Genomic DNA, 144179 nt, shown 5'->3' on the forward strand with positions numbered 1-144179 from the left:
TTCCTCTTATACTTACCCGAAGTAGGGAAAGCCGATAAAGCTGCAGACACAGCAGAAGTTATCTGCGCAGCAAAATCTCCTGGTAAATAAACACCCCCAGGAGGTTGAGAGGAACCGCAGGGCAATGCATGTGAAACTATCAGAGCTTAGGACGTCTGAGGAGAAAGCTGAGGCATATCCTGAACAACATTGTCCTGAGAGACATATGGCTCGGAAGGGAGTAATTTATCTTTTAATTTCAAAGTCTTAGCTAAGCAAGTAGAGCAAAATTGCACACAGTGTACAACCTGAGCCTCCAGACAAAGAAAACATTTGTCAAAAGCAATGGATGAACTTTGGTCTGAGTCTATTTTAAATATATATATATATATATAAAATATGTGAATTATCTAACACCAGTACGGTATAAATAGTCACAAACACCTCTTAGCATTCAAATAGGAAAATACGTTTTTATTTAAGAAAACTTCCTTACACCTCTATACCTCAGGTTGAGCCGAGGAGCCTTACCACACCGAGGCCGGAGTTGCCACTATAAAACAGCAAAGGTTACCTGCTTTTATCAGATCCGCTGTCAGAGTAGGCTGACAGATTTGGAAAGCTCAGAGATCAAACCGAAGCCAGGACAGAGATATGCGACAAGATGTCTAACTTGCTCCGCTCCACATATTTAAGACACAAGAGAGGCGGGTCACGTGATCTGACTAAAAAAGAAAACTGTGTCACTGAAAAAGCACGCGTTTCTGTCCGACCTGAGAAAAAACTTAAGTACTCCACTCTACATCATGCTCCCAAATAAAGAATGATCCTTTTCACCCTATGATAAATCCAAATAAGTCCCTAATAAACCCTTCAGCCAGTCTCTCCAAAAAACTAAGGGTAAAATTATTAACCCCTTAATGATTGTCCCCCATCAAGTATCACATAAGTCAGTGCCTGCCGAACTGCCCAACTGTGAACCTAACTATAAGGTCTTGTCCCAGGAATTGATCCATTAGAGAAATTAATCTCCAAAGAGCTGTCCATTACCTAGAAAGCAAATGCACTTACTTGTGGATCCAGCTGCAGGGCAGGAAACAGCTTCTTAGGTGCGATATATATATACTCCACTCTCTATCAGGGACCTAAAGAAAAAAAAAAAGAACAGAGTAACAAACCCTGGCTTTCTATGGAGAATTAGCAATAATGTTAGAAATAAAGCAAAGACAACCTTGCCGCTTTCTAACTTTTAATAGTCACCATTACGCTTACTAAAGAGATTGACACGGACACAGCATATCCCCAACCCTTGCTTGCAGGGAAAAGTACCCATAAAAGGATATCTTCAGACACCATAATCACACATCCTTCATTGACAAAGGCAAAGAGAATGACTGGGGATTATGGGTAAGGGAAGTTACACTTAACAGCTTTGCTGGGGTGCTCTTTGCCTCCTCCTGCTGGCCAGGAGTTGAATATACCACTAGTAATTGGAAAATGGAAATCCTTGCTGTAAGATCTACAAATAGCTTATAGCAATCACGTTCTGTAAATGTTTGTGTTTAAGTCACACTCACATTGTCGTTATTGTCAGGTACAATGCTGTCATCTTCACAAACGGGATTTCAATTGGAATTGCGTCTTTATGATCTGGATTTCACAGTTTGCCATTCTGTCTTCTTTGTTGGAGACAGGATTTTTTTATATTTTTTAAATGAAAAGGCATAAAAACTGTGTTTTGAACAATCATGATTTACAATACTTAGAACCTCTTCTCATTATCTTATTGCCTTAGAAAAAGCAAAAAAGCGAAACCCTGTTCTGTACGGTTATTGAAAATGCGGTCTGTATAGTGAGTTCTGCATCTTTGGACTTTAGCAGTGTGAGACCTGCTAAAGGGACAATAAAGTCCAAATAAAACTTTCATGATTCAAAAAGGGCATGTATTTTTAAACAATTTACAATAATCTCACATATGTGAATGGTGATTTACTTTACACACTGTGCAAAGGGGTTCATTCAAAACAACTGTAATGTAAACATAAGAGGTGGGAAACAGTCATTTTAAATATGATAAATGCTGTAAAGTAAGAATGCTTTAAAAAAATAGAAATGTAAATAGTTTATTTTTTATCAATTAACCAAAGGCAAATTGAGTGAGCAGAAGAAAAATCTAAATCAAATAAATATTTGTTGTGAGGGCCCTTTACCTTCAAAACAGCACCAATTCTTCTATGTACACTTGCACAAAGTCAGGGATTTTGTAGGCATATAACCAGGTGCATGATTATAATACATTATACCAAAAAGGGGCTAATGATTATGAGTTTAATATGTAGGTTGAAACATAATCTTAACTGAAACAGAAACAGCTGTGTAGGAGGAATAAAACTGGGCGTAGAACAGCCAAACTCTGCTAACAGGGTGAGGTTGCTGAACACAGTTTAATGTCAACAGTTCTATACCATGGCAAGACTGAGCACAGCAATAAGGCACAAGATAGTTATACTGCATCATCAATGTTTCTCCCAGTTGGAAATTTCAATGCAGACAGGGATTTCCAGATGTGCTGTCCAAGTTCTTCTGAAGAAGCACAAATGGGCAATCTTGAGGACCGTAGTTGTAGTGGTCGGCCAAGGAAACTTGTCCAGCAGTACCATCAGATCAAAAGTAGTAGAAACCAGTGGGAGCTTGGTACGCCCATCTACAGTTCAGAGAACTCTGATCAGAAGTAGTATTCATGAAAGACTTGTAGCAAAAAAGCCATACATCTGCCGTGGAAAGAAACCCAAGCAACTTAACAAAGCACAAAAACACAGGAACCGGGGTGCAGAAAAATGGCAGCAGGTGCTCTGGACTGATGAGTCAACATTTAAAATATTTGGCTGTAGGAGAAGACAGTTTGTTCACAGATGGGTTGGAGAACGGTACAAGAGTGAGTGTCTGCAGGCAACAGTGAAGCATGGTGGAGGTTCTTTGCAAGTTTGGTGCTGCATTTCTGCAAATGGAGTTGGGGATTTGGTCTCCTTAGTGAGAAATACAGGCAGATACTTACCCATCATGCAATACCATCAAGGAGGTATCTGATTGACCCAAAAATGTATTCTGCCTCATGGTAATGACCCCAAACATACTCCCAATGTCATTAATAACTAGCTTCAGCATAAAGGAAAATGAGGAATCCTGGAAATGATGGGTATGGCACCCACAAAGCCCTGATCTCAACGTGATTGAGTCTGTCTGGGATCACATGAAGAGACAGAAGCAACTGAAGCTGCCTAAATCTGTGGTTAGTTCTCCAAGATGTTTGGAACAACCTACCTTTCGAGTTCTTTAAAAAACTATGTGTAAGTGTACCTATAAAAATGTATGCTGTTTCTAAGGCAAAGGGTGGTCGCATTTTGTTAACTGATAAAAAATAAATAAACCATTATCATTACTATTTTTGAAAAGCATTCTTACTTTACAGCATTATTTTTACACCTGCCTAAAACTTTTGCACAGTACTGTATATGTACTTAAGAACCAAAAACACATTTCAGGAACTTTTCAAGTAAAAACTCGTCAGTGTCTGTGGCTTTTAGTTGCCAAATCCCTTTTCAATTGTGATCACTAGAAAAAAATTCTGTTGAAACCTTGTAATCTGGAGAAGATATTATAAAGAGTGTTAACAAGCCATAAATATGCTCTGGGCTGTATACTAGACATCCATAGAATCCTTAAAAAAAAAACAGATTATTGTGGATATTGAGGGTAAAGGCTGAACCCATTTGTTACCAGATACTAGCACAGTACTAGCTATTCACTGTGCTGCAGCATACTCTTGTAGCCAATGAGACAAAGTTTATATTACTCATAGACTAAGCTTAATCACCCTCACATGAATTTAGCAGGAAATTCACAGCATATTTAATATTAAACTGAATATTTCACCTTTGGTTTACCTTACTTATTTTCACAATGGGATATAATGGATTTAAAAGACTTGATGATTCTCCAGATGAGCAATATTTGCAGGCAGGAAACATATCCACCCAGGATTGTGGTGAATGGGCATAAATCGATGCCTGTAGTTATCATTCTATTAACAGACACTGAACCCAATTTTTTTCTTTCGTGATTCAGATAGAGCATACAATTTTAAGCAACTTTCTAATTTACTCCTATTATCAAATTCTCTTCCTTCTCTTGGTATCTTTATTTGAAATGCAAGAATGTAAGTTTAGATGCCGGCCCATTTTTGGTGAACAACCTGGGTTGTTCTTGCTGATTGGTGGATAAATTCATCCACCAATGAACAAGTGCTTTCCAGGGATCTGAACCAAACAAATAGCTTAGATGCCTTCTTTTTCAAATAAAGATAGCAAGAGAACAAAGAAAAAATGATAATAGGAGTAAATTAGAAAGTTGCTTAAAATTGCCTGCTCTATCTGAATCCCGAAAGAAAACATTTGGGTTCAGTGTCCCTTTAAGCAATACTGCCCCCTTGCTGTAGAACAATCAATTGCACAAGAGGAGGACTTGTCAATCACCCTGGTCGGATCAGTCCGGGGTCATTTTAATCCACCACCTCTGAGGTGTCAGAGAGGTTAGGATGCTGTGGTCAAGACCACTGGCGTCTTAAACTGGGGTGCAAGGGTCATTTGCAGTTTCATAAATATACCCAAAATGTCATTATATCCTCAGTTTCTGGATTGTAAGATCTCTACATATCAATAATTCCATGTCATACTTTATTCAGTGATACAAATATTCATAATGACAGCTCCAGTGCATAAGAATTCAGATGCAAAGCCATTAAAATATATTTGAAATCCCTACAGTGAATGTAAATTTTGATGCTAAAGTGCCCGGTGTTTAAAAGTTCGATTAAAAACAGGGGCACTTTAATTCATAAAAATTTACATTTCACTCGTGTTGTGAAAAAATACTTTACCTTTAAACTTGACAGCCGCTCCAGCTTCCCCCGGTCATCGCAAGCCATTTCTGACGTCAGAAATGATGGATCGGTCATCCTCCAATCACGGCTTCCCCCGGGGGAATCAGTGTCTGATTCAACGCCGTGATTGGAGGAAGCCGGATTCCTCATTTTAGACCCAGAAAGAGGCTTTGCGATGGGCGGAGGAAGCTGGAGCGGCTGTCAAGATTAAAAGGTACGGGTTTTTTCACAACACGAGTGAAATGTAAATTTTGATAAATTAAAGTGCCCCTGTTTTTAATCAAATATTTAAAAACCGAGCACTTTAGCATCAAAATTTCCATTCACTTTAAGCCTCTTACACAAGCTTTTCAATGCATTGTGGCACCATAACACGACCTGTACTTTGCATGGGATTCGGGAGGTTTGCAAAATTAACAGCGCTGACCTCTTCAAAACAAACTTAAATGATATGAAAATGGGCAGAATAAAAATGAAAGTATATTGTAAAGTTTTTTTATTGCACATACTACAGTCTAAAGGTTTTTCATGACCCTTTAAAAAAATATCGTCTTTCTCAGGCAATGAAAGTCCAAATTCTACAAATCACATTTGAAAACTGATCTGCTAGAGCCCAGAAGGAAACACAATAGCCCCAACCAAATGCCATTGCCTTGACTTCTCCCTTTGGTCACTCTTCCATGTACATTTTTAATAATCACATATAGTGATAGCAGTTATTTATCATGAATTACAGCTTTATGAGCTTCAGTGATCAGTGAGAGCACAAACACAGTAGCTGTATCTAAAAATAAATGTAAAAATCATCTTGACAAAATATATTACTAAAATCCAACTTAAATAAACATTCAGCTTATATATCTATAATCTTGGATGAGTAAAAGAACAATTTAACTCATTACGTAGCAGATCAAAATAAGCTCTGCATTACACACGCCCCCACACATAGGCATGTGCACAGGGTGTGCCAGGGCACACTATAATCACCCCCACGCACACATTCTAAAGGGCCAGTAGGGAGGTGAAATATCTTCCGTAACCAAACCCACTCCCGTCACACAGCACCCCTCTCCCTTTGAAAGGTGCAGGGAATATGAAATTATGTAATATTCCCACCCCCTCAGTAAAAAGTGCATCGCTGCTGCCAAACACTGGAATTAGCACTAAGATTAGAGTGGGGAATTGGCTTGGGGGGGGGACATGAACATGAAAGGAGGTGAGAGAAGGGGCATTGAAGAAGGGAGGAGAGAGAGGGGGCATGGAAGGGGAGAGAGAGAAGAGTCATGGAAGGGATGAGAGAGAGAAGAGTCATGGAAGGGAGGAGAGAGAAGGGTTCTGGAAGGGAGGAGAGAGAGAAGGGGCATGGAAGGGGGGGAGAGAGAAGAGTCATGGAAGGGATGAGAGAGAGAAGAGTCATGGAAGGGAGGAGAGAGAGAAGAGTCATGGAAGGGAGGAGAGAGAAGGGTTCTGGAAGGGAGGAGAGAGAGAAGGGGCATGGACGGGGGGGGAGAGAGCAGTGGTATGGGCATGGAGGGGAGGGAGAAAGGGTATGGGCATGGAGGGGAGGCAGAAAGGGTATGGGCATGGAGGGGAGGGAAAAGGGTTATGGCCATGGTGGAGAGGGAGGGAGAAGGGGTATGGGCAAGGGAGGGGGTAGTAAGAAGGGTTATGTGTATGGAAGGGGGAGAGAGAAGGAGAATGGGAAGGGGAAGTAAAAAGGTTTATGTGCATGGGAGGGGAAGAGTGTGTATGTGTATATATGTGGTTATAATCAGTGTGCGTGAGTGTGTGTAATGGTATATATGTGGTTATAATCAGTGTGCGTGAATGTGTGTAAGGGTATATATGTGTTTATAATCAGTGTGCATGAGTGTGTGTAAGGGTATATATGTGTTTATAATCAGTGTGCATGAGTGTGTGTAAGGGTATATATGTGTTTATAATCAGTGTGCGTGAGTGTGTGTAAGGGTATATATGTGTTTATAATCAGTGTGCGTGAGTGTGTGTAATGGTATATATGTGTTTATAATCAGTGTTCGTGAGTGTGTGTAAGGGTTTATATGTGTTTATAATCAGTGTGCATGAGTGTGTGTAAGGGTATATATGTGTTTATAATCAGTGTGCATGAGTGTGTAAGTGTATATATGTGTTTACAATCAGTGTGCGTGAGTGTGTAAGGGTATATATGTGTTTATAATCAGTGTGAATGAGTGTGTAAGTGTATATATAAGTGTGTACATTTGTGTGTGTATGTGTGTATATGTGTTTATAATCAGTGTGCGTGAGTGTGTAAGTGTATATATGAGTGTGTACATGTGTGTGTATATGAGAATGTGTGTATATGTGTTTATAATCAGTGTGCGTGAGTGTGTAAGTGTATATATGAGTGTGTACATTTGTGTGTATGTGTGTATAAGTGTTTATAATCAGTGTGCGTGAGTGTGTAAGTGTATATATGAGTGTGTACATGTGTGTGTATATGTGTTTATAATCAGTGTGCGTGAGTGTGTAAGTGTATATATGAGTGTGTACATGTGTGTGTATATGAGAATGTGTGTATATGTGTTTATAATCAGTGTGCGTGAGTGTGTAAGTGTATATATGAGTGTGTACATGTGTGTGTATATGAGAATGTGTGTATATGTGTTTATAATCAGTGTGCGTGAGTGTGTAAGTGTATATATGAGTGTGTACATTTGTGTGTATGTGTGTATATGTGTTTATAATCAGTGTGCGTGAGTGTGTAAGTGTATATATGAGTGTGTACATGTGTGTGTATATGTGTTTATAATCAGTGTGCGTGAGTGTGTAAGTGTATATATGAGTGTGTACATGTGTGTGTATGTGTGTATATGTGTTTATAATCAGTGTGCGTGAGTGTGTATGTGTATATATGAGTGTGTACATGTGTGTGTATATGAGTATAAGTGTTTATAATCAGTGTGCGTGAGTGTGTAAGTGTATATATGAGTGTGTACATTTGTGTGTATGTGTGTATATGTGTTTATAATCAGTGTGCGTGAGTGTGTAAGTGTATATATGAGTGTGTACATGTGCGTGTATGTGTGTATATGTGTTTATAATCAGTGTGCGTGAGTGTGTATGTGTATATATGAGTGTGTACATGTGTGTGTATATGAGTATAAGTGTTTATAATCAGTGTGCGTGAGTGTGTAAGTGTATATATGAGTGTGTACATTTGTGTGTGTATGTGTGTATATGTGTTTATAATCAGTGTGCGTGAGTGTGTAAGTGTATATATGAGTGTATACACGTGTGTGTATATGAGTATGTGTGTATATGTGGGTGCTTGTGTGCACTCAGTGGCTGCACACCCTTATGCATAGGGTGACCATATTGCCGCTTTAAAAAGGGACACATATGAAAAATACATATGTCAGGGCTGTTTAAAGAAATGTTTTGTATAAGAACCCTGACATATGTATTTTTCATATGTGTCCCTTCTTAAAGCGGCAATATAGTCACCCTGTTATGCAGTATGCTGTGCATGCTAATGCCTCCACATACAGAGAGACAGCCAAATGGATTTTAACCCATTAGCTACTAAAGAAAATGACAGCAATACATTAAAGGGATACATTTCCTAAAAGTATGGAGGGGTTAAAACTAGCTTAACATACTAATAAAGCACATCTAAAAACATAATTTATGTAAGAACTTACCTGATAAATTCATTTCTTTCATATTAGCAAGAGTCCATGAGCTAGTGACGTATGGGATATACATTCCTACCAGGAGGGGCAAAGTTTCCCAAACCTTAAAATGCCTATAAATACACCCCTCACCACACCCACAATTCAGTTTAACGAATAGCCAAGAAGTGGGGTGATAAGAAAAAAGTGCGAAAGCATATAAAATAAGGAATTTGAATAATTGTGCTTTATACAAAAAAATCATAACCACCACAAAAAAGGGCGGGCCTCATGGACTCTTGCTAATATGAAAGAAATGAATTTATCAGGTAAGTTCTTACATAAATTATGTTTTCTTTCATGTAATTAGCAAGAGTCCATGAGCTAGTGACGTATGGGATAATGACTACCCAAGATGTGGATCTTTCCACACAAGAGTCACTAGAGAGGGAGGGATAAAATAAAGACAGCCAATTCCTGCTGAAAATAATCCACACCCAAAATAAAGTTTAATGAAAAACATAAGCAGAAGATTCAAACTGAAACCGCTGCCTGAAGTACTTTTCTACCAAAAACTGCTTCAGAAGAAGAAAATACAACAAAATGGTAGAATTTGGTAAAAGTATGCAAAGAGGACCAAGTTGCCGCTTTGCAAATCTGATCAACCGAAGCTTCATTCCTAAACGCCCAGGAAGTAGAAACTGACCTAGTAGAATGAGCTGTAATCCTATGAGGCGGAGTCTTACCCGACTCAACATAGGCAAGATGAAATAAAGATTTCAACCAAGATGCCAAAGAAATGGCAGAAGTTTTCTGGCCTTTCTAAAACCGGAAAAGATAACAAATAAACTAGAAGTCTTTCGGAAAGACTTAGTAGCTTCAACATAATAATATTTCAAAGCTCTAATAACATCCAAAGAATGCAACGATTTCTCCTTAGAATTCTTAGGATTAGGACATAATGAAGGAACCACAATGTCTCTACTAATGTTGTTGGAATTCACAACTTAGGTAAAAATTCAAAAGAAGTTCGCAACACCGCCTTATCCTGATGAAAAATCAGAAAAGGAGACTCACAAGAAAGAGCAGATAATTCAGAAACTCTTCTGGCAGAAGAGATGGCCAAAAGGAACAAAACTTTCCAAGAAAGTAATTTAATATCCAATGAATGCATAGGTTCAAATGGAGGAGCTTGAAGAGCCCCCAGAACCAAATTCAAACTCCAAGGAGGAGAAATTGACTTAATGACAGGCTTTATACGAACCAAAGCTTGTACAAAACAATGAATATCAGGAAGAATAGCAATCTTCCTGTGAAAAAGAACAGAAAGAGCAGAGATTTGACCTTTCAAGGAACTTGCGGACAAACCCTTATTTTAACCATCCTGAAGAAACTGTAATATTCTCGGTATTCTAAAAGAATGCCAAGAAAAATGATGAGAAAGACACCAAGAAATATAAGTCTTCCAGACTCTATAATATATCTCTCTGGATACAGATTTACGAGCCTGTAACATAGTATTAATCACAGAGTCAGAGAAACCTCTTTGACCAAGAATCAAGCGTTCAATCTCCATACCTTTAAATTTAAGGATTTCAGATCCTGATGGAAAAAAGGACCTTGAGACAAAAGGTCTGGTCTTAACGGAAGAGTCCACGGTTGGCAAGAGGCCATCCGGACAAGATCCGCATACCAAAACCTGTGAGGCCATGCCGGAGCTACCAGCAGAACAAACGAGCATTCCTTCAGAATCTTGGAGATTACTCTTGGAAGAAGAACTAGAGGCGGAAAGATATAGGCAGGATGATACTTCCAAGGAAGTGATAATGCATCCACTGCCTCCGCCTGAGGATCCCGGGATCTGGACAGATACCTGGGAAGTTTCTTGTTTAGATGAGAAGCCATCAGATCTTTTTCTGGAAGTTCCCACATTTGAATAATCTGAAGAAATACCTCTGGGTGAAGAGACCATTCGCCCGGATGCAACGTTTGGCGACTTAGATAATCCGCTTTCCAATTGTCCATACCTGGGATATGAACCGCAGAGATTAGACAGGAGCTGGATTCCGCCCAAACCAAAATTCGAGATACTTCTTTCATAGCCAGAGGACTGTGAGTCCCTCCTTGATGATTGATGTATGCCACAGTTGTGACATTGTCTATCTGAAAACAAATGAACAACTCTCTCTTCAGAAGAGGCCAAGACTGAAGAGCTCTGAAAATTGCACGGAGTTCCAAAATATTGATCGGAAATCTCACCTCCTGAGATTCCCAAACCCCTTGTGCCGTCAGATACCCCCACACAGCTCCCCAACCTGTAAGACTTGCATCTGTTGAGATTATAGTCCAGGTCGGAAGAACAAAGAAGCCCCCTGAACTAAACGATGGTGATCTGTCCACCATGTCAGAGAGTGTCGTAAAATCGGTTTAAAGATATTAATTGAGATATCTTTGAGTAATCCCTGCACCATTGGTTCAGCATACAGAGCTGAAGAGATCGCATGTGAAAACGAGCAAAGGAGATCGCATCTGATGCGGCAGTCCTAAGACCCAACATTTCCATGCATAAGGCTACCAAAGGGAATGATTGTGACTGAAGGTTTTGACAAGCTGATATCAATGTTAAACTTCTCTTGTCTGACAAGGACAGAGTCATAGATACTGAATTTATCTAGAAACCTAAAAAGGTTACCCTTGTCTGAGGAAACAATGAACTGATTGGTAAATTGATCCTCCAACCATGAACTTGAAGAAAACAACACAAGTCGATTCGTATGAGATTCTTCGAAAATGAGAAGACTGAGCAAGTACCAAGAAATCGTCCAAATAAGGAAATACCAAAACCCTATTCTCTGATTACAGAAAGAAGGGCACCGAGAACCTTTGAAAAAAATTCTTGGAACTGAGGCTAGGCCAAACGGTAAAGCCACAAAACTGGTAATGCTTGTCTAAAAAGAGAATCTCAGACACTAAAAGTGATCTGGATGAATCGGAATATGCAGATACACATCCTGTAAATCTATTGTAGACATATAATGCCCTTGCTAAACAAAAGGCAGGATAGTCCTACAGTAACCATCTTGAATGTTGGTATCCAAACATAACGATTCAATAATGATAGATCCAGAACTGGTCTGAAGGAATTGACCTTCTTTGGTACAATGAAGAGATAAAATAAAACCCCAGCCCCTGTTCCAGAACTGGAACTGGCATAAATACTCCAGCCAACTCTAGATCTGAAACACATTTCAGAAATGCCGAGCCTTTGCTGTGTTAACTGGGACACGGGAAAGAAAAGAATCTCTTAGCAGGAGGCCTTAACTTGAAGCCAATTCTGTACCTTTCTGAAACAATGTTTCTGAAACCAGATATTAAGAACGGAATTGATCCAAATTTCTTTGAAGAAAACGTAATCTGCCCCATACCAGCTGAGCTGGAATAAGGGCCGCACCTTCATAGGTACTTAGGAGCTGGCTATAGGTTTCTATAAGGCTTGGATATATTCCAAACTGGAAATAGTTTCCAAACTGATACCGCTCCTGAGGATGAAGGATCAGGCTTTTGTTCCTTGTTGTGAGGAAAGGAACGAAAATGATTATTTACCCTGGAAAGAAAGGGAAAGCAAAGTTGACTTAGAAGACATGTCAGCATTCCAAGTTTAATCCATAAAGCTTTTCTAGCTAAAATAGCTAGAGACATATACCTGACATCAACTCTAATGATATCAAAAGATGGTATCACCAATAAAATTATTAGCATGTTATAGAATAATAATAATGCTATAAAATTATGATCTGTTACTTGTTGCGCTAAAGCTTCTAACCAAAAAGTTGAAGCTGCAGCAACATCCGCTAAAAATATAGCAGGTCTAAGAAGATTACCTGAACATAAGTAAGCTTTTCTTAGAAAGGATTCAATTTTCCTATCTAAAGGATCCTTAAATGAAGTACTATCTGCCATAGGAATAGTAGTACATTAGCAGGAGTAGAGACAGCCCCATAACCTTAGGGATTTTTGTCCCAAAAAACTCTAATCTGTCAGATGGCACAGGATATAATTTGCTTAAACGTCTAGAAGGAGTAAATAAATTACCCAAATTATTCCATTCCCTGGAAATTACTTCAGAAATAGCATCAGGGAGATAAAACACTTCTGGAATAACAACAGGAGATTTAAAAACCTTATTTAAACGTTTACATTTAGTATCAAGAGGACCAGAATCCTCTATTTCTAATGCAAATAACACTTCTTTAAGTAAAGAACGAATAAATTCCATCTTGAACAAATACAAAGATTTATCAGCATCAACCTCTGAGACAGAAACCTCTGAACCAGAAGAACCATTATCAGTATCAGAATGATGATGTTCATTTAAAAATTCATCTGAAAAAAAGAGAAGTTTTAAAAGTCTTTTATGTATACTAGAAGGAGAAATAACAGACATAGCCTTCTTAATGGATTTAAAAAATAAAATCTCTTATGTTATCAGGAACACTCTGAAAATTAGATGTTGACGGAACAGCAACAGGTAATGTAACAGTACTAAAGGAAATTTTATCTGCATTAATAAGTTTGACATGACATGCAATACAAATAACAGCTGGAGAAACAGATACCAAAAGTTTATAGCAGATACACTTAGCTTGGTAGCTCCAGCACTGTGCAGTGATTTTCCTGTAGTATCTTCTGACTCAGTTGCAACGTGGAACATCTTGCAATATGTAAAAGAAAAAAACAACATATAAAGCAAAATTGATCAAATTCCTTAAATGACAGTTTCAGGAATGGGAAAAAAATGCCAGTGAACAAGCTTCTAGCAACCAGAAGCAATAAATAATGAGACTTAAATAATGTGGAGACAAAAATGACGCCCATATTTTTTAGCGCCAAAAAAGACGCCCACATTATTTGGCGCCTAAATGCTTTTGGCGCCAAAAATGACGCCACATCCGGAACGCCGACATTTTTGACGCAAAAAAACGTCAAAAAATGACGCAACTTCCGGCGACACGTATGACGCCGGAAACAGAAAAAAATTTTTGCGCCAAAAAAGTCCGCGCCAAGAATGACGCAATAAAATGAAGCATTTTCTGCCCCCGCGAGCCTAACAGCCCACAGGGAAAAAGTCAAATTTTTAAAGGTAAGAAAAAATGATTGAAACAAATGCATTTATCCCAAATATGAAACTGACTGTCTGAAAATAAGGAATGTTGAACATCCTGAGTCAAGGCAAATAAATGTTTGAATACATATATTTAGAACTTTATAAACAAAGTGCCCAACCATAGCTTAGAGTGTCACAGAAAATAAGATTTACTTACCCCAGGACACTCATCTACATGTTTGTAGAAAGCCAAACCAGTACTGAAACGAGAATCAGCAGAGGTAATGGTATATATAAGAGTATATCGTCGATCTGAAAAGGGAGGTAAGAGATGAATCTCTACGACCGATAACAGAGAACCTATGAAATAGACCCCGTAGAAGGAGATCACTGCATTCAAATAGGCAATACTCTCCTCACATCCCTCTGACATTCACTGCACGCTGAGAGGAAAACCGGGCTCCAACTTGCTGCGGAGCGCATATCAACGTAGAATCTAGCACAAACTTACTTCACCACCTCCATCGGAGGCAAAGTTTGTAAAACTGAATTGTGGGTGTGGTGAGGGGTGTATTTATAGGCATTTTAAGGTTTGGGAAACTTTGCCCCTCCTGGTAGGAATATATATATCCCATACGTCACTAGCTCATGGACTCTTGCTAATTACATGAAAGAAACTCTGGGTTAAAGGGACAGTCTACACCCGTAATAACCGTTGCTTATCCTTTCTATCTAGTGCTGATAGTTCTAACTCACCCCACTTCAGTCACAATAGTGATTCACCAACGGAGATATTGATATACTAAACTCACTTGATCTCCGTTAGAAATGGCCGCCACGCTCCTCCTACTATTACCTCATCAAGCCTCTCTGTTGAAACCGTCCAATACAAACTAGATCCCAGATGGAAAAACATGATCGCGCTTTCGTCATTCGCGCATGCGCACTCATGTCGGAACTTAAAAACCGGAACGAAAAATCAAGGACGCGTGTAGCGTTGGAACTAAAAATCAATATGGGGATTCTTAAACATGCAGGACAGACGGGCTGTTGAATACACGTCACTTCTATATATTCGCGCATGCGTATTTACACGCGTGTGACGTAGGTGACTGACCGTGCACGAGTATGCGTTCGATAGAGAAGGGGAGAAAAATTTGAAAGGAGAAGTGAATGGGCGGAGTTTTGCGGCCATTTATAACGCTTGGTAAGAAAATTTTTATTTTGTAGATGTCGGTTTGGGAATCAACATATGAAGCGTAGAGCGGGTGAACTACAACTATCAGCAGTAAATAAAAATGATAAGCGAAGGTTAAAATGGGTGTAGACTGTCCCTTTAAGGCTTAATAGCCTCCTCTTAGTAGAGCCCCTATAATTTGCTAGAATTTTACCATTTCTATATATAGTGTTAACTGCATTGATTTTATGTGAATGCTTTGCCAGTATGTATCATATATCTGTAATCTTGAATGGATAATAGAACAAATTCCCTCATAACTAAGTAGCAGATCCAAATAAGCTGTTTATTACAAACACACACACACTTATATAGAGAGATTCAAATGTGTTTTAACCCATTGGCTACCATAAAAAATGACAGCAATACATTAAAGTGGTTAAAGGGACAGTACACTGTAAAATTGTTTTTCCATAAATGTATTTTAAATGACTTGTTATACCAATTGCAGAGTATAAAATATTTGAGAAATTGCATTTTCGGGTTTATTTGTGTATCTGAAGTAGCTGGTTTTGTGCTTTGAAACCACAGCCTATTACAATGGGTTGAGCTTCAGGTAATATCAGATCTCATTACGTTATCACTTTTATGTACACAGACTTGCTTCCTTATCTTATATTTGTCTGGAACACCAAAGCTCAATACATAGAGAGAACAATGGAAAATTATCATTTTATTACTTAACTATCATGCCCCCCACTGAGGGTGTAATCTCTTCTGCTGGCTGTGTTTACTTAGGCTCGTCAATAGCGTAAACGCCAGTATCAAAACTTCCAGTATAGGTTGGGAAACCACAAGCTAAATCAGCTATTTCAAATGCTGAAATAGGAGTAAAGGAGCCACTTGCAACCAATTTAATACACTCTAGCAGGCAAAAAGGATCATTGGGAATAATTTAAAGGGGAGAAAGTTTTTGGGTGAACTGTCCCTTTAAGTTCCTAGGGTCTGGAGGGGTTAATTAATAAATGTGTCTCTTTGTAACCAGATCTAACTGCTAGAAGCCTGTGATCCTGAGTATAATTCCAGGACTGCATTGTTATGCAGCTAGCACTCGCTGAGTATTAGGGAAGACTTCCAGGATTTGGTCAGGAGCTATTTTCAGACTTCTGATTTCAGAAATGTCCCACCCATCACTCATCAACCAGGGAAAGGTCTTTCTGGGGAATTTAAAGGGTCCAAAAACCTGCCTGCCTTTACACTCAATGGTCCCACTGCTGAGGAGTTCACTGGACTGATAGGTATGTGGTATCTTAACTGACGGAAACCAGCAGTGTCTGGAATATGATGCATTTTACATTCTTTTGTTTATGTTTTTGTATAAAGGGCAGTGATAAAAATACAAATTACTATACAGCACAAAGATAGACATTAAACTTGATTTATGCTAGTGGGTTTAGATTCACTGATAGCTCTCTAATATATATATATATCTATATATATGTATATATATTTATTTTTTATTATTATTTTTTTATGTTGTTTTGCTTGCTTTTGCTTTGACATACCTTGAGTTTGTCCAATAATTGCGTTTATTCCACACTACCAAGAGAGTCCGATAACCAAATTTCGTAACCTAGGTTTCCTTCCGAAGTGATTGCTTAAAATAAAAAAAAACAAGATATTTTGCAAATCATTAATAAAGTAAGCTTTAAATGATTTTTAAATAATATATTTGTGTGTTGGTATTTAAATTTGTCAGAAAAAAAACCTATTGCTTATTTGAAATTCAGAGTACGTGATTGCATTGTCTTTTCATTCTTCACTTGTTAACTATGTAATTGTAGTGTATTTAGTGGTCCTTTAACTGCTAATATAAAATATACATATATTAAAATTAATTTACTGTCCATTTAAGTAATTCAACTGTGTATAAGCTTTGGTGAAGATGATTTTTTTCCATTAATCCACTCACATACATTTTTTATGTTAGGATCTGAGGCTATACCTACCTGAGCATAATTAAAACACTTGTTTAACCACTTGTATTTAGGCACAGTTATCCTGAAATTCCAATCTTTTAGAAATCGGATGTAGACTCATAGCAATATGAAAATGTATTTAGCACTAGGGGATGTAAGATTTTGTAATTAAACCGTGAGAAATTAAAACAAAATAATTCTTGTTAAATTTAAACTACACAACATGTATGCGAAATGTATCACGTTACAAACCAATTGTGCATCACTATTTAAAGTATGGAAATTAGATACTAAAAAGTTCTTTAAATACCAAATTTATCTGGTTATACAGGAGCGAAAAAAACGCATTCCTATTATTTATCTTAGTAATATAAGTTTTTAATATCACTTTGATCAATATTTTATAATTCTTACAATATATTATAAATACCCAAAGAAAATGCATAACAAAAACAATGAAATCTACTACATCTGTTGAAGCTGACAGAACAAATTATTTATAACTGCAATTGGTCCAACATATATGTATAAATGTATGTATATATATAATGGCATGGGAGGATATATATATGTTATGGGAGTATATATATATATTATGGGCGTGTATATATATGTTATGGGAGTGTATATATATGTTATGGGAGTGTATATATATGTTATGGGAGTATATATATATATATATATATATATATATATATATATATATATATATATATGTTATGGGAGTATATATATATATGTTATGGGCGTGTATATATATGTTATGGGAGTGTATATATATGTTATGGGAGTATATATATATATATATGTTATGGTAGTATATATATATATATATATATGTTATGGGAGTGTATATATATATATGTTATGGGAGTGTATATATATATATATATATATATATATATATATATATATATATATATATATATAATGTTATGGGAGTATATATATAATGTTATGGGAGTATATATATAATGTTATGGGAGTATATATATATATGTTATGGGAGTATATATATATGTTATGGGAGTATATATATATGTTATGGGAGTGTATATATGTTATGGGAGTGTATATATATGTTATGGGAGTATATATATATATATATGTGTTATGGGAGTGTATATATATATATATATATATATATATATATATATATATATATATATATATTTATTAGATTGTCTGGGTACAATTCTGTTTAACTCTTTGTCTGCCAAAGAAGCAGCCAAGCAGTCGTACATTTAATGCAGTTCATTTCCATGTCAGTTTATTGGTTTGGGGGATTTAGTATATGAAGCAATATTGGAGTTGAAGGAACATTAAATAGTTATAGTACATATTACTGGTAAGATAAGACAAGCAACAAACCTTTTGAAATGTGAGCACTTACCAAAAGCTGCAAAAACGTTTTTAAAATTAAATTTTTAAATTGGAAGCTTGTTAATGTCCCTATCGCTGTATGGAGGAAGCCATTTAATACTGTCCTGTACTATAATCATGTCACCCTGCAACATGCTACATTGTAATTAAAAATATTTTTTTATCTGATCTCAGTTGGTGACTGCAAAAGAAATAAGATACAGTTACTCAATACGTTTTCAAAGGATGTCCTGCTGGTGGCAAAACCCTACTAAAAGAAAGCAGATATTTAGGAGTGCAGTTCCTAATAGGGATGGGCAAATGTTTAGCTAAATTCGAAAAATGAAACGAATTTTAACACATTCGTTCATTTCGAATGTTTGTACAACTTTCTAACATTCATTTAATGTAGTAGTATTTCAAATGCTTTCTTTAAATGTAATATCCGATTCAAATTTTTCTAATAATTCGATTCGAATTCTGCAATATTCGAATTCAAAAATTTTTAATTTATATATTTGTAATAGTATTTCTAATGCTCTCTATAAATGTAATATTCGAATGATACAATATTCCAAATAGAAACATTTGAATTTATATATTTGTATCTATTATGTATCAATTTACTAAATTCCCTACCACATGAACTATTAAACTTCTGAATAGTGTTTGTTAAATCGAATGTTACATTCAAAATTTCGAATGTGGATATTCGATCTAATTATGAACATTCGAAAACTGAAAATAACATTTGATTACCGGATTTCATTCTTATCAACATTTGATTGTCCAAAACAAATGTCCACAGGATTATTTGTTTTACCAAAACGAACAGTACTTTCAGCACATTTGCCCATCCCTAGTTCCTAATTGATGATCTATATAATGCCTATATAAAATAACTTTAATGTCACTTATTTAGAAAGAATTTTTTAGACTGAATTAGGTTTAGTTCTGGTGCACAAAGCCAGCTGTAATTAAAAGGAACATTAAACTATATATATACATAATAATAGATACTTGTATAGCACTCACAACCTCAGACTTAACCAACTCGCGGCACTGATAACAGCTGTTATTATTAACTCAATGGTACTCATTTTACCGACCTCAGAAGGATTGAAAGGCTGAATGGACCTCACCTGGATCGAACCTGCAACCCTCGAGTTGCCACAGATCTCTGCAACAGTGCATTAGCACGATGAGCTATCTGTCCGGCTATATATGATGCCTACAAAATAGCATTATTTAAAAAGGTATACCTGTTTATAAGCCGGTTTTGAATCTTAGAGGAAATGTATGTTTGTGCACAGACTACTTACCAACTGGTGACGACAATTCCCACAACACTTCTGGTGGACAGTCCTCACAAGTAAAAATGCAACAAATCATTTTCAGCACAGAAACATCCTTAAAATAACAGTAATACATTTTAATATGCTCTCTTTTAGATGAAAATAAATAATAATTTTGTGTCCTCCTAGGAGGCAAATTATTTTCCCAGAAGTCCACTTATTAGGTTAGCAATTGGTCACTAAGATAATTTAAAATGGAATAAATATATAAAGAAATAATCTGGTAAACCAACAGCTGACAAAAGCTACTTAAAAAGAACTTTCTAGAATAAAAAATCTATATAAACTAATTTTTTAAATAAATGCCCTTCATTTAGTATAACTGCTATAAAATAGTTTACCAGGTAGTAAAACACCCCCAATACTGCTCCAGAGGATATCCCCAGTGACTGTAGCATATACAGGTATGACTGCACCTGACTAGCTCACCAGCTGTATTCTCATCTGCAGTGCAAAGGAGCGCAACTTTGACAATGTAATTAAACTTCCATGATTCCGATAGAGGATTCATTTTTAAACAACCTTCCAATGTACTTCTATTATCTAATTTGCTTCATTCTCTTTGTATACTTTGTTGAAAAGTATTGCATACTTATACTTCTTGTCATTGGCTCACCCAATGGGTTAGATTTATCAAGCCAGGGTGGACAGGGGCGTACATATGCACCCCTTTTCGCCTCTGCTTGCCTCTGGCGGGCATCAATCCACTGGCGGAATTCAACATTGCACCTGAGCGCTATTTTGCACTTGCGTGCAATCCTGCCCCCTGCCAGCGCACAGTCAATCACGCGCGGGCAGGAGCTGTCAATCTCCCCGGTCAGACAATACCATAGAGATTAAAATTCTCCACCTAAATGGTGGAGAAGAGGTTAGGGAAGCAGGGTTCTGATAACCACTGCTTTATAAATCGTGACTGCAGTCATAGGGAGGCGAACGGCTTGATAAATCAAGCCCAATGTGTACAGCTAATTGAATGAAGCAAATCTGATTATGAAGTATATTAGAATATTGTCTAAAATAGTATGTTCTATGTAAATTATGAAATAAAAATATTGGGTTTCCTGTCCCTTTAAACACATAAAAACAAGGTAATTTTCTCAGAACTAATAGGGGATTTAAAGGGACAGTACACTGTAAAATTGTTTTTATATTAATGTATTTCCAATGACTTGTTATACCAACTTATGAGAAATTGCATTTTTGGGTTTATTTGTGTATATGAAGTAGCTGGTTTTGTGCTTTGAAACCACAGCCTATTACAATGGGTTGAGTTTCAGGTAATATCAGATCTCATTACGTTATCACTTTTATGTACACAGACTTGCTTCCTTATCTTATATTTGTCTGGAAAACTAAATCTCAATACTTAGAGAGAACAATGGAAAATTATCATTTTATTTCTTAACTATTCTGCACCCCACCGGGAGTGTCATTTCTTCTGCTGCCTGTGTTTACTTAGGCTATTCAATAGAATATACTCCAGTATAGAAACTTTCAGTATAGGTTGGGATACCACGGGCTAAATCAGCTATTTCAAATGCGAAAATAGGGGTAAAGGAGCTACTTGTAAACAATTTAAAACACTCCAGCAGGTAAAATGAATCATTGGGAACAATTTAAAGGGGAGAACATTTTTGGGTGAACTGTCCCTTTAAAGGTTGATGTTGTCTTTATTTTTAAAGTCATCTGGCTTGCGACTTTAGAGTACATTTGCAGGGAGTCCACTTCCTGGGGTCATAAAACAAATATACACAGAGAGAAGTTCTCATTCAGGAAGGAACAAAGGCTCAGTAGCCACCCAAGAGAACCTTTCAACAAAGGAAAGTACAATAAAGGAACACGAAACCCCAAAATGTTCTTTTGTGATTCAGAGAGTTTACAGTTTTAAAAAGTTTCAAGTTTGCTTCTTTGTTGAAGAGATACCTAGGTAGTTGTCGGAAGCACTACATGGTAGGAAATAGCAAATGGATAACATTCTTGCAAAGCTGCTGCCATATAGTACTCCAGACAGGTGCACGCTCCTGAGCTTATGTCCCTGCTTTTCAGCAAAAGATACTTATGGAACAAAGACAAGTTGCTAATAGAAGTAAAATTGTAAGCTCTGTCTAAATCATGAAAAACATTTGGGGTTTCATATCTCTTTAAGAACATTTGACAATAGATGTAAGTTTGATAGTTGTTAAATTTTACACTGAATCTGAATCAATGTCTCTTTAGGCAGCCATGTCCTTAAAGGGACATTAAACACTAAATAAATGCTATGAAGACTGATGCATTCACATAAAAGATTAGTCTGAGAATAACATGTAGATTTATTTTTTAAAGTTTCATTAGTTGTTTAAATAATGACAGAATAAATATAAAGTTTTAGTGTCTATAAAACAATGGGAGCTGCCATGTTGTAACCTAGGTTACCTTATCTGCTGTGGCCAATTAGAGACAGTTATAAATAGGTCACTAGAGTGTGCAGCTAATAGCTGTGTGGAATATAACAGTGTTCTGCATTTCCATTTCTAACAGGAACTGAAAAACACACAATTTCAGAATGGAATTACAGGAAAAGGGGACAAAATAAATAATGAAAGTATATTGCAGATTTTTTTTTTAGAAATACGATTTATCATCTCAAAGTGTTTAATGTCCCTTTAAAAATCCATAGAAGTCCCATTTAAACTACCACATTTCAGAGAAAGTGAACAATCAATACATGTAAATTGGAAAGTTGTTGTTTTTTCTTCTGGAAAGGAACAGTAAATACAATAGATTTGGCATAATCAACAAATGCATGATAAAAAGACAATGCAATAGCACTTATTCTAAGCTTCAAATGCATAGTTTTCTGACAAATTTCAAATGTATGTCTATTTCCACTCTCATTGCATCATGTGACAGCCACTGACTGATCAGGAAGGGAACACAAACATTTTCTTTTATGATTCAGATAGAACATACAATTTTAAACAACTTTCCAATGTACTTCTATTATCAAATTTTCTTTGTTTTCTTGTTATCCTTTGTTGAAAAGCAGGAAGGTAAGTTTAGCAATGAACAACTGTCTGCAGCACCATATGGCAGCAGTTTTGCAACAATGTTATACATTAGCAAAAACACTAGATGGCAGCACTATTTCCTGTCATGTAGTGCTTGAGGCATGTGCACACTTCCTACATAGGTGACTCTTCAACAAAAAATAATATAAGAACAAAGCAAATTTAATAATAGAAGTAAATTGGAAACCTTTTTTTCTAATTGTATTCTCTATCTGAATCATGAAAGAAAAATTTGGGGTTCTGAACCCAATTTTTTTTTCTTTTGTGATTCAGATAGAGCATGCAATTTTAAGCAACTTTCTAATTTACTCCTATTATCAATTTTTCTTTGTTCACTTGCTATCTTTATTTGAAAAAGAAGGCATCTAAGCTATTTGTTTGGTTCAGATCCCTGCAAAGCACTTGTTCATTGGTGGATGAATTTATCCACCAATCAGCAAGAACAACCCAGATTGTTCACCAAAAATGGGCCGGTATCTAAACTTACATTCTTGCATTTCAAATAAAGATACCAAGAGAATGAAGAAAATTTGATAATAGGTGTAAATTAGAAAGTTGCTTAAAATTGCATGCTCTATCTGAATCACGAAAGAAAACATTTGGGTTCAGTGTCCCTTTAAGGGGCATAATACTCATATGCTAAATCACTTGAAAGTGATGCAGAGAAAATGGAAAATGCTGACAAGAAAATATTACCTGAAAATCTGTATGTCTTAAGACCGCTGCTCCATAACGGGTTCGCCTGCTCTAAGGCTGCGGACATCAATCCACCCAATCCTATACGATCGGGCTGATTGACACCCCTTGCTAGCGGCCCATTGGCCGTGAATCTGGAGGGGCGGCATTGCACAAGCAGTTCACAAGAACTGCTTGTGCAATGATAAATGTGCACAGCGTATGCTGTCTGCATTCAACGATGTCTGTTGGATTTGACCAGCTGAGAGGATTATGTCAGACAGAACGATGATAAATCGGCCCCCTTGTCTGAGGAATCAAGAAACTCTTACGTAAATTGACCCTCCAACCATGTAACTAGCCCCCAAATACTAAAAAGCAATGTTTCACAAACTCATGCTGCATTTATGACGTTTAAGGAGAACAACCGGTCTCATGACAAATACATATATTTATACACATTTATAACTTTAAAAAAAATAAAGTGCCTTCCATAGCTGAGAGTGTCTTAAAGAAAAAAATGGATTATACTTACCATAAGACACCCATCCACAGCCAAACCAGTATTGAAACATATCAGCAGAGGTAATGGTAGAGGAGTACAGGCAGTCCCCGGGTTACGTACAAGATAGGGACTTTAGGTTTGTTCTTAAGTTGAATTTGTATGTAAGTTGGAACAGGCACTTTTTTTAGGTGAAACTCTAGCCAAACATTTTTGTTTTGTTTTGGATAGCATAGGATAAAGTTTGTTTTGCTATCTATGCCCCTGTTCAGAAAATTTCACATCACTTTCTGTCCTTGTGACAATTGGATTTTCAGTATTTTGGATTATCCTGGAAAGAAGGATTGTCGATAAAGCTCTATTTTCTCTGTATGTAAGTACGAGTTGTACTTAAGTCGGATGTCTGTAACCCGAGGACTGCCTGTATAATGTCGATCTGTAAAGGGAGGCAGCAGATGAATCCCTGCGACCGATTACAGAGAGCCCTAGAATAAATTTCCCATAGGTGAAAACATGGCATCATTAGGCAATACTCCCTTCACATCCCTCAGACAAACACTGTACTTAGAGAGGAACTGGGCTTCAATATGCTTAGAAGCGCCTTTCACTGAAGAAATCAAGCACATCATGCTTCACCACCACCTAAGGAGGCAAAGTTTTAAAACTGAGGTATGAGTGAGGTGGGAGGTGTATTTATAGGCATTTGAGGTTTGGGAAACTTTGCCCCCTACTGGTAGGAATGTGTATCCCATCAATAACAAGCTCATGGACTCTCACCATCTATATGAAAGAAATGTAAGTCATTGTATAGAAAAAAAAAGAATGCAGTATGTAATATTATAATAATAGCTATCGTTTTATGTATTGCAGTTATGATATAGTTTACTTTAAAGTAATGGTAAACTTAATGGTAAACTTGTTTTAAAATCAGGTCCGAAATCTAAGTGATATTTTAGATGGACTTTAATTGACCACTTCTAATAAACATGCTCAGTAACTTACTTTTTAATTTAGCTGTGCCATTCTAATACCCTGTGCTCCGGCTGCCCACCCACTTCAAAACTCATATTTTTGGTGACCTAACGGTTTGAACTGTTGTCCAATCAGCGCTCTAGCCATACAGCACTTTTTTTGTAGCTAGAGCGCTGATTGGAAAACAGTTCAAACCGTTAGCTCACAAAAAATATAAGTTTTGAAGTAGGTGGCCGGAGCGCAATGTGTTAGAATGGTATGGCGAGATTAAAAAGTAAGTTACAGCACATCTTTATAAGAAGTGATCAATTAAAGTCCCTCTAAAATATTGCTTAGATTCTGGACATGATTTAAAAACATGTCAAGTTTACTTTACCATCACTTTAAAGGAAGAATTGTAATTGCAACATTGATACGCTATGAAACCTTGTTGTCTGTTTTATTTTAATGAGGATTGCAAGTCACCTGTGAAGTTTCCTAATAAAAGAACGTTTGGTCTATTTTGGAATTTCAATATTGGTTTGGTGATTGTATCCATTTTAAATGATTGTGCAAGAAGTGTAATTTAATTCATTTTTATTTTTGTTATATCTAAAGGAGACTTTGGCCTAGATTTAGAGTTGGGCGGTAGCCGTGAAAACCAGCGTTAGAGGCTCCTAACGCTGGTTTTGGGCTACCGCCGGGATTTGGAGTCAGTCAGGAAAGGGTCTAACGCTCACTTTCCAGCCGCGACTTTTCCATACCGCAGATCCCCTTACGTCATTTGCGTATCCTATCTTTTCAATGGGATCTTTCTAACTCCGGTATTTAGAGTCGTGTCTGAAGTGAGCGTTAGAAATCTAACGACAAAACTCCAGCCGCAGAAAAAAGTCAGTAGTTAAGAGCATTCTGGGCTAACGCCGGTTTATAAAGCTCTTAACTACTGTGCTCTAAAGTACACTAACACCCATAAACTACCTATGTACCCCTAAACCGAGGTCCCCCCACATCACCGCCACTCGATTAAATTTTTTTAACCCCTAATCTGCCGACCGCTACCTACGTTATACTTATGTACCCCTAACACCGCCGACCCCTATATTATATTTATTAACCCCTAATCTGCCCCCCACAACATCGCCTCCACCTGCCTACACTTATTAACCCCTAATCTGCCGAGCGGACTGCACCGCTATTATAATAAAGTTATTAACCCCTAATCCGCCTCACTCCCGCCTCAATAACCCTATAATAAATAGTATTAACCCCTAATCTGCCCTCCCTAACATCGCCGACACCTAACTTCAAGTATTAACCCCTAATCTGCCGATCGGAGCTCACCGCTACTCTAATAAATTTTTGAACCCCTAAAGCTAATTTTAACCCTAACACCCCCCTAAGTTAAATATAATTTTATTCTAACGAAATAAATTAACTCTTATTAAATAAATTATTCCTATTTAAATCTAAATACTTACCTGTAAAATAAACTCTAATATAGCTACAATATAAATTAATTATATTATAGCTATTTTAGGATTAATATTTATTTTACAGGCAAATTTGTATTTATTTTAACCAGGTACAATAGCTATTAAATAGATAAGAACTATTTAATAGCTAAAATAGTTAAAATAATTACAAAATTACCTGTAAAATAAATCCTAACCTAAGTTACAATTAAACCTAACACTACACTATCAATAAATTAATTAAATACAATATCTAAAATTATCTACAATTAAACCTAACACTACACTATCAATAAATTAATTAAATACAATATCTACAAATAAATACAATGAAATAAACTAACTAAAGTACAAAAAATAAAAAAGAACTAAGTTACAAAAAATAAAAAAATATTTACAAACATTAGAAAAATATTACAACAATTTTAAACTAATTATACCTACTCTAAGCCCCCTAATAAAATAACAAAGCCCCCCAAAATAAAAAATGCCCTACCCTATTCTAAATTAAAAAAGTTCAAAGCTCTTTTACCTTACCAGCCCTGAACAGGGCCCTTTGCGGGGCATGCCCCAAAGAATTCAGCTCTTTTGCCTGTAAAAAAAACACATACAATACCCCCCCCCACCATTACACCCCACCACCCACATACCCCTAATCTAACCCAAACCCCCCTTAAATAAACCTAACACTAAGCCCCTGAAGATCTTCCTACCTTATCTTCACCATACCAGGTTCACCGATCAGTCCTCGGAAGTCTTGATCCAAGCCTCGGAAGTGTTGATCCAAGCCCAAGCGGGGGGCTGAAGAGTGACGTCCATCCTCGGGCTGAAGTCTGGATCCAAGCGGCGGCTGAAGAAATCCATCATCGGGCTGAAGTCGGAAGTCCATCATCGGGATGAAGTCTTCTATCAAGCCGCATCTTCAATCTTCTTTCTTCTGGAGCGGAGCGGAGCCATCTTCTTCCAAGCCGACGCGGAACATCCTCTTCAACCGACGCCTACTCGCCGAATGACGGTTCCTTTAAATGACGTCATCCAAGATGGCGTCCCTCGAATTCCGATTGGCTGATAGGATTCTATCAGCCAATCAGAATTAAGGTAGGAATATTCTGATTTGCTGATGATTAGGGGTACATAGGGATAATGTAAGTAGCGGCGGTTTACGAAGCGGCAGATTAGGGGTTAAAAATAATATGCAGGGGTCAGCGATAGCGGGGGCGGCAGAATAGGGGTTAATAAGTGTAAGGTTAGGGGTGTTTAGACTCGAGGTACATGTTAGAGTGTTAGGTGCAGACGTAGGAAGTGTTTCCCCATAGCAAACAATGAGGCTGCGTTAGGAGCTGAACGCGGCTTTTTTGCAGGTGTTAGGTTTTTTTTCAGCTCAAATGGCCCCATTGTTTTCTATGAGGGAATCGTGCACGAGCACGTTTTTTAAGCTGGCCGCTTCCGTAAGCACCGCTGGTATCTGGAGTTGCAGTGGCATTAAATTATGCTCTACGCTCCCTTTTTGGAGCCTAACGCACTGAAAAGCCAGCCCTTCTGTGAACTCTAAATACAAGCGGTATTTAAAAGGTGCGGGGGAAAAAAAGCACGCGTAGCTAACGCACCCCTTTGGCCGCAGAACTCTAAATCTAGGCGTTTGTGTTTTCTTCTGTGTATTTACTCACGGGTTGTAACACTATTGTTTGTTTTATTTTGACTTAAACGCTGCCAAATAAAGATAAAAGCCTTCATTTTTTTTTTTAATCTTGAAACGTTTATATACAGCCCCAACACACACACACACACATATATACTTACAAGGATTCAGCACCAAACTTATGTTCCCTATATTCCTGAGTTTTACTTTCTATAAACTGATATATTTGTACAGTAAGTTTATATAACATAACTATTAGTTAGATTAACTCCAGCTGTAAGTCATTAGCATCACAGAATGACTCTGATGTTGGTCTTTCAGCTACATAGTTGGGAAGAACCATGCCAAACCTGGGTGGTGGCGCAAAGTGTGGTGCTTGTGGCAAGACGGTGTATCACGCGGAAGAGATCCAGTGCAATGGGAGGAGCTTCCACAAACCTTGTTTTATCTGCAGTAAGTAGATCTGTGCTGGAAGCAAATTACAAATGTTATAGGGACATTACTCAAAATGTAAATCCACATAAAATGTTTTATTAAACGTACTGCAAAAAAGAAATGCAAATCGTGCTAATAAAATTACTGTTTTAAATTATTTTAAAATACTTATATTGTATGCAGACCTTTTGCAATCCTGTGGGAAAAGGGATATTCAATACTAAATATAATTTATAAGCATAGTATTATTCCCTGCATCCCTTTAGTCATGGGTGGCACCATGTTTAAATCTGTCTTTCACAACATTCCAGTGTTCACCTGTTTGCACATGTGCAGCAACTCTGCTTCAGACACCTGCAATGTAATTTAGGTTCCAAAATGGCAGCATCCCCATTTAATAATAAAATGCTTTTAGTAACATAACTACCAAATTTGCCCTATCCTAGACAGACTGAGGGAGACTTGTGGGAGTAGTTGCAGATCTTAAGTTGGTGGAGACATGGTCAGCGGGGCGGAATCATGAATGTTCCGTGGGTGGTTTGTGGGTGGGGTTGGGTGAAGTGTGAGCTAAGTTGGGGCATGTTGTGGGCAGAATTAGGACAGTCCCTGTTTTCTCTTTAAAAACTGGGATAGTTCTAAGAAAGGGAAAGCCGATATAGCATACTTTCCAACATCTGCTGGATAATTTCTGAGATGTGAGAGGTTAACAGCTTGTTAGTAATGGCCTTTTAAAGGGACAGTATTTTATTTATAAATGTTTCAATATGCATGATGAAACAACTTTGCAATATATTTTCATCATTTATTTTGCTCCCTTTTAGCTCTGAAAATTGAGTTCTTATTCTCAAAACTTAAAATGCACCTACTGGCTTTTCAAGATTAGCCATGCTACATATCTTTCCCTAATTAGCTTTATCAAATAACAACTGCAAAATAATATGCATTATACTAACATTATGACTATAGCTAGCCTTGATATCTGCAGACTAAAGCCAAGATTGGCTCCTCTAAATAAAGGCAAACTGTGGGTGGAGTTTTTCTATTGAAAAATAATTGCAGTAAAAAGGATATTAATTTGTTTTAGCAATATTAAGACTGGCTGATATGTTACTCTATACAGAAATGTCTTTTAATCACAAGATTTTTACTGTCCTTTTTTTTATTTATTTTTTATTTTTTTTATTTAGTACATACATACTAAAGTCCAATTACATAGAAAGTAAAGTGCAGCAAACATATACAGAGGCGACATCTGCATGTCAGTCAAGTATTTTCTAAATTATAAACACCAATATACAATACCCACCTATAAACATGTTCACGTTTGAGAACATTATCCATACCCATGTGTTCAATATAATAGTTTAAGTTGTATAATAAATTGTAATCATAATGAAGACTACAAAATAAGATGAAGTTGGGACGGGCTCGGGGTCCCCACAGCCAGAATATTCAACCACAAAATAAGACCCATCAGATCAAGAAACCCTTCATTAATCCAATATCCATATTCAAAACTACAAAATGGGTCAATTTTGTGGATCAGGGTCTAAAAATATGTTTAAAATGTAGGAGCCAGTATAAAATGTTAAGGAGCCAGACAGTGGTATTTGTATAAAGATATATGGAGAATAACCCAAAAAGTTAGGAGCCAGGGGTAACATTCTAGGAGCCAGTGGCACCCTGGTACCTGGGTTTGTCAAGCCCAGATAATATAGGTATATTTCCCACTTAGTCACAGACCTTTCTTTCTTTTTGCTACATCTATTTTAACATCTGCTTGTTCAATCAGTAAGTGGGAATGAATCTGCTTTAGTAACAGCTGAAGAGAAAGAGCTGACTGAACTACCCAGAACATCAGAAGCAATTGTCTAGTGAGACAAATAACTGGTAAAACATGCAGAGGGGTCAGAGAAACAGAGGTTTTTACACACTTTACTCAACCAAAACACAATTTTACTCTATAGATCTCTCATTTTGGGGCAGTCCCAAACAAAGTGCAAAAACTCTGGGTCCTCTCTAGAACATTTGCTGCATTTATTCTCTGCCCCAAAAACCCATTTACTTCTAACTTTCCGTGATGCACGCTCTTTATAGAAATGTTATTTGTATTTCCCTAAAAACACTGAGGATAATGTTACATCCTTAAAGGGACATTAAACACTAAATAGATACTAGATAGAATGATGCATTCAAAGAAAAGATTAGTCTGAGAATAACAAGTAGATGTATTTTTTAAAGTTTCATTAGTTGTTTAAATATTTACAAAATAAATGTAAAGTTTTAGGGGCCAAATTATCAAGCTCCGAATGGAGCTTGATGCCCCTGTTTCTGTGAGAGCCTTCAGGCTCGCCGGGAAACAGCAGTTATGAAGCAGCGGTCTAAAGACCTCTGCTCCATAACTGGTCTGCCTGCTCTGAGGCTGCGGACATCAATCCACCCAATCCTATACGATCGGGCTGATTGACGTCCCCTGCTAGCGGCCGATTGGCTGCGAATCTGCAGGGGGGGCGGCATTGCACCAGCAGTTCACAAGAACTGCTGGTGCAATGATAAATGCAGACAACGTATGCTGTCGGCATTTATCGATGTGCGGCGGACATTATATGCTACATCGCATCAGGTCTGCTCGCACTTTGGTAAATTGGCCCCTTAGTGTTATAAGTGTTGTAACTTAGGTTTTCTTTATCTGATGTGGCCAATTAGGGACAGTTATAAATAGGTCACTAGAGTGTGCAGTCAATGACTGTGTAGAATACATGAGCAAAGTCTTAGAAATTAGCACATTAACCTACCTAGGTTTAGCTTTCAACTAAGAATATCAAGAGAGCAAAGCAAATTTGATGATAAAAGTAAATTGGAAAGTTGTTTAAAATTACATGCCCTATCTGAATCATTAAAGTTTAATTTGGACTGTACTGTCCCTTTAATACACATAATTAAACATTTTATATTACAATCTCAAATTGTTTACTCTCCCTTTTAAGACATGGAAGTAAAAAAAAAATGTTTATGATTCAGATAGGGGGGTACAATTTGGAAAAAAAGTTTATTTAATTTATTAAATTGACCTCATTCTTTTGGTATATTTGGGTGACATTTTCTAATTTCCACAAGGGTATAGTGAGGTAGGCTCAAAAGCGACTATGTGTGTATTGAACACTATGTTTATGCATACAGTGCAGCAATGTTATACAAGCAACCTGTAGAGGGAGCTGTAGAGTGCAGTAGCTTCAGTGAAACAGTTTGAATACAAGTCGGAGAGTGCAGCTGATTGATACATTCATTTAGTGTATGTGAGTAGTGTTGAGTGACGGTAAAGCTGCATGCTTACTGCAGCTAGAGCTCCCTCTATAGGTTATTTGTATAATTCAGATACACACAATGCTGAAGACACATGGACATTACTGAGCCTACCTCAGTATGCTCTCAAGGAAAGGAACCAAGTATAAAAAAAGAATGCCATAAGAATAAAGGTATTTTTGATAATCAAAGTAAATTTGTTTTTGTTTTTTTGTTTTAATTGTACCATCTATATACATAATTAAAGGGACAGTATACACCAATTTCCATTTAACTGCATGTAATAGACACTACTATAAATACAAATATGCACAGATACTGATCTAAAAATCCAGTATAAAACCCGTTTACAAACTTACTTAGAAGCTCCCAGTTTAGCTCTGTTAAAAGGTTACTGGAACACCCAATGCAAGTGGTTCTATAGCAAATAAAGTAGCCCCCCCCCCCCCCATCCTCTGCATATGAAAAGACTCTTCCTGGAGTAGATATACGTTGGTATTCTCCTAAAACTTTGGGGCTTGGTTAGGAGTCTGAAAATCAGCGCAATGTTATTTAAAAATAAGCAAAACTATACATTTAAAAAAAAAAAAAAGCTGTATAGGCTATATAAATGGAACATCTACAAAACATTTATGCAAAGAAAAATCTAGTGTATAATGTCCCTTTAAAGTCTTACTTTGACTTTCATGTTCTCTTAAATATTACTATTTAAAGGGAAACAATGGGCATGAACAATTTAATGTTGACCTTTCATAGTGTGAAAGAGAAGAGACTCTAAAGAGTGTCACACCATCTAATAGAGTAACATGATAGTCCTCTTGTATATAATCAATGTTACATCACTTCAGTAAAATATAATTACTTTAGCATTGTTTTAAAAACAACAAGGGGTGCCTGACTCCTGCTTTTATTGTATACATGCAGTTTCCCTCTGAAATATGTTGACCTCTTCTCTTAATAACATGGGCCAATCACTGGTTGTGGACCCTTACAGGTCAGAGAGGATCAGACTATTTCTGCTTTACAACTTCCCAGAAGGACCACCCAGCTGTGTGATCTCTCCTCACTGTAGCACCTGCTTCCTCTAATCCGTTTCATTAGATTTATCATTGTCTTTCTCATCACACCAAGTTTGTTCTCCTCATCTAAACCCATCTATAGTGTTTGTAGCTCGTTTGTAGCTCTGCCATAAGCATTATATCTTGTGTGTTGCAATAGACTGTATAGGGCTTGATTTATCAAGTCCTTCTCCTCCCTTTGACTGCAGGTTTGCACCAGAGAACCTGCAGTCAGGATTTATCAAGCAGCAGTCATCATGCTTCCCTATCCTGTTCTCCACCTCTTAGGATGAGACCGGGGAGATTGACAGCTTCTGCCTGCGCGTGATTGGCTGTGCACAGACAGGGGGCATGGGATTGCACACGAGCAGTCGTGTGCAATGTTAAATTCGGGCAGTGTCCACTGCCCGCCAGAGGAGAGGTTGGGCAGACAGAGGCGAATGTGTACGCCACTGTCCACCCATGGATAATAAATACAGCCTATAGGGTAGTTACTAGTTTAGCCTTGGCCCACATGCTTTGTGGCTGCTATATGGTGATTGACTACTAATTTAGTGTTGTCCTATATGCTTTTCCATTCATTTTGTATTGTGAAGAGTAAATTATGTTTATCCAGTATAACTTCAAAGACAACGGCCGAAACGCGTAAGTTCATGCTGTTGCTCTTACCTTGCTGATGTCTTCGTATTTACTTTTAATGGAATATGGGATACTTTTTAACTAATACGGGAGCCAATATCTGAATTTTCTTTTGCAGAGTAACTGGTAATAAGTATTGTTGATTTTAAGTTTTTTTTTAATTATATTTGTTCATGAAAATTAATTTATCTAACAGTGGGAAAACAAATACCTTTTCATACTGATACCATTTTTTGCAAGTGATTCTGCAATATTTAGAGCAGTACCAACCAAATTATAGCCCACTGGCCACATCCTGCCCTGTAAGGGTTCTTGTCCTTTCAGTGGTTCCGAGGATTGCACAACAAACATCAGTAATATGTTATCAAAAAAGCAGCATTCCACTTAAAGGGATATGAAACCCAAAAATGTTCTTTTGGGATTCAAACATAACATACAATTTAAAAAAAAGTTTCCAATTTACTTCTATTATAAATTGTTTCATTGCCATGGTATTCTATGAAGAGATACATACCTGGGTAGGTGTCAGGAGCACTTTATGGCAGGAAATAGTGCTGCCATCTAGTGCTCTTGTATATGGATACTAGTGCTACCATATAGTGCTCCAGAGCTTATGTCCCTGCTTTTCAACAAAATATACCAAGAAAACAAAGACAATTTGATGATAAAAGTAAATTAGAATGTTGTTTAACCCCTTAACGACATGCGTTGTACAGGGTACGTCGCACACAACCTGGTCTTTAAAGACCAGCGACGTACCCTGTACGACGTTGGGGTTGAAAGCGACTGGAAGCGATCCTGATCGCTTCCAGCCGCTTTCCGGTTATTGCTGTGATGCCTCGATATCGAGGCATCACTGCAATAACATTTTACCCCATCCAATGCAGAGAGAGCCACTCTGTGGCCCTCTCTGCACCGGACATCGATGGCCCGCAATCGTTGGTGGGTGGGAGCCGACGTGGGAGGCGGGTGGGCAGCCATCAGTGCATTACGTAATGCAGAGGTGGGCGGGATCATGGGCAGGATCGCTGGGGGCGCGCACGGAAGCGCACGTGCATGGGGGAGGCGGGCAGGCACGTGCACGGGGAGGGAGCGGGTGGGAACCATTACACTATGGAACAGATTTTGTTTATATTTAGAGGGAGAGGGGGGTATATAAAATTTAAAATATATAATCTAAGTGATCTGGGAGGGGGTGGGGGTTTAGTCTTGGGGGGGAGCTACACTACAGAAAAGTGGGGGGGGAAAAATATATCTTTTTTTTGTAAACTGGGTACTGGCAGACAGCTGCCAGTACCCAAGATGGCTCCCAATAATGTAGAGGGGGAGGTTTAGAGAGCTGTTTGGGGGGGATCAGGGAGGTTTGGGGCTAAGGGGGATCCTACACAGCAGCATATGTAAATATGCTATAAAAAAAGAAAAGAAAAAAAAAAAGATACCTTTTATTTTAGTACTGGCAGATTTTCTGCCAGTACTTAAGATGACGGGGACAATTGTGTGGTGGGGGAGGGAAGAGAGCTGTTTGGGAGGGATCAGGGGGTCTGATGTGTTAGGTGGGAGGCTGATCTCTACACTAAAGCTAACATTAACCCTGCAAGTTCCCTACAAGATCCCTAATTAACCCCTTCACTGCTAGACATAATACACGTGTGATGTGCAACGGCATTTAGCAGCCTTCTAATTACCAAAAAAGCATCGCCAAAACCATATATGTCTGCTATTTCTGAACAAAGGGGATCCCAGAGAAGCATTTACAACCATTTGTGCCATAATTGCACAAGCTGTTTGTAAATAATTTCAGTGAGAAACCTAAAATTGCGAAAAAAATTACGTTTTTTTAAAATTTGATCGCATTTGGCGGTGAAATGGTGGCATTAAATATACCAAAATGGGCCTAGATCAATACTTTGGGTTCTCTACTACACTACACTAAAGCTAAAATTAACTCTACAAGCTCCCTACATGCTCCCTAATTAACCCCTTCATTGCTGGGCATAAAACACGTGTGGTGCGCAGTGGCATTTAGCAGCCTTCTAATTACCAAAAAGCAACACCAAAGCCATATAAGTCTGCTATTTCTGAACAAAGGGGATCCCAGAGAAGCATTTACAACCATTTATGCCATAATTGCACAAGTTGTTTGTAAATAATTTCGTTTGTGAAAACATTTGTGAAAAATTTAACAATTTTTTTTTATTTGATCGCATTTGGCGGTGAAATGGTGGCATGAAATATACCAAAATGGGCCTAGATCAATACTTTGGAATGTCTTCTAAAAAAAATATATACATGTTAAGGGATATTCAGGTATTCCTGACAGATCAGGGTTCCAATGTAACTAGCGCTCATTTTGAAAAAAAGTGGTTTTGAAATAGCAAAGTGTTACTTGTATTTATTGCCCTATAACTTGCAAAAAAAAGCAAAGAACAGGTAAACATTGGGTATTTCTAAACTCAGGACAAAATTTAGAAACTATTTAGCATGCTTGTTTTTTGGTGGTTGTAGATGTGTAACAGATTTTGGGGGTCAAAGTTAAAAAAGTGTGTTTTTTTCCATTTTTTCCTCATATTTTATAATTTTTTTAATAATAAATTATAAGATATGATGAAAATAATGGTATCTTTAGAAAGTCCATTTAGTGGCGAGAAAAACGGTATATAATATGTGTGGGTACAGTAAATGAGTAAGAGGAAAATTACAGCTAAACACAAACACCGCAGAAATGTAAAAATAGCCCTGGTCTTTAAGGGAAAGAAATTGAAAAATGGCCTTGGTCCTTAAGGGGTTAAAATTACACGCTCTGTCTGAATCATGAAAGAAAAAATGTGGGGTTCATGTCCCTTTAACATGAATTAATTAAGGAGGTTGCGTATTTGTACCAAATTCTGTAAATTTTAATAGTGAATTTTTTACTTAAATGAAATTAATAACTAATTTCCTATGTAATTTTAACAAAAGAATGATTACAATCTTATATTACTTTAATCATCATTATCTTTAGTATAATGTATTGTGGCCCCTGGCTAATCCGACTGTTAAAAGGAAAATGTATCAAGACTGCACGTGATCAGGTTCTCTAGTAGGGTTACCTTTCTGCCGGCAATCGCCAACTTGCGATGCAGCATTGTGTGCCAAAATGTAACATTGCATTATAGCTAATGCGAGCGAGCTCAAAGCCTCAAAAGCTGTGAATACAGCTTGATATATTTTCCTTTTAGTGACCAACGCACTGTATAAAAAAGTTTGGGCTCTCCTTATTTACCACAAAAATTGCATCGGTTAAAAAATTTAGTTTCTTATAACGGAGCAGATTCTACTCCTGGCAAAAAGTATATCACAGAATTTATCTGAAAAAAGAAAACAAAAAAAAAACACAATTTTTCTTTCATGATTGGGCATACAACATTTAGCTACCAATCAGCAAGTGCTACCCAGGTTCTGAACCAAAAATGGACCGGCCCCTAAGCTTACATTCCTGATTTTTCAAATAAAGATATCAAGAGAACGAAGATAAATTGATAATTAGAATGTTGCTTAAAATCACTGCTGCTCTATCTGAATCATTAAAGAAACAAATTGGAATTTGAATGCTGAAGATATCCACGGCATTCATCTTATTTCGGGACTAGACTTATATTCAAGTAAAAGTGCAACACATGGATATCTGCGGAAACCCAAATATTTGTGTACTGCACTTTTAGGGGTATATTTATTATAGTGCGGACAGACATGATATGATGTAGCGTATCATGTCTGCCGCACATCGATAAATGCCGACAGCATACGCTGTCGGCATTTATCATTGCACCAGCAGTTCTTGTGAACTGCTGGTGCAATATCGCCCCCTGCTAGCAGGGGGTGTCAATCAACCCGATCGTATTCGTTCGGGTTGATTTTTGTCCGCCGCCTCAGAGCAAGCGGACAAGTTATAGAGCAGCAGTCTTTAGACCGTTTCTTCATAACTTCTGTTTCCAGCGAGCCTTCACGGAGCTTGATAAATTGACCCCCATGTCTAATAAATTCTGCAACAATATGAGCTGAAGACGGTTCTCTCTCTGGCTGTTATATATGGAACAGAATTTTACACAATAGGCTGGTTGCCTTTGTACTCCAGTTAAATTATCCCTCTCACTAATACACAGCTGAGCTTAAAGGGACACTCAGGTTAAATTCAATTTTCATGATTCACATACAGCATGTCATTTTAAACAACTTTCCAATTTACTTCCATTAAAAAAAAATGTGCACATTCTTTTATATTTACACTTTTTAAATCACCAGCTCCTACTGAGCATGTGCAAGAATTCACAGACTATACGTATATGCATTTGTGATTGGCTGATTGCTATCACATGGTACAGGGGGAGTGGAAATATACATAACGTTGAAATTTGTTAGAAAAAAATCTACTATTCATTTGAAATTCAGAGTAAATGCTATTGTATTGTCTTGTTATCTTGCATTTGTTGATGATCCAAATCTACTATGTTTACTGGTCCTGTCTGGGTCTCAGCTAATACATTTAGATCTGGAAGCTACTAGTGATGAAGATATTTTGACAGCAGTACTTCAAGGGCTTTAGCAACATCTGTCTTGGCTAATGACTCCACTGTTTCCAGGAATAGATCAGTTTTATCAGCTGCTGATGGCAATGTTTCCATCGCTGCAATGTTAACAGAATTATCAGTGGCTGGTGATTCAAAACACAGGCTCCATAGCTGCAGCAATCTCTTGCTTTTTGTTTCACAGAAAACCAAAGTGTTAGTATAATATTTGATCTGATTATCTTTAGCTTTTTCTGCCAAATAATGCACAATACTATTTTCTTTTTACTTGGATTTTATATGTTTAGTCACTATTATCATTAAAGAGACAGGATACTGAAAGCCTTTCTCTGTTATATTAAAATGAATTCTTCCACGTGTATTACAGACCTTAAAAGAATAGTCTACTCCAAAATTTGTATTGTTTAAAAAGATATATACTCCCTTTTTGTTACACATTCCCCAGTTTTTCACAGCCAAAATGGTTATATTAATATACTTTTTACCACTGTGATTACCTTGTATCTGAGCCTCATCTGACAGCCCCCTTATCTCTGGGCTATTTATTTATTATCTATTGACTTGCATTTAGGCCAATTAGTGCTGTGTTCTACTCAACTCGAACTCAATGTTATCTATAAGGCACACACATAGGTTACCACAGTCTCCTGTTGTGAAAAGCAAATAAAAAAGCATGTGATAAGAGGCTGTCTGACTCTGTAGTGGCTTAGAAACAGGCAGCAATATAGAGGTTTGAATGTTATAAAGTGTAATGTTGGTTGTGCAAAGCTGGAGAATGGGTAGTAAAGGCATTATCTATCTTTTTAAACAATACCAATTTGATGAATAAACCAACATTTTTTTCAGTGAAAGGAGCAGAGGAAAAAAACAACACCATGGGGGTAGATGCCTACAAAAAATGGAGCTTGAACTAAGATATCCTCCAGATAAGGAAGCACTGCAATACCATGAGATCTGATAACAGACAATAGGGCACCCAGAACCTTTGTGAAAATTCTTGGAGCTGTAGCCAGACCAAACAGTAGGGCAACAAACGGAAAATACTTGTCTAGCAAGGCAAACCTCAGAAACTGGTTATGTTCCCTGTGGATTGGAACATGAAGATAAGCATTGCTTAAATCTATTGAGGACATAAACTGATCTTACTGAACAAAAGGCAGAATAGTCTGAATACTTTCCATTTTGAAAGTTGGAATTCTGACAAACTTGTTCAAAGATTTCAGATCCAGAACAGGTCTGAAAGAACCTTCCTTCTTTGGAACAATGAAAAGATTTGAATAAAATCATATCCCCCTGTTCCTGCAAAGTAACTGGAACAATCACTCCCATAGTTTCCAGATCTAAAACAGACTGAAAAAAAGGCTTTGGCCTTTAAAGGGACAGTATACTGTAAAATATTTTTCCCTTAATGTGTTTCCAATTACTTTTTTTTTTTTACCAACTGCAGATTATAACATTTATCAGAATTTTCTTTTTAAGACTTATTTGTCTATATGAATTAGCTGATTTTGTGTTTTGAAGCCACAACCTAATAAAAATGGGTTGAGCTTGTAGGTATGAGCAGATCGTATTACTTTACCACATTTTGTACATATACCTGCTTTTTTTTATCTTATATCTGTCCGTAAACCAAAGACCAATACTTGGAGAGAACAATGGAAAATAAACATTTTATAACCTTATCTCTTCTTTTTTTTTTTTTATAAATTTCTTTATTATTTGCCGAATCATTCAATGTAACAAGAAACAGTAATTAATAATACAACAATAGAGAAAAAAAACTATACCGTACAATATAAGCAGAATCTTGTCGTATTGTCATTTACATAATTTTACAATCTTGAACAAATTAAAAGATACTCGACACCTGAGTCTACAAAAACATATAACAGTTATTTGTCGGCTTTTTTTTTTTTTGTTTGTTTTTTTTCCCTAGCTTACAAAAGAAAGAGGAAAAAAGACAAAATAAACAAACAAAAAAAAAAAAAAAAAAAAAAAAAGAAAAAAGGAAAGGAAAGGGGGGGGGGAAAGATGAATTATAATATGGTATTTTCTTGAGTGGATCTTATTACTCTCTACATTTATACTTCGGTTGGATTTCTAATCCAGGTATATGGAAACAATTCTAATATGACCATCTCAATGAAACTAAGTGAAGAAAGAAAGGGTGCTAATATCTGTTTTTGAATAGTTAGAGGATATGTCTTTATGATGGAGTACCAAGCATATAAGAATTTCTTAATTCTATTTTCAGACAAAGACTGAAGATGGTAGGATTCAAAAAGGATTTGTTCCTGTAGCATTTGGGTAATTGTAGAGAGCGAGGGCGATCTTCTGGCTTTCCAGCTTTTTAATATACAAAGTCTTACAATTAATATTATAATATTTAAGGGGTATGTCCAACAACACCCTTGACTGTTAGAAGTATTAAATAATAAGACAATATCCCGGAATGTGAGGGAGGTAGATGAGTTATGAACTTTATTAAACCAGTATGTGATTTTTTGCCATAATTGTCTTATCTTGGGGCAAGCCCAAAACATATGAAACAGATCAGCATCTTGGTAGTGACATCTTGGACACTCAGCGGATCCACCCCGATAGTATTTGGCAATTTTCGCTGGATAATGGTAAAAATCATTTATGAATTTCATATGTGATTCCTTCCAATTTGAAGGTATTAAGCACTTATCTAAGTTATTAAAACTCAGGCAAATTTTATCCTGATCTATATCTGGGATTAACGGTAACCAAAAGTTACAGATCTTACCCATTATGACTTGAGATTGTTTAGATAACATTATGTCATATATCAGAGAAATTGATGTAATACCAGCAGTAAATCTTTGTAAGAGAGTCCTGACCTCAGACCATGCAATAGACAGAGGTAACCTCCATTTTTGAGCAGAGATAAAGTGTCTGATTTGAAAAAATGCAAATAAATCGGATCTGGGCAAATTAAATGCGGCAAACAAGGTTTCCCCTTGAAGTACTAACTCGTCCGGGCCAAATAATTGGCAAACCCGGTTTAATCCTTTTTCTGCCCATAGCTTAAAAACCTTCTGGCTAATTCCTGGTAAAAAGAGAGGGTTACCCTGAATAGGAAGAAAATCTGAAAGGGAAGGATCTATCTCCATTATTTTACAAAATTTATGCCATGCAAGAACAATATTTTTAAATGTAATCATTATGGAGACATTAGAAGGAAGCTGTTTAGGTTGACAATGGATTATAGCTGCCAATGCGAAAGGATGGATCAAGAAAGATTCTTCTACATATGTGGCATAGATATTTGTCTTTGCCAGCCAATCAATTGCAATTTTCAATAATGAGGCAATATTATACAATCTAATGTCAGGAAATGATAACCCAGCAGCGCCTGATTTTTGTGAAAGTCTTGCTAAGGAAATACGAGGTTTTTTATTCCCCCATATAAATTTTGAAAAGTGGGCACACAATTTCCTTAAATCAATATTACGTAAGTATATCGGCAAATTCTGTAAAGGATACAGCAGCCGGGGGAGAATAATGGTTTTAACTAGATTGACCCGCGCCATTAAAAACAGTGGGAAAGAAATCCACAATTGTAAATCCACTTTAATTTTTTGAAATAACGAGATATAGTTATCAGTATACCAATATTTAGGATTTTTGTGTAATACAAGCCCTAAATATTTAATGGATTCTACCTCTTTAAAAGTATTAATAGATAAGCTTAAAGGAGATTTGCCGACAATCATCAATTCACTTTTCCCGGTATTAACCTTATAACCTGAGAACGAGCTAAACTCTTCCAAAAGTTGGATCAAAATTGGAATGGAATGCTGTAGATTCTTTAAAAAAAGTAAAATATCATCTGCATATAATAATATATTCAAGCAAGAAGTACCCAAGGGGATTCCAGTAAGGTACTTTCTCACTTGAATTGCAAATGGTTCTAGTGCCACATTAAACAGTAGCGGAGATAGGGGACATCCTTGTCGTGTACCCCGCTGCATGAAGATTTTGGAAGAGATAGTACCGTTTACCACTAGGTGAGATATAGGATTAGAATATATTTTATGAATGCATTTTATAAAATTCCCTTTAATGCCGAATTTTCCTAGTGATGTGAATAGATGTTCCCATACTATGGAGTCAAAAGCTTTAACTGCGTCTAGTGTTAAGACTGCCATATCATATCTTCTATTTGGCTGCTCCTGATTCCAAGCATAGTCTAGGAAAGTTGTTAGTTTACGTATATTCTTGGTTGAATTTCTGTTGGTCATGAACCCCGTTTGGTCCGGATGAATGAGTTTCTGTAAACACTGAGAAAATCTATTGGCTAAAATAGCTGTTAGAATCTTATAATCGGTATTTAAGACCGATATTGGTCTATAAGATGCCGGGTCCTCTGCATCTTTATCTTTCTTTAATATAAGGGAGATATTAGCCATTGTAAAATAAGCAGAAATCGGCATGCTTTCTGTATAATATTTATTATAAAGCAATTCTAATACTGGTACTAACTCTTCCTTTAAACACTTATAGAATTCAGATGGAAATCCATCAGGGCCAGCTGCTTTATTGCCTTTCAGTTTATCAATAGCTTTGTCAATTTCTTCTTTAGTTATAGGTTCATTTAATGCCATCAAATCCTCAGCTGAAATTTGTGGAGTCACTATTTTAGCCCAGAATCTCTCTTGCCTATCCATGTCTATCTCTACTGTGGAATATAACCTCTGGTAGTACGAAGCCAGACTTTCGCAAATTTTCTCAGTTTCAAAATATCTATTCTCATTATCTTTAATGACGGATATGAAATTTTTCTTCTTTCTACATTTAGTGAGACTAGCTAGAAATTTAGCTGACCTACCATGGAATCCCCTATAGAGACGATTTAATCTAATTTCCTCAACTAGCAGTTTTTGTTTTAAGAAAAGATCGCGTTCTTTTCTAGTAACAGCATAATTGTCCCAATTTTGGTGTGAGGGATCCCGTTGTACCCGAATATACATCTCCTGTACACTTGTTGCCAGCATGACTTCCCTGGCTTTAATCTTTTTTGACCGAACATTTAGATAAGCAACGATCTCCCCTCTCAGCACGGCTTTAGCCGCTTCCCAAAAAGTTTCAATTTTATTTCTATATTCTGCATTATTCGCCGCGTATTCTTGCCATTTTACTAGTAACCATGCACAGAATCTAGGTTCAGAGCATAGAAAACGGGGAAAAGAAAATACCATATTCTGAGAGTTACATTTATTCGAAAGAAAAACTGTTAAAGATATTATTGCATGGTCCGATATCAGGACCTCTCCAATATCGGGCTTGACTTGCCGAATGGACAGTGGCTCGGAGATCAGGAATAGGTCAATCCTGGAAAATGTTCTATGTGCTCGAGATTCACATGTGTACCTAAGACTATCAGGGTTTTGGATCCGCCATATGTCTATCAGTTTTAATTTATTACAGAATTTCTTAAAATACTTTGCACTGTATCTATTACTAACTATATTTCTTTGCGAGAACCGATCTAAAGCTGGATTTAACGTCATATTAAAGTCTCCGCAAATTACTAAGTTTTGATTTTTGTAAGGAAATACCTTATTTTGAATTTTTTCCCAAAATTTCACTGATAGTCTATTTGGCGCATATATGTTGCAGATTACAAACTTGATGTCATTAATTACTATTTGAAGTAGAATATATCTTGCTTGACTATCAATCTCAGTCTTAATTATTTTATAATCTAGCTTTTTATGTAATAGTATGACTAATCCACATTTTTTTATTGAACTTCTAGTAGATATTACTTCTCCCACCCATTTGATCTTAAATTTAGCTGCTTCTGTTTCATTTAAATGGGTTTCTTGAAGACAAACCACATCAGGCTGTTTTTTACCTAGGGTTTTAATCACTAGTTTACGTTTTACTGGGGATGATACCCCCCCCACATTCCAGGACAACATCCTAACATTCCCTGTCATTCTTGTTTAATATCAGCCATCTTCCCTTATTCCATCTCAAGCGAATACACAGGGAAAGAGGAGTGGGAGAGGAAAAAAAAAAAAAAAAAAAAAGAAAGAAAAAAGAAACAAACCTCATAAAATAACTAAACCAAACAAAATCAGACCAATTAGGAATCCTAATTCTATACATCGACCTGGATGATCAACCACTTCTAATACAATCTATATATTTCATTACTATCCCATCGATTTTAAGAATTCAGTAATCTCTGTTACTTCATTGAATACTCGTCTACTGCCTTTATCATCTATTACAACTCTGGCCGGGTACATCAGCCATGCATTTATTCCCTTGTTTATCAATTGAGTGCAGAATGGCGCCATTGCCTTCCTCCTAGCAGAAGTTTCGCTGGAGAAATCCTGAAACAACAAAATCTTGTTGTTCCCGAATATCACCGGCTCGTTTTTCTTTTTCTTAAAAAGGTTCAGTAATTCTATTTTATTTTGGAATTTCAGGAGTCTGAAAATGATCATTCTTGGTCTGACTGCCCCACTATCCATATTTCTTCTGGGGCCAGTTCTATGCGCCCTTTCAACAACCAAAGGTAGCAAATGTGCTGGCATACCCAGAGCCTGTGGCAAGGTCATTGAAGTGAATGTCATAAGATCCTCAAACTCCGGAAGCTCCAGAAGGCCAATGATTCTAATGTTATTGCGCCTGGAGCGATCTTCCAGATCCTCCAGGCGCAATTGCATATTGTTTAATTTATCTTCATGTTTTTTTAAGATTCCTTGGTGTATGTTAGTCTGATCCTCTACTACGGAGAGCCTTTCCTCAGCCTCCACTAACCTGATAGAGAACTGTTTAACTTCTGAAGTGAGTGTTACAATATCAGAAGAGATTACTTCTAACTCTTTCTTAATGGAGTCAAACTGGGGTGAGAAAATAGCTGATAGTTGACCAATTAAGGCCTGAGTATCTATAACTGAATGACTTATGTCTGATACCATATCTGGACTAATGTCGGCTGACTTGGTTTTTTTATCTTTCGATTTTGCTGGCATTTTCGGGGAATTAGAACTTGTTTGCGTGATAAATTTTTCCATTGATAATAAGAGAAAAAAAAGGAAGAATACAAAAAAGTGTGAAACACTCTCGAATTAGTGAGAAGAAGAAAAACCACTACAAACAGACAGTGGGAATCCTTAACGTGAAAAAAACAAAAAATAAGTGAATTTAGTATATAGTGAAGTGCTTGGATATATAGAACCAAAGTTGTTTTATATTACTAATAGAAGACTAGTTTATGTCCTCTTTAGAAAAGAACAAGATATTGCACATTTGTGCAAAAAAATAGGAAAAATTGTATAACAAATAATATTAAATTTGTTTTAGTGTGTACTAAGGTGTACGACGTGTTAGCGTGTGTAAGAGGAAAAACTGTTTTAATTTACTAGGAGAAAGCCAGCCTATAACATAATCGGCAGAAAGAAAGCAATCACCAAGCCAAAAAAGAAAAGACTGCAAATGAACAACTTGCAACAAATATAGTGTAGCCCAAAACTCAAATGACATGGCAGCCACAATTCACAAGAACCAATGTTTCAGTCATTACACTTTGACCCAGTTAGAACCTTTCTTATCGTTTTTAAGGGGATTCTTGTTAGAAAAATATTTAATTAGGTTTGTTTAATAGGAGTCGACTGTTGCTTAACACTTTTGCTTGGAGAGGTTTTTTACCCCTTGACTAACTAATATTCTATTTACCTCTTTATATCTTCAGTTAATATTGGGTCTATTGTTAGATGTACACTTGAATAGCTGAAAATAATAATGATAGAATCACATCAACCTCCTCCAGCTAATATATAACCCCTAGTCTGCTAAAACATAAATTTCTAAACCCAAGTGTTAGATCTCTAACTTGGCATTGCAACATTTTAGAGAAAGATACATGTAATATGACATTTTAATAAACTCTAAATCCACAGCCTCAGAGAGAAAGACACTTCTTGTCCCTGGCGATTCATCTTATTCAAACTGATTTGTCCATAAACCCCTTGGAAATAGCCTCAGCCTCTAAAGTTGTTTCCTTGGATCTTTTCTTTATCCAGCCATAGGGCTAATAGACCACAGATAACAAAATTAAGGGGGTTCACACACTCAGCGACTATTACAGCGTCTAATTCTGCCCCCAGTTCAATGAACTTCTGTTGTATAGTAACCACTGGTAAAAAAAAAGTTAGTGTAATCAATTTACAACTGAGCTTTCTTCATAGACACAAATGTTCCCCAAAACTTGATATGCTGAAAAAAGTCTTGTTGAAGATGAGATGAATTGCCCAGTACCTCCTTAAGACAAGTCTCCAAATCGCAAATGATATTACAGAACAGGGGCGACTCGGCAAATTCTGCTCAAATAACACAATGACAATGTGTAGCCAGAGAGCCGTCTCGTCAAGCCAGGAATCAGCAACTTCTCACTGTACCCTTAAATAATAGTGCTCTCTTGTAGAACCGCTGAGCCTCTTCTTTTAGCAAAAAATCTCTAATATAGCAGAGATGCTTTAATCAGCAACGGGCTTAGATAACGCCAGAAGATAACAACGTGCAAACCTCTTATGCAAATATAAAAAGCCCGTGAGGGAGTCTGACCTGATATAGATGTAAATCTTCGCTCTCCGCTACATCGCTCTTTGCTGGTTCTGGATGGTGCGGCTGTATATCCAGGTGACCACAGCGCTCCCGGTCTTTTCCAACAGCTTGTCTCCGGATTCCCCCAGGCGATGTCTAAGGATGTACCCGGGTCCGACAGGTCCACTTCACCTTCTCAGGGAGTCTTATTGTACTCGTACATCAGGCACCGGGACTGTTGGGAGACCTTATCTAGTTGCTGCAGACCACAGCCGTTCAGGACGGCACCTTTCCTGGTTTACTTCGACACCCAACCTGACATAAATGTGAATCTTCGTTCTCCGCTACAGCACTCTTTGCCGGCTCTGGATGGTGCGGCTGTAAATACAGGTGACCGCGGCGCTCCCGGGTTTTCAAACAGCTTGTCTCCGGATTCCCCCGGGCGATATCTAAGAAATATACCCCGGTACCACCAGTCCACTTCACCTTCTCAGGGAGTCTTGTTGTACTTGTGCACCATACACCGGGACTTTTGGGAGACCTTATCCAGCCGCTGCAGACCTCAGCCGTTCAGAATAGCTCCTTTCCTCACTTACTTAAACACCGGTCGGTAACTCCCTCTTAGTAATAGTAGCTTGTAGGGAAAGTTTAAGATTTGTACTGCGGTTCAGTCGTAGCCATGACGGCTAGAGTAGACTTCGAACTCTCGAGCAGGTTGAAACCCTGCAGAGTGCCACGCTCAGAAACCTCGGCGAGCTTTTCCCAGGTAAGTGGCAGAGAGCGGGGAGCTGATAGTAGGGCGTCCTCTCACAACACCTGCATGCAGGTACACTGCAAAACTCCTCCCCCAACGGAAGTCGGAACTTGTCAACCTTATCTCTTCTATACCCCACTAGGAGTGTAATTTCTTCTGCTGGCTGTGTTTACACAGTTAATCTGTAGCTTGGACCTAAGGCCATAAACTTTCAGAATAGGTGGGTATACCACAGGCTAAATCAGCTATTTAAATGACAATATAAGGGTAAAGGAAATATGTGTATACAATTTAATACACTCCAGCAGGTAGAGTGGATCACTGGGAACAAATTAAAGGTGAGCAAGTTTTTTAGTAAACTGTCCCTTTAAGGGATTCCTTGGAACATTGGACAGAAAAGCTTTATTCTGGGAGGCTTATTCTGAATCCTATTTGATAACCCTGGTAAACTATATTCAGAACCCAGGGATCTGGAACAGGCTGAAACCAAGCCTCCTGAAAAAGGCATAGCCTGCCCCCTACCAGAGCCACTGGATTGGGGGGGAGCACCTTCATGCAGACTTGGAAGAAGAAGTGTATTTTTTATCTTGCTTGGGCCTGTTCCAATCAGCCCTAGACCTCCAGACTAGCACAGAGGTGCTTTGTTTCTGAACTTTCTGTTCCTTGTTCTGAAAAAATGAAAAAAAAAAAAACAATTGAAAGCTTTAGATTTCTCCTTGGACTTCTTGTCTTGGGGAAGAAAAGCATAATTTATGTAAGAACTTACCTGATAAATTCATTTCTTTCATATTGGCAAGAGTCCATGAGCTAGTGACGTATGGGATATACAATCCTACCAGGAGGGGCAAAGTTTCCCAAACCTCAAAATGCCTATAAATACACCCCTCACCACACCCACAATTCAGTTTAACAAATAGCCAAGCAGTGGGGTGATAAAGAAAGGAGTAGAAAGCATCAACAAAAGAAATTTGGAAATAATTGTGCTTTATACAAAAAATCATAACCACCATAAAAAAGGGTGGGCCTCATGGACTCTTGCCAATATGAAAGAAATGAATTTATCAGGTAAGTTCTTACATAAATTATGCTTTCTTTCATGTAATTGGCAAGAGTCCGTGAGCTAGTGACGTATGGGATAGCAATACCCAAGATGTGGATCTCCACTGAAGAGTCACTAGAGAGGGAGGGAATAAAATAAAAACAGCCATTTTCCGCTGAAAAAATTAATCCACAACCCAAAAAAATAAGTTTATTTTCATAATTGAAAGAAAAAAAATTAAATCAAAAGCAGAAGAATCAAACTGAAACAGCTGCCTGATGAACTTTTCTACCAAAAACTGCTTCCGAAGAAGCAAATACATCAAAACGGTAGAATTTAGTAAATGTATGCAAAGAGGATCAAGTTGCCACTTTGCAAATCTGATCAACTGAAGCTTCATTCTTAAAAGCCAACGAAGAGGAGACTGTTAAGAAAAAGCAACAAGAAAGAGGCGCCAATGGTGCAGGTCAATGGAGATTTTTGGTCTAGCAAACATGTGCGAACACTAGGTACTCACAATATGAGAAGGCACTCAGTTGTGCCGGTGGACACAGGCTGGGTTTTAACAGCAATCCAGCTGGCTGAACTGGGAGGCAGCTCTCTATCAGCATCCAGTGGAAGGAAATCTAAAAAGTAAAAGCAGGAATAGAGGCGCCAATGGTGCAGGTAAATGGTGGTACAGGTATCACTAATAGCCCAGTGTACACAGGGTACTCACATTTATGGAAGGCACTCACTTGTACCTATAGAGACAGGCTGGATTTTAGCAGCAATCCAGCTAGCTGATCCAGGGTGAGCTGGCTGGTTCGTGGGTGTGTAGAATGTTGGTACTCTAAAGTAGCATAGCAGGGCGGTACCATATATAACACTGAGAGTGGATTTATATAAAATAAATGAATTTATTTAAAACATATAAAAAGGTTTACCACTCAAAGAATATAATTGGTACATCAGGAATACATGCGACGCGTTTCTCAGTAAAAAACTGTTTCCTCAGGCATGTTTTTACACAGATATTTACTCCTTATATAGGGCTATGCTACTAAACAACACCCACAGCCCACCCCCAACAATTGACATGACACAGACCAATCAGTGTCCCTCATTCAAAATGTTTCCACCCCTGGGGTGATATGAGCACCTAAATACTTGGAGAGGGATGTATTTACTTGTAAAATATATAGACGCCCTTGCTGCTTCTTAAATTTTGTATATATGTGTGTAAATATTTCGTAGTGGCATGGTATTTTAGTGGCCGATATTTGATGGTAACTAATGTTCTTCAATACTGTGTTCTAATTGGATGTCCCGGCCGTCAATCATCATGTATTAGTCGGACCTGTGCTACTTGTTTCTGATTTGTCTATTTAGCCGTCAATACTGTGTTCTAATTGGATGTCCCAGCCGTCAATCATCATGTATTAGTCGAACCTGTGCTACTCGCTTATGATTCGTCTATGTAGCCGTCAGTCAAAGATTCTGGTCACTTGTTGCTAGTAAGTGTAGTGTCCAATGGATAGGCTAATTTCAGGCGTGCCCCCATTTTGCTGTCCTTAATAGTACACTACAGTGTGCGCCCATCGAGGGAATCTTATTGGTTACTGCGTAGTGTTTGTAACCGGTGTATCCCATTGGTTCTAATGCAGGTTGTTATATTGAACAGGGATCATTATTGGTCAGCTGGTAATGTCAACAAAGAGCCCTATTGGTCAGCGGGTAATGTCAACAAAGGGCCCTATTGGTTAGTGCCCCGGAAAATATCGGTATCTACAAAATGATATTGTTAGATCTGTGAATGGATCTGAATATATATAAATGCAAATAGAGTGAATAATCTAATGATCAACGTTATTTAAGCAGTGATCGTATAAATAAATAGCGCAATAAATTTGCTGAAGTTAAGTTAATTTAATAAGTGATATGTGTGTGTAAAAAAAAGGAAGAAAAGACTAAGTGAAAATATTTTTTGGCACATTATTTGTGCATCCATAACATCGATGAATACCGATGGCTGTAATTGAGGTATAAGTGATGCGTGAACCTCATAATCATATATGTATAGTCACCATTTAATTCATAAAACGCCTACAATCAGATTAGAATCTATGTGATGTAAAGACCCTTAGTGGGTTGTGCTAGTGTAATTAAATCTTACATATGAAGATGCTAGTGTTCTATTAAAAGGTAATAATGTGTAAATGAAAGTGATCATTTTTGTATGAATATAGTGCACCAATAGGAGCCTATTGTTTGGTCAGTGAAACATAAACACTGTAAGTGTAAATTATATTAATATGATACATTTGTCAGATCACACGTATCCAGTCTATGAGTCATGAGGTATATTAATATAATACATTTATCCAATCTAAACAGGGGCTACACCCAAATATCTCAGGTGTCAAGTCTGTGGGTCTGAGGGCTCTAAGTCTACTGAGATGACCCCCTATCTCGGGCGATCTCCCCTACAGCAGGGTGGAAAAACTGGTTGTTGGTACTACACTATTTCTATCTTTATTATGATAGATGTAAAATGACCCTCTACCCTAATATTAAACAAATGCCATAGAATCTATAACTTCATTTAGCCCTGTGGGGAAGAGTGTTTGGAATTTAAAAATCCAGTATGTTTCCCTTTGTCTCAGACGCGTGAATCTATTATAATGATGACTGTTGGGGATACTCTCCAAAGGTGTAATGCTGAATTGGCATTTGCCTATCCTACTTTTAATGCAATAGTGCCTTGATACACTATGTTTGGGTGAACGTTTGATTATGTTCCGTTTGTGTTCCCCCCACCTTAGTCGTATCTTCCTAGAGGTGCGTCCAATGTACTGGACCCCACATGCACAAGTGAGTGCATAGATTACATACCCAGAGTTACATGTCAAATGTTCTCTGATCTGGTGTTCTTCCCCTGTTGCATGTGATATTATGGATTTTCTTCCGTGTGTGATGGACTTACACATATGGCACCGTGTGTGTCCACATCTATAAGTTCCAATATTGTTATTAGTATTCCCATTTATATGATCGTAGCTTCTAGGCCCTTTTCTATTGCATTTAAAGTGTTTCTTTGTCATAACTACCTTACTAGGTGCTAATTTTTGTTTCAAGGTTGGCGCCCTCCTATACACTATCTTAGGTAAGGGGGCCAGCACTTTTTTTAGTACGGGGTCTCTAAGCAAAATGTGCCAATGTTTCTTTATAATTCTATTAACTGCTTTAAAGTTGGAATTATATTGTGTGACGAATAGAGGTTGTCCCTGATGGCCTGTGTTTTCTGTCCCTTTTTTTGTCTTGCAGGATAATAGCGAATTTCTGTCTATGGATCTTGCTCTGTTGTAGCCATATTCTATTAGGCCCTTAGGATAGCCTTTTTCCCTAAATCTGTCCTTCAATATAACAGACTGTTCATCATACATATTAATAGAACTACAATTACGCCTAATGCGGCAAAATTGACTGTAAGGAATATTAGTTTTCCAGTTGTTGTAGTGGTTACTGGAATAATGAAGGAAATTATTACAGTCTACTGACTTGAAGTAAGTAGAAGTGCAAACAGTACCATTGGGCCCCCACGAAAGCAATAGATCCAAAAATTCTATTGATTGTATCTGTATATTGGATGTGAAATCTATACCCATAGTGTTGTTATTTAGGAAGTTTACAAATTCTTGCGCTTCTCCAATAGAGCCTTCAAAAATAAATAATAGATCATCTATGTAACGGCCATAGAACACCAGATTGCCCCTCCACTTTGTGTTGTAGATGTAAGTTTCTTCGAAAATCCCCATGAAGAGATTGGCAAAGCTAGGGGCAAATCTGGTGCCCATGGCCGTTCCCTTTGTCTGTAAGTAAAACTGATCCAAAAATTGAAAGTAGTTATGTTTAAGTATGAAATCTATTAAAGTAATAAGATATTCTTTTTGTTTATCAGGCATGTATATGTCTCTATTCAAAAAAATCGAGGTCGTTTTTAACCCCCATTCATGTGAGATATTGGAATATAAGGCTCCTACATCGCAGGATAGCCATATATAGTTGTTTTTATACTGTATATTTACAAGTTTTTGTAACAGATCTGTAGTGTCTTTAATGAATGAAGGGAGGTGTTGGACATATTTTTGCAAGAACGTGTCTACGTATTCGCTTAGCCTATCAGTTATGCTGTTAATGCCCGCTATAATTGGACGTCCCGGTGGTTTAAGGGCATCTTTATGCAATTTTGGGAGATGGTAGTAGTAGGGTATACTAGGGTGGTCTGGAATTAAGTATCTTTTTTCTTTCTTGCTTAGAATACCCATTTTACTACCATCCTCCAAAATTTGAACAAGTTTTTTTGAAAATATTGATGTAGGGTCCTGGGCTAATTTCCTATAGTAATTGGTATCATGAATTATACGTTCTGCTTCTCCAGTGTAATCAGAATAATTCTGGATAACCAGAGCCCCACCCTTATCGGCCTGTCGGATGACAATGTTTTTGTCACCCATCAGACGTCTAAGGGCTTTCTCCTCATTTGGCCAGATTCTCTTATTGCCACTGATATGTTTGGGAATAGTCTCCCAATCATCCAATACCAATTGCTGAAAAAGATCTATGTATGAAACATCTTCTCCACGAAGTGGAGACTGATCTAGTAGAATGAGCTGTAATTCTCTGAGGCGGGGCCTGACCCGACTTCAAATAAGCTTGATGAATCAAAAAATTTCAACCAAGAAGGCAAGGAAATAGCAGAATCCTTCTGACCTTTCCTAGGACCAGAAAATAAAACAAATAGACTGGAAGTCTTCCTGAAATCTTTAGTAGCTTCCACATAATATTTCAAAGCTGTTACCACATCCAAAGAATGTAAGGATCTTTCAAAATAATTCTTAGGATTAGGACATAAGGAAGGAACAACAATCTCTCTATTAATGTTGTTAGAATTCACAACTTTAGGTAAAAATTGAAAAGAAGTCCGCAAAACTGCCTTATCCTGATGAAAAATCAGAAAAGGAGACTCACAAGAAAGAGCAGATAGCTCAGAAACGCTTCTAGCAGAAGAGATGGCCAAAAGGAACAACACTTTCCAAGAAAGTAGTTTAATGTCCAAATAATGCATAGGTTTAAATGGAGGATCCCGTAAAGCCTTCAGAACCAAATTAAGACTCCAAGGAGGAGAAATTGATTTAATGACAGGCTTAATACGACCTAAAGCCTGTACAAAACAGTGTATATCAGGAAGTATAGCAATCTTTCTGTGAAATAAAACAGAAAGAGTGGAGATTTGTCCTTTCAAGGAACTTGCAGACAAACCCTTATCCAAACCATCCTGAAGAAACTGTAAAATTCTAGGAATTCTAAAAGAATGCCAGGAGAATTTATGAGAAGAACACCATGAAATGTAAGTCTTCCAAACTCTATAATAAATCTTTCTAGAGACAGATTTATGAGCTTGTAACATAGTATTAATCACTGAGTCAGAGATCCTGATGGAAAAACGGACCTTGAGATAGTAGGTCTGGCCGTAACGGAAGTGGCCAAGGCAGGCAACTGGACATCCAAACCAGATCTGCATACCAAAACCTGTGTGGCCATGCTGGCGCCACCAGCAACACAAATGATTGTTCCATGATGATTTTGGAAATCACTCTTGGAAGGAGAACTAGAGGCGGGAAGATGTAAGCAGGATGATAACAGCAAGGAAGTGTCAGCGCATCCACTGCTTCCGTCTGAACATCCCTGGACCTGGACAGGTATCTGGGAAGTTTCCTGTTTAGATGAGAGGCCATGGGATCTATCTCTGGAAGACCACACATCTAAACAATCTGAGAAAATACATCTGGATGGAGAGACCACTCCCCTGGATGTAAAGTCTGGCGGCTGAGATAATCCGCCTCCCAATTGTCTACATCTGGGATATGTACCGCAGAGATTAGACAGGAGCTGGATTCCGCCCAAGCAAGTATCCGAGATACTTCTTTCATAGCTTGGGGACTGTGAGTCCCACCCTGATGATTGACATATGCCACTGTTGTGATATTGTCTGAAAACAAATGAACGGTTCTCTCTTTAACAGAGGCCAAAACTGAAGAGCTCTGAGAATTGCACGGAGTTCTAAAATATTTATTGGTAATCTCGCCTCTTGAGATTTCCAAACCCCTTGTGCTGTCAGAGATCCCCAAACAGCTCCCCAACCTGAAAGACTCGCATCTGTTGTGATCACAGTCCAGGTTGGCCGAACAAAAGAAGCCCCTTGAACTAAACAATGGTGATCTATCCACCATGTCAGAGAGTGTCGTACATTGGGATTTAAGGATATTAATTGTGATATCTTTGTATAATCCCTGCACCATTGGTTCAGCATACAAAGCTGTAGAGGTCTCATGTGAAAACGAGCAAAGGGGATCGCGTCCGATGCTGCCGTCATGAGACCTAAAACTTCCATGCACATAGCCACTGAAGGGAATGACTGAAACTGAAGGTGTCGGCAGGCTGCAACCAATTTTAAACGTCTCTTGTCTGTTAGAGACAGAGTCATGGAGACTGAATCTATCTGGAAGCCTAAAAAGGTGACCCTTGTCTGAGGAATCAAGAAATGCTTTGGTAACTTGATCCTCCAACCATGTATCCGAAGAAACAACACTAGTTGATTCATGTGAGATTCTGCAGTACATAAAGACTGAGCTAGTACCAAGATATCGTCCAAATAAGGAAACACCGCAATACCCTGTTCTCTGATTACAGAGAGTAGAGCACCCAGAACCTTTGAGAAGATTCTTGGAGCTGTTGCTAAACCAAATGGAAGAGCAACAAATTGGTAATGCTTGTTTAGAAAAGAGAATCTCAGAAACTGATAATGTTCTGGATGAATCGGAATATGAGGTATGCATCCTGCAAGTCTATTGTGGACATATAATGTCCTTGCTGAAAAAAAGGCAGAATAGTCCTTATAGTCACCATCTTGAAAGTTGGTACTCTTACATAACGATTCAAAATTTTCCGATCCAGAACTGGTCTGAATAAATTTTCCTTTTTTGGGACAATGAATAGATTTGAATAAAACCCCAAACCTTGTTCCTGAAGAGGAACTGGCACGATTACCCCTGAAGACTCCAGGTCTGAAACACACTTCAGGAAGCCTGAGCTTTTACTGGATTTGCTGGGATACGTGAGAGAAAAAATCTTCTCACAGGAGGTCTTACTCTGAATCCTATTCGATACCCTTGAGAGACAATGCTCTGAATCCATTGATTTTGGACAGATTTTATCCAAATATCCTTGAAAAACCTTAATCTGCTCCCTACCAGCTGAGCTGGAATGAGGGCCGCACCTTCATGCGGAGTTAGGGGCTGACTTTGGTTTCCTAAATGGCTTGGATTAGGTGCTATATATAGGTGCTATATAAGGGATTGAATGTTAGCACTCTATAGCACAGACATCCCAACTCTCCCTGAAGTGACATTCCTATTAAATACAGTGTCAGTGTCAATGTCTGAGGAAGGATCTTCTGTATCAGATAGATCCTCATCAGAAGAGGACAAATTATTATGTTGTTGGTCATTTGAAATTTAATCAACTAAATAAGAAGTTTTAAAAGACCTTTTACGTTTACAAGAAGGTGGAAATGCAGATAAAGCCTTCAAGATAGAATCAAAAACAAATTCTTTACAATTTACAGGTATATCATGCACATTAGAAGTTGAAGGAACTGCAACTGGCAATGTACTATTATTGATGGATACACTATCTGCATGTAAAAGTTTATCATGACAACTATTACAAATGACATTCGGTGAAATAATATCAACAATTTTACAACAAATGCACTTAGCTTTGGTAGAACCGATGTCAGGCAGCAATGTTCCAGCAGAAGCTTCTGAGGCAGGATCAGATTGAGACATCTTGCAAAATGTAAGAGAAAAAACAACATATAAAGCAAAATGATCTATTTCCTTATATGACAGTTTCAGGAATGGGAAAAAATGCAAATAGCATAGGCTTCTGATAGAGAAAAAAGCAAGAGGCAAACATCAATGGGGTATTGAAATAATGAAAAAGTTTGGCGCCAAGTATGACGCACAAACGTAAAGTAAACTTTTTTGGTGCCAAAAATAACAGGAAACAAAATACTCGTGTCACTAATGACGCAACCGTGTGAAAGGTCTCGGCGTCAAGTATGACGCCGGAAATGACGAAGTTGCGTCATAGACGTATTTTTCCATGCCAAAAATATTTTTGCGCCAAGAATGACGCAATAAAGTTTAGCATTTGACGCACACGCAGGCCTAATGCCGCCCGCAATTTTCAAGAAGTAGTCAATTGAAAAAAAGACTAAACCCCAGGTAAGAAATTTTTTTCTTTAAAAGATGTTTATATTTCCCAAATATGAAACTGACAGTCTGCAGAAGGAAATACATGAACCTGACTCATGGCAAATATAATTACAATACATATATTTAGAACTTTATATAAATGCATAAAGTGTCAAACCATAGCTGAGGTGTCTTAAGTAATAAAAAAGATACTTACCAAAAGACACCCATCCACATATAGCAGATAGCCAAACCAGTACTGAAACAGTTATCAGTAGAGGTAATAGTAAATTGAGAGTATATCGTCGATCTGAAAAGGGAGGTAGGAGATGAATCTCTACGACCGATAACAGAGAACCTATGAAATAGACCCCCGTTAGGGAAATCATTGTATTCAATAAGTGATACTCCCTTCACGTCCCTCTGACATTCGCTGTACTTTGAGAGGAATCGGGCTTCAACAATGCTGAGAAGCGCATATCAACGTAGAAATCTTAGCACAAACTTACTTCACCACCTCCATAGGAGGCAAAGTTTGTAAAACTGAATTGTGGGTGTGGTGAGGGGTGTATTTATAGGCATTTTGAGGTTTGGGAAATTTTGCCCCTCCTGGTAGGATTGTATATCCCATACGTCACTAGCTCATGGACTCTTGCCAATTACATGAAAGAAATGTAACCATGGGTGTCCATTCTCAGGCCCACAGGCAACCATTCAGCCCTTAATTGGTTTTAATTTGCTTTCTTTAACCACAATGTTTTTACACTTTATTTTGTAGGAGTTGACCCCTGTGTATTTGCTTTTGTTTGCAGTGGTCTGCAGGAAAGCTCTAGACAGTACAACTGTAGCGGCTCATGAGTCTGAGATCTACTGCAAATCCTGCTATGGAAGGAAGTACGGCCCTAAAGGATACGGCTATGGGCAAGGTGCTGGGTGCCTAAGCACGGATACAGGAGAGCGGTTTGGTATTGAAGTGCCCCCGTAAGTCTTATTTACAATCCAGTTTAATAAATTATCACGCAGCATTACTAGAACATACAAGGTTATTGGTATATGAGACTGGAATAAAAATGAAAAAAATGATACAGACATTCTGATTAAGCTGAAAAAAAAACATAATTTATGCTTACCAGATAAATTCCTTTCCTTCCTGGCAGGGAGAGTCCACGACTTCATTCCTTACTGTTGGGAAATACAACCCCTGGCCACCAGGAGGAGGCAAAGACACCCCAGCCAAAGGCTTAAATTTCCCTCTCACTTCCCCTATCCCCCAGTCATTCTGCCAAGGGAACAAGGAAAAGTAGGAGAAACATCAGGATATAAAATGTGCCTAAAAAAATAATATAAAAAGGGAGCCGCCCATCAAAAAAATAAATTACGGGCAGGGTCGTGGACTCTCCCTGCCAGGAAGGAAAGGAATTTATCTTGTAAGCATAAATTATGTTTTCCTTCCATAAGGCAGGGAGAATCCACAACTTCATTCCTTACTGTTGGGAAAACTCTACCCAAGCTCCAGAGGACACTGAATGAATAATGGGAGGGAACAGAAAAAAGAGGCGAACCCTATTCTGAAGGCACCACAGCCTGCAAAACTTTTCTCCCGAAAGCTGCTTCACCTCAGTGAGCTCCGACAGAGTGTCGCACCAGTAGGTAGCTACTCCAGCAACCGCAGCTTTTAGGCAAATGGAACAAAATTGAGCAGGCGGGCAAACTACAGCCTCCTCACAATATAAGCAGGAATTATTAATCAGTTCAGAAGGAGCGGAACCTTCTAATGTAGTGAGAAACAACAATTACTGGCACTACATATAATAATAAATGGTAGGGAGAGGACAATAAGTCCTGGTGCTGCCCCAATAATATCCAATAGATTACCACACAAGAGACAGGCCTAGATTTGGAGTTTGGCGGTAGCCGTGAAAACCAGCGTTAGAGGCTCCTAACGCTGGTTTTAGGCTACCGCCGGTCTAACGCTCACTTTCCAGCCGCGACTTTTCCATACCGCAGATCCCCTTACGTCAATTGCGTATCCTATCTTTTCAATGGGATCTTTCTAACTCTGGTATTTAGAGTCGTGTCTGAAGTGAGCGTTAGAAATCTAACGACAAAACTCCAGCCGCAGAAAAAAGTCAGTAGTTAAGAGCTTTCTGGGCTAACGCCGGTTTATAAAGCTCTTAACTACTGTGCTCTAAAGTACACTAACACCCATAAACTACCTATGTACCCCTAAACCCAGGTCCCCCCACATCGCCGACACTCGATTAAATTTTTTTAACCCCTAATCTGCCGACCGCCACCTACATTATACTTATGTACCCCTAATCTGCTGCCCCTAACACCGCCGACCCCTGTATTATATTTATTAACCCCTAACCTGCCCCCCACAACGTCGCCGCCAGCTACCTACAATAATTATCCCCTAATCTGCCGACCGCAAAGAGCCGCCACCGACATTATAGCTATGTACCCCTAATCTGCTGCCCCTAACACCGCCGACCCCTATATTATATTTATTAACCCCTAATCTGACCCCCTCAACGTCGCCTCCACCTGCCTACACTTATTAACCCCTAATCTGCCGAGCGGACCGCACCGCTACTATAATAAAGTTATTAACCCCTAATCCGCTTCACTAACCCTATAATAAATAGTATTAACCCCTAATCTGCCCTCCCTAACATCGCCGACACCTAACTTCAATTATTAACCCCTAATCTGCCGACTGGAGCTCACCGCTATTCTAATAAATGTATTAACCCCTAAAGCTAAGTCTAACCCTAACACTAACACCCCCCTAAATTAAATATAATTTTAATCTAACGAAATTAATTAACTCTTATTAAATAAATTATTCCTATTTAAAGCTAAATACTTACCTGTAAAATAAATCCTAATATAGCTACAATATAAATTATAATTATATTATAGCTATTTTAGGATTTATATTTATTTTACAGGCAACTTTGTATTTATTTTAACCAGGTACAATAGCTATTAAATAGTTAAGAACTATTTAATAGCTAAAATAGTTAAAATAATTACAAATTTACCTGTAAAATAAATCCTAACCTAAGTTACAATTAAACCTAACACTACACTATCAATAAATTAATTAAATAAAATACCTATAATTATCTACAATTAAACCTAACACTACACTATCAATAAATAAATTAAATACAATTCCTACAAATAAATACAATGAAATAAACTAACTAAAGTACAAAAAATAAAAAAGAACTAAGTTACAAAAAATAAAAAAATATTTACAAACATTAGAAATATATTACAACAATTTTAAACTAATTACACCTACTCTAAGCCCCCTAATAAAATAACAAAGCCCCCCAAAATAAAAAAATGCCCTACCCTATTCTAAATTACTAAAGTTCAAAGCTCTTTTACCTTACCAGCCCTGAACAGGGCCCTTTGCGGGGCATGCCCCAAGAAGTTCAGCTCTTTTGCCTGTAAAAAAAAAACATACAATACCCCCCCCAACATTACAACCCACCACCCACATACCCCTAATCTAACCCAAACCCCCCTTAAATAAACCTAACACTAAGCCCCTGAATATCTCCCTACCTTGAGTCGTCTTCACCCAGCCGAGCCAAATTCTTCATCCAAGCGGAGCAAGAAGAGGTCCTCCATCCGGTAGAAGTCTTCATCCAAGCGGGGCAGAAGAGGTCTTCCATCCGATTGAAGTCTTCATCCAAGAGGCATCTTCTATCGTCATCCATCCGGAGCGGAGCGGCAGCATCCTGAAGACCTCCGACGTGGAACATCCATCCTGGCCGACGACTGAACGACGAATGACGGTTCCTTTAAATGACGTCATCCAAGATGGCGTCCCTCGAATTCCGATTGGCTGATAGGATTCTATCAGCCAATCGGAATTAAGGTAGGAATATTCTGATTGGCTGATGGAATCAGCCAATAAGAATCAAGTTCAATCCGATTGGCTGATCCAATCAGCCAATCAGATTGAGCTCGCATTCTATTGGCTGTTCCGATCAGCCAATCAGAATATTCCTACTTTAATTCCGATTGGCTGATTAGAAATATATTTCTAATGTTTGTAAATATTTTTTTATTTTTTGTAACTTAGTTCTTTTTTATTTTTTGTACTTTAGTTAGTTTATTTCATTGTATTTATTTGTAGGAATTGTATTTAATTTATTTATTTATAGTGTAGTGTTAGGTTTAATTGTAACTTAGGTTAGGATTTATTTTACAGGTAAATTTGTAATTATTTTAACTATTTTAGCTATTAAATAGTTCTTAACTATTTAATAGCTATTGTACCTGGTTAAAATAAATACAAAGTTGCCTGTAAAATAAATATAAATCCTAAAATAGCTATAATATAATTATAATTTATATTGTAGCTATATTAGGATTTATTTTACAGGTAAGTATTTAGCTTTAAATAGGAATAATTTATTTAATAAGAGTTAATTAATTTCGTTAGATTAAAATTATATTTAATTTAGGGGGGTGTTAGTGTTAGGGTTAGACTTAGCTTTAGGGGTTAATACATTTATTAGAATAGCGGTGAGCTCCAGTCGGCAGATTAGGGGTTAATGTTTGAAGTTAGGTGTCGGCGATGTTAGGGAGGGCAGATTAGGGGTTAATACTATTTATTATAGGGTTAGTGAGGCGGATTAGGGGTTAATAACTTTATAATAATAGCGGTGCGGTCCGCTCGGCAGATTAGGGGTTAATAAGTGTAGGCAGGTGGAGGCGACGTTGTGGGGGGCAGATTAGGGGTTAATAAATATAATATAGGGGTCGGCGGTGTTAGGGGCAGCAGATTAGGGGTACATAGGGATAATGTAAGTAGCGGCGGTTTACGGAGCGGCAGATTAGGGGTTAATAATAATATGCAGGGGTCAGCGATAGCGGGAGCGGCAGATTAGGGGTTAATAAGTGTAAGGTTAGGGGTGTTTAGACTCGGGGTACATGTTAGAGTGTTAGGTGCAGACGTAGGAAGTGTTTCCCCATAGGAAACAACGGGGCTGCGTTAGGAGCTGAACGCGGCTTTTTTGCAGGTGTTAGGTTTTTTTTCAGCTCAAACAGCCCCATTATTTCCTATGGGGGAATCGTGCACGAGCACGTTTTTGAGGCTGGCCGCGTCCGTAAGCAACTCTGGTATCGAGAGTTGAAGTTGCGTTAAATATGCTCTACGCTCCTTTTTTGGAGCCTAACGCAGCCATTCTGTGAACTCTCAATACCAGAGTTATTTTAAAGGTGCGGACAGAAAAAAGCCAGCGTTAGCTACGCGGGTCGTTACCGACAAAACTCTAAATCTAGCCGAAAGAAAATAAGGGCTGTTAGCACTCATCCTACCTAATCAAAGTAAAACATTAAGTTTAATTAAGTCAAACATTAAAATCAGAGTCACCTCTGTACTCGCATCAAACAAAACACACACACTCCTTGAACCCCAGGTGACAGGAGTGGTGACACGATACTAACAAACAGTGTAGTGTAATAACAAACACGTTTCAGCCTGGATATGGCCTTTTTCAATGTTATATGTTGGCTAGTGTTACATAAAATGAACAAGCAGAAGCTATGTACCGGACCGTTTAAATACCTCTCCTCTAATCTAATCAGCCTATACAAAATGGTATTGCCTTTCACACCTTCTTTTTCATCCAATCGTATGCTGACATTCAGTAAAGAAATAAACAGTACCGATTTGATACCGAAGGTTATGGGCGTGTATTATTAACGCCGATATTGACCAATAAAAGTTTCTGGTGCATTTCCCCATACACGCCTCTACTTGATAATACTAGGATTTGGACGTGTGGGGGCATATCATAACGTAAGCCGCTATTCTGATAGGTCAAAAATTGGTAATCACATTGTACGGCTGTCAGACAGTGTTAGGATTATTCCCACAACCAAACACTGCCTGTGATCATAAGTGGGGTATATAGTAAACGAAATCCATAATTGGAAAGACCCCTAATACCGCACTGAATCGTGCAGTCAAAACCGGAGACTTGTAAAAGGAATAAATTCACTTGCCTTTAAGGAAATGCTGTCATATAATGTCTGGTGTCCTCAAATCGTACATCACAATGCACTACATACAAACATGATTAAAATCACACTCTATTTATTCGCAAGACTTCTTACAGAGACCATATAATTCTATAAGCTTAGGGGTAAAAAAGAATAATAATTGTTCTAAAACACTAACGACCAAGTCCTGCCTCTAAAAACTGGGGAAGGTTGTCATACGGTATTGATTATCAGAACTTCCCATGCAATGTCATATACCTATGTTGAATAAGAGGTCCTAGAGTTGTGTCAGGGACTGTGATTTCTGACGTTACCTTTTATAAAGCCTAAGCTGATAAAAACATGGTCAAAGAGGATAAAACCATCTTTCTTATACAAAAATACCTTGTGCTACTCACACACGCATTAACCTCTCCTACTATCATATCGGTTTAAGGTCAATACTTAGTACAGCATAGGTTCAAGGTGCCATTAATGTATATTTACTTACACATATAATGTCTGATTTCTTAAAGACTATTAAAATAATAGAGTGGTTACTTCTTAGATAATCTATGTTAAGAGTGCTGATGTCTTTCAGTGAATAATCCATATTAACTGGAAAATTAAAGGTACACCCAGTAATTATTATGTTCATTCATCCCGTTAGGCATAACAGAATTTAAATTAAAAATCCATTTTGTTTCCATCTTAAGCAGTCTCTACATTCTAATGTAGTATCAGAGTCCTCCATAGCTTTGTATATACCCACAGAAGGACAAGCAAAAATAAACGCTTTTATTTAAAAAATGGCACCTTAATACTCCCAATGGCTTGGGCACTAACCACCTCCTAGACCCAGAGAGCTAACAGTGAAAACTCTCTCCTCAGGAGTGATGTCTGCAGCAGGATCTTAGGAAATAAAAGCGACCGCACCTGGTCACGTGGTACGTAAAACAGGACTTCCCCTGCTATGAAAAAGGGCGCCAAGCTATAATGAGTTCAAATAAAACACACAGCCTATGAGCCTAAAAAACTCTCACATTAAGCAGATATAAATCCCCAAATTGTTCAAATAATCTCCCTGAAGGAGATATTAACCCTTGATCCTATTGAGGTATAAAGGAGCCACACTGTGACCCTGTATAGCGTTTTACAATGTATATATAAAAAAAGGGTCTTACCTTCCAGGATCCATGCTGTGGAACAGGCACACAGCCTCTCAAGAGTGACAGTCTTGCAGCAGCGCTTCTGACATGGACTTGAGTGTGTAACAGCAAGCAGTGAAACTCGTCAATACTGATTGCTCAGGAGCTGTTAGTGACAGTCTGGATGGGTTCGCAGAAAAACTTTCCCTGCATCTCCAGACTCCAACTTTCATCAATACTCTCACTGAGAGGCTGACATGATTACTTAAAACTCCAGTCCTTTCTCGAAGGAAAACATACCCATACAGGACTATCCAAATCTTCTGACACTTCTCTGTCACCTCCAATAGTGACGAAAGGCAAAGAATGACTGGGGGATAGGGGAAGTGGGAGGGGATATTTAAGCCTTTGGCTGGGGTGTCTTTGCCTCCTCCTGGTGGCCAGGTGTTATATTTCCCAACAGTAAGGAATGAAGTCATGGACTCTCCCTGCCTTATAGAAGGAAAAAGTTATTTGTCGACTAGGTTTAAACTTTATCTTCATTTTAACTATTAGCAAGCACACTCCCAATCTATTCCTTACAAAATAAGAAGCAATTATTGGACCTTCAAAAATTGTGACAAGATTTTGGTGCAATTTTCACAAATTAACAAAGTTTTGCTAAGAAAATAGTTGTTTTAAATTCTTTTAAAAATGTTTTCTTTGTGTACAAATCTTTTGCAATAAATTGATTAATTTCTGCTATATATATATATAAATTTATATATAGACACACACATATATTTATGCTGGGCTTTTCTTATGGGGTACTCACTGGCACCACCTCTGCCATCTAATAACAGGTAATATTTGTAATCATCACGTACACTAAATATAAGTTTTTACAAGAGGGGGCTGGAAAATACATCAACCCTTGTAAATAACTTTGTCTATTTGCTTTTTCACAAAGCTACTGAGCAAAATATATCAATCAATAATCAATCAGTACCATCACTTTTTTATATAATAAAAGCACAGTATATATATATATATATATATATATATATATACACACATACATAGACACACACACACACATACATAGACACACACACACACACACCTGGGCTGCCTGAGAGAGCTGCATCGTTTTGCAAAGCAATGTATTACAGCAGGGGTGCCCACACTTTTTTATGTTAGGATCTACTTTTCAAATGACCAGCTCAACGAGATCTACCCACTAAAAATGGGCCGGGCTCCTAAGCTTACATTCCTGCTTTTCAAATAAAGATACCAGGAGAATAAAGAAAAGTTGATAATAGGAGTACATTATAAAGTTGTTTAAAATTGCATGTTCTATATCGGAATAATGAAATAAAATAAAATGTGTGTTTCATATCTATTTAAGGTTGCATGATTTAGCAACACATGGATGTGCAAAAGCATAAAGATACAACAGATTAATCCTGATGACAAAAGTAGCACTGACTTTAATTTGGGTTAACAGGAGCAACCCCTTGTGCCATGTTACAAAACACTGCATTCAAATTACTGCCACTGATCCCCTTTACTTTGCGCCACAAGCTTGGCCTGATATGACCCAGTGAGGATAACACAAATAAATTTCAATAGACCATTTCTTACCAGGTCAATTTGCCAGACGTCAATCAGACTTGTTCCTTTAGCATAGCACAGTAGCGTCCGCCTTTACTTTTTCTATCTATTGACGCTTACCCTCCTAACTATACTATACAGCCATATCCATTGGGGAGATCCATTGTGTTGTCGTTAAAAAATCATCAACATTGATTGGTTGAAATCGATGTCCCTCACTTTTCGTGTCCGACCATTAGACTGTTTAATGACCTGCCCCTTCACACACTACGGTAGATAAAGCGGTATCTCTAGCAACCATACTCTACTGATGCCCCAGTGTTGAGATTGTGTAACTTGACCATATCATTCTGATCACATCGGCCGCGATCTACCAGCAACGCCTTCGGGATCTACTGGTAGATCCAGATCTACCTATTGGGCACCCCTGTATTACAGGCTTTCCTGGCAACAAAGAAGTTAACAAATGGCTTTATATCAGCTGTTGTTTCCTGGCTTAATATATTTTTTATAGTTACAATTGATCAGCAGGGCCGGACTGGCCTACCAGGATACCAAGAGATTTCCCGGTGGGCTGCAAAGCTACAATTTAAAGGGGTGATTAAGGGATGCAAATGGGTTGTAGGGTTGCTATATAACATCAATCTGACATTTTTATTTAATACAAAGTAATATAATTTAATTCTGAAAAAAATTCTAGGGAAGGAGTATCCCAGTAATTACCTTTGAGAAAAATGGGGCATGTGCATTCTACTGACTCAACAGAAAATAGGGCTGGTCTTCATCTTTTTATTCCCAGTCCGGCCCTGCTGATCAGTGGCAGATCTGGGGGTTGCTAAGTGTTCTTAAAGGTGTGACCCCTTATTTGAGACCACATATAAGTTCTGTACAGTTTTTTAGCCTACATTACAGTTTTCTTGAATGGTGTTGCTGTCTGTTAGAAACAAACTTTAACAAATTACAGGTGAAAAAATCAGTTTAAACCAATATACAGTGTAATACTGAACGGTCAACTAAGTGGGAATTGCTATATATCATATCCTCTGCTATGTCAATAAATTAAAATGTAGATTGTGCGTTTTCACAGATCCCAGCCTGCTCGTGCTTCTCCCACAACTACACATTCTTCCAAGTTTGCACAGAAAATTGGAGCTACAGAGAAATGTCCCAGATGTGGAAAATCGGTGTATGCTGCCGAAAAAGTGATGGGCGGTGGATTGGTAAGCTGTGATGATAACCTTTTCTTTTTTCTAGCAGAGGATGAGGATCATAATGTACAATGTTTCGTCTATAAAACTAATACAGTGAAATGCCAGCACATAGCACTAACTTCTTTGTAAATCCTTTTTTATTGCATTATACAAGTAAAAGTGGCATAATTACCTATAAGCTAAATCACAAGAAATATCACCTGAACATCTCTATATAAAAAAGGAAGATATTTTACCTCAAAATTTCCTCAGCTCACCAGAGTAAGTGCTCTGTGATCCAGTGCTACTTTTTTACTGTCATCTGCATGGGGAAAAAACAACAGCCAACACTTTGCTTTACTATGATCTCTCGGAAATTCACTGCAATTTTGCGAGATTTCATAGTAAATAAAGTGACTGTCAACAAATTAAAAGTGACAGTAAAATCCTAATTAGACAGTCATGATTTAGAGGCCTATTTATCATATGTCTGTCGGACCTGATCCAATACGCTCTCCGTATTTAGCATTGCACCAGCAGCTCACAAGAGCTGCTGGTGCAACGCCGCCCCCTGCAGACTTGCTGCCAATCAGCCGCCAGCAGGGGGGTGTCAATCAACCCGATCGTACTCGATCGGGTTGAATTCCGGCGATATACAATCCTACCAGGAGGGGCAAAGTTTCCCAAACCTCAAAATGCCTATAAATACACCCCTCACCACACCCACAATTCAGTTTTACAAACTTTGCCTCCTATGGAGGTGGTGAAGTAAGTTTGCGCTTCTCATCTTTTTTGAAGCCCGATTCCTCTCAGAGTACAGTGAATGTCAGAGGGATGTGATGGGAGTATCCCCTATTGAATGCAATGGTTTTCCTCACGGGGATCTATTTCATAGGTTCTCTGTTATCAGTCGTAGAGATTCATCTCCTACCTCCCTTTTCAGATCGACGATATACTCTCATATTCCCCTACCTCTACTTATAACCATTTCAGTACTGGTTTGGCTATCTGCTATATGTGGATGGGTGTCTTTTGGTAAGTATGTTTTCATTACTTAAGACACACTCTGGTTTGGCACTTTATGTATTTATATAAAGATCTAAATATATGTATTGTACTTATATTTTCCATGATTCAGGTTTTCAGTATATTTCCTTTTTGCAGACTGTCAGTTTCATATCTGGAAAATGGTTTTTTATGAAAATGTATTACTTACCTGGGGTATAGTCTCTTTTTCAAAATGACTGTCTTTTAAATTCGCGGGCAGAATTAGGCTCGCGAGGGCGCAAAATGCCAAAGTTTATTGTGTCATTCTTGGTGCGAGATTTTTTGGCGCGGTTACGTTCGTTGATGCAAATTTGTCATTTCCGGCGTCTTAGTTGACGCCAAGTCCTTCACAAGGTTGCGTCATCTATGACGCAAGTGTGTCGTTTTTCGGACGTTTTTGCCGCCAAAAAATATTTTTCTGTTTGTTGTGCGTCATTCTTGGCACCAAATATTTTCATTATTTAAGACCCCATTTCTATTTGCCTCTTGCCTTTTTTCTATGTCAGAGGGCTATGCTGTTTGCATTTTTTCCCATTCCTGAAACTGCCATATAAGGAAATTGATAATTTTGCTTTATATGTTGTTTTTTTCTCTTACATTTGCAAGATTTCTCAATCTGATCCTGTCTCAGAATTCACTGTTGGATCCCTGCTGACTGATAACAGTTCTACCAATGCTAAGTGCATTTGTTGTAAACTTGTGGAGGTTATATCTCCAGCTGTGGTTTGTAATAGTTGTCATGATAAACTTTTACATGCAGAAAATGTATCCATCAGTAGTAGTTCATTACCTGTTGTTGTTCAACATCTAATGCACAAGATATACCTGTAAATTTAAAATAATTTATTTCTGATTCTATTCAGAAGGCTTTGTCTGCCATTCTGCCTTCTAATAAACCTAAAAGGTCTTTTAAAACTTCTCATAGAGTTGATCAAATTTCAAATGACCGGCAACATACTGATTTATCCTTCTCTGATGAGGATCTATCTGATTCAGAAGATCCTGCCTCAGATATTAACACTGACAAATCCTCTTATTTATTTAAAATGGAGTATATTCGTTCTTTATTAAAGGAAGTGTTGATTACATTAGATATGGAGGAAACTAGTCCTCTTGATATTAAAACTAGGAAACGTTTAAATTCTGTTTATATAAACCTCCTGTGGTTATTCCAGAGGTTTTTCCAGTTCCTGGTGCTATTTCTGATTTCTAAAGAATGGAATAGGACTGGTACTTCTTTTATTCCTTCAAGGTTTACAATTTTTTATCCTTTGCCAGCAGTTAGATTGGAGTTTTGGGAAAAGATCCCCAAAGTTGATGGGGCTATCTCTACTCTTGCTAAACGTACTACTATTCCTATGGTAGATAGTACTTCTTTTAAAGATCCTTTAGATAGGAAACTTGAATCTTATCTAAAGAAGGCTTATTTATATTCAGGTCATCTTCTTAGGCCTGCAATTTCTTTGGCTGATGTTGCAGCTGCTTCAACTTTTTGGTTGGAAACTTTAGCGCAAGTATCGGATAATGATTTGTCTAGCATTGTTAAGTTGATTCAACATGCTAATAATTTCATTTGTGATGCCATTTTTGATATCATCAAAATTGATGTTAGATATATGTCTTTAGCTAGTTTAGCTAGAAGAGCTTTGTGGCTTAAATCTTGGAATGATGATATGACTTCTAAGTCCAGATTGCTATCCCTTTCTTTCCAAGGTAATAAATTATTTGGTTCTCAGTTGGATTCAATAATTTTAACTGTCACGGGGGGGAAGGGAGTTTTTTGCCTCAGGATAAAAAACCTAAGGGTAAATCTAAAGCTTCTAACAGTTTTCGTTCTTTTCGACATAATAAGGAACATAAATCTAATCCTTCCCCAAAGGAATCTATTTCCAATTGGAAGCCTTCCTCAAATTGGAATAAATCCAAGCCATTTAAGAGATCAAAGCCAGCCCCCAAGTCTGCATGAAGGTGCGGCCCTCATTCCAGCTCAGCTGGTAGGGGCAGATTAAATTTTTTCAAGGATGTTTGGATCAATTAGGTCCAAAATCATTGGATTCAGAGTATTGTCTCTCAGGGGTACAGAATAGGATTCAGAGTAAGACCCCCTGTGAGAAGATTTTTTCTCTCACGCATTAAAGCGAACCCAGTAAAGGTTCAGGCTTTCCTGAAGTGTGTTTCAGACCTGGAGTTATCAGGGGTAATCATGCCAGTTCCATTTCAGGAACAGGGTCTGGGGTTTTATTCAAATCTATTCATTGTCCAAAGAAAGAAAATTAATTCAGACCAGTTCTGGATCTAAAGATTTTGAATCAATATGTAAGAGTACCAACTTTCAAAATGGTGACTATAAGGACTATTCTGCCTTTTATTCAGCAAGGGCATTATATGTCCACAATAGACTTACAGGATGCATAACTTCATATTCCGATTCATCCAGATAACTATCAGTTCCTGAGATTCTCTTTTCTAGACAAGCATTACAAATTTTTTGCTCTTCCTTTTGGCCTAGCAACAGCTCCAAGAATCTTTTCAAAGGTTCTCGGTGCCCTACTCTCTGTAATCAGAGAACTGGGTATTGCGGTGTTTCCTTTTTTGGACGATATCTTGGTACTCGCTCAGTCTTTACGTTTTTCAGAATCTCACACGAATCAACTAGTGTTGTTTCTTTGAAGACATGGTTGGAGGATCAATTTACCAAAAAGTTCTTGGATTTCTCAGACAAGGGTAACCTTTTTAGGTTTCCAGATAGATTCAGTGTTCATGACTCTGTCTCTAACAGAACCTTCAGTCTCAGTCATTCCCTTCATTAGCTATGTGCATGGAAGTTTTAGGTCTCATGACTGCAGCATTGGACGCGATCCCCTTTGCTCATTTTCATATGAGACCTCTCCAGCTTTGTATGCTGAACCAATGCTGCAGGGATTATACAAGGATATCACAATTAATATCCTTAAATCCCAATGTTCGACTTTCTCTGACTTGGTGGTTAGATCACCATTGTATAATTCTAGGGGCCTCTTTCGTTCGTCCAACCTGGACTGTGATCACTACACATGTGAGTCTTTCAGGTTGGGGAGCTGTTTGGGGATCTCTGACAGCATAAGGGGTTTGGAAATCTCAAGAGGCAAGACTACTAATCAATATTTTGGAACTCCGTGCAATTCTCAGGGCTCTTCAGTTTTGTCCTCTGTTGAAGAGAGAACCATTCATTTGTTTTCAGACAGACAATATCACAACTGTGGCATATGTCAATCATCAGGGTGGGACTCACAGTCCTCAAGCTATGAAAAAAGCATCCCGGATACTTGTTTGGGCGGAATCCAGCTCCTGTCTAATTTCTGCGGTTCATATCCCAGGTATAGACAATTGGGAAGCGGATTATCTCAGTCGTCAGAAGTCGTCAGAGAATGGTCTCTCCACCCAGATGTGTTTTCTCAAATTGTTCAGATGTGGGGGCTTCCAGAAATAGATCTGATGGCATCTCATCTAAACCAAAAACTTTCCAGGTACCTGTCCAGGGATCCTCAGGCGGAAACAGTGGATGCGTTGACACTTCCTTGGTGTTATCAACCTGGTTATATTTTCCCGCCTCAAGTTCTTCTTCCAAGAGTGATCTCCAAAATCATCATGGAGCAATCGTTTGTGCTGCTGGTGGCTCCAGCATGGTCTCACAGGTTTTGGTTTGCGGATCTTGTTCGGGTGTCCAGTTGCCAACCTTGACCACTTCCAATAAGGCCATACCTACTATCTCAAAGTCCGTTTTTCCATCAGGATCTCAAATCATTAAATTTGAAGGTATGGAAATTGAACGCTTAGTGCTTAGTCATAGCGGTTTCTCTGACTCAGTGATTAATACTATGTCACAGACTCGTAAATCTGTTTCTAGAAAGATTTATTATCGAGTTTGGAAGTCTTACATTTTATGGTGTTCTTCTCATAAATTTTCTTGGCATTCTTTTAGAATTCCTAGAATTTTACAGTTTCTTCAGGATGGTTTGGATAAAGGTTTGTCTGCAAGTTCCTTGAAAGGACAAATCTCTGCTCTTTCCGTTTTATTCCACAGAAAAATTGCTAAACTTCCTGATATTCACTGTTTTGTACAGGCTTTAGTTCGTATCAAGCCTGTCATTGAATCAATCTCTCCTCCTTGGAGTCTTAATTTGGTTTTGAAGACTTTACAGGCTCCTCCATTTGAGCCTATGCATTCTTTGGACATTAAACTACTTTCTTGGAAATTGTTGTTCCTTTTGGCCATCTCTTCTGCTAGAAGAGTTTCTGAATTATCTGCTCTCTCTTGTGAATCTCCTTTTCTGATTTTTCATCAGGATAAGGCAGTTTTGCAGACTTCATTTAAATTCTTACCTAAGGTTGTGAATTCTAACAACATTAATAGAGAAATTGTTGTCCCTTCTTTGTGTCCTAATCCTAAGAATTCTTTGGAGAGATCTTTACATTCTTTGGATGTGGTGAAAGCTCTGAAATATTATGTTGAAGCTACTAAAGATTTCAGGAAGACTTCTAGTCTCTTTGTTATCTTTTCTGATTCCAGGAAAGGTCAGAAGGCTTCTACCGTTTCTTTGGCATCATGGTTAAAGCTTTTGATTCAACAAGCTTATTTGAAGTCGTGTAAAGCCCCGCCTTAGAGAATTACAGCTCATTCTACTAGATCAGTTTCCACTTCTTGGGCTTTTAAGAATTAAACTTCAGTTTATCCGATTTGCAAAGCAGCAACTTGGTCTTCTTTGCATACTTTTACTAAATTCTACCATTTTGATGTATTTGCTTCTTGGGAAGCAGTTTTTGGTAGGAAAGTTCTTCAGGCAGCTGTTTTAGTTTGATTCTTCTGCTTATGATTTAAGTTTTTATTATTATTTTTTTAGAATAAACTTATATTTGGGTTGTGGATTAATTTTTTTCAGCGAAATGGCTGTTTTTTTATTTTGTCCCTCCCTCTCTAGTGACTCTTGCGTGGAGTTCCACATCTTGGGTATTACTATCCCATACGTCACTAGCTCATGGACTCTTGCCAATTACATGAAAGAAAACATAATTTATGTAAGAACTTACCTGATAAATTAATTTCTTTCATATTGGCAAGAGTCCATGAGGCCCACCCTTTTTATGGTGGTTATGATTTTTTTGTATAAAGCACAATTATTTCCAAATTCCTTTGTTGATGCTTTTTACTCCTTTCTTTTTCACCCCACTTCTTGGCTATTCGTTAAACTGAATTGTGGGTGTGGTGAGGGGTGTATTTATAGGCATTTTGAGGTTTGGGAAACTTTGCCCCTCCTGGTAGGAATATATATCCCATATGTCACTAGCTCATGGACTCTTGCCAATATGAAAGAAATGAATTTATCAGGTAAGTTCTTACATAAATTATGTTTTCTGCTGTTTCGGGGCATCAAGCTCCATTCAGAGCTTGATAGATAGGCCCCTTAGACAGAGCATACAGTTTTAAACAACTTTTCAATTTACTTCTATTATTTAATTTGCTTCCTTCTTTTGTTATCCTTTGCTGAAAGGTTTATCTAGGTACGTTCAGGAGCAGCAAAGAACCTAGGTTCTAGCTGCTTATTGGTGGCTGCATATAAATATATACATACCGATTGTCATTGGCTCACCCATGTGTTCGGTTAGAAACCAGTAGTGCATTGCTGATTCTTCAACAAATGATACCAAGAGAATGAGGCAAATTTCATAATAGAAGTAAACTGGAAAGTTGTTTAAAATTGTATGTTCTACCTAAATCATGAAAGAACAATTTTGGGTTTCATGTCCCTTTAAAGAACAAGTAGCATCTTTGTGGTACAAACTTAAATACTATAGAAAGACAACCAGGATTGAATTAGTGAGAGAAAAAAACAAAAATATTAAAACTCTACTTTTAACATAAACACTCTAGAAGCATGAAAGTAAAAAAAAACAATGATTAAAAAAAGATAAATGTGCATATATACGTGTCTGTAGTCACGGAGTGAATAAAACTGTATGAAATTCCAATTTTTTTTTTAACAGGGTCAATCCACAAAAAATAAACAGTATGGGTACGATTTACCAAACCCCGTATCGGCCCCAATGTAACTGTTTCCGCACGAGCCTTCAGGCGTATACTGCTGTCGGCATTTTGCGATGCAGGGCTAAAGCGAATCATGTCTGCCCAGGGTATGATAAATCTACCCCTATATCCACACAGAGGAAATACATATAAACAAATAAACCCATTGTGGTACATAGATTGAAATTCAAAAGGTCCCTAGGTTTTCATGAGTTCCCAAAAGTCTAGACCACTAGTTTTCAAACTTGTCCTCAGGCCTCTCTAATAGGCCACATTTTGAGGATATCTGTACTGGAGCACAGGTGAAACAATCAGATAATTAGTAACCATGGTTATTTTACCTGCTCTCAACCAAGGTAATTCTGAAAACCTGGTCTGTTGGGGAGACTTGAGAATAGGTTTGAAAACAAGTGGTCTAGGACAATTAGTTTGGCTTAACCTATTTTTTAAATATACAAAATACCACAATTATTTATATATATATATATATATATATATATATATATATATATATATATATATATATATATATATATATAAAAAAAAACAGAATTTATGTTTACCTGATAAATTACTTTCTCCAACGGTGTGTCCGGTCCACGGCGTCATCCTTACTTGTGGGATATTCTCCTCCCCAACAGGAAATGGCAAAGAGCCCAGCAAAGCTGGTCACATGATCCCTCCTAGGCTCCGCCTTCCCCAGTCATTCGACCGACGTAAAGGAGGAATATATGCATAGGAGAAATCATATGATACCGTGGTGACTGTAGTTAGAGAAATTAAATCATCAGACCTGATTAAAAAACCAGGGCGGGCCGTGGACCGGACACACCGTTGGAGAAAGTAATTTATCAGGTAAACATAAATTCTGTTTTCTCCAACATAGGTGTGTCCGGTCCACGGCGTCATCCTTACTTGTGGGAACCAATACCAAAGCTTTAGGACACGGATGATGGGAGGGAGCAAATCAGGTCACCTAGATGGAAGGCACCACGGTTTGCAAAACCTTTCTCCCAAAAATAGCCTCAGAAGAAGCAAAAGTATCAAATTTGTAAAATTTGGTAAAAGTGTGCAGTGAAGACCAAGTCGCTGCCTTACATATCTGATCAACAGAAGCCTCGTTCTTGAAGGCCCATGTGGAAGCCACAGCCCTAGTGGAATGAGCTGTGATTCTTTCAGGAGGCTGCCGTCCGGCAGTCTCATAAGCCAATCTGATGATGCTTTTAAGCCAAAAAGAGAGAGAGGTAGAAGTTGCTTTTTGACCTCTCCTTTTACCAGAATAAACAAAAAACAAGGAAGATGTTTGTCTGAAATCCTTTGTAGCCTCTAAATAGAATTTTAGAGCACGAACTACATCCAAATTGTGCAACAAACGTTCCTTCTTTGAAACTGGATTCGGACACAAAGAAGGCACAACTATCTCCTGGTTAATATTTTTGTTAGAAACAACTTTCGGAAGAAAACCAGGTTTAGTACGCAAAACCACCTTATCTGCATGGAACACCAGATAAGGAGGAGAACACTGCAGAGCAGATAACTCTGAAACTCTTCTAGCAGAAGAAATTGCAACCAAAAACAAAACTTTCCAAGATAATAACTTAATATCTACGGAATGTAAGGGTTCAAACGGAACCCCTTGAAGAACTGAAAGAACTAAATTGAGACTCCAAGGAGGAGTCAAAGGTTTGTAAACAGGCTTGATTCTAACCAGAGCCTGAACAAAAGCCTGAACATCTGGCACAGCCGCCAGCTTCTTGTGAAGTAAAACAGATAAAGCAGAAATCTGTCCCTTCAAAGAACTTGCAGATAATCCTTTCTCCAAACCCTCTTGTAGAAAGGATAGAATCTTAGGAATTTTTACCCTGTTCCATGGGAATCCTTTCGATTCGCACCAACAGATATATTTCTTCCATACTTTATGGTAAATTTTCCTAGTTACAGGCTTTCTAGCCTGAATAAGAGTATCAATGACAGAATCTGAGAACCCACGCTTTGATAAAATCAAGCGTTCAATCTCCAAGCAGTCAGTTGGAGTGATGCCAGATTCGGATGTTCGAACGGACCTTGAACAAGAAGGTCCCGTCTCAAAGGTAGCTTCCATGGTGGAGCCGATGACATATTCACCAGGTCTGCATACCAAGTTCTGCGTGGCCACGCAGGAGCTATCAAGATCACCGAAGCCCTCTCTTGATTGATCCTGGCTACCAGCCTGGGAATGAGAGGAAACGGTGGGAACACATAAGCTAGGTTGAAGGTCCAGGGCGCTACTAGTGCATCTACTAGAGTCGCCTTGGGATCCCTGGATCTGGACCCGTAGCAAGGAACCTTGAAGTTCTGACGAGACGCCATCAGATCCATGTCTGGAATGCCCCATAATTGAGTTATTTGGGCAAAGATTTCCGGATGGAGTTCCCACTCCCCCGGATGAAATGTCTGACGACTCAGAAAATCCGCTTCCCAATTTTCCACTCCTGGGATGTGGATTGCAGACAAGTGGCAGGAGTGAAGCTCCGCCCATTGAATTACTTTGGTCACTTCTTCCATCGCCAGGGAACTCCTTGTTCCCCCCTGATGGTTGATATATGCAACAGTCGTCATGTTGTCTGATTGAAACCTTACGAATTTGGCCTTTGCTAGTTGAGGCCAAGCCTTGAGAGCATTGAATATCGCTCTCAGTTCCAGAATGTTTATCGGAAGAAGAGATTCTTCCCGAGACCATAGACCCTGAGCCTTCAGGTGTTTCCAGACCGCGCCCCAGCCCACCAGGCTGGCGTCGGTCGTTACAATGACCCACTCTGGTCTTCTGAAGCTAATCCCTTGGGACAGGTTGTCCAGGGTCAGCCACCAACGGAGTGAATCTCTGGTCCTCTGATCTACTTGGATCGTCGGGGACAAATCTGTATAATCCCCATTCCACTGTCTGAGCATGCACAGTTGTAATGGTCTTAGATGAATTCGCGCAAAAGGAACTATGTCCATTGCCGCAAACATCAAACCTATTACTTCCATGCACTGCGCTATGGAAGGAAGAAGAACAGAATGAAGTACTTGACAAGAGCTTAGAAGTTTTGATTTTCTGGCTTCTGTCAGAAAAATCTTCATTTCCAAGGAGTCTATTATTGTTCCCAAGAAGGGAACTCTTGTTGACGGGAATAGAGAACTTTTTTCTACGTTCACTTTCCACCCGTGAGATCTGAGAAAGGCTAGGACAATGTCCGTATGAGCCTTTGCTTGTGGTAGAGACGATGCTTGAATCAGTATGTCGTCCAAGTAGGGTACTACTGCAATGCCCCTTGGCCTTAGCACCGCTAGAAGGGACCCTAGTACCTTTGTGAAAATTCTTGGAGCAGTGGCTAGTCCGAATGGAAGTGCCACAAACTGGTAATGCTTGTCCAGAAAGGCGAATCTTAGGAACCGATGATGTTCCTTGTGGATAGGAATATGTAGATACGCATCCTTTAAATCCACCGTGGTCATGAATTGACCTTCCTGGATGGTAGGAAGAATTGTCCGAATGGTTTCCATCTTGAACGATGGGACCTTGAGAAATTTGTTTAGGATCTTGAGATCCAAAATTGGCCTGAATGTTCCCTCTTTTTTGGGAACTATGAACAGATTGGAGTAAAACCCCATCCCTTGTTCTCCTAATGGAACAGGATGAATCACTCCCATTTTTAACAGGTCTTCTACACAATGTAAGAATGCCTGTCTTTTTATTTGGTCTGAAGACAATTGAGACCTGTGGAACCTTCCCCTTGGGGGTGGTTCCTTGAATTCCAGGAGATAACCTTGAGAAACTATTTCTAGCGCCCAAGGATCCTGAACATCTCTTGCCCAAGCCTGAGCGAAGAGAGAGAGTCTGCCCCCCACCAGATCCGGTCCCGGATCGGGGGCCAGCATCTCATGCTGTCTTGGTAGCGGTAGCGGGCTTCTTGGCCTGCTTACCTTTGTTCCAGCCTTGCATCGGTCTCCAGGCTGGCTTGGTTTGAGAAGAATTACCCTCTTGCTTAGAGGATGTAGAATTTGAGGCTGGTCCGTTTCTGCGAAAGGGACGAAAATTTGTTTTATTTTTAGCCTTAAAAGACCTATCCTGAGGAAGGGCGTGGCCCTTTCCCCCAGTGATGTCAGAAATAATCTCTTTCAAGTCAGGGCCAAACAGCGTTTTCCCCTTGAAAGGGATGTAAAGCAATCTGTTCTTGGAGGACACATCCGCTGACCAAGACTTCAGCCAAAGCGCTCTGCGCGCCACAATAGCAAAACCTGAATTTTTCGCCGCTAATCTAGCTAATTGCAAAGTGGCGTCTAAGGTAAAAGAGTTAGCCAACTTAAGTGCTTGAACTCTGTCCATAACCTCCTCATAAGAGGATGCTTGATTGAGCGACTTTTCTAGTTCCTCGAACCAGAAACACGCTGCTGTAGTGACAGGAACAATGCATGAAATTGGTTGTAGAAGGTAACCTTGCTGAACAAACATCTTTTTAAGCAAACCCTCTAATTTTTTATCCATAGGATCTTTGAAAGCACAACTATCTTCTATAGGGATAGTGGTGCGTTTGTTTAGAGTAGAAACCGCCCCCTCGACCTTGGGGACTGTCTGCCATAAGTCCTTCCTGGGGTCGACCATAGGAAATAATTTCTTAAATATAGGGGGAGGGACAAAAGGTATGCCGGGCCTTTCCCATTCTTTATTTACAATGTCCGCCACCCGCTTGGGTATAGGAAAAGCTTCGGGGGGCACCGGGACCTCTAGGAACCTGTCCATCTTACATAATTTCTCTGGAATGACCAAATTGTCACAATCATCCAGAGTAGATAACACCTCCTTAAGCAGAGCGCGGAGATGTTCCAATTTAAATTTAAATGTAATAACGTCAGGTTCAGCTTGCTGAGAAATTTTTCCTGAATCTGAAATTTCTCCCTCAGACAAAACCTCCCTAGCCCCTTCAGACTGGTGTAAGGGCATGTCAGAACCATTATCATCAGCGTCCTCATGCTCTTCAGTATCTAAAACAGAGCAGTCTCGCTTTCGCTGATAAGTGGGCATTTTGGCTAAAATGTTTTTAATAGAATTATCCATTACAGCCGTTAATTGTTGCATAGTAAGGAGGATTGGCGCACTAGATTCACTAGGGACCTCCTGAGTGGGCAAGACTGGTGTAGACATAGAAGGAGATGATGCAGTACCATGCTTACTCCCCTCACTTAAGGAATCATTTTGGGCAACATTATTATCAATGGCATCATTGTCCCTACTTTGTTTGTCACATTCATCACATATATTTAAATGGAGAGGAACCTTGGCTTCCGAACATACAGAACATCGTCTATCTGATAGTTCAGACATGTTAATAGGCATAAACTTGATAACAAAGCACAAAAAACGTTTTAAAATAAAACCGTTACTGTCTCTTTAAATTTTAAACTGAACACACTTTTTTACTGAATATACGCAAAAGTATGAAGGAAATGTTCAAAATTCACCAAAATTTCACCACAGTGTCATAAAGCCTTAAAAGTATTGCACGCCAAATTTGAAAGCTTTAACTCTTAAAATAACGGAACCGGAGCCGTTTTTACATGTAACCCCTATACAGTCCCTGGTATCTGCTTTGCTGAGACCCAACCAAGCCCAGAGGGGAATACGATACCAAATGACGCCTTCAATAAGCTTTTTCAGTGGATCTGAGCTCCTCACACATGCATCTGCATGCCTTGCTTCTCAAAAACAACTGCGCATTAGTGGCGCGAAAATGAGGCTCTGCCTATGACTAGAAAAGGCCCCCAGTGAAAAAGGTGTCCAATACAGTGCCTGCCGTTTTTTTAATAAAATTCCCAAGATTAAAATAACTCTCCAAAGTTATAAACCATTAAATATGCTTATAAAGTAATCGTTTTGGCCCAGAAAAATGTCTACCAGTCTTTTAAAGCCCTTGTGAAGCCCTTTTATTCTTATATTGAAAATTAAGAAAATGGCTTACCGGATCCCATAGGGAAAATGACAGCTTCCAGCATTACCAAGTCTTGTTAGAAATGTGTCATACCTCAAGCAGCCAAAGTCTGCTCACTGTTTCCCCCAACTGAAGTTAATTCCTCTCAACAGTCCTGTGTGGAAACAGCCATCGATTTTAGTAACGGTTGCTAAAATCATTTTCCTCTTACAAACAGAAATCTTCATCTCTTTTCTGTTTCAGAGTAAATAGTACATACCAGCACTATTTTAAAATAACAAACTCTTGATAGAAGAATAAAAACTACATTTAAACACCAAAAAACTCTGAGCCATCTCCGTGGAGATGTTGCCTGTGCAACGGCAAAGAAAATGACTGGGGAAGGCGGAGCCTAGGAGGGATCATGTGACCAGCTTTGCTGGGCTCTTTGCCATTTCCTGTTGGGGAGGAGAATATCCCACAAGTAAGGATGACGCCGTGGACCGGACACACCTATGTTGGAGAAAAAGGTCTTATGGCATAGTCTTCCTCCATTAATGCCAAAGCAGATACTTAAGAGAAATAGGAGGATATGGGGAAGCGCTCCAAAAGAGCTGACTGTCTTCTTATGTTGTTTTATATATATATATATATATATATATATATATATATATATATATATATATATATATATATATATATATATAAAGTACTGTGGATAATATCCAAAATACAAACTATGTTGCAAAATAGAATACTAATTGTAATAAAGTGTTAAATGTCACGTGAAAGTTAGCTATAGGTGATTTCAATACTGGGTATAGATTGAGGGCTATAAGCCTATATTATACAAACTGGGCAAATATAAAGAATCTAAACAACAACTAATTAAAAACAAATAACATTTATTCCATATCATAACAAGTATATAATTATATCATTGGTAATAATGAAAGATGCCAGCATCTATGAGTAAAAAGTAAAAATGTATAAAAATGAACTAAGTTCACAAAAAATCTTTTGAAGAAGACCAAAAATAAAAGATGCAGTAAAGTGAGTGAGCCACTCGTTAATATACAAAGTGCTCTGTGAACCTGTGTGGCTCTGTAAGCTCTCTAGTGAGCAAATCTACGCATTTCGGCAGTCCCCTACCTTTATCAACATCTTGATAAAGGCAGGGGACTGCCGAAACGTGTAGATTTGCTCACTCCAGAACTTTGATTTGTTCATTTCTGACATATATCATGAGAGGTTCAGTAAGAGCAAAACAGGGGCATAAAAAAAACATTTTGTATCACTAACGAGTGTTAATTGCCACAACCTGTGCAAGTGCTCCAGCTGACTCACTTTCATTCCAGCACACAGAGCTTACAGAGCCACACAGGTTCACAGAGCACTTTGTATATTAACGAGTGGCTTTATAATTCCTGTTGTGGTGCTCTTTAAAATACCTTTACTTGAGAACATCACCAAGGTTGCATGAAAAATTCTGTGAAGATTACACTCTTATCCTGAGTAAAATTGCAAACAACGGTAATAAAACCACAGGGACAACGTTTCATAGAAACAACGGCAACAAAGTTAACAGATATATCGTTTCATAGAAACATTCACAGAAGAATCTGTTAATACCAACCTCAGGACGGATTAAAGGTCAGGTGACTGGGATTCATTTGCAAAACAGACTTCACCCAGCGTTTTCACCTGTTAAAGGACTTGGAGATTGTTTTTGTACTGACGAAAAACAATCCAGAGAAAAACCCAGTGTTCACACACACACACACACACACATGGGTAAAGGTACTGTTTTTAGCCACACTTGCTGGAGTATTAATAAGCCAGACGTACAACATAATAAATATTTCAGCATAGAAACCTTCTCAGCACCAAACTGTGTTTAAGATAATACACGGATCACAGTTTTTGGTATATTGTATCAAGCAACGGCACTTTACTGCATCTTATATTTTTGGCCTTTTTCAAAAGATTTTTTGTGAACATAGTTCATTTTTATACATTTTTACTTTTTACTCATAGATGCCGGCATCTTTCATTATTACCAATGATATAATTATATACTTGTTATGATACGGAATAAATGTTATTTGTTTTTAATTAGTTGTTTTTAGATTCTTTATATTTGCCCAGTTTGTATAATATAGGCCTATAGCCCTCAATCTATACCCAGTATTGAAGTCACCTATAGCTAGCTTTCATATGAAATTTAACACTTTATTACAATTAGTATTCTATTTTGCAACATAGTTTGTATTTTGGGTATTATGCACAGTATTTTATATATATATATATATATATATATATATATATATATATATATATATATATATATATATACAGGGTCGGCTCTAAGGGGGTGCATTGGGGGCAATGCCCCCCCAAAAAGAATGCTGTGCCCCCCAGGGCAAAAGAAGTGATTTTTTTTTTAAAAAAAAAATATATATATTTTTTTTACATTTTAAAAGTGACGGAACGTCCAGGGTCCCAAATGTCGCATCAACCATTTGCAGCCACTGGACCCTGGAGATCCGCCACTGGAGGGCCCAGCTAATCTCTTTACTCTCCTCTATTTACAACCAGATAACAAATAAAGTTGCATTTCCCTGCTGGTGCTTTCACAGTTAACCTAGGGCTTGCAATGCCCCTCCTCCTGCTACCCCTTACTACAGAGCTGAAGTGAGATGATGACATCATCAGACCTCTGCAGGAAGTGCTGGGAGAAACTAATAGTCAGTGAGAGGGAAGGCAGAAGTAATTTTGTGAAAACACAGCCGTATAACCAATGTGTGTGTGAGAGTAGTATGCCTTCCCTATTGTGCTTTATATCCTGGCAGCCACAGATAAAGAAGCAAATTGGGAATTCCTTGGTTTCCCCACTGCAGGTCACACAAAACAAGTGTGCATTGTGCCTTCTTTATCTGCAGTGATCAGTGTTAAATGTAAGCCAGATTATAGGTGCTCAAATACACACACTTCAAATGTAGCTGTGGGACAATGAGTGAAATAGCCTTATGTTTATTATTTACATGTTTCAAAACATCTCCTATTTGTCCCCAAGGTTGTTTTATTATATATATATATACACACACACATACACACAATACACGCACTGTGTGTATATATATATATATATTGTTTGTGTGTATATATATATATATATATATATATATATATATATATGTGTGTGTATATACATATATACCGTGTGTATATGTGTCCACTGGCTGTGTCATATGTGGGAGACATTCCTGAGATATGACAAATGTAACCCCTGCACTGCCATAAATCTGGTAAATGTAACTGCTGCGGCACTGCCAGACATCTTATAAATGTAACCCCTATACTCCTTGAGATATGACACATGTAACCGCTGCACTTCCAGAAATATAAACTCCTGCACAGCCAGAGATCTGATAAATGTAACCCCTGGACTGCCACAGTAGGTCTGCTCTTATTTTGACTCTCATACATGCTTTTTAAATGCGTGCCCCCTCGTGAAAAAAAAATGCCCCCCCATTTCATTCGTTCTGGAGCCGACCCTGTATATATATATATATATATATATATATATATATATATATATATATATATATATATATAAAACAACATAAGAAGACAGTCAGCTCTATTTCTCTTTTTAGATTGTGTCTTACATTTTTTGGAGATTTGTGTGTAGACATTTTGGGGTTTTAGCATTACACTGTCACTAAGTAAGGCACTCACACCATTCAATTCACATAGTCAAAGCAGATACTTAGTCTAACAAAATTGAAAATAGCCAAAATTAAATCAAAATTATAATAATCTTTGGGTAAATCTGCGCTTCAGATTCAATGTAATTCATTAATAAGAAGCCACACTATAATATTTTGGTATATTTCATGCCACCATTTCACTGCCAAATGTGATCAAATAAAAAAAATTGTTCACTTTTTCACAAACTTTAGGTTTCTTACTGAAATTATTTACAAACAGTTTGTGCAATTATGGCACAAATGGTTGTAAATGCTTCTCTGGGATCCCCTTTGTTCAGAAATAGCAGACTTATATGGCTTTGGCGTTGCTTTTTGTTAATTATAAGGCCGCTAAATGCCGCTGCGCACCACACGTGTATTATGCCCAGCAGTGAAGGGGTTAATTAGGGAGCTTGTAGGGAGCTTGCAGGGTTAATTTTAGCTTTAGTGTAGAGATCAGCCTCCCACCTGAAACATCCCACGCCCTGATCCCTCCCAAACAGCTTTCTTCCCTCCCCCACCTCACAATTGTCCCCGCCATCTTAAGTACTGGCAGAAAGTCTGCCAGTAACAAAATAAAAGTTTTTTTTTAAAAATATATATTCTGCTGTGTAGGATCCCCCTTTAGCCCCCAACCTCCCTGATCCCCCCCAAACAGCTTTCTAACTCTCCCCCTCTACCTTCTAGTACGCCATCTTGGGTACTGGCAGCTGTCTGCCAGTACTCTGTTTGCCACAAATAATGTTTTTTTAAAACATTTTTTTCTGTAGTGTAGCTGCCCCCCCTCAATAGCCAACCCCCATCCCCTCCCCGATCACTTAGATAACCCCCCTCCCTCCTCTCTCCCACCTTACCCTTAGCTACATATACCGTGTCCCATAGTGTAGCTTCCCACCTGCACCGTGCACGTGCGCGCCCTGTGAGTCCCCCCCCCGTGCAAGCCCCCCCGTACGTGATCCCGCCCCTCTGCGATGAACTCCTCGCATCGATGGCCGCCCACCCACCTCTGCTCCCACCCACCTCCAACATCGGCTCCCACCCACCAACGATCATGGCCATCGATGTCCGATGCAGAGAGCGCCACAGAGTGTCTCTCTCTGCATCGGATGGCTAATTTTTTTTATTGCAGGATGCCTCAATATAGAGGCATCACTGCAATAATATGAAAGCGGCTGGAAGCTATCAGGATTGCTTCCACCACTTTCAAACACCAACATACATGGTACGTCCTTGGTCGTTAAGGACATTTTTTTGTAGGACGAACCCTGTATGTCGTTGGTCCTTAAGGGGTTAAAGGCACAGTCTAGTCCAAATTAAACTTTCATGATTCAGATAGGGCATGCCATTTTAAACAACTTTCCAAATTTGATTTGTTCTCTTGGTATTCTTCATTGAAAGCTAAACCTAGGTAGGCTCATATGCTAATTTCTAAGTCCTTAAAGGTCGCCTCTTATGGCTGTGCATTTTGACAGTTTTTCACAGCTAGACAGCGCTAGCTCATGTCTGCCGTATAGATAACATTGTGCTCACTACCGTGGAGTTACTTAGGAGTCAGCACTGACTGGCTTAAATGCAAATCTGAAAAAGACCTGAGATAAGGGGCAGTCTGCTTAGATACAAGGTAATCACAGAGATAAAAAGTGTATTAATATAACCGTGATGGTTATGCAAAACTGGGGAATGGGTAATAAAGGGATTATCTATCTTTTTAAACAATAAAAATTCTGGAATAAACTGTCCCTTTAATTTATTGGTCTGTAATACTCGAGGGTGTAACTCTATCATCTGCTCTGAAATATCCTCCCACAATATGGGTGTGTTGAAATATATCAGATGAAACATACCCCATTTATTAAATGGTAAAAGATGAGGGCAGGTTTAAAATAGGAGAATACTAACCTGTATGTTATAGTTATCACACAGTACTTGACATTAGACATGTGCGTTTCATTTTGTTCCGAATATAAATTCGGATGAATTCGCCAAATTTGGAAATTCGAACGAAACTAAACTAATCCAAACGCATTTTTTTACGAATATATCTGAATTAGTTCGTATTTATTTGTTACATTCGAATGGCCATGGACTAATCACAATTCAGTATAAAAATTTAATTTAGTGAGATTTAGTGAAATAGAACAGTGAAATAATTCCGTTTGTGTAACTTGGAACCATCTGAATCAACATAACACATACCGAACTTCTGAATTTCCAAATCAAATCCGAAACGACGACATCCGAATTTATTAGAATCCGAAACTAATACATTCAAATGTATCTGAATTCGAATCGATCCGAAACGAAATTAGAAAAAATCAGAATCGGTCCGAAACTAAACTAATTTTTCCACTGTGCACATGTCTACTTGACATTTAGCTAAACTATGTTTTGGCCATTGAAAAAACGATTACAAAAATCTAAGCATTAATGTATACAGAACATTTTCGCACTTGGCTTGTACCTTAATCTACTACAAAACGACAAAACAGGATTGATATTGCAAAAATATTTCATATCCTTTTGAAGCTGCACCATGTGGTCACATAACACAAACTTATGTCCTCTGAGATTTCCATAAAATCAAACGTGGACCCGTTGCTCAGACTGATATGCTACAGGAAAGTTCTCTGTGAAAGGCACATATTGAGCAAAAAAACCGGAGCCGTTTTTATATTTAACCCCTTTACAGTCCCTGGAATCTGCTTTGCTGAGACCCAACCAAGCCCAAAGGGGAATACGATACCAAATGATGCCTTCAGAAAGACTTTTCTATGTATCAGAGCTCCACACACATGCAGCTGCATGCCATGCTGTCCTCAAAAACAAGTGCGCCATACCGGCGCGAAAATGAGGCTCTGACTATGATTAGGGAAAGCCCCTAAAGAATAAGGTGTCAAAAACAGTGCCTGCCGATATAATCATATCAAAATACCCAGAATAAATGATTCCTCAAGGCTAAATATGTGTTAATAATGAATCGATTTAGCCCAGAAAAAGTCTACAGTCTTAATAAGCCCTTGTGAAGCCCTTATTTACTATCTTAATAAACAAGGCTTACCGGATCCCATAGGGAAAATGACAGCTTCCAGCATTACATCGTCTTGTTAGAATGTGTCATACCTCAAGCAGTAAGAGACTGCACACTGTTCCCCCAACTGAAGTTAATTGCTCTCAACAGTCCTGTGTGGAACAGCCATGGATTTTAGTTACGGTGCTAAAATCATTTTCCTCATACAAACAGAAATCTTCATCTCTTTTCTGTTTCTGAGTAAATAGTACATACCAGCACTATTTTAAAATAACAAACTCTTGATTGAATAATAAAAACTACAGTTAAACACTAAAAAACTCTAAGCCATCTCCGTGGAGATGTTGCCTGTACAACGGCAAAGAGAATGACTGGGGTAGGCGGAGCCTAGGAGGGATCATGTGACCAGCTTTGCTGGGCTCTTTGCCATTTCCTGTTGGGGAGGAGAATATCCCACAAGTAAGGATGACGCCGTGGACCGGACACACCTATGTTGGAGAAAAGAGGCTGCTTCTAGAGTGGTAACTAGCCATAGAACAAGCTATTATGCTATTGTTCGTTCCCAGGTTGAGCGCTTCTCTCTTTTTATTTATGTAAATTATGACACTTAGGGAAGTCTCCCTAAGTGTGATGCGGGAATCCAGACGTGGACCCGTTGCTCAGTGTGCCTAGAGGGATATGGCTGCACCTCACTGACGAGGCCCACAATAGGCCGAAACGTACGTCTGGGGTTTTGCTGTTTCTCTTGTTCAGAGAGGGATTGCCTGGTATTTCGGGGCTGGACTGCACAGTTAAGTCAGGATCAGACTGATATGCTACAGGAAAGTTCTTCTCTGTGAAAGGCACATATTAAGCAAAAAGAGACTGCTTCTAGGGTGGTAACTAGCCATAAAACAATCTATTATGCTATTGTTCGTTCCCAGGTTGAGCGCTTCTCTCGTTTTATCTCTGAGATTTCCCCTCAGTAAATGAAATAACTAAGGAAACCTGCTGTTATTATTTAGAAGTCAAGAATAGCATATTTGAATGAATGTCTCCATACGGAGCTTGATAAATCAGCCCCTAAGGGCTAGATTTATTAAAGCCCTACGGCTGCAAGTTCTCACAAGAACTTGCTTGCCGTCATTTATCAAGCAGCGGTCACCAGACCGCCGCTTCCCTAACCTCTTCGCCACCTCTAAGGTGGCGAAATTCAATCTCCTCGGTCTAGTCAGACCGAGGAGATTGACAGCTCCTGCCCGCACGTGATTGGCTGTGCGTGGGCAGGGGGCGGGATTGCACGCAGGCGCAAAATTGCGCTCGTGTGCAATGGCGAATACCTGTGGGTAATTTTGCCCTAACACAGGCGAGCTGAGGCGTACAGGGGCGCGTATACGCGCCCCTGTCCGCCTCAGCTTTAATAAATCTAGCCCTAAGTGTTTACTCTCCACCCTGTTATTTAAAAAACAAAAATTGAGTCTTGCAATTAACTAACATACTGGGTACATTTGAAATTGTTTTGTATACATTACCACATTGTTTGTTGCAATTATTTTTCAATTGCGAAATTACACTCACCACTTGCCTTATCTGAGGAGTCAGTCCTGGCCGGTGGTTACTGGAGTAGACAAGACTTCTTTTTTGATGTTTTGCAGTTCCTTATCTGACAATACCTGCTGAAATGTGACAGGTTAGGCTTGTGAAGTCTGCTGTATGTACTGTAAGTTCTCAGAATTCAGAAATAGAAAACCCTTTATTTTATAGAAAGATAAATTACAGAAAAATGTGGCAAATAAATAACAAACATATATTATAATTGTTATTTTACTAAACATAATTAAACATTTTTATATTACAATCTCAAAGTGTTTGTTGTCCATATTTGTGTGAAGTACCTGTATAGGGAGCAGACTGATACAATACAAGGGGTAAAATGCTCACAGTAACTACAGTTATTACATTCAGTCAGGGCATGTTTATAATGATGCTTTTCTACCAAGAGGCAGTAGGTAAGGTCATTATTTGTGAGTGCGTTTTACTTTAAGATGCTCTCAGTATATGAAGCCTGCCTGAAATAAAGTAATCTGTGCTTTTTCTGTACAGTGACATTTTTATGCTATAAGAGGAATTCCATTTAATACTGGATATCACTGAAACAAGAAAAATGTTTAGCCCAAATTAGTCAAGAAAAGATATTATGATTAAAACATATAAAGGCAGCCAATAGTTCTATACACAACATAAACAGGAAAAGACACAAGGACAACAACCTTGCCTAGTGCTGTCCTTTATAAGAATTACTTCTGACTTAGAACTCACATGGTGAATATTACATTGAAATGTGCATTAAATGATAAGTTAAATGCATCTTTTGTTGCCACACAGATATTTGCCTAATCAATAATCTATGAGATCAAGCTTTTTGTAGATACTTCTTAAAAGTTACAGATTAAATTATTTTTCTTTGTTTTAAATAAATAAAGTTTTGCATGTTTGAAGTTAGGTATTCTATGCCTGCAACATCATTATGGTTTCAGAAATTACTTTAATTTACAGAACAGAAAAAAAACACCTGTCTTTGTTTCCTAAAATACAAAATAAACAATAAAGGATAAAGTGGCTTCAGAGGTTTTTACTGAAGCCAATAAAGGATTATAGTGATCTGATTATAGCAGGGTATGCTCTGTACTTTGAAACAATATTACATTTACTTTGTCTTTTTTTATTCTCCTTGATGTAGCCCTGGCATAAAACTTGTTTCCGCTGTGCCTTTTGTGGGAAAAGCCTGGATTCCACTACGGTCACGGAGAAGGAAGGCGAAATCTACTGCAAAGGTCAGTAAGGGATCAGTAACTGGAGAGTCATATTAATCTCTTCCATAACCTTTAACAACTCATCAAGCTCAAATCCAGCACTTGCTTAAAAGGACATTAAACACTAAATAGATTTCAATCACTTTCCTCTAATTATGGGCTTGCCATGTTGGAACTTAGGTTACACTGAAGGTATCTAAAGGAAGATTACTGCATATGTGCACTGTAAAATAATAAAAGCTTAACTTCAAAATGGCGGCAGTCATGACTAGCAGGAGACAGGGAATAACCTCATACTATGGTTATAGAATGTATTTATTGTTTAATATTCCTTTAATGAATGATTGCATACTAATCTATGCACAGATCTTTTTTCATTCTAGAAGATGACCAATTGATTATAATCATAATCAATAATAATCATTATAATAATAATAATCTTAAAGGGACATAGAAGTTCAAAAAGAAAATGCTCTGATGTGCTAGAGCATTTTATTATTGCTCTGTTGCTTCCTTATAACTCTGTTTAGCTCTTGCAAAGGAGTTAAACACATAGTTAAAGTCAGCTCCAGATCAGCAATGCAGAACTATGAGCTAGATGAAAATCTGGTGAGCCAATGACAAGAGGCATGTGTGTGTAGACACTAATCACAAGCTAGCTCCCAGGAGTCCACTGCTGCTTCTGTGCCTACCTAGGTATGCTTATCAGCAAAAGATACCAAAAGAATGAAGTCAATTTGATAGCGCATGCAATTTTTATATACTTTTTTATTTAATCTGTACACAAGTTCAATTTTGACTTTAATATTACTTTAAAATTCAAGCTTCTTAATTTGCAATATATTTAATGATGGGCACATGGCTCTTGCCCAGGCTTGTTCAACCTAATGCTCAGTGGCCATACACTGTGTGCAGAATTATTAGGCAAATGAGTATTTTGACCACATCATACTCTTTATGCATGTTGTCTTACTCCAAGCTGTATAGGCTCGAAAGCCTACTACCAATTAAGCATATTAGGTGATGTGCATCTCTGTAATGAGAAGGGGTGTGGTCTAATGACATCAACACCCCATATCAGGTGTGCATAATTATTAGGCAACTTCCTTTCCTTTGGCAAAATGGGTCAAAAGAAGGACTTGACAGGCTCAGAAAAGTCAAAAATAGTGAGATATCTTGCAGAGGGATGCAGCACTCTTAAAATTGCAAAGCTTCTGAAGCGTGATCATCGAACAATCAAGCGTTTCATTCAAAATAGTCAACAGGGTCGCAAGAAGCGTGTGGAAAAACAAAGGCGCAAAATAACTGCCCATGAACTGAGAAAAGTCAAGCGTGCAGCTGCCAAGATGCCACTTGCCCCCAGTTTGGCCATATTTCAGAGCTGCAACATCACTGGAGTGCCCAAAAGCACAAGGTGTGCAATACTCAGAGACATGGCCAAGGTAAGAAAGGCTGAAAGACGACCACCACTGAACAAGACACACAAGCTGAAACGTCAAGACTGGGCCAAGAAATATCTCAAGACTGATTTTTCTAAGGTTTTATGGACTGATGAAATGAGAGTGAGTCTTGATGGGCCAGATGGATGGGCCCGTGGCTGGACGGTAAAGGGCAGAGAGCTCCAGTCCGACTCAGACGCCAGCAAGGTGGAGGTGGAGTACTGGTTTGGGCTGGTATCATCAAAGATGAGCTTGTGGGGCCTTTTCGGGTTGAGGATGGAGTCAAGCTCAACTCCCAGTCCTACTGCCAGTTTCTGGAAGACACCTTCTTCAAGCAGTGGTACAGGAAGAAGTCTGCATCCTTCAAGAAAAACATGATTTTCATGCAGGACAATGCTCCATCACACGCGTCCAAGTACTCCACAGCGTGGCTGGCAAGAAAGGGTATAAAAGAAGAAAATCTAATGACATGGCCTCCTTGTTCACCTGATCTGAACCCCATTGAGAACCTGTGGTCCATCATCAAATGTGAGATTTACAAGGAGGAAAAACAGTACACCTCTCTGAACAGTGTCTGGGAGGCTGTGGTTGCTGCTGCACGCAATGTTGATGGTGAACAGATCAAAACACTGACAGAATCCATGGATGGCAGGCTTTTGAGTGTCCTTGCGAAGAAAGGTGGCTACATTGGTCACTGATTTGTTTTTGTTTTGTTTTTGAATGTCAGAAATGTATATTTGTGAATGTTGAGATGTTATATTGGTTTCACTGGTAAAAATAAATAATTGAAATGGGTATATATTTGTTTTTTGTTAAGTTGCCTAATAATTATGCACAGTAATAGTCACCTGCACACACAGATATCCCCCAAAAAGAGCTATAACTAAAAACAAACTAAAAACTACTTCCAAAACTATTCAGCTTTGATATTAATGAGTTTTTTGGGTTCATTGAGAACATGGTTGTTGTTCAATAATAAAATTAATCCTCAAAAATACAACTTGCCTAATAATTCTGCACTCCCTGTAATGTTGTCTTCCAGTTTGTGTCTGCCCCTTCCCTTTCCCATTCCACAATGGAAAATGCTTTTTTTTTATATCTTTATTTTACTCACAGAAATCCATAACAAAGAAAATAAAGTGCAGCCAGCTTGATCAAATATATATATTTTATTTGATTTTATACAATATTAAAACAACGTAAAAAAAAAACTAACAACCATATATCATATGAAAACTGCACAGGTTCCAATTAACATAAAGATCTCAATAAGTCTGCCACCTCCTGTTTTGGCAGTAAAAGTATGGGTAGCCTTCTATTCTCAAATCTTAGCTAACTAGCAAAGCAGAGGTTAATTAGTCTGCAGCAAAGAAATGAATGGGGAGGACAATGTTAGTAATATATCATCCGCAAACATGGTCCATTTATAATCATTCTGTCCCATATGAATCCCTGAGATCATCTCATTACTCCTAATATGAGCCCCTAACACCTCCATTGCAAGAATAACTAATAGAAGAGAAAAGGGACAACCGTGTCGGGTCCCACTGAATATGTTGAGAGGCTCAGAAAGTAGACCATTTACTTTCACCTTCGCAGTTGGGATAAGGGTTGCCAGGTGTCAGCCACAAAAATACCGGACTGATAAACAGGGGGGGGGGGATATACATATATAATTATATACATATATGTATGTGTGTGTATATATATATATATATATATATATATATATATATATATTCATACAGTTGTGCTCATAAGTTTACATACCCTGGCAGAATTTATTATTTCTTGGCCATTTTTCAGAGAATATAAATGATAACACAAAAACTTTTCTTTCACTCATGGTTAGTGTTTGGCTGAATCCATTTATTATCAATCAACTGTGTTTACTCTTTTTAAATCATAATGACAACAGAAACTACCCAAATGACGCTGATCAAAAGTTTACATACCCTGGTGATTTTGGCCTGATAACATGCACACAAGTTGACACAAAGGGGTTTGAATGGCTATTAAAGGTAACCATCCTCATCTGTGATCTGTTTACTTGTAATTAGTGTGTGTGTATAAAAGGTCAATGAGTTTCTGGACTCCTGACAGACCCTTGCATCTTTCATCCAGTGCTGCACTGACAGTTCTGGATTCTGAGTCATGGGGAAAGCAAAAGAATTGTCAAAGGATCTGCGGGAAAAGGTAGTTGAACTGTATAAAACAGAAAATGAATATAAAAAGATATCCAAGGAATTGAGAATGCAAATCAGCAGTGTTCAAACTCTAATAAAGAAGTGGAAAATGAGTTCTGTTGAAACCAAACCACGGTCAGGTAGATTAACTAAAATTTCAGCCACAACTGCCAGGAAAATTGTTTGGGATGCAAAGACAAACCCACAAATAACTTCAGGTGAAATACAGGACATGGTGTGGCTGTTTCAAGATACACAATAAGGAGGCACTTAAAGATGGGCTGCATGGTCAAGTCGCCAGAAGAAAGCCATTACTACGCAAAGGCCACAAAGTATCCCGCTTACAATACGTCAAACAGCACAGAGACAAGCCTCAAACCTTCTGGCACAAAGTCATTTAGATTGATGAGACCAAAATTGAGCTTTTTGGCCACAACCATAAACGCTACATTTGGAGAAGGCCTATGGTCAGAATTGATGGCAAGATGAATGCAGTATGTTATCAAACAGAACGCCTCATTTTCCACTTCTTGATTAGAGTTTGAACACTGCTGATTTGCATTCTCAATTCCTTGGATATATTTTTATATCCCTTTCCTGTTTTATACAGTTCAACTACCTTTTTCCCACAGATCCTTTGACAATTCTTTTTCTTTCCCCATGACTCAGAATCCAGAAACGTCAGTGCAGCACTGGATGAAAGATGCAAGGGTCTGTCAGGAGTCCAGAAACTCATTGACCTTTTATACACACACACTAATTACAAGAAAACAGATTACAGGTGAGGATGGTTACCTTTAATAGCCATTCAAACCCCTTTGTGTCAACTTGTGTGCATGTTATCAGGCCAAAATCACCAGGGTATGTAAACTTTTGATCAGGGTCATTTGGGTAGTTTCTGAAGAAACTACCCAAACTTATCAGCACAACTGTGTGTGTGTGTATATATATATATATATATATATATATATATGTGTGTGTGTCTCTCTCTCTCTCTATATATATGTTTGTATGATGATTATTTATATATATATATATATATATATATATATATATATATATATATATATATATGTGTGTGTGTGTGTATATTAGAAGGAAAGATATGTTACCAGCGCTAAACTGTCCCTATAGGTCTGTATATGAACAGAGGATAGGAATTTCTCATGAGTGTATGTATTCCAAAGAAATGTTATTAGGTGTATGTATCGTGCAGCAATGAAAAAATGATTCAGTGTACCCTTAACACTGTTTAAAAATTATAAAAAAAGAGAATAAATCAAAAGAGTTTCAGCGCACAGATATACAAATATGCAACTGGTTGCAATGTTAAATATTATTGTATGAAATTCATAAAAAATAATATATATTGCGTATAAAGTTCACAATGCAATGATGTGTTTGGTAGAGGATTTACTTCTTACCAGAGATTACCTCGATCATATGAGGTAATGTATGTTCCCAGCAGAACCAATACTTGGTGTATTCCTTGTTCTGTGGTTGTTGGCCCCAGTAGCTCCTATGTGGAGAGGAGAAATTATTTTCTCTGGGAATCTTGATCTGTAACACTCTGTGGTCTTTTTCCGCCACTTGATTGGTAGAATCTTCCAATTATCTCTGGGATATTTAGCCTTGGTGTCTCTCAGGAGTATGGTATATATTCTCCCATGTCACCAATTCTCACCAGGATATAGAGGAAGAAAGAAAGGAAAAGCACATAGCGTAATACTGTTTTATGCAAAAAGTAGCGATATGCACTTACATTTGCAGCCCTCAATCCTTGATGAGGTAAGCATTCACACACGTATACATCTCAAAGATGTTGTACTTGACAATTATTACAAATTATTCTCCACTTGGTAGAACAGTGGTAGCTCCAGACACAACCGAGTATGTCTTCAAAAGTTCCAAGTAGTTTAAAAGCAAATTTTTCTTTCCAATAAAAAAATGCCCCTTGTCTATGTCTAGAAATGGTGTAAAAACTTTAAGTAAAAACTTTTAGTAAAAACTAAGTAAAAAAAAGGAGGGTGTTTTGCAAGACTTCACACCGCATAGTGATAGCATAAATACTCTTTCAAAACCCAGGGGAACTGTAATGTAGTGCACTTACATGTCAGTCCTGTACTGTGTTTGGAGAAATCAAGCTAAGTATCGTTTCCGGTGTGAAGAGGTGCTTGTAAAAAAATCCAGGAGAGTCCTGTAAAGCCAGTGTCGCTGACGTGGAAAGTGAATCCTGTACACCCACTGGTAAGTTAATCCTTACGCGTTTTGAAGTATAAGGTTACTTCTTCATCAGAGGTAAGTGTACAAGAGCACCGGCGTTTTTTTTTTTTAAATATTTTGTGGGCGTGATCTTTCTTTCCACGTCATGACGTCGACTCGTAACCTAGATCGGGCGTCCTATCGTGTGAACTGCCTCTTTAGGTTGCCATAGTGACATTTGTTGTAAGTAAACATCGGGCGCTTCGGTATAACTCCTCTGTCACATATGGCAACGTGTGTGTATTGATCTGGCTATGAATGCCTTGAACCTGCTTAAGTTTTTGCGAGTGACATTATATTTCTCAAAACGGATCAGTCTAGACTCAACTGCTGTTTTTTGTATAATATGTTAAAGACAATATGATATTAGCCTATGATGTATGTATAATGTGTATATACTAGTGTCAGTTTTAGCGGTACATTCATTCGCTAATAAAGAACCTCTATCGGTTTTATTAACCACATAGACCTATCGATTTTATCTATTAGAATTTATTTGAAGTGCACTGTTAATTCTATTATCAAGGGACACAGATCTATCTATGTTTCACTCTATATATACATATATGGAATAGTTTTGCGCACACATTAAGCTTTGTGCCCTTATTTTAGTACTAAGCTTTCAAGGACTTGTACGTGAAATTGTGTCCTGAAAACGAGGCTCAGTCCCTTGCCTGTCCTGGGACAGACATACTGATTTGCTGCTTAAAGTCCTTTGCAATGGGGTGTGAATACTTAGGACATTTTGAGGTAAAATATCTTCCTTTTTTACATAAAGATGTTCAGGTGATATTTTCTAATCAGCTTTTTACAGCTATGCTGCATCACTTTTAAGTGTTTCAACATTTGGGTATCATGGCCCTTTAATGCACTTCTTTCAGCTCCCATTTCCTAGAAATTTCTGTAGCTCAATCGAGGTAGCAGCGCCCCCGTAGGATGTGTGGTAGTGTTAAGTACTGCACCGCACTGTGATAAAAAAAACAAAAAACGGAAACAGACATTTAAATGCTGTCCGAGTTTCTTTTATAAACTTTACCAGACAGAATTCTAGAATATATATTATATATTATATATATTTGGGTTATTTTTGGGCCAAATTAGAATTTAGTTAGCATGGTGAATAAGAAAGACCAGTCTAATCTATTAAACGCGTTTTCAGCGTCCATCGAAATTAAAAAAGATGAAATATCTTTATGTTTAGCTTTAACTAGCATTGTCTCTAGCTTCTCTATGCGGGACAAACTTAGCTTGATCGATATGTATACGTTTTGTTATTATAAAATTCAGTCTATGTGCTAGAATTTTGGAATACATTTTTTTTGTCTGAATTTTGGAAAGAGAACAATGGTGAGTCCATGGCATCCTCAATTACTGTTGGGAATATCACTCCTGGCCTGCAGGAGGAGGCAAAGAGCACCACAGCAAAGCTTTTAAGTATCACTCCCTCCCCACAAACCCCAGTCATTCGACCAAAGGAAAATGGAGAAGAAGAGTAACACAAGGTGCAGGGGTGTCTAAGATTTAGTAAAAAAAAAACTGTCTTAAATTAAAGGGTGGGGCCGTGGACTCACCATATCCGGAAAGAAAGAAACTTATCAGATAAGCATAAATTTTGTTTTCTTTCCTAAGATATGGTGAGTCCACTGCGTCCTCAGTTACTGTTGGGAACCAATATCCAAGCTAAAGGACACAGAGGACTAGGGAGGGACAGACAGCTAGACCTAAACAGAAGGCACCACTGCCTGAAGAATCTTTCTCCCAAAAGAAGCTTCAGCCGAGGCAAAAGTATAAAATCTATAAAATTTGGAAAAAATATGCAAAGAGGACAAAATTGCAGCATTGCAAATCTGTTCCACAGAAGCTTAATTTTTGAAAGCCCAAGAAGAAGAAACAGCCCTAGTGGAATGAGTTGTGATTCTCTCAGGAGGTTGCTGTCCAAACGAATAATACTTCTCAGCCAGAGAGAAAGAGAAGTAGCAGTAGCTTTCTGACTTTTATGTTTCCCAGAAAAACAAACAAACAAGGAAGGAGACTGGCGAAAAATCCTTAGTCACCTGCAAGTAGAATTTAAGAGCACGCACAACATCCAAGTTGTGCAACAAACGTTCTTTATGAGAAGAAGGATTAGGACAGAGAGAAGGAACAATTTCCTGACTAATATTTCTATCTGAAACAACTTTAGGAAGGAAACCAAACTTAGTATGAAGAACTGCCTTATCTGCATTAAAAATGAGATAAGGCAAATCACACTGAAGAAAGTTCTGAGACTCTCAGAGCAGAAGAAATAGCCGTAAGAAACTAAACCTTCCAAGATAACAACTTAAAGGGAAACTGGACTGGAAATGGTTTCTTTTGTGATTCAGATAGAGCATGCAATTTTAAGCAACTTTCTAATTGACTCCTATTATCAAATTTTCTTCATTCTCTTAGTATCTTTATTTGAAAAGCAAGAATGTAAGTTTAGATGCCGGCCCATTTTTGGTGAACAACCTATGTTGTTCTTGCTGATTGGTGGATAAATTCGCCCACCAATAAACAAGTGCTGTCTGGCTTCTTAGCTTAGATGCCTTCTTTTTTAAATAAAGATAGCAAGAGAACGAAGAAAAAACATAATTTATGTAAGAACTTACCTGATAAATTCATTTCTTTCATATTAGCAAGAGTCCATGAGCTAGTGACGTATGGGATATACATTCCTACCAGGAGGGGCAAAGTTTCCCAAACCTCAAAATGCCTATAAATACACCCCTCACCACACCCACAATTCAGTTTAACGAATAGCCAAGAAGTGGGGTGATAAAAAAGTGCGAAAGCATATAAAATAAGGAATTGGAATAATTGTGCTTTATACAAAATCATAACCACCACAAAAAAAGGGCGGGCCTCATGGACTCTTGCTAATATGAAAGAAATGAATTTATCAGGTAAGTTCTTACATAAATTATGTTTTCTTTCATGTAATTAGCAAGAGTCCATGAGCTAGTGACGTATGGGATAATGACTACCCAAGATGTGGATCTTTCCACACAAGAGTCACTAGAGAGGGAGGGATAAAATAAAGACAGCCAATTCCTGCTGAAAATAATCCACACCCAAAATAAAGTTTAACGAAAAACAGAAGCAGAAGATTCAAACTGAAACCGCTGCCTGAAGTACTTTTCTACCAAAAACTGCTTCAGAAGAAGAAAATACATCAAAATGGTAGAATTTAGTAAAAGTATGCAAAGAGGACCAAGTTGCTGCTTTGCAGATCTGGTCAACCGAAGCTTCATTCCTAAACGCCCAGGAAGTAGATACTGACCTAGTAGAATGAGCTGTAATTCTCTGAGGCGGAATTTTACCCGACTCAACATAGGCAAGATGAATTAAAGATTTCAACCAAGATGCCAAAGAAATGGCAGAAGCTTTCTGGCCTTTCCTAGAACCGGAAAAGATAACAAATAGACTAGAAGTCTTACGGAAAGATTTCGTAGCTTCAACATAATATTTCAAAGCTCTAACAACATCCAAAGAATGCAACGATTTCTCCTTAGAATTCTTAGGATTAGGACATAATGAAGGAACCACAATTTCTCTACTAATGTTGTTGGAATTCACAACTTTAGGTAAAAATTCAAAAGAAGTTCGCAACACCGCCTTATCCTGATGAAAAATCAGAAAAGGAGACTCACAAGAAAGAGCAGATAATTCAGAAACTCTTCTAGCAGAAGAGATGGCCAAAAGGAACAAAACTTTCCAAGAAAGTAATTTAATGTCCAATGAATGCATAGGTTCAAACGGAGGAGCTTGAAGAGCTCCCAGAACCAAATTCAAACTCCAAGGAGGAGAAATTGACTTAATGACAGGTTTTATACGAACCAAAGCTTGTACAAAACAATGAATATCAGGAAGAATAGCAATCTTTCTGTGAAAAAGAACAGAAAGAGCAGAGATTTGTCCTTTCAAAGAACTTGCGGACAAACCCTTATCTAAACCATCCTGAAGAAACTGTAAAATTCTCGGTATTCTAAAAGAATGCCAAGAAAAATGATGAGAAAGACACCAAGAAATATAAGTCTTCCAGACTCTATAATATATCTCTCGAGATACAGATTTACGAGCCTGTAACATAGTATTAATCACGGAGTCAGAGAAACCTCTTTGACCAAGAATCAAGCGTTCAATCTCCATACCTTTAAATTTAAGGATTTCAGATCCTGATGGAAAAAAGGGCCTTGTGACAGAAGGTCTGGTCTTAACGGAAGAGTCCACGGTTGGCAAGAGGCCATCCGAACAAGATCCGCATACCAAAACCTGTGAGGCCATGCCGGAGCTACCAGCAGAACAAACGAACATTCCTTCAGAATCTTGGAGATTACTCTTGGAAGAAGAACTAGAGGCGCAAAGATATAGGCAGGATGATACTTCCAAGGAAGTGATAATGCATCCACTGCCTCCGCCTGAGGATCCCGGGATCTGGACAGATACCTGGGAAGTTTCTTGTTTAGATGGGACGCCATCAGATCTATTTCTGGAAGTTCCCACATTTGAACAATCTGAAGAAATACCTCTGGGTGAAGAGACCATTCGCCCGGATGCAACGTTTGGCGACTGAGATAATCCGCTTCCCAATTGTCTACACCTGGGATATGAACCGCAGAGATTAGACAGGAGCTGGATTCCGCCCAAACCAAAATTCGAGATACTTCTTTCATAGCCAGAGGACTGTGAGTCCCTCCTTGATGATTGATGTATGCCACAGTTGTGACATTGTCTGTCTGAAAACAAATGAACGATTCTCTCTTCAGAAGAGGCCAAAACTGAAGAGCTCTGAAAATTGCACGGAGTTCCAAAATATTGATCGGTAATCTCACCTCCTGAGATTCCCAAACTCCTTGTGCCGTCAGAGATCCCCACACAGCTCCCCAACCTGTGAGACTTGCATCTGTTGAAATTACAGTCCAGGTCGGAAGCACAAAAGAAGCCCCCTGAATTAAACGATGGTGATCTGTCCACCATGTTAGAGAGTGTCGAACTATCGGTTTTAAAGATATTAATTGAGATATCTTCGTGTAATCCTTGCACCATTGCTTCAGCATACAGAGCTGAAGAGGTCGCATGTGAAAACGAGCAAAGGGGATCGCGTCCGATGCAGCAGTCATAAGACCTAGAATTTCCATGCATAAGGCTACCGAAGGGAATGATTGTGACTGAAGGTTTCGACAAGCTGTAATCAACTTTAGACGTCTCTTGTCTGTTAAAGACAGAGTCATGGACACTGAATCCATCTGGAAACCCAGAAAGGTTACCCTTGTCTGAGGAATCAAAGAACTTTTTGGTAAATTGATCCTCCAACCATGATCTTGAAGAAACAACACAAGTTGATTCGTATGAGATTCTGCTAAATGTAAAGACTGAGCAAGTACCAAGATATCGTCCAAATAAGGAAATACCACAATACCCTGTTCTCTGATTACAGACAGCAGGGCACCGAGAACCTTTGTAAAAATTCTTGGAGCTGTAGCTAGGCCAAACGGCAGAGCCACAAATTGGTAATGCTTGTCCAGAAACGGGAATCTCAGGAACTGATAATGATCTGGATGAATCAGAATATGCAGATATGCATCCTGTAAATCTATCGTGGACATATAATTCCCTTGCTGAACAAAAGGTAAGATAGTCCTTACAGTTACCATCTTGAACGTTGGTATCCTTACATAACGATTCAATATTTTTAGATCCAGAACTGGTCTGAAAGAATTCTCCTTCTTTGGTACAATGAAGATCTCTAGATCTGAAACACATTTCAGAAATGCTTGAGCTTTTACTGGATTTACTGGGACACGGGAAAGAAAAAATCTCTTTGCAGGAGGTCTCAACTTGAAACCAATTCTGTACCCTTCTGAAACAATGCTCTGAATCCAAAGATTGTGAACAGAATTGATCCAAATTTCCTTGAAAAAACGTAACCTGCCCCCTACCAGCTGAGCTGGAATGAGGGCCGCACCTTCATGTGGACTTAGAAGCAGGCTTTGCCTTTCTAGCTGGCTTGGATTTATTCCAGACTGGAGATGGTCTCCAAACTGAAACTGCTCCTGAGGATGAAGGATCAGGCTTTTGTTCTTTGTTGAAACGAAAGGAACGAAAACGATTATTAGCCCTGTTTTTACCTTTAGATTTTTTATCCTGTGGTAAAAAAGTTCCTTTCCCACCAGTAACAGTTGAAATAATGGAATCCAACTGAGAACCAAATAATTTGTTACCCTGGAAAGAAATGGAAAGTAAAGTTGATTTAGAAGCCATATCAGCATTCCAAGTTTTAAGCCATAAAGCTCTTCTAGCTAAAATAGCTAGAGACATAAACCTGACATCAACTCTGATAATATCAAAAATGGCATCACAGATAAAATTATTAGCATGCTGAAGAAGAATAATAATATCATGAGAATCACAATGTGTTACTTGTTGCGCTAAAGTTTCCAACCAAAAAGTTGAAGCTGCAGCAACATCAGCCAAAGATATAGCAGGTCTAAGAAGATTACCTGAACACAGATAAGCTTTTCTTAGAAAGGACTCAATTTTCCTATCTAGAGGATCCTTAAACGAAGTACCATCTGACGTAGGAATAGTAGTACGTTTAGCAAGGGTAGAAATAGCCCCATCAACTTTAGGGATCTTGTCCCAAAATTCTAATCTGTCAGACGGCACAGGATATAATTGCTTAAAACGTTTAGAAGGAGTAAATGAATTACCCAAATTATCCCATTCTTTGGAAATTACTGCAGAAATAGCATTAGGAACAGGAAAAACTTCTGGAATAACCACAGGAGCTTTAAATACCTTATCTAAACGTTTAGAATTAGTATCAAGAGGACCAGAATCCTCTATTTCTAAAGCAATTAGAACTTCTTTAAGTAAAGAACGAATAAATTCCATTTTAAATAAATATGAAGATTTATCAGCATCAACCTCAGAGACAGAATCCTCTGAACCAGAGGAGTCATCAGAATCAGAATGATGATGTTCATTTAAAAATTCATCTGTAGGGAGAGAAGTTTTAAAAGATTTTTTACGTTTACTAGAAGGAGAAATAACAGACATAGCCTTCTTTATGGATTCAGAAACAAAATCTCTTATATTATCAGGAACATTCTGCACCTTAGATGTTGAGGGAACTGCAACAGGCAATGGTACTTTACTAAAGGAAATATTATCTGCTTTAACAAGTTTGTCATGACAATCAATACAAACAACAGCTGGAGAAATAGCTACCAAAAGTTTACAGCAGATACACTTAGCTTTGGTAGATTCAGCACTTGACAGCGATTTTCCTGTAGTATCTTCTGGCTCAGATGCAACGTGAGACATCTTGCAATATGTAAGAGAAAAAACAACATATAAAGCAAAATTGATCAAATTCCTTAAATGACAGTTTCAGGAATGGGAAAGAATGCCAAAGAACAAGCTTCTAGCAACCAGAAGCAATAAAAAATGAGACTTAAATAATGTGGAGCCAAAAGTGACGCCCATATTTTTTCGCGCCAAATAAGACGCCCACATTATTTGGCGCCTAAATGCTTTTTGGCGCAAAAAATGACGCCACATCCGGAACGCCGACATTTTTGGCGCGAAATAACGTCAAAGAATGACGCAACTTCCGGCGACACGTATGACGCCGGAAACGGAAATAGAATTTTTGCGCCAAAAAAGTCCGCGCCAAGAATGACGCAATAAAATGAAGCATTTTCAGCCCCCGCGAGCCTAACAGCCCACAGGGAAAAACTCAAATTTTAAGGTAAGAAAAAATGGTCAAATCAAAATGCATTATCCCAAATATGAAACTGACTGTCTGAAAATAAGGAAAGTTGAACATTCTGAGTCAAGGCAAATAAATGTTTGAATACATATATTTAGAACTTTATAAACAAAGTGCCCAACCATAGCTTGGAGTGTCACAGAAAATAAGACTTACTTACCCCAGGACACTCATCTACATATAGCAGATAGCCAAACCAGTACTGAAACGAGAATCAGCAGAGGTAATGGTATATATAAGAGTATATCGTCGATCTGAAAAGGGAGGTAAGAGATGAATCTCTACGACCGATAACAGAGAACCTATGAAATAGACCCCTTAGAAGGAGATCACTGCATTCAAATAGGCAATACTCTCCTCACATCCCTCTGACATTCACTGCACGCTGAGAGGAAAACCGGGCTCCAACTTGCTGCGGAGCGCATATCAACGTAGAATCTAGCACAAACTTACTTCACCACCTCCATCGGAGGCAAAGTTTGTAAAAACTGAATTGTGGGTGTGGTGAGGGGTGTATTTATAGGCATTTTGAGGTTTGGGAAACTTTGCCCCTCCTGGTAGGAATGTATATCCCATACGTCACTAGCTCATGGACTCTTGCTAATTACATGAAAGAAATTGATAATATGAGTAAATTAGAAAGTTGCTTAAAATTGTATGCTCTATCTGAATCACACACACAAAAAAACATTTGGGTTCAGTGACCCTTTAATATCTATAGAATGCAGTGGTTCAAATGGAGCCTGCTGCAAAAGTTTAAAAACAAGGTTAAGGCTCCAAGGCGCAGCAACAGACTTAAACACAGGCCTAATTCTTACCAAGGCCTGGCAAAAAGATTGCACATCTGGCATGTCCACGAGATGCTTGTGCAGCAAAATAGATAAAGTAGAAATCTGAACCTGCAGAGTACTGACAGACAAACCCTTCTCCAGACCTTCCTGGAGAAAGGACAGAATCCTTGGAATCCTGACTCTACTCCAAGAGTAGCCCTTAGATTCACACCAATAAAGATATTTACCCCATACCTTATCATAAATCTTTCTAGTAACAGGCTTATGAGCCTGAATCATGATCTCAATGACCGACTCAGAAAATCCACGCTTAGACAAAACTAAGTATTCAATCTCCAAGCAGTCAGCTTCAGAGAAACAAGATTTGGGTGACGGAAAGTACCCTGAAGTAATAGATCCTTCCTTAGAGGAAGTCTCCAAGGAGGGAGAGAAGACATCTCCACTAAGTCTGCATACCAGATCCTGCAAGGCCACGCAGGAGCTATTAGAATCACTGATGCTCTCTCCTGCTTCATACGAGCAATGACTCGTAAAAGGAGAACAGAGGAAACAGATATGTCAACCTGAAGTTCCACGGAACTGCCATAGCATCTATCAGGAAGGCCTGAGGATCCCTTGAACCGTACTTTGGAAGCTTGGCGTTCTGTCGAGACGCCATCAGATCCAACTCCGCTACCCCCGATTTGATGGTTAACCTGGAGAACACCTCCAGATGGAGTTCCCACTCCCCGGGATGAAAAGTATGTCTGCTCAGGAAATCCGCTTCCCAGTTGTCCACTCCTGGAATGTGGATGGTAGATAGACAGCAGTTGTGAGCTTCCGCCCACTGAATGATCCGAGCCACCTCCTTAATGGCTAAAGGACTCAGAGTCTCTCCCTGGTGGTTGATGTAAGCCACTGAGGTTATGTTGTCTGACTGGAATCTGATAAACTGGGCTAAAGCCAGCTGAGGCCAAGCCATCAAGACATTGAAGATCGCTCTCAACGCAAATATGTTTATGGGGAGAGCAGATTCCTCCTGAGACCGAAGTCCCTGCACCTTCAACAAATCCCAGACTGCTCCCCAGCCCATCAGGCTGGCGTCCGTGGTCACAATCACCCAGGAAGGTCTCCGAATGCATGTCCCCTGAGACAGATGTTCCTGGGACAGCCACCATGGAGGAGAGTCTCTTGTTGACTGATCTAGAACTATATTCTGAGACAGATCTGCATAATCCCCATTCCATTAACTGAGCATGCATAAATGCAGAGCTCTCAAATGGAATCGAGCAAATGTCCATGGAAGCAACCATCAGACCAATTACCTCAATACATTGAGCCACTAATGGTCAAACAGTGGCCTGTAGAGAAAGGCAAGAGGAAAAAATCTTGTTTCTTCTGACCTCCGTCAGAAATATCTTCATTGATACCGGAACAAGGGAACTCTTTTCCAAATTTACCTTACATCCGTGGGAAAAAAGAAAAGACAACATGATCTCTATATGAGAGTTTGCTAGTAGAAAAGATGGCGCCTGAACCAGAATGTCGTCCAGATAGGGTGCTAAAGCAATTCCCCAAGACCGAATTACTGCCAAAAGAGCCCCCAGAACCTTTGAGAACATTCTGGGGGCTGTGGCAAGTCTGAATGGAAGAGCCACAAACTGAAAGTGATTGTCAATTTTTTTTTTCTTTCATGATTTAGATAGAGCATGCAATTTTAAGCAACTTTCTAATTTACTCCTATTATCTATTTTTCTTCATTCTCTTGCTATCTTTATTTAAAAAAGCAAGAATGTAAGTTTAGAAGCCGGACCATTTTTAGTTCACAACCTGAGTTGTGCTTGCTGATTGGTGGTTAAATACACCCACCAATAAACAAGTGCTGTCCAGGGTCTGAAACAAAAATTTGCTGGCTCCTTAGCTTAGATGCCTTATTTTTCAAATAAAGATAGCAAGAGAACGAATAAAAATTGATAATAGGAGTAAATTAGAAAGTTTCTTAAAATTGCATGCTCTATCTGAATCATGAAAGAAAAAAATGTGGGTTTAGTGTCCCTTTAAGAGAAAAAAAGCACAGTAGACGTGCATTAGGCCATTTCTTATATAACTGAATGCTAAATATGGCTGCAGGTAGCGGTATTCAGGTCATTTTGTAGCCAGATTTTTTTGTGTGAAAGTGCAACACACAAACACTTAAATTATGCTTACCTGATAATTTTCTTTTCTTCTGACGAGAAGAGTCCACAGCTGCATTCATTACTTTTGGTAATTCAGAACCTGGCCACCAGGAGGAGGCAAAGACACCACAGCCAAAGGCTTAAATACCTCCCCCACTCCCGTCATCCCCAGTCATTCTGCCGAGGGAATAAGGAACAGTAGGAGAAAAATCAGGGTGAAAAATGTGCCAGAAGGAACAAAAAATATGGCCACCCCTTATGAACAACGCGGGCGGGGAGCTGTGAACTCTTCCAGTCAGAAGAAAAGAAAATGATCAGGTAAGCATAACTTAAGTTTTTCTTCTTAAACGCGAAGAGTCCACAGCTGCATACATTACTTTTGGGAAAACAATACCCAAGCTATAGAGTACACTGAATGCAAAACAGGCGGGTACAAAAGGCGGCCCCTTCTGAAGGCACCACAGCCAAAACCCCAAAACTCCAGACAGAAAAAACTGCTTCACTAGAAGCCAAAGGACAAAAAGGAAAAAACTGCCCAACAGTTAAAACCAGCAAGGCCTTTGCTAGAGACCACTCAGGTTATTAGACTTGACCAAGCCAAAAGCCTCTGAGGAGACGAAGTCCTGCAGGAACGCAGCCCGCAAAATTAAACTTACCCCCGATCAAAAGAAAGGGGAAACATCTACATTCGCCCAGCGGGGAAGAAAAGAGACTCAGCTAAATGAGTCAGAAAGGACCCTCAGAACCCAAAGGGACTTGGACCAAGAAAAGGAAATCCAAGAGAGTGAACCAGGATGAAACAGGGTACCTATGAAAAGACCCTGCTGACCCAGCAAAGCAAAGGGAGGACTTGTAAAGCCCCCTCTACCTCAAACAAAGGACCAAGAAATGTCCTGAGAACTTAAAAGAAGGAAAGAAAAATCCCTCCCCTACACAGAGCACTCACTCGCACCCAGAGTAGAGCAACCGGAAGACAAACTGTGCCCGGGAGTCGCTGAAAAAACGGCATCAGATATATGCTCCTCCAAGCCATAGGCGTCTTGCTACAAATAAGGACTTAGTGACCACAGGTCGCCACCCTAGCAATGAAACTGCACAGGACCTTCTTCAGAAGAAGAACTCAGTGCAGGACAGGACCTTCCCAAAAGGGGATAGGAAGGAAGGAACCGAACCCAGTAGAGAAAACTACCTGCCGAGGAGGGATCCACCGAGAAGCCTCTCCCTTAAGAAGGATCACCATAACTATGATACGCGGCTAAGATCAACAGATCAGACAGATCCCTAACTCTTGCTCCGGCAACAGACCCAGCACCAAAGTGACTGATAATGTCCGAAAGACTTAGGGATTAAAAGTACCCCTAATCATCAGGACCTGCAGGAAGGAAAAAGGTTGAGAGCCAGCCCCCCCAAAGAGCTCGGGTTCCATAAACCAGACACAGCCCCCTTCCTGAAGACGAAGGGCACTCCCAAAAGGAGACCCTCTACTGGAACTACAGTAAAGGCATGGCACAAGAAATCCATCCCTTCACACTGATATCCCGCATGCAAGGCAGGGAAAACACCCCCACTAAACAGAGGAATAAAAAGTACCTCCAAGCACCAGGCGGATACATGGAATGTCAAATTCACCCTCAAAAGGAGGGTAAGTAAAACCAAAACTTAACAGCTTGCTAGCACACAATGAAGGTGCAGATGGCTGCAGTTGGTTTCAAACTACAATCCTTCCGCTCATTAGACAGCTAAGCTAACCATCAGGCTACTACAGCAGGGCTTAAGCGTAAAGCTGTAGACAAGCTCAAAAGTACATTACCGAAATAAAAACCATCCAAAAAACAGGAACAGAAGACGTCCCAGAACCGGGAAACTGGGTCGTCCCAAATCAGTCCTAAGGGATCTGGATACAGACTCCCAAAATTACAGACAAAGACAAGACAATGGAACCCGGGCACTCGAAAACTCGGAGCCAGCTTAAATATTTAATAACCCCTGAGGAACCACTAGGTTACCCCCTCCGGAGTAGACTGTGCACCACAGGCGATGCAATCACAGTCATATCCAAGACATCTTGGACATCGAACTTTCACTAAATGTCCCATACACAGAGAGCTTAGGACACTCACAGCGGGATAGAACTCCCAACATAAAGGGTGATAGGCAATGGTGAAGCCACGCAGCCACTCTGGAAGGCCTTAAGGCTCTAGGGACAATTGCCACTAAGTCTAAAGATTAAGTAACGTATGAGAAAACAGAAAACTCTGCTTAGGAATGCTATCACCAGAATCACAAGACGGATGAGAAAACAGGAGCTTTACCTGGGTTCAAGCCCACAAGCTCCTGCTTCAGGTGCGGTGGAACTAACCCCTACGCCACATCTCCATTAGAAACTGTGTAAAGAAGCTAACAAAAGTCTCCAAGATCCTCAGGATCCACTTCCCTGACACCTCTACAGCTCAAAGACTGAAGAAGGAGCAAGTATCCTAGCCCCTGGCGGGAGAAAACCCACATACCCCTAAGCAGGGGCGACATAGGAAAAAGGGGAGACAATCTAATCTGTAAATCTCCCAAAATATGGGAGCAGATGAGATCCCGAAGTAGAATAATCAAAAGGCTTTAACTTCCAGAAACAGATGACCTTCCAAGGAAGGGAACAAAAAGGCCCATCAATCTCAACCTGAAGGAAGAGGGACCATCATCAAGGAAAACAGATTCCAAGAGGAGAACCTCAAAACAGAAGACGAGGGAAATCGCCCAGATTGATCCCTAGTAGGATCCGCTCTGGACCCCTGCCCACGAGGAACAGGACAGTGAGGACTGAGTAAAATCCCCTGATGCCCCACCCAAAGAAAGAACGAGAACCAGCCTGACATTTGGGAACAAAGGCTTCCTCTACCATGTTTTAGCCCTACATGGGCAGAGCCTCAAAAAAATTATGGAACTCATAGAAGGTTCACTTCACGAAAACTCTTAGCGAAAGCAAAGATTATTCGATCTGAAGAGACACCAAGAATAATAAACTCCTCATCCAAGAGAGCAACTCACCACCCAGCCAGGTCAGCCAGTTACACCGGCACCACGTGGATGATCGTAAGGAACAGAAATAGTCCCTATCAGGACCAGCCTGCTACAAAGGCCCCCAAACTGAACCAGGCCACAGAAAATTTGAGACCCCATGAGGACTCGATAAAAAGATCTAAAGACATGACATAATGTACTAACACCTTAACATGCGACTTCCACGGAAGTGCCCAAGCGACCAAAAAATCGCTAGTATCAAATTCCAGAGAAGAAATATTTCCCAATGGAGAAATCATAACAGACATGAGCTTCGTAAAAAATAAATAAAATACATCCTAGCCAAATCAAATAAAAGAAGGGCAGCACCCGCAGGTGAACGCCCATGAAGAATGGGTACACCAACGGGACCAGCCAATCAGAGACCCCATTCTTCCAAAGCTCAGAACTGGAATAAGATACCCAAAAAAGAAAGGAAAATTGAAAAGGTGCAGGAGATTAACTTCATCCCCACACGTCTAACCCAGCTTGCCGTCTGTAACAAATGGCCGCACCTCCAAAACATGCAATAGCAGGACATGAAGGCGCGCCAGTCTATATCAAAAAGCAAGACTTACCTCCGCCGCCCACGCCTGATGAGCCCCGGTTAGCATAACACAAACAGTATCTCAGCAACACCTCCTCTGGAAGATGTAAATGTGCCAGGGCCATAGATATGGCCATGCATAACCGTGCCGTAACCTCTGGAAGAAACAAGCCGCCTACCGGAGAAGTGGTAACGGCATAAGGGACACCTGCTTAAGTAGCCAAAGAAGGTTCTAGGGAAGGTGCTGGGATATGGGATCCCCAGGGGCAGATAGCTCGGCGGATTCTAAGTTCCCTGTATCGGGAGAAAAGAGCACTCTAGAGCGGCATTCGGAACAACTGATAGGCATAGATTACCCGAGCCATTTCATACTCTTCACAAGAAGTAGAATCTGAGAGACATCCGTCTCCAAAAAGTCAGAATCCTCCATAACTTGGTATACAGAAATTATGGACAGAAAAATAAAAAATGGCACCTTACGCCCCCAATGGCTAGGGCACACGCCACCTCCTGAGACACAGGCAGCTAGCGAAACAGACTCTCTCCGTCGCCACGCAGTCAGGAATACAGAAATAGAGCACAGAAGCCTGACCACACCTCGTCACAAGGTGCACCATGCTGGCCATAGAAAAGCACGCCAAGGCCTACAAGGGCTGCGCAGCCTGACAAGATAAGGCCGTTATGTTCCGATCTAGCCACAAGCCCAAGTAACACTACACATTAGCAGACAGAATCACATAACAAACATGATTAAAGTCCCCCCTGTTCAATAAACCCCCTCAGGAGATATTAACCCTTGATTCCTTATAAAGATAAAGGAGTCCCACTGAGACTCTGACTTCTTCATTTACATTACTTTATTCACATCATCGAAGTAAAATGAAACGATCTTACCGGAATCAACACTGTGAAACAGGAACACGGTCCTTCAGGTGTGACAGATAGTAGCCTCGCTTCTGACATGGACTTGAGAGAAGAAGCAGGCAGCAAAACTCCTCAATGCTGATTGCTAAGGAGCTGTAAACATGAGTCGGGATCGTTTCGCAGAAATACTCTAACATTCATCCATGCTCTCACTGAGAGGTTGACAGGATTACTTAAAACTCCAGTCCCATTTCGAAAAGTACTACCCTCCATAAGAGACTATATAAAAATCTTCCAACACTTCTCTGCCAACCTCCTGTGACGAAAGGCAAAGAATGACTGGGGGATGAGGGAAGTGGGGGAGGTATTTAAGCGTTTGACTGGAGTGTCTTTGCCTCCTCCTGGTGGCCAGGTTCTGAATTCCCAAAAGTTATTAATGTAGCTGTGGACTCCTCCTGTTTATGAAGAAAATATGTGCAAATCCAGATATTTGTATGTTGCATTTTCACATGAATATATCCGGTGCCAAAGAGACCTGAATGCCACTATCCATGATATTTGGCAATCCTTTATATAACAAATTACCAGATACACGTCTAGTTTACCGTACAGTGTATCTTTAAGAAAAGAGTTAGGGATTGGAGTTCAGAATTATGGTTAAAAGGACGTTAAAAACTTTTAGATTAAAAAAAAAAAATTGGATAATAGATGTGCTAAAATGTGTTCACTGGAACATTTAATGATAAATGTTTCAATGTGACCACGCTCATTTGAAAAAGCTCTTGCCACACCCCTTTCCCTTTAGCCACGCCTGTTAAAAAAAAACATTTACTGTAAAACGTTGTTACGGTTGCCTCCAGGCTGGCTGGAAGTTGGACCGTAGAAAAGGATGCTCCTAGCGCTCACCAAAGGAGCAGCAGCACCGTAGACACTATGACTACTGCGTAGCCACCATAAGTAATGCAGACTCTATGAACCACCGCTGCTGGGCTGGTATCTCGCCGTCTGCTCTGCGCCCTGGACCTACGACCAGGCTCCAGTAGGTGAACCTCTTCCTTCAGTAGCAATCCCTGTAGCTAAGGGAGTATGAAGAGCATAGCAATCCCTGTAGTGATTATAAGCTGTCCCCTACAAACATGAGTCAAAGCTTCAAGTTAGAGGGTCAACATAGGTCTGATGTGCTGGAGCACACAGCCTCCTTTTTATTGAGGTTACATGCAAACAGGACACTCTCAGGGGGAGGCATAAAATCCCCCATCACACATTTGATATTAGATAGAGAGACACTCCCTTTGACAGGCCACAACATTTACTTCAGCAGATAACATTACACACAATAAAACAATGCAGTCCACCTTATCAATACTAGTCTGATTAGACAATGGGAAAGTTGATCACTAAACCTAATTAGAGCTAATCCCAGCAGACTTGTATTTAGAATAGGTTTCTTGAAGCTGAACAAAATTTAACTCTTAATGGCACACAATGAAACTGAACCAAGTGGGAGAAAGCCAGGGACAAGTCATTTCACAGGTCTGGGGACATAGTCTTAAAGGGGCATTGTTCATTAAAGTCACAATATGTCCCCAGATGGTTCTTAAAGGGCCACACACACCCAACAAAAGTCAATATGTCCTCAGGGGCACAATCTTCCAGGGGCCATAGTCATGTGGAAGGAGGCTGGCAAATAGGCTTCTCCAAAATCCAGGGAAGCAGGGCAATTTTTCATTTAAAGGGCCAGTTACAAACAGCAGTTTGTAACATATCTCCCCTTTTGGAGGGAGACTAACCAGGCACCTGACCTTCTGCCGGTCAGTGCCCAAGTTAGTCTCGCAACCCACCCACAAATAATCGCTAGCAGCAAAGTAGCCCCCCCACAATACGTAGTACTGGCCTGTAAGTTCCAGGTTGCAGGATGAAAGTGCAGCATCCTCGGCCTTCCTGGCGCAGCTGGGCAAATAGCTGATGGTACTTGGGGGGCAGAGGCCAGCGGCACTCTGCCCTGGTGCCAGCGCTTCTGCTGGGGTGAGGGGTTTGCAGGCCAGTCCTGTAACAAGGGGGTCTGTAGGGCAGAGGCCAGCAGCGCTCTGTTCTGATGCCAGCTCTTCTGCTGGGGGAATTGGGGCATAGTCCTGCCCGGTGGCAAAGGGAACGTGGGGGTCAGTGGGGGTTAACATCTCCACTGTTAACCCTGGGCCCAAGTTAGGAGTTAGCTGGGGAGGGGGAGATTGGCTTACCTCCTCCTCCTGATACTCCGGTGGCCGTTGGGAAGGGAGGTCGATGCTCTCCGCTTCCTGTGGAACATGCTGCGGCTGGGGAGAGAGACCGGTTGTCTCCTCTCCCTGGGAGGCACACTCCGGCTGGGGAGGGAGGTCGATGCTCTCCCCTCCCTGTAGCTGGGTCTGTCGCTGGGGATCTGGGCTGCCTGCCCAGCATCCCTGTAGGGCCGGTAGAGAGACTGCGGTCCCATCTCCACCTGCCTGCTGGGGGTCCTCCCAGGACCAGTCTATGAGGCCTGCTGCCTCTGGTATCTCTGGCTGGGGAAGGGGACTGGTTGTCTCTTCCCTCTGCACGGTATACTGCCGCTGGGGAGGGAGGTCGCTGCTCTCCTCTCCCTGTAACTCTGGCTGCCGCTGGGAAGGGAGGTTGTTGCTCTCCGCTCCTTGTGACTCACTTTCTCGCTGGAGACCAGGTGTCCAGACCCTCAAACTCCACAGTTGGCGCTCAAAGGCTCGTGCCGCTTTGTTCTCCGTATCCAATTCCCGGATGATGCGACTGACTACCTCCTGTGCAGGGTCTGGACCATATCGGACTAGCCGCCTCTTTACCTCTGGAACGAAATCCGCGCCCTCATAGCGACGGATCAGGTTGAGGTGCTCTTCACAGGGTTCTGAATAGTGTCTTGTCAGCTCCATGCTGCTGTAGGTAGGGACGCTGCGCAGTGGCTAGCGTTGCCCTCAATAACTCTCCTACGATACCAGTGCTGTTGTGGTGCTGCTCCTTGCGCTAGTACGCCAATCCCACCGCTGCCGCCAAATGTTACGGTTGCCTCCAGGCTGGCTGGAAGTTGGACCGTAGAAAAGGATGCTCCTAGCGCTCACCAAAGGAGCAGCAGCACCGTAGACACTATGACTACTGCGTAGCCACCATAAGTAATGCAGACTCTATGAACCACCGCTGCTGGGCTGGTATCTCGCCGTCTGCTCTGCGCCCTGGACCTACGACCAGGCTCCAGTAGGTGAACCTCTTCCTTCAGTAGCAATCCCTGTAGCTAAGGGAGTATGAAGAGCATAGCAATCCCTGTAGTGATTATAAGCTGTCCCCTACAAACATGAGTCAAAGCTTCAAGTTAGAGGGTCAACATAGGTCTGATGTGCTGGAGCACACAGCCTCCTTTTTATTGAGGTTACATGCAAACAGGACACTCTCAGGGGGAGGCATAAAATCCCCCATCACACATTTGATATTAGATAGAGAGACACTCCCTTTGACAGGCCACAACATTTACTTCAGCAGATAACATTACACACAATAAAACAATGCAGTCCACCTTATCAATACTAGTCTGATTAGACAATGGGAAAGTTGATCACTAAACCTAATTAGAGCTAATCCCAGCAGACTTGTATTTAGAATAGGTTTCTTGAAGCTGAACAAAATTTAACTCTTAATGGCACACAATGAAACTGAACCAAGTGGGAGAAAGCCAGGGACAAGTCATTTCACAGGTCTGGGGACATAGTCTTAAAGGGGCATTGTTCATTAAAGTCACAATATGTCCCCAGATGGTTCTTAAAGGGCCACACACACCCAACAAAAGTCAATATGTCCTCAGGGGCACAATCTTCCAGGGGCCATAGTCATGTGGAAGGAGGCTGGCAAATAGGCTTCTCCAAAATCCAGGGAAGCAGGGCAATTTTTCATTTAAAGGGCCAGTTACAAACAGCAGTTTGTAACAAACGTTAAAAGAATCATCAGAATGGTTACACTGAATCCTTTATTAAGGTAACCGACATCTACACATTTCTATGACAACTGTCCACAAATCAAGAAACACCAGTCCTTATATAGTACAAAGCTAAGAACAGAGCTGACTTAACAGCAAGAAGTGAACTAGACCAGAGTCCAGAAGGGTGAAGCCAAGAAGGTAAACTGGAAAGGCTAACTGCTCCTATAGATAGAGTGTAGCTATGGGCGGAGCGGAGGCCAGCCCTCAAGCAGCATCTGAAAACTGCCACACTGGGAAGAGCAAATCTGACAATAATATTAATAATAATATGTTCTAGTTTCAGAGAGCAGCTTATTTGTTTTGTGCCCATATAATACCTAACATCCCTCCTTCCAAAGAAAACTATTGGCTATTTTGATGTAAAATGTGCTTTATCTGCTCAGGAGATAGGATCTAACTCCACAACCATATAAAACAGAGCCGTTTAACTCCTTAAAACTGATTAGGAAACTATTTCAGGCAAATAAAATGCCCAGTCTATTAATACTTAATAAACAATAATAAAAAGAAATGGGCTGCACGTCTATATCACTTTATACGGTTATGGAACATGGAAATGTGACTGATAACGAGAAGTAATTATCTGCTCATGCTGTGTAACAAAAATCCTGTGCCTTTCTGATTGTAGGTTATCTAACACTCATACATTGTTGTCTAAATAGTAACAATTATCTAAATATCACTTTATCATGCCAAAATATTTTTCTGTTAGTCCAATACAATTTTTTTTTTTCTCCACAGTTTGCTACGCCAAAAATTTTGGTCCAAAAGGCATTGGCTTTGGTGGTCTCACTCAAGTGGAACAGAAAGAAGACTGAAATGCAAAACTCTTTACATAGTTAGAAAAAGTAAATCGTAAACATTTGGAAACTTTAATTTTGCCAGAAAGTAGTTACAAGTATTTGCTGAAGTTGCAATGACATCTGTGATGACAAAGTGCTGTGTATCGTTTAAAGATCTGTATTGGGAAAACAACACTTTATATGTTCATTTATTAAGTTGACTTCAGTAAATTACATACCATCTCTGCCCTTGTCACTGATGTAATACATATTTCTCCTTTCAGTTGAATATTATTATTTTTTTTAAAAATGGAATTGATTCATGTTCCTAGTTCAATGTTTGACAGCACTTGTTTAAATAAGTGCATCCAATTTGAATGCGCAGTCTGAATTGGTGATCATGACAGGCAGATAAAGCATGTCCAATTGGTGATAAATTTATGTAAGAACTTACCTGATAAATTTCTTTCATATTGGCAAGAGTCCATGAGCTAGTGACGTATGGGATATACAATCCTACCAGGAGGGGCAAAGTTTCCCAAACCTCAAAATGCCTATAAATACACCCCTCACCACACCCACAATTCAGTTTAACGAATAGCCAAGTAGTGGGGTGATAAAATAAGGAGTAAAAAAGCATACAAAAAAGAGGAACTGGAAATATAATTGTGCTTTTATACAAAAAAATCATAACCACCGAAAAAAGGGTGGGTCTCATGGACTCTTGCCAATATGAAAGAAATTAATTTAGGTAAGTTCTTACATATATTATGTTTTCTTTCATGTAATTGGCAAGAGTCCATGAGCAAGTGACGTATGGGATAGAAATACCCAAGATGTGGAAGTCCACAGAAGAGTCACTAGAAAGGGAGGGATAAAATAAAAACAGCCATATAACGCTGAAAAAAAATAAATCCACAAAAAATAAGTTTTTCTCAAAAATAGAAAGAAAAAAACTTAAAACATTAGCAGAAGAATCAAACTGAAACAGCTGCCTAAAGAACCTTTCTACCAAAGACTGCTTCAGAGGAAGCAAATACATCAAAATGGTAAAATTTAGTAAATTGTATGCAAAGAAAACTCTGGCGCTGACCACATTCGGTACAGATCTGCCACACAGCCAGCTGGTTTGCTGCAAATACCAGCCTGCCTCTGCCGGCACAAGTGAGTGCCGCCCTGCTTGTGAGTACCCTTATTCTGTCACTAATTGGATCTTTTTTGGTTTTATTGACCTACACATGTGGCGCCTCTGTGTTTGTTTTATCTCATCTTTACAGAAGTACATCATCACCTTGGGTGACCACAGAGAGCTGCCTTTCTAGTTTTGGGAAGTTGAAAACATCCACTGGACTATTCCTCCGGCTTTGTTTGGCTGGTTTTTATACACTTTTTATTTTTATTTTATGGTTACATTGTTTTATTGTTTTATTCATATCTGCCTATTGTGTATCATCTGCTCCATCTTTCATTCTCATTACACCATTGTATATATTGTTATTTTAACCGTATAAGTTGTATATATAGGGAACCATATTATATTATATGATATATACCATACGCCTGCTAGCGCCTCCTATAGAAGCACTGTGATCCTCACATCACTGCTACTTCTTTATCAACATAATATTTCAAAGCTCTTACAACATCCAAAGAATGCAAAGATCTTTCAAGAGCATTCTTGGGATTAGGACACAAGGAAGGAACAACAATTTCCCTACTAATGTTGTTAGAATTCACAACCTTAGGAAGAAATTTCAACGAAGTCCGCAAGACAGCCTTATCCTGATGGAAAATCAGAAAAGGAGACTCACAAAAGAGAGCAGACAATTCGGAAACTCTTCTAGCTGGAGATAGCCAAAAGAAGCAACAGTTTCCAAGAAAGTAGTTTATTATCCAAAGAATGCATAAGCTCAAAAGGTGTAGCCAGCAAAGCCTTCAAAACCAAATTAAGACTCCAAGGAGGAGAGATTGATTTAATAATAGGCTTGATACAAAGTCTGAACAAAACAGTGAAAATCAGGAAGTTTAGCAATCTTTCTATGAAATAAAACAGAAAGAGCAGATATGTGTCCCTTCAAAGTACTTGCAGACATCCTGAAGAAGGTTTACAATTGGAACCAGAGTCTTCAGGGGAAGGATTGGTTTTCTGTTCCATGTTCTGTCGAAAAGAACGAAAACGATTAGAAGCTTTAGATTTACCCTTAGATCTTTTATCCTGAGGCAAAATAATTCCCTTCCCTCCAGTGATCGTTAAAATAATTGAATCCAACTGGGAACCAAATAAAGAGATAGTAATCTAGACTTAGATACCATGTCAGCATTCCAAAATTTGAGCCATAAAGCTCTTCTAGCTAAAATAGCTAAAGACATAGATTTAACATCAATTTTGATGATATAAAAAATAGCATCACAGATAAAACGATTAGCATGTTGAAGCAAACGAACAATGCTAGACAAATTAGGATCTGTTTCCTGTTGCGCTAAGCTATTCAACCAAAAGTTTGATGCAGCCGCAACATCAGCCATAGCAATGGCAGGCCTGAGAAGATATCCTTAGATAAAATTCAAGTTTCCTATCTAAAGGATCTTTAAAAGAAGTACTGTCTTCCATAGGAATAGTAGTATGTTTGGCAAGAGTAGAAATAGCCCCATCAACTTTGGGGACTTTTCCCCAAAACTCTAATCTAGCCGCAGGCAAAGGGTACAATTTTTTAAACCTAGAAGAAGGAATGAAAGAAGTACCAGGCTTAATCCATTCCTTAGCAATCACATTAAAAATAGCATCAGGAACTGGAAAAACCTCAAGAGTAACCACAGGAAGTTTCTAAACAGAATTTAAACGTTTACTAGTTTTGATATCAAGAGGACTAGACTCCTCAATATCCAAAGTAACCAACACTTCTTTCAATAAGGAATGAATATACTCAATCTTGAAAAGATAAGTAGATTTGTCAGTGTCAATGTCTGAGGTAGGATCTTCTGAATCAGAGATCCTCATCAGAAGAGGATATTTCAGTATGTTGTCGGTTATTAGAAATTTTTATCAAATTTATGAGAAGTTTTAAAAGACCTTTTACGTTTATTAGAAGGCAGAATAGCAGACAAAGCCTTCTGTATCGCATCAGCAATATACATTTTCATATCAACAGGGATATCATGTACATTAGATGTTGAAGGAAAAACATAAACTGTACTATTACTGATGTAAACGTTTTCTGTGTGCAAAAGCTTATCATGGCAACTGTTACATACTACAGCTGGAGATATAATCTCAGCTAACTTACAACAGATACACTTAGCTTTGGTAGAACTGTGATCAGGATTCAGGTTTCCAATAGATGCTTCTGAGACAGGATCAGATTGAGATATCTTGCAAAATGTAAAAGAAAAAAACAACAATAAAGCAAAATTTACAATTTCCTTATAAGGCTGTTTCAGGAATGGAAAAAACAGCATAGCCCTCTGAGCATATAGAAGGCAAGAGGCATATAGGAAGTGGGGAGAAAAATAAACTAAATTTTTTGGTGAAACATAACAGACGCAACCTAGTGCAAGGAAAACCTGGCGTCAACTAAGACGCCAGAAATGACGAACTTGTGTCATCAAAGACGTACCTTCACGCCAAAAAATTCTCGCGCCAAGAATGACACAATAAATAACAGCATTTTGCGCCCTCGCGAGCATAATTTTGCCAGCGAAAAGAAAAAACAGTCAATTTGAAAAAAGGACTATACCCCAGGTAAGACAAATAACTTCCTAAACATGCTTCCCAAACTGAAACTGACAGTCTGCAAAAGGAAATATACATAGACCTGACTCATCGCAAATATAAGTAAAATACATATATTTAAAACATTATATTAATACATAAAGCGCCAAACCATAGCTGAGAGTGTCTTAAATAAGAAAAACATACTTACCGAAAGACACCTATCCACATATAGCAGATAGCCAAACCAGTACTGAAAAAGCATTAGCAGAGGTAATGGTATATAAGAGTATATCGTCGATCTGAAAAGGGAGGTAGGAGATAAATCCCTATGACCGATAACAGAGAATCTTTGAAAAGATTTCCTGCAAGGAAAACCATAACATCAATCGGCGACACTCCCTTCACATCCCTCTGACAAACACTGTACTCTGAGAGGAATTGGGCTTCAAACTGACTTTTGCTTGTCTGAGGACGAGTCACTTTGACTCGAAAACGTTCACATTAAAGAGAGATTTTTTGCTAAGACCTTTGGAGTGTGCTTTCTGTTTGAGTTGTGATTGCTTTTTGCTGCACCCATGGCTATAAAGTGAGGATCCGGGAGTGCACTTTGTCTTATATATATATATATATATATATATATATATATATATATATATATATATATATATATATACACATATATACAGTCGTATGCAAAAGTTTAGGCACCCCTAAAAATTTCCATGATTTTCATTTATAAATAATTGGGTGTTTGGATCAGCAATTTCATTTTGATCTATCAAATAACTGAAGGACACAGTAATATTTCAGTAGTTAAATGAGGTTTATTGGATTAAAAGAAAATGTGCAATATGCATCAAAACGAAATTAGACAGGTGCATACATTTGGGCACCCTTGTCATTTTGTTGATTTGAATACCTGAAACTACCTAGCACTGATTAATTGGAACACACAATTGGTTTGGTGAGCCCATTAAGCCTTTAACTTCATAGACAGGTGCATCCAATCATGTTATTCTCTTTGACTCCCCTCTTAAGAGTGGCAATATGGGGGCCTCAAAACAACTCTCAAATGACCTGAAAACAAAGATTGTTCAACATTATGGTTTAGGGGAAGGCTACAAAAAGCTATCGCAGAGATTTAAGCTGTCAGTGTCCACTGTGAGGAACATAGTGAGGAAATGGAAGACCACAGGCACAGTTCTTGTTAAGGCCACAAGTGGCAGGCCAAGTAAAATATCAGAGAGGCAAAGGCAAAGGATGGTGAGAACGGGCAAAAACAGCCCACAGACCACCTCCAAAGACCTACAACATAATCTTGCTGCAGATAGTGTCACTGTGCATCGTTCAACAATTCAGCGCACTTTGCACAAGGAAAGGGAGAGTGATACGGAAGAAGCCTTTTCTGCACACACGCCACAAACGCTTGATGTATGCAAACGCACATTTGGACAAGCCAGCTTCATTTTGGAAGAAGGTGCTGTGGGGACTGATGAAACAAAGACTGAGTTATTTGGTCATAACAAGGGGCGTTATGCATGGCGGCAAAAGAACACAGCGTTCCAAGACAAACACTTGCTACCCACAGTAAAATTTGGTGGATGTTCCATCATGCTGTGGGGCTGTGTGGCCAGTGACGGTACTGGGAATCTTGTTAAAGTTGAGGGTCACATGGATTCCACTCAATATCAGTAGATACTTGAGAATAATGTTGAGGAATCAGTCACAAAGTTGAAGTTATGCCGGGGCTGGATATTTCAACAAGACAACGACCCAAAATACTGCTCAAAATCTACTCTGGCATTTATGCAGAGGAACAAGTACAATGTTCTGGAATGGCCATCCCAGTCCCCAGACCTGAATATCATTGAAAATCTGTGGGGTGATTTGAAGCGGGCTGTCCATGCTCGGCAACCATCAAACCTAACTGAACTGGAGATGTTTTGCAAGGTGGAATGGTCCAAAATACCTTAATTCAGAATCCAGACACTCATAACAGGCTATAGGAAGCGTCTAGACGCTGTTATTTCTGCTAAAGGAAACTACTAAATATTGATGTGATATTTCTGTTGGGGTGCCCAAATTTATGCACCTGTCTAATTTCGTTTTGATGCATATTGCACATTTTCTGTTAATCCAATAAACCTCATTTCACTACTGAAATATTACTGTGTCCTTCAGTTATTTGATAGATCAAAATGAAATTGCTGATTCAAACACCCAATTATTTATAAATGAAAATCATGGAAATAGTCAGGGGTGCCTAAACTTTTGCATACAACTGTGTGTGTATATATATATATATATATATATATATACACACATACACATATACTGTATATATATATATATATATATATATATATATAGTTTTGAAAAGAAGTATTTTTTTGCACTATACTTCTATTAACTAAATGTACTTTGCTCATTGTACTACACACCGTATATACACAAGACAAATATGTCAGTCAAAGCTGACGGTTATGTACACATGTGTAGCACTCACTATCCTTTAGGCCTATTGGAAGGATTAGTAGTCAAATAGATGAAAGTAGGAGGAGGCTTAAAATTAAAATATAACCTTTATAAGGATAATTAAAAATTCAGACTTACACACAGAAAAACAACTCTAAAAACACAGGAAGTGGTAGGTTGTTAATATATAAATGCACAAAAACAGTGTATGCTACTTCAAAGTTAGTACAAATTATACATGGTAAGATAGCTCTGGCCTAGGATGTAGGTTTTAATCCATAGTCAGGGTATATATCATGTATTATAGGAATAGATATATAGGTCCAGGGGGTCTCATAAGAGAATACATTTAGATCTGCAATGTAAATAGATATTGCATATAAACAAAGGTAATACAATATTCCCAGGTGGTTGCGTCTATAAATTGCTATTATCTTTGGTGAATTGCTTACAAAGACAGCCCTTAAGTATGCTGTTACTATTAGAATATATCATATATTTGATGATACTGCTACATGCAGCTTTAAGGATATTATAAATAAGTATAACAAAGAGTTAAAGTGATAAACTGTCAGTTGCAAAGACTAGGAGTAAGTTGCTAGTCTAATTGCGAATAGTCTTAGATAACCACTGATGTAATAAATAATAAAGAATTATTTTCAGTCTATAATGTGTCTTTAGTGTCTTTGCATCAATAATATTTATATCAGGATAAATAATTAGTGGGTAATGAGATAGTATAAGTACAGATTAAGGTTGATATTTTTGTACGTTATATCTGTAGTATAAATTAAGGATACTTATTGCAACACTATCGTTACATTCATGTAACGTTAATATAATTGTCATAAGATAATATTCGTATAGTATCAACCTGAAATTATACCTTGTATCAAAAGATACTTGTATCCACTATATATGCGCAATTACGTCTGATATAGAAATGCTGGTTATAACTTAAGGCATAACGCTAAAAAGTCAGCACTATCTATTTGTATCCTTTATTAAGTGTACAAGAAGCTGCTAGTGCTCAGTATACCGGAATGATCATAGTCACGTCCTGTCATTAGAGCCACAGTATTTTTAGCAATAGACACAATTCACTTGCGGCAGTATTATAGGTATAGTATAATTATAAGATTAAATTATATTCCCCCATAAACGAAAAGCAAACAACCGTTTCATAAATGTGCTAAGATACGGTAAATAGCGGTAACTGACGCTTGCTAAGTAGCTATGTTAAAGTATATATGATCTACCACGCGCTAATATCCGCTGCGTGTAGTCATCTCTATTATACATCAGGTCGGCCAAAGTAATAATAACCACCACATATATTCCTGCTAAGTTTTAAAAAAAATGCTCATTTTATAAACATTAAACTTATCCCTGACATGTTTCGCCACATTTGGCTTTATCAACGGGTACGGCACGGCGTGAAGCGTAAGTATTTATTGGCTTCATAGCTCCGCCTCCTAGGTTGTCATATTCCACTTGGATCACCTTTAACTTAGGTCCAATCACAGTGGATTTAAGAAAATTTCAACAGCTTGAATCGCATCTTATTGGCTGATCTATATGAAAATAAGGATTTGACATATATCAATTGTATTGGGCAAATATGTATAATGTACATATAAGGATCAATATTAATTTTATATTTAAGAATGAAAGTTAACGTGATAGACTTTATATATAGAGATAACTCCAAGTCCCTAATATAAATATATGATGATAATCATCAAGGTAGATTATAATACCTGAAGAAATCGCCATAATAGGATTTGTAAGAGAAAGTAAGCAAAACTAGATTAAATCGTGCAGGTTACTAAGTACACTGTGAAATGCAAATATTAAAAGAAAAATAATAAACAACAAATAAGAAATAATAATAATCATAATATTACTGTGCTAATATCAAGAATATTACATACTAAAAAAGAGATTTAAATATGAAAAGCAGTATCTCTCGTGATACATAAAATAAGATGTGTATGTCAAATAACATAATTAAATTAAAAGTGTCATTTAAACCGAGAGAATTAATAAATATATACACGTCTGAGCTGCAGAAAGCTCCAGCAGTATCGGCTGTTAAATTACAGCCGAGAGCTGGCGTCCCTGAGCTCTTCGCATCTGTCTTCATATGGAACCGGAGCTTGATCATGCTCTGGTTCTATATGAAGGCAGATGCCAGATTGTTACAGACGGTGACACTGTGTGTGTCACCATCTGTAACGATCAACTGCTGGTGCTAGCGGGAGGGAATCCAGGAGGCGGGTTGGCGGTCAAGCAGCGGAGGGTGGAGCGCAAAAAAAAAAAAAAAAGGAGAGGGAGGGAAGGATGGTGAGCTATGCTACAAGAAAAATGTGAGGGGTGTCCCTAACCAAATATCGCTGGAGGGGGGAGGTTGGCGGACCACTACACTACAGAAAATGTTTCAAAAAAAAAAAAAAAAAAAGTATATATATATATATACATATATACACAGTTGTGCTCATAAGTTTACATACCCTGGCAGAATTTATGATTTCTTGGCCATTTTTCAGAGAATATGAATGATAACAAACAAACAACCCTGATTCTTCCGAACCAGCTCTCTAACCCCCCCCCTCTAACTAGTGTCTGCCATCTTAGGTACTGCCAGTACCTATAAATCACTTTTTTTTTTATATATATACAGTTGTGCTCAGAAGTTTACATACCCTGGCAGAATTTATGATTTCTTGGCCAATTTTCAGAGAATATGAAAGATAACACACAAACTTTTCTTTCACTCATGGTTAGTGTTTGGCTGAAGCCATTTATTATCAATCAACTGTGTTTACTCTTTTTAAATCATAATGACAACAGAAACTACCCAAATGACCCTGATCAAAAGTTTACATACCCTAGTGATTTTGGCCTTATAACATGCACACAAGTTGACACAAAGGGGTTTGAATGGCTATTAAAGATAACCATCCTCACTTGTGATCCGTTTGCTTGTAATTAGTGTGTGTGTATAAAAGGTCAATTAATTTCTGGACTCCTGACAGACCCTTGCATCTTTCATCCAGTGCTGCACTGACTATTGTGGATTCTGAGTCAAGGGGAAAGCAAAAGAATTGTCAAAGGATCTGCGGGAAAACATAACTAAAACATAATTTATGCTTACCTGATAAATTTATTTCTCTTGTAGTGTATCCAGTCCACGGATCATCCATTACTTGTGGGATATTCTCCTTCCCAACAGGAAGTTGCAAGAGGATCACCCACAGCAGAGCTGCTATATAGCTCCTCCCCTCACTGCCATATCCAGTCATTCGACCGAAACAAGCCGAGAAAGGAGAAACCATAGGGTGCAGTGGTGACTGTAGTTTAATTAAAACTTAGACCTGCCTGAAAAGGACAGGGCGGGCCGTGGACTGGATACACTACAAGAGAAATAAATTTATCAGGTAAGCATAAATTATGTTTTCTCTTGTTAAGTGTATCCAGTCCACGAATCATCCATTACTTGTGGGATACCAATACCAAAGCTAAAGTACACGGATGATGGGAGGGACAAGGCAGGAACTTAAACGGAAGGAACCACTGCCTGTAGAACCTTTCTCCCAAAAACAGCCTCAGAAGAAGCAAAAGTATCAAATTTGTAAAATTTGGAAAAAGTATGAAGGGAAGACCAAGTTGCAGCCTTGCAAATCTGTTCAACAGAGGCCTCATTTTTAAAGGCCTAGGTGGAAGCCACAGCTCTAGTAGAATGAGCTGTAATCCTTTCAGGAGGCTGCTGTCCAGCAGTCACATAGGTTAACGGATTATACTCCGAAGCCAAAAAGAAAGAGGTTGCCGAGGCCTTCTGACCTCTCCTCTGTCCAGAGTAAACAACAAACAGGTTAGATGTTTGGCGAAAATCTTTAGTAGCCTGTAAGTAAAACTTCAAGGCACGGACTATGTCTAGATTATGCAAAAGACGTTCCTTCTTTGAAGAAGGATTAGGACATAATGATGGAACAACAATCTCTTGATTGATATTCTTGTTAGAAACCACCTTAGGTAAAAACCCAGGTTTGAATGAAAGATCAGATAAGGAGAATCACAATGTAAGGCAGATAACTCCGAGACTCTTCGAGCCGAGGAAATAGCCAACAGAAAAAGAACTTTCCATGAAAGAAGTTTGATATCAATAGAATGAAGGGGTTCAAACGGAACCCCTTGAAGAACTTTAAGAACCAAGTTTAAGCTCCATGGAGGAGCAACAGGTTTAAACACAGGCTTAATTCTAACTAAAGCCTGACAAAATGCCTGAACGTCTGGAACTTCTGCCAGACGCTTGTGTAAAAGAATAGACAGAGCAGAAATCTGTCCCTTTAAAGAACTAGCTGATAATCCGTTGTCCAAACCCTCTTGGAGGAAGGACAATATCCTAGGAATCCTAACCCTACTCCATGAGTAATTCTTGGATTCACACCAATGAAGATATTTACGCCATATCTTGTGGTAAATTTTCCTGGTGACAGGCTTTCGTGCCTGTATTAAGGTATCAATTACTGACTCGGAGAAGCCACGCTTTGATAGGATCAAGCGTTCAATCTCCATGCAGTCAGTCTCAGAGAAAGTAGATTTGGATGATTGAAAGGACCTTGTATTAGAAGGTCTTGTCTCAGAGGCAGAGTCCATGGTGGAAAGGATGACCTGTCCACTAGGTCTGCATTCCAGGTCCTGCGTGGCCACGCAGGCGCTATCAATATCACCAATGCTCTTTCCTGTTTGATTTTGGCAATCAGACGAGGGAGCAGAGGAAACGGTGGAAACACATAAGCCAGGTTGAAGAACCAAGGCGCTGCTAGAGCATCTATCAGTGCCGCTTCTGGGTTCCTGGACCTGGATCCTTAACAAGGAAGCTTGGCATTCTGGCGAGACGCCATGAGATCCAATTCTGGTTTGCCCCAACGGAGAACCAATTGAGCAAACACCTCCGGATGGAGTTCCCATTCCCCCGGATGAAAAGTCTGACGACTCAGAAAATCCGCCTCCCAGTTCTCTACACCTAGGATATGGATCGCTGACAGGTGGCAAGAGTGAGTCTCTGCCCAGCGAATTATCTTGGAGACTTCTGACATCGCTAGGGAACTCCTGGTTCCCCCTTGATGGTTGATGTAAGCCACAGTCGTGATGTTGTCCGACTGAAATCTGATGAACCTCAGTGTTGCTAGCTGAGGCCAAGCCAGAAGAGCATTGAATATTGCTCTTAACTCCAGAATATTTATTGGGAGGAGTTTCTCCTCCTGAGTCCATGAACCCTGAGCCTTCAGGAAGTTCCAGACTGCACCCCAACCTAGAAGGCTGGCATCTGTTGTTACAATTGTCCAATCTGGTCTGCGAAAGGTCATACCCTTGGACAGATGGGCCCGAGATAACCACCAGAGAAGAGAATCTCTGGTTTCCTGATCCAGATTTAGTAGAGGGGACAAATCTGTGTAATCCCCATTCCACTGACTGAGCATCCATAATTGCAGCGGTCTGAGATGCAGGCACGCGAATGGCACTATGTCCATCACCGCTACCATTAAGCCGATTACTTCCATGCACCGAGCCACCGTGGGGCGCGGAATGGAGTGAAGAACACAGCAAGCATTTAGAAGTTTCGATAACCTGGACTCCGTCAGGTAAATTTTCATTTCTACAGAATCTATTAGAGTCCCTAGGAAGGAAACCCTCGTGAGAGGAGATAGAGAACTCTTTTCTTCGTTCACTTTCCACCCATGCGACCTCAGGAATGCCAGAACTATCTCTGTATGAGATTTGGCAATTTGAAAGCTTGACGCCTGTATCAGGATATCGTCCAGGTAAGGAGCCACCGCTATGCCTCGCGGTCTTAGGACCGCCAGAAGTGAGCCCAGAACCTTTGTAAAAATTTTTGAGGCTGTAGCCAACCCGAATGGAAGAGCTACAAATTAGTAATGCCTGTCTAGAAAGGCAAACCTCAGGAACTGATGATGATTCTTGTGAATCGGAATGTGAAGGTAGGCATCCTTTAAGTCCACTGTGGTCATGTACTGACCCTCTTGGATCATGGGTAAAATGGTTTGAATAGTTTCCATCTTGAATGACGGAACTCTGAGGAATTTGTTTAGGATCTTTAAATCCAAAATTGGTCTGAAGGTTCCCTCTTTTTTGGGAACCACAAACAGATTTGAATAAAACCCCTGTCCTTGTTCCGTCCGCGGAACTGGATGGATCACTCCCATTACAAGGAGATCTTGTACGCAGTTTAGGAATGTCTCTTCCTTTATCTGGTTTGCAGATAATCTTGAAAGGTGAAATCTCCCTTGTGGAGGAGAAGCTTTGAAGTCCAGAAGATATCCCTGAGATATTATCTCCAACGCCCAGGGATCCTGAACATCTCTTGCCCACGCCTGGGCAAAGAAAGAGAGTCTGCCCCCTACTAGATCCGTTGTCGGATAGGGGGCCGCTCCTTCATGCTGTCTTAGAGGCAGCAGCAGGCTTTCTGGCCTGCTTGCCCTTGTTCCAGGACTGGTTAGGTTTCCAGGCCTGCTTGGATTGAGCAAAAGTTCCCTCTTGTTTTGAAGCAGAGGAAGTTGATGCTGCACCTGCCTTGAAATTTCGGAAGGCACAAAAATTAGACTGTTTGGCCTTTGATTTGGCCCTGTCCTGAGGAAGGGTATGACCCTTACCTCCAGTAATGTCAGCAATAATTTCTTTCAAACCAGGCCCGAATAAGGTCTGCCCCTTGAAAGGAATGCTGAGTAATTTAGACTTTGAAGTTACATCAGCTGACCAGGATTTGAGCCATAGCGCCCTACGCGCCTGGATGGCGAATCCGGAATTCTTAGCCGTTAATTTAGTCAAATGAACAATGGCATCAGAAACAAATGAGTTAGCTAGCTTAAGAGTTCTAAGCTTGTCAACAATTTCAGTCAATGGAGCTGTATGGATGGCCTCTTCCAGGGCCTCAAACCAGAATGCCGCCGCCGCAGCAGTGACAGGCGCAATGCATGCAAGGGGCTGTAAAATAAAACCTTGTTGAATAAACATTTTCTTAAGGTAACCCTCTAATTTTCTATCCATTGGATCTGAAAAAGCACAACTGTCCTCAACCGGGATAGTGGTACGCTTTGCTAAAGTAGAAACTGCTCCCTCCACCTTAGGGACAGTCTGCCATAAGTCCCATGTAGTGGCATCTATTGGAAACATTTTTCTAAATATAGGAGGTGGGGAAAAGGGCACACCGGGCCTATCCCACTCCTTACTAATAATTTCTGTAAGCCTTTTAGGTATTGGAAAAACATCAGTACTCACCGGCACTGCATAGTATTTATCCAGCCTACACAATTTCTCTGGCACTGCAATTGTGTCACAGTCATTCAGAGCAGCTAATACCTCCCCAAGCAATACACGGAGGTTCTCAAGCTTAAATTTAAAATTAGAAATCTCTGAATCAGGTCTCCCCGATTCAGAGACGTCACCCACAGACTGAAGCTCTCCGTCCTCAGGTTCTGCATATTGTGACGCAGTATCAGACATGGCTCTTACAGCATCTATGCGCTCTGTATCTCGTCTAACCCCAGAGCTATCGCGCTTGCCTCTCAATTCAGGCAATCTGGATAATACCTCTGACAGGGTATTATTCATGATTGCAGCCATGTCCTGCAAAGTAATCGCTATGGGCGTCCCTGATGTACTTGGCGCCATATTAGCGTGCGTCCCTTGAGCGGGAGGCGAAGGGTCCGACACGTGGGGAGAGTTAGTCGGCATAACTTCCCCCTCGACAGACCCCTCTGGTGACAATTCTTTTATAGATAAAGACTGATCTTTACTGTTTAAGGTGAAATCAATACATTTAGTACACATTCTCCCATGGGGCTCCACCATGGCTTTTAAACATAATGAACAAGTATCCTCTGTTTCAGACATGTTTGTACAGACTAGCAATGAGACTAGCAAGCTTGGAAAACACTTTAAAGCAAGTTAACAAGCAATATAAAAAAACGTTACTGTGCCTTTAAGAGAAACAAATTTTGACAAAATTTGAAATAACAGTGAAAAAAGGCAGTTACACTAACAAAATTTTTAGTGTATGTAACAAGTCAGCAGAGCATTGCACCCACTTGCAAATGTATGATTAACCCCTTAATAACAAAAACAGAATAATAAATGACAAAAACGTTTTTTAAACACAGTCTACTGTGATTGTTACCCTCCTCAAACACGACTTTGAAGCCTTTTGAGCCCTTCAGAGATGTCCTGTATCATGCAGAGGGAAGCTGAATGTCTCTGTCAGTATTTTTATCTGCACAGAAAAGCACTAAAATAGGCCCTTCCCACTCATATTGCAACAGTGGAAAGCTTCAGGAAACTGTTTCTAGGCAAAAATCAAGCCAGCCATGTGGAAAAAAACTAGGCCCCAATAAGTTTTGTCACCAAACATATATAAAAACGATTAACATGCCAGCAAACGTTTTATATTACACTTTTATAAGATTATGTATCTCTGTTAATAAGCCTGATACCAGTCGCTATCACTGCATTTAAGGCTTAACTTACATTAATCCGGTATCAGCAGCATTTTTCTAGCAAATTCCATCCCTAGAAATATATTAACTGCACATACCTTATTGCAGGAAAACCTGCACGCCATTCCCCCTCTGAAGTTACCTCACACCTCAGAATATGTGAGAACGGAAGTGGATCTTAGTTACTTCTGCTAAGATCATAGAAATCACAGGCAGATTCTTCTTCTAATGCTGCCTGAGATGAAACAGTACACTCCGGTACCATTTAAAAATAACAAACTTTTGATTGAAGTTAAAAAACTAACTATAATACACCACTCTCCTCTTACTACGTCCATCTTTGTTGAGAGTTGCAAGAGAATGACTGGATATGGCAGTGAGGGGAGGAGCTATATAGCAGCTCTGCTGTGGGTGATCCTCTTGCAACTTCCTGTTGGGAAGGAGAATATCCCACAAGTAATGGATGATCCGTGGACTGGATACACTTAACAAGAGAAAAGGTAGTTGAACTGTATAAAACAGGAAAGGGATATATAAAGATATCCAAGGAATTGAGAATGCAAATCAGCAGTGTTCAAACTCTAATAAAGAAATGGAAAATGAGGGGTTTTGTTGAAACCAAACCACGGTCAGGTAGACCAACTAAAATTTCAGCCACAACTGCCAGGAAAATTGTTCGGGGTGCAAAGGCAAACCCACAAATAACTTCAGGTGAAATACAGGACATGTGGTGTGGCTGTTTCAAGATGCACAATAAGGAGGCACTTGAAGAAAGATGGGCTGCATGGTTGAGTCGCCAGAAGAAAGCCATTACTACGCAAATGCCACAAAGTATCCCGCTTACAATACGCCAAACAACACAGAGACAAGCCTCAAACCTTCTGGCACAAAGTTATTTGGAGTGATGAGACCAAAATTGAGCTTTTTGGCCACAACCATAAACGCTACATTTGGAGAGGAGTCAACAAGGCTTATGATGAAAGGTCCACCATTCCTACTGTGAAACACGGAGGTGGACCGCTGATGTTTTGGTGATGTGTGAGCTACAAAGGCACAGGAAATTTGGTCAGAATTGATGGCAAGATGAATGCAGCATGTTATTAAAACAGAACGCCTCATTTTCCACTTCTTGATTAGAGTTTGAACACTGCTAATTTGCATTCTCAATTCCTTGGATATCTTTTTATATCCCTTTCCTGTTTTATACAGTTCAACTACCTTTTTCCCACAGATCCTTTGACAATTCTTTTTCTTTCCCAATGACTCAGAATCCAGAAACGTCAGTGCAGCACTGGATGAAAGATGCAAGGGTCTGTCAGGAGTCCAGAAACTCATTGACCATCTTTCATCTAGTGCTGCACTGATGTTTCTGGATTCTGAGTCATGGGGAAAGAAAAAGAATTGTCAAAGGATCTGTGGGAAAAAGGTAGTTGAACTGTATAATACAGGAAAGGGATATAAAAAGAAATCTAAGGAATTTAGAATGCAAATCAGCAGTGTTCAAGAAGTGGAAAATGAGGCGTTCTGTTTTGATAACATACTGCATTCATCTTGCCATCAATTCTGACCAAATGTCCTGTGCCTTTGTAGCTCACACATCACCAAAACATCAGCAATCCACCTCTGTGTTTCACAGTAGGAATGGTGGACCTTTCATCATAGGCCTTGTTGACTCCTCTCCAAATGTAGCGTTTATGGCTGTGGCCAAAAAACTCAATTTTGGTCTCATCACTCCAAATGACTTTGTGCCAGAAGGTTTGAGGCTTGTCTCTGCGTTGTTTGTCGTATTGTAAGCGGGATACTTTGTGGCATTTGCGTAGAAATAGCTTTCTTCTGGCGACTCGACCATGCAGCCCATCTTTCTTCAAGTGCCTCCTTATTGTGCATCTTGAAACAGCCACACCACATGTCCTGTATTTCACCTGAAGTTATTTGTGGGTTTGTCTTTACATCCCGAACAATCTTCCTGGCAGTTGTGGCTGTAATTTTAGTTACTCTACCTGACCGTGGTTTGGTTTCAACAAAACCCCTCATTTTCCATTTCTTCATTAGAGTTTGAACACTGCTGATTTGCATTCTCAATTCCTTGGATATCTTTTTATATCCCTTTCCTGTTTAACACAGTTCAACTACCTTTTCCTGCAGATCCTTTGAAAATTCTTTTGCATTCCCCTTGACTCAGAATCCACAATAGTCAGTGCAGCACTGGATGAAAGATGCAAGGGTCTGTCAGGAGTCCAGAAATTAATTGACCTTTTATACACACACACTAATTACAAGCAAACGGATCACAAGTGAGGATGGTTACCTTTAATAGCCATTCAAACCCCTTTGTGTCAACTTGTGTGCATGTTATCAGGCCAAAATCACCAGGGTATGTAAACTTTTCATCAGGGTCATTTGGGTAGTTGCTGTTGTTATTATGATTTAAAAAGAGTAAACACAGTTGATTGATAATAAATGGCTTCAGCCAAACACTAACCATGAGTGAAAGAAAAGTTTGTGTGTTATCATTCATATTCTCTGAAAAATGGCCAAGAAATCATAAATTCTGCTAGGGTATGTAAACTTCTGAGCACAACTGTATATAAAAAAAGTGATTTATAGGTACTGGCAGTACCTAAGATGACAGACACTAGTTAGAAGGGGAGGGTTAGAGAGCTGTTTCGGAAGAATCAGGAAGGTTGGAGGGTAAGGGGGGGATCCTACACTGCAGCAAATATTAAAAAATATTTAATACAAAAAATTGCCTTAAATCTTCATACTGGCATTCTGTCTGCCAGTACCTTAGATGATGGTGACCAGTGGGAGTGAGGGAGGGAAGAGATTTGTTTGGGAGGGATCCAGGGTGGGAAATGTCAGGTGGGAGGGATCAGGGGGTAGAACTGTCAGGTGGGAGGGTATTCTCTACACTAAAGCTAAAATTAACCTTACAAGCGACCTGAATAACCCCTTCACTGCCGCGAATAATAGAAGTGGGGTGTGCAGCTACAATTAACAGAGTTCTTATTACAAAAAAGCAATGGCAAAGCCATATATGTCAGCTATTTCTAAACAAAAGGGATCCCAGAGAAACTTTTACAACCATTTGAGCCATGATTGCACAAGTGGTATGTAAATAATTTCAGTGAGAAACCCAAAGTTTGTGAAAAGTTAAAGTTTTTTTTCATGCGATTGCATTTGGCAAGGAAATGTTTGCACGAAATATACCAAAATGAGCCTAGATCAATATCTTGGGTTGTCAACTTCAAGACATATTTAGTTTTGCCATGTAAATTAAAAACAAAACAAAAAACAAGGCTCTATTTCTGTTAAAATAGAGTGATAGCAAAAATGCTATAAATTCTCTGGTATTTAAGGCAAGTTCTTTTCTGAAATCCCCGGTAGTGAAGGGGAAAAGCTGTATTTTGACATGTAAATAATATAAGATATTGCAGTTTACACTTGGTCCTATCCCCTCTGAAATCTAAATCTTTTTTCGGTCCTAAGTAGTTTGGATAAAGTGTTTTGTACCTGTATATGTATTCCATGCCCATTTCAATTGAGTTTTATGTTCCTAAAAAAGGGCGTTAGTTTATGTGTGTCATGATCGTGGAGTTACTTATGGGAGGACACTGACTGGCTAAAATGCAAGTCTGTCAAAAGAACAGAAAACAGAATTTATGCTTACCTAATAAATTTCTTTCTCCTACGGTGTGTCCGGTCCACGGCTTCATCCTTACTTGTGGGAATATTCTCTTCCCTAACAGGAAATGGCAAAGAGAGCACAGCAAAAGCTGCCCATATAGCTCCCCCTCTGGCTCCGCCCCCAGTCATTCGACCGACGGTTAGGAAAAAAAGGAGAAACTATAGGGTGCCGTGGTGACTGTAGTGTACAGAGACAAAAATTTTTAAACCTGACTAAAAGCCAGGGCGGGCCGTGGACCGGACACACCGTAGGAGAAAGAAATTTATCAGGTAAGCATAAATTCTGTTTTCTCCTACATTGGTGTGTCCGGTCCACGGCTTCATCCTTACTTGTGGGAACCAATACCAAAGCTTTAGGACACGGATGAAGGGAGGGAACAAGTCAGGTTACCTAAACGGAAGGCACCACGGCTTGCAAAACCTTTCTCCCAAAAATAGCCTCCGAAGAAGCATAAGTATCGAATTTGTAAAATTTGGCAAAAGTATGCAGAGAAGACCAAGTCGCTGCCTTACAGATCTGATCAACAGAAGCCTCGTTCTTGAAGGCCCATGTGGAAGCCACAGCTCTAGTAGAGTGAGCCGTAATTCGTTCAGGAGGCTGCCGTCCGGCAGTCTCATAAGCCAATCGGATGATGCTTTTCAGCCAAAAAGAAAGAGAGGTAGCAGTAGCTTTCTGCCCTCTCCTCTTACCAGAATAAACGACAAAGAAGGATGAAGTCTGTCTGAAATCCTTTGTTGCTTCTAAATAGAATTTTAAAGCACGGACCACATCTAAGTTGTGTAACAAACGTTCCTTCTTTGAAACTGGATTCAGACACAGAGAAGGAACCACTATCTCCTGGTTAATATTCCTGTTGGAAACCACTTTCGGAAGAAAACCAGGTTTGGTACGCAAAACAACCTTATCTGTATGGAATACCAGATAGGGTGAAGTACACTGTAAAGCAGACAATTCAGAAACTCTTCTAGCAGAAGAAATAGCAACCAAAAACAGAACTTTCCAAGATAGTAACTTAATATCTATGGAATGTAAGGGTTCAAACGGAACGCCTTGAAGAACTGAAAGAACTAAGTTTAGACTCCATGGGGGAGTCATGGGTCTGTAGACAGGCTTGATTCTTACTAAGGCCTGTACAAATGCCTGTACATCTGGCACTGTTGCCAGACGTTTGTGCAACAAAACAGACAGAGCAGATATCTGTCCTTTTAGAGAACTCGCTGACAACCCTTTATCCAAACCTTCTTGGAGAAAGGAAAGTATCCTAGGAATTTTAATCTTACTCCAAGAGAATCCCTTGGATTCGCACCAACAGATATATTTTTTCCATATCTTATGATAAATTTTCCTAGTCACAGGTTTTCTGGCTTGGACCAGAGTATCTATAACTGAATCTGAAAACCCACGCTTAGATAGAATCAAGCGTTCAATTTCCAAGCAGTCAGCTGCAGAGAGACTAGATTTGGATGTTCGAATGGACCTTGTACTAGAAGATCCCGTCTCAAAGGTAGCTTCCATGTTGGAGCCGATGACATATTCACCAGGTCTGCATACCAAGTCCTGCGTGGCCACGCAGGAGATATCAGAATCACCGAGGCCTTCTCCTGTTTGATCCTGGCTACAAGCCTGGGAAGGAGAGGGAACGGTGGAAACACATAAGCTAGGTTGAACGACCAAGGCGCCACCAATGCATCCACTAGTGTCGCCTTGGGATCCCTGGATCTGGACCCGTAGCGGGGAACCTTGAAGTTCTGACGAGACGCCATCAGATCCATATCTGGAGTGCCCCATAGTTGGGTTAACTGGGCAAAGATCTCCGGGTGGAGTTCCCACTCCCCCGGATGAAAAGCCTGACGACTCAGGTAATCCGCCTCCCAGTTGTCTACTCCTGGGATGTGAATTGCAGATAGGTGGCAGGAGTGATCCTCCGCCCATTTGATGATCTTGGATACCTCTCTCATCGCTAAGGAACTCTTTGTTCCCCCCTGATGATTGATGTACGCTACAGTCGTCATGTTGTCCGACTGAAATCTTATGAATTTGGCCTTCGCTAGGTGAGGCCAGGCCAGGAGCGCATTGAATATCGCTCTTAGTTCCAAAATGTTTATCGGGAGGAGAGACTCTTCCCGAGACCATAGACCCTGAGCTTTCAGGGAGTCCCAGACCGCGCCCCAGCCTAAGAGACTGGCGTCGGTCGTGACGATGACCCACTCTGTTCTGCGGAAACTCATTCCCTGAGACAGGTGATCCTGAGTCAACCACCAGCGGAGTGAGTCTCTGGTCACCTGATCTACTTGAATCTGGGGAGACAAGTCTGCATAATCTCCATTCCACTGATTGAGCATGCACAGTTGTAATGGTCTTAGATGAATTAGAGCAAAAGGAACCACGTCCATTGCTGCAACCATTAATCCTATTACCTCCATGCACTGAGCTATGGAAGGCTGAGGAATAGATTGAAGAACTTGACAAGCGTTTAGAAGCTTTAATTTTCTGACCTCGGTCAGGAAAATCTTCATTTCTACAGAATCTATTATTGTTCCCAGAAAAGGAACCCTTGTGGACAGGGAACTTTTTTCTACGTTCACCTTCCACCAGTGAGACCTGAGAAAGGCTAAAACAATGTCTGCATGAGCCCTTGCTTTGGAAAGAGACGACGCTTGGATTAGGATGACGTCTAGGTAAGGTGCTACAGCAATGCCCCTCGGCCTTAGAATCGCTAGAAGGGACCCTAGCACCTTTGTGAAAATTCTTGGAGCAGTGGCTAGACCGAATGGAAGAGCAACAAACTGGTAATGTTTGTCCAGGAAGGCGAACCTCAGGAACTGATGATGATCTTTGTGGATAGGAATATGCAGGTACGCATCCTTTAAGTCCACGGTAGTCATATATTGACCCTCCTGGATTGTTGGTAAGATCGTCCGAATGGTTTCCATTTTGAATGATGGAACTGAGGAATTTGTTTAGAATTTTTACATCCAGAATTGGCCTGAAAGTTCCCTCTTTTTTGGGAACTACGAACAGGTTTGAGTAAAAACCCAGACCTTGTTCCACTGTTGGAACTGGGTGTATCACTCCCATCTTTAATAGGTCTCCTACACAATGTAGGAATGCCTGTCTCTTTATCTGGTCTGAAGATAAGCGAGACATGTGGAACCTTCCCCTTGGAGGAAGTTCCTTGAACTCTAGGAGATACCCCTGAGAGACTATTTCTAGTGCCCAGGGATCCGGAACATCTCTTGCCCAAGCCTGAGCAAAGAGAGAAAGTCTGCCCCCTACTAGATCCGGTCCCGGATCGGGGGCTACCCCTTCATGCTGTCTTGGTAGCAGCAGCAGGCTTCTTGGCCTGTTTACCCTTGTTCCAGCCTTGCATTGGTTTCCACGCTGGTTTAGGCTGGGAAGCGTTACCCTCTTGTCTAGAGGCTGCAGAGTTAGGAGATGGTCCGTTCCTGAAATTGCGAAAGGAACGAAAATTAGATTTGTTCTTAGCCTTGAAAGGCCTATCCTGTGGGAGGGCATGGCCCTTTCCCCCAGTGATGTCTGAAATAATCTCCTTCAATTCTGGCCCGAAAAGGGTCTTACCTTTGAAAGGGATATTAAGTAGTTTTGTCTTGGACGACACATCCGCCGACCAAGATTTTAGCCAAAGCGCTCTGCGCGCCACTATTGCAAAACCTGAATTTTTTGCCGCTAATTTAGCTAATTGAAAAGCGGCATCTAAAATAAAAGAATTAGCCAACTTTAGTGCGTGAACTCTGTCCATGACTTCCTCATATGGAGTCTCCATATGGAGCGAATTTTCTAGTTCCTCAAACCAAAAATACGCCGCCGTGGTGACAGGAATAATGCACGAAATTGGTTGGAGAAGGAAACCTTGCTGAACAAATATCTTTTTAAGCAATCCTTCCAATTTTTTATCCATAGGATCTTTGAAAGCACAACTGTCCTCAATTGGAATAGTCGTGCGCTTAGCCAATGTAGAAACCGCCCCCTCCACCTTCGGGACTGTTTGCCATGCGTCCCTTCTGGGGTCTACAATGGGGAACATTTTCTTAAATATAGGAGGTGGGACAAAAGGTATACCTGGCTTCTCCCACTCCTTGGTCACTATGTCCGCCACCCTCTTGGGTATCGGAAAGGCATCAGCGTGCACAGGGACCTCTAGGAATTTGTCCATTTTGCACAATTTTTCTGGAATCACCAAAGAGTCACAATCATCAAGTGTAGTTAGCACCTCCTTAAGCAGGGCACGGAGATGTTCTAACTTAAATTTAAATGTCACGATATCAGGTTCTGCCTGCTGAGAAACTTTTCCTGAATCAGAAATTTCTCCCTCAGACAGACCCTCCCTCACTGCCAATTCAGACTGGTGTGAGGGTATAACAGATAAATTATCGTCAGCGCCCACTTGCTCATCCTCTGTATTTAAAACTGAGCAATCACGCTTTCTGGGAAATGCTGGCAGTTTGGATAAAAGATTTGCTATAGAATTATCCATTACTGCAGTTAATTGCTGCATAGTAACAAGCATTGGCGCGCTAGATGTACTAGGTGTCGCCTGCGCGGGCATAACTGGTGTTGACACAGAAGGAGAGGATGATGAACTATCCCCACTATTAAGTGTGACAGTACTGTCCTTACTTTGTATGGACGCCATGGCACAATTTGAACATACATTTAAAGGGGGAAACCACCTTGGCCTCTATACACACAGAACATATGCTATCTGAAGGTATAGACATGTTAGACAGACTTTGGCAGGCTATTAAAGCAATAAAATTGTTTTTAAACAAAACCGTTACTGTCTCTTTAAATAATAAAAAGAGTACACTTTATTTCTGAATGCTTGAAAAACTATGAAGGAAATATCCGATCTTTACAAAATTTGCACCCTAGTGTCTTAATGCTTTGAAAGTATTTCACACCAAATTTCAAGTCTTTAATCCCTTAAATGAGCAAACCAGAGCTAATTGTTTAATTTACCAGTTTGAACCCACTACAGTCCCTGCCACAGCCTTTGCTGCAGCCTTTACCTTCCTTGGGGATTATTCACCACAGAAATAAGCCTTTTTGAAATCGTTTTTATGTCCACAGGACCTTCTCACATGAAGCTGCATGCACTGCTTCCAGAAGTAACTGCGCAACTGAGGCGGGAAAATGAGGCCTCCTCTCTCTGCATACCAGAGTGAAGGGGCCTTCCTGACTAGATTAGCTGTCTAACCAACTGCCTGGCGTAATAAAAACGTTCCCAAAAGTGTTTCAATCACAAAAACACTCCAAAAATCATATAAATATTATAAAAATCAATCGATTTAGCCCACAATAGTGTCAACCAGTATAGAGCCCATTTATAAGCCTTCATTCTGTTATGAGTCTAAGAAAATGGCTTACCGGTCCCATGAGGGAAAATGACAGTCTTCTAGCATTACCATGTCTTGTTAGAAAAAAGACTAGTTATACCTGGAGCAGAAAAGTCTGCAAACTGTTCCCCCCAACTGAAGTTCTCTGGTTTCAACAGTCCTGCGTGGGAACAGTAATGGATTTTAGTTACTGTTGCTAAAATCATACTCCTCTTTTAACAGAAATCTTCATCACTTTCTGTTGTAGAGTAAATAGTACAAACCGGCACTATTTTAAAATAATAAACTCTTGATAGAAGAAATAAAACTACAACTAACACCACATACTCTTTACCATCCCCGTGGAGATGCTACTTGTTCAGGGCGGCAAAGAGAATGACTGGGGGGCGGAGCCAGAGGGGGAGCTATATGGGCAGCTTTTGCTGTGCTCTCTTTGCCACAAGTAAGGATGAAGCCGTGGACCGGACACACCAATGTAGGAGAAATAAGGGTTAGTTTGCAGAGGGTTAGATACAAGGTAATCACAGAGGTAAAAAGTATATGAATATAACCGTGTTGGTTATGCAAAACTGGGGAATGGGTAATAAAAGGGATTATCAATCTGTCCCTTTTAATATACACAAGAGAGGAACTAGTGGGAGATACTTTGAAACAAACTAGAACATACAAGCTTATACCATTATCTCTAGAGGATATCAGGAAAAAACTGGATAATATTAAGGTAAATAAAACTCCAGGCCCAAATGGAACACACCCAAGGGTTTTACAGGAACATAGCACTGTTATAGCCAAACCTCTACTTTTAATTTTTCAAAACTCATTATCCTCAGGCATAGTACACCAGGACTGGCGCAAAGCCGATGTGGTGCCACTTTTTAAAAAAGAAGCAGGGCTTATCCAGGAAGCTATAGACCAGTTGTTAGACTGACATCAATAGTGATTAAGATACTTGAAAGGATTATATTGATGTTAATATTTGTGTAAACAAGATTATGAGTTCAAATCAGCATGGTTTTATAAGAAATAGATCATGTCACACTAATATAATTAGATTCAGTTGATGTGATATACTTGGACTGGGAATAACTGAAAATGTTAGCTCATGGATAAAAAACTAAATAAAAGACAGGAAGCAACGAGAAGTAGTAAAAAGATCATATTTAGATTGGACAAAGGTAATCAGTGGAGTCCCCCAGGGATCAGTACTGGGCCCTGCTTTTTAATATTTTTATTAAATGACTTGGAGCAAGGATTAAATAGCGACAACTCTATTTTTTCAGATGATACAAAGTTGTGTAAGGTTATTAGGTCAGTGCATGATGAAATTGATTTACAAGGAGATCTACAAAAATTAGAAGCATTGGCAGATAAATGGAAAATTATATTTAATACCGAAAAATACAAGGTTCTACATTTTGGAAGTAAAAATATGCAGGCAACCTATTATTTAAATGGGACTAGATTTAAAACAGAGGAGTAAAGGGATTTGGGAGTATAGATAACAAGCTAAAAATTGGTGCACAATTCCGGGTAATAAGATACTAGCATGTATTGCATTGATGCAAGGGAGGAAAGCATAATTCTGTCACTATATAAACCCCTGGTAAGACCTCACCTTCAGAATGGAGTACAGGGTAGCAACAGAATTACACCCTGGGGGCCCGTCACATGTCTTCCTGGTGGGTCCAAACACATATTAAAATGCTTAAGCATGGTTGAATTAAACCAGCGTGCGCTATCCAGCAAGGTGCACACTATCCAGAATGGCACACACTTGGAAAACGGAAGTGCAAAAAGTTAAAGTTAGCTCATGCATGATAGAGCGTTACAAATAAAAGCCAAGAGTGTGCAAGATATGAACATGCAAAGTAAAAGAAAAAAAATAGAGTATCCCACTATAAAAAAAATGTCTCAAATAAATTAGACTATCATGTAATATAAAAAGTAGCCTAACTAATTGTGGTAAATGTCTGGTATAAGAGTATGTCCCTTAGCTATAGTGTACCGGCTAATAGCCTGCAGACTATGTGCATGAAATGGCTACACTTACCTCAGATGCTCCCACTCTACTGTGCTTACCAGCTGCAGAAAGACTGCTTCTGGAAGAAAACCTATCCAGTGCTGTGCAAGCAACAGCAGAAGATACAAAATTGAAGTATGAGGCCGACCCACCAGGAGGTAGCTAAGGGACAGGTTCCACCGACATATGTGGCAGGCCAAAACGGTTTGTGAACCAGTGCACAGGTGAAGTAATCAGCTGATCAGTAACCAACCTGCTCTCATCCATCAGCTGATTATTTCACCTGTGCTTTAGTTCAGCTATAATGAAAACCAAGACTGTTGGGGCTACTTGTGGACCGCGGTTGAGAAACACTGCAATCTGAATCATGAAATAATGTTTTGGGGTTTCATGTCCCTTTAAGTGCTCTTGAAGCTTGGAAATCTTTGCCTCCTCCTAATGGCTAGGAGTTGAATCCTAGGAGTAATGGCTTGTGGACTGTAACCACCTTATGAAAGAAATAAAAGCTAAAATCTATTTAAAATAAAGAACAACATGTATTGCAATGACTTCTATTAAGTATAAGACACTGCGTAGTGCTTTTTTATTACAACAATGATTTTCCCATTTGCTTTTTGATGGTGTAAGTGTGAATTCAGTGTACACATACAGTAAATTATGACTGCCCATCTGAGCTTAGAGACACATTATAATAGGGCCACACTGCACAATATTTTTTAAGGTGAAATGGTGGTGAGCAATATGAAATGAGGAAAGAGAAACCAGGAAAATTGATCGAGGAATCCACAGCTGAGATTCAGTTGCCTAGACGCACAAAGATGCTCACTTTATCTCAGACAGAACCCTACACCTACTGCTGACAGTGCTGTATGGAGCCTGCTAGATAGTAAGTATTTGTTCTCTCTCTTTGGATGGGAAGCTCTCTTGTTAGTTGACATAATCCACAATATCATTATTTTCATTACATTTGGAAAAAGAAAATCCATTCTTATAGGCAACATGACTCTTGTAACTAACTGTGTGCTATGCAAATTATGTAACATTTCAGTAATTACAGCAGCATAGTTGCCATCCTTGAAAAAAATAATCCAAAGACACTTTGCAGAAGGGCAATGAAGTAAGCAGGTTATGTGAATTTTGACCACGGCCTCTAGCCATACTTACCAACTTTTCTCAGGGGCCTTCTGGGGCTGGAAGACCTGTGCGCGTGGCCATGGGTGTTTCGTGGGTGTGGTTGGGGGCCATGACAGTCCCTGATCCTGCTCTGGATATTTGCCCTGAAGAAGCTACTGGTGGAACTAGGGGTAACATTCTCATACTGTGACAATCCTGCATTATACAGGACAGTTGTGAGCTCTTCTAAAGCAAACAGTGAAAACTGCACAAAATATTTATTGTAATGTTCTATCCAATTTGAAAACTGCAGGAGATTCACAGATGCCAGTTCATCAGATTAGCTATTTTATAATAATATTTTTTTGAGCTGCTCTTTTAATAAAACAGACATTACATTTGTTATGCTCCTGGTCTAATAAAACAATGAGGGACAGACTCTTCGGACAATCGAAACACAGAACAGGAGGCCAACAACTGGTATTGTCCTGGAAAAACTGGGGCATTTGTTAAGTATGAACTAGGTTTTATGTGATGTTATGTAGTGTTAATAAAATCAAAAGATATTAAGGTTTCAGAAATAATTTATTAAAAAAGCAGAGATACAAGACTTTCATTTATTAAAAAACACAATAATTTATACTGTTCACAATAAAACTAATAATTTAAAAGAAGGAAGATAAGATTTCATTGCAACCATTCTGTAACAAAAGGAGAATTGGGTCTGTTCATTACATCAGGAGTTAAAAACATTATACAAACTTACAAATAATAATAAGCAACATTTTAAAGCCAAAGTTATTTGGACTCAGCGTTCCCATCCAACGTAAATGAGTATTTATAAAAGCAGAAATAAAATTAAATCCTTAGGGCTGTATCCCGGAACTCTTGCACAGAAATGATCAAACATTGAAAAATACAGGCAGCAAAATTTGCCCTCTTCAAATAAGGGTAAATTACATAGTACAGGCATTTGTTTAATTTTAAAGGGCCATGAAACTCAAATTAAATGTTTATAATCGTGCAATCTACATAGAGTACAAATAAAAAAACATTCCAATTTACTTCTGTTTTCAAATTTAACCTTTTCTCTTAGTTTCCCACATAGTGCTTAAAGGGACGTAGAAATTAAAATTAAATAACACCCAATCTAAAAATATTTTTCCCCCAATTTACTACCATTATCTTATTGTGCAGTCATTTAATATGCACACTTTCTGAGGCACCAATTCCTACTGAGCATGTGCATACCTCCCAACATTTCAAAATTCAAAAGAGGGACAGCCAAAAAAAAAGGGAAAAATATAACAGAAAAATGTTTTAAATAAATTATTCATACCATATCTCCTTGGCTGCTATACAGTGTGGTTTAGCTTTCTATCAGCTAAGGAGTTTATATTTGTGAACCCTAATGTAGGATATAGAGCGTTGCAAGGTAACTTTGAATAGTACCATCGAGCATAAACGTAAACATCTTTTTTTTTTTTTTAAGGGACATCAAACTCATAGCATATATAATCAGAAAAGCACTGCATTGCAAAATATTTTTTTTTTTTTTACATCATTCATGTTAGTACGTTAGTCCAATCTACAAGGTTTTGCAAATCAAGAGTGGTTCAGGTATACTCCTCTTAAAAAGGCCTGGTGAAATCCATGTTCCTGGACTTCTTGTGGTCAATTAAAAACAGATGCAAATGAGCATGTTATCTGAGCTAACCAATCACTGTGTAGAATGATGTAAGCGAAGGTAAAACACACTTTTTTCAGAGAAACTTTATAGCAAAAGTAGGCAAAATAAATGCTGAATGTATGTTGGAATGTTTTATTTTTCTTAATTAAACAATTTACAGGAAATTAAATCTTGAGTTTCATGTCGCTTTAAAGCACCAACTGCCTCTTTAAAGGGACATTATAGTAAAATAACTAAATTATATGCTCTAATTTTAACACTAGCGACCCTATGATGTTATGTGCAGTTACAGTCCCGCTAACTCAGGACGACTGCTGGTCACTGGTGTTAACGAATTAGAGAGTATAGTTTTTCCATTTTCCACTATAATGGCCCTTTAAGTTCCTGGGAATTCAATTTTATCTGAACCATAACGGTTAATGAAAACATTTTGAAAGAATTAAGGATTCCATTTTTTTTAAAATAATAAACATCTAAAAAAACAATAACAAAACACAATCAAACAAGTATTTTTAATTTGATTTTGTATTTTACATTTCTATAGTCACTATTATGAAAAATCGAATATTTCCAATAAAAAAATAAAAATCAGTATACACACCAAGGAATAGTCCTGTACATTGCATTTACTGAAAAGCTTAATAGTTGACCAGTTTA

General features: G+C 39.1%; 2 protein-coding genes across 2 annotated transcripts in view; one reads left to right on the forward strand and one right to left on the reverse strand.

Moving 5' to 3' along the window:
* Positions 1-16043: 16043 nt before the first annotated feature.
* On the forward strand, positions 16044-115196 carry CSRP3 (cysteine and glycine rich protein 3). The gene is made up of 6 exons (XM_053688891.1): positions 16044-16150; positions 28159-28290; positions 57329-57497; positions 66360-66492; positions 88997-89090; positions 114911-115196. The coding sequence occupies exons 2-6, from the start codon at positions 28179-28181 to the stop codon at positions 114985-114987; spliced, it is 585 nt and encodes a 194-aa protein (XP_053544866.1). The 5' UTR covers positions 16044-16150; positions 28159-28178; the 3' UTR covers positions 114988-115196.
* A 27202-nt stretch (positions 115197-142398) lies between these two features.
* LOC128665954 (palmitoyltransferase ZDHHC13) overlaps positions 142399-144179 on the reverse strand; it is a gene marked incomplete at its 5' end in the record, with an annotated part of 80455 nt that continues 78674 nt past the window's right edge. Inside the window, 1 exon segment of the mRNA XM_053720243.1 lies at positions 142399-144179. This exon segment is cut by the window's right edge and continues 1635 nt beyond it.

The sequence above is a fragment of the Bombina bombina genome, chromosome 7, assembly GCF_027579735.1.
Source record: "Bombina bombina isolate aBomBom1 chromosome 7, aBomBom1.pri, whole genome shotgun sequence".
Lineage (NCBI taxonomy): Eukaryota > Metazoa > Chordata > Amphibia > Anura > Bombinatoridae > Bombina > Bombina bombina.

Excerpts from the sequence above, each read along its gene's own strand:
- CSRP3 (XM_053688891.1), top strand. The coding sequence starts at position 28,179 with ATGCCAAACCTGGGTGGTGGCGCAAAGTGTGGTGCTTGTGGCAAGACG. Across the intron at positions 57,498-66,359 it reads TTTGGTATTGAAGTGCCCCC|ATCCCAGCCTGCTCGTGCTT; the intron begins GTAAGTCTTATT and ends GCGTTTTCACAG. Across the intron at positions 66,493-88,996 it reads AAGTGATGGGCGGTGGATTG|CCCTGGCATAAAACTTGTTT; the intron begins GTAAGCTGTGAT and ends TCCTTGATGTAG.